This window comes from Centrocercus urophasianus, unplaced genomic scaffold, assembly GCF_019232065.1.
Source record: "Centrocercus urophasianus isolate 14NV4802_14NV808 unplaced genomic scaffold, USGS_Curo_1.0 seq_34, whole genome shotgun sequence".
In the NCBI taxonomy this organism is placed as follows: domain Eukaryota; kingdom Metazoa; phylum Chordata; class Aves; order Galliformes; family Phasianidae; genus Centrocercus; species Centrocercus urophasianus.
This window is the reverse complement of record NW_024884911.1, coordinates 3,418,435-3,554,351: the sequence shown is the minus strand read 5'-3', so window position 1 is coordinate 3,554,351 and position 135,917 is coordinate 3,418,435. Positions and strand designations below refer to the sequence as shown.

General features: G+C 49.1%; 8 protein-coding genes and 1 non-coding gene across 23 annotated transcripts in view; 5 read left to right on the top strand and 4 right to left on the bottom strand.

The window, feature by feature from the left end:
- The window catches only part of CIZ1 (CDKN1A interacting zinc finger protein 1), a 19,147-nt gene extending 624 nt beyond the window's left edge, over positions 1–18,523 (bottom strand). Inside the window, exons 1-17 of one of the 2 annotated variants that reach the window (XM_042830700.1) lie at positions 18,471–18,523; positions 18,113–18,237; positions 16,091–16,215; positions 13,478–13,644; positions 12,640–12,772; positions 11,699–11,759; positions 8,841–8,914; positions 8,387–8,466; positions 7,164–7,346; positions 6,708–6,838; positions 6,220–6,304; positions 5,517–5,630; positions 5,034–5,219; positions 4,344–4,413; positions 3,145–3,266; positions 345–555; positions 1–263 (exon numbers count right to left, since the gene is read on the bottom strand). The exon at positions 1–263 is cut by the window's left edge and continues 624 nt beyond it. In XM_042830700.1, coding sequence (XP_042686634.1) covers positions 1–263; positions 345–555; positions 3,145–3,266; positions 4,344–4,413; positions 5,034–5,219; positions 5,517–5,630; positions 6,220–6,304; positions 6,708–6,838; positions 7,164–7,346; positions 8,387–8,466; positions 8,841–8,914; positions 11,699–11,759; positions 12,640–12,772; positions 13,478–13,644; positions 16,091–16,215; positions 18,113–18,210 — 2,103 coding nt within the window. In that variant the 5' untranslated portion in view covers positions 18,211–18,237; positions 18,471–18,523. Of the gene's footprint in view, positions 556–3,144; positions 3,267–4,343; positions 4,414–5,033; positions 5,220–5,516; positions 5,631–6,219; positions 6,305–6,707; positions 6,839–7,163; positions 7,347–8,386; positions 8,467–8,840; positions 8,915–11,698; positions 11,760–12,639; positions 12,773–13,477; positions 13,645–16,090; positions 16,216–18,112; positions 18,238–18,470 lie in introns of both variants that reach the window. The other variant, XM_042830699.1, reaches the window with a different exon arrangement.
- A 6,317-nt stretch (positions 18,524–24,840) lies between these two features.
- DNM1 (dynamin 1) lies at positions 24,841–84,515 on the top strand. Of its 7 annotated transcripts, none has more exons than XR_006170873.1 (21): positions 24,841–25,081; positions 44,768–44,841; positions 45,916–46,065; positions 46,573–46,776; positions 47,293–47,391; positions 48,085–48,245; positions 48,349–48,491; positions 48,575–48,710; positions 49,565–49,632; positions 50,419–50,557; positions 58,206–58,292; positions 58,484–58,554; positions 59,004–59,055; positions 61,627–61,740; positions 71,253–71,362; positions 71,899–72,010; positions 73,065–73,076; positions 74,310–74,480; positions 74,645–74,860; positions 75,290–75,508; positions 82,376–84,275. XR_006170873.1 is itself a non-coding variant. In XM_042830711.1 (21 exons), exons 1-21 carry the CDS (start codon positions 24,921–24,923, stop codon positions 84,330–84,332), a joined length of 2,532 nt encoding a protein of 843 aa, XP_042686645.1. In that variant the 5' UTR covers positions 24,841–24,920; the 3' UTR covers positions 84,333–84,515. The 7 variants fall into 7 exon arrangements, 5 of the variants coding, with proteins under 5 accessions (XP_042686645.1, XP_042686643.1, XP_042686641.1 ...); XR_006170872.1 differs by having other exon boundaries at positions 82,373–82,456; XM_042830711.1 differs by lacking the exon at positions 82,376–84,275 and adding an exon at positions 84,326–84,515 and having other exon boundaries at positions 74,645–74,886.
- A 913-nt stretch (positions 84,516–85,428) lies between these two features.
- On the bottom strand, positions 85,429–104,680 carry GOLGA2 (golgin A2). Of its 7 annotated transcripts, none has more exons than XM_042830586.1 (28): positions 104,606–104,680; positions 103,452–103,574; positions 103,051–103,131; positions 100,779–100,913; positions 100,147–100,190; positions 99,953–100,016; positions 99,425–99,484; positions 98,916–98,996; positions 97,169–97,207; positions 96,456–96,518; positions 96,125–96,218; positions 95,322–95,428; positions 94,637–94,695; positions 94,004–94,145; positions 92,965–93,054; positions 92,711–92,818; positions 92,526–92,613; positions 91,697–92,043; positions 90,822–90,935; positions 90,302–90,526; positions 89,982–90,081; positions 89,804–89,892; positions 89,047–89,197; positions 88,850–88,917; positions 88,192–88,294; positions 87,887–87,993; positions 87,516–87,684; positions 85,429–87,414 (listed from the first exon to the last, which is right to left on the bottom strand). In XM_042830586.1, the coding sequence occupies exons 1-28, from the start codon at positions 104,651–104,653 to the stop codon at positions 87,164–87,166; spliced, it is 3,150 nt and encodes a 1,049-aa protein (XP_042686520.1). In that variant the 5' UTR covers positions 104,654–104,680; the 3' UTR covers positions 85,429–87,163. The 7 variants fall into 7 exon arrangements, with proteins under 7 accessions (XP_042686520.1, XP_042686521.1, XP_042686523.1 ...); XM_042830587.1 differs by having other exon boundaries at positions 91,697–92,040; XM_042830589.1 differs by lacking the exon at positions 98,916–98,996.
- Positions 104,681–104,816: 136 nt separating this feature from the next.
- Positions 104,817–107,279, top strand: SWI5 (SWI5 homologous recombination repair protein). The gene is made up of 5 exons (XM_042831061.1): positions 104,817–105,253; positions 105,348–105,396; positions 105,475–105,587; positions 106,208–106,302; positions 106,572–107,279. Exons 1-5 carry the CDS (start codon positions 104,817–104,819, stop codon positions 106,634–106,636), a joined length of 759 nt encoding a protein of 252 aa, XP_042686995.1. The 3' UTR covers positions 106,637–107,279.
- A 1,452-nt stretch (positions 107,280–108,731) lies between these two features.
- Positions 108,732–112,544, bottom strand: TRUB2 (TruB pseudouridine synthase family member 2). Its single transcript, XM_042830950.1, has 8 exons — positions 112,448–112,544; positions 112,252–112,371; positions 112,088–112,162; positions 111,844–111,905; positions 111,575–111,656; positions 110,934–111,006; positions 110,412–110,548; positions 108,732–109,623 (listed from the first exon to the last, which is right to left on the bottom strand). The coding sequence occupies exons 1-8, from the start codon at positions 112,542–112,544 to the stop codon at positions 109,334–109,336; spliced, it is 936 nt and encodes a 311-aa protein (XP_042686884.1). The 3' UTR covers positions 108,732–109,333.
- A 43-nt stretch (positions 112,545–112,587) lies between these two features.
- On the top strand, positions 112,588–117,009 carry COQ4 (coenzyme Q4). Its single transcript, XM_042830729.1, has 7 exons — positions 112,588–112,645; positions 112,726–112,905; positions 113,437–113,533; positions 114,679–114,781; positions 115,095–115,224; positions 115,816–115,909; positions 116,156–117,009. Exons 1-7 carry the CDS (start codon positions 112,588–112,590, stop codon positions 116,316–116,318), a joined length of 825 nt encoding a protein of 274 aa, XP_042686663.1. The 3' UTR covers positions 116,319–117,009.
- Positions 117,010–117,646: 637 nt separating this feature from the next.
- TRNAR-UCU lies at positions 117,647–117,739 on the bottom strand. Its single transcript has 2 exons — positions 117,703–117,739; positions 117,647–117,682 (listed from the first exon to the last, which is right to left on the bottom strand). It is a non-coding gene; the product is annotated as a tRNA-Arg (tRNA).
- Positions 117,740–118,022: 283 nt separating this feature from the next.
- SLC27A4 (solute carrier family 27 member 4) lies at positions 118,023–127,359 on the top strand. Its single transcript, XM_042830964.1, has 13 exons — positions 118,023–118,100; positions 119,970–120,136; positions 120,732–121,126; positions 121,773–121,931; positions 122,284–122,353; positions 122,464–122,555; positions 123,039–123,148; positions 123,534–123,743; positions 123,959–124,085; positions 124,268–124,405; positions 124,562–124,726; positions 125,170–125,316; positions 125,655–127,359. The coding sequence occupies exons 2-13, from the start codon at positions 119,976–119,978 to the stop codon at positions 125,810–125,812; spliced, it is 1,932 nt and encodes a 643-aa protein (XP_042686898.1). The 5' UTR covers positions 118,023–118,100; positions 119,970–119,975; the 3' UTR covers positions 125,813–127,359.
- A 5,491-nt stretch (positions 127,360–132,850) lies between these two features.
- Positions 132,851–135,917, top strand: part of URM1 (ubiquitin related modifier 1) — a 15,617-nt gene continuing 12,550 nt past the window's right edge. For both annotated transcript variants that reach the window (XM_042830780.1, XM_042830779.1), the window contains exons 1-2: positions 132,851–132,924; positions 135,443–135,513. In XM_042830780.1, coding sequence (XP_042686714.1) covers positions 132,890–132,924; positions 135,443–135,513 — 106 coding nt within the window. In that variant the 5' untranslated portion in view covers positions 132,851–132,889. The remainder of the gene's footprint in view (positions 132,925–135,442; positions 135,514–135,917) is intronic.

The window sequence follows — 135,917 nt, the reverse complement described above, 5'->3', positions numbered from 1 at the left end:
CCCAGCAGAGGTAAGACTGGCAGTCTCACTTTTGGCAAGGGAGGAGGGCTCTGCTGCTGCCTCCTGGCTTACGTTTGATGCCTCTTTCTGTCCCAACCCCCCTCCGCTCCCTGGATCCTGGCAGTGCTCTGTGCCTTCCCCTTGCCTGGCTGCATTGGCTTCCTCCTCCTCATACACAGCATGTCCCAGCAACTCCCCTGCGGCGCTGCTCTCTTCGGGGAGCGGGCAAGTGGCAGTGGATTTGCTCTCCTGTAGGCTTTCTTCTACAACCATGATTTCACACACATCAGTCATGCTGGCTAGGCTTTTGCTCTCTGCTACAGAGGTGGCCAGCTTGCCCTTACCCTCTGGAGACCTCAGAGCTTCTTCTTGCAGTGCTGACAGCTCTGTACCCTCCTTGTCTAGCCCATGATTGGCATTCATCTTCTTGCTGCTATCTTCTGTTGTAGCAGGAGGCTGTTCCTGATCATCTAGCAATTGGGATCTGGAGCCCTGGGAATGCAAAGGAGCCTCCGGACAGGCAGCTGTGGCACGATGCCTTGCTACCTTGTATCTCTGCAAACACAAACAAACCACTGTGAGCGACATGCCGGCACTGCAGCAGCAGCTGGTCCAGAAAACCTGTACAAAAATAATGGTGAGTGACAGCTAGACTCTGCAAGAGCACAACCTGCCTGAGCCGGTCTCCTGGCCTGGCTGCAGAGGCTTTCAAGCAGGGAAAGGGCAGCTCCTGTGAGAAAAAGCAGCGATATTAAAAATGTAATTACTTCGTGCTGCGTGGCACACCTGTGGCTCCCGAGACAAAAATCCCGTCTGGTAACTTGATCTCAGACTGAGGACTGTGTAGATACAACAGTACAAGGACAGCTCTTACTCCAGCTGCCGCCAGGACCTAACAGTGGACGCGCACTCTGGATACATGAGGCTGTGCCCTGCCTTTACCTGGAGAGGAGTGGTTTAATGTTTAACAGCCACAGCAAGACTTGAGTTGAAAGCTTAAGATTTTTCATTCTGCTGACACAATCTGTGCAAAGCTGCTGGCAGGAATACTAAGAGATCTCAAGTATCCCCATCTTAAAAGGTGCTGAGGTTATCTCCAGAATAAAGGTGAGCACACGTTCAGTAAAATGACTCGTTTACACCAGCTACCATGATAAACCAGCAGAGGTCTGTAAGGAAATTAAAATGGCTACCAGGCATTTTTTCAAGACTGGATTTCAGAAAAACAGTGATGCTACATAGCTAACATGCAGCAGGAATCTGCTCTTTGAAGACCCAGACGCAGTATGAAGTAAGAGAATGACACAAGCAGTTCCACAGCAGTTCCCTTTACCACCACGTCCCTTTCATCCTCCTGCCAAAAGGTGCCTTGGACTGGCACTAGCATTAGACTTCACAATTGTACAGAATTATTTTGGGCGCTCTGGCTTTCACCACTGTCTAAGCAGTGCTACTGCAGTCTGCAGCATGGAATTAGAGCGCACCAGACAGACAGCTTTACATCTGACTTCAGTACATCATCACAGGCTTGTTCTTTCCCCATTCTCAAATACTGGAATATGTGCAATATTGTAACGCACTGGAGCAAAGTCAGTGAACCAAGTAATAACAGTGCACCCAAATTTAACCAGGCACAAGCGTGCCAGTTTGTTTTCACAGTGAAGCTGTGAACTGCCTCACCAGCAGACAGTTCTCTGCTTTGAAATCCTCTGTGAGTCTATTCTGATGAGAATACTCTGAAATTGGAAATGATTTCATTCTGATTGTGACACAGCCAAGCAGAATAGCTGTTAGCCTGCAGATATTTAAGGTTGGATTTCTGCCACAAATAATTCCTCTAAGTCACTCCAGTGACCATTTGAAGAGTATCTGATTTCAGCTTTTAAATGGGCCAGAAAGAAGGTATACACACTGCTGCTGCAGTTTCACTCCATGCTGATCTAAAATAAGCAAGGAAAGCTGCAAGGCCAATTCCTCCGTTCCAGAAATGACGAGCTGCAGGAGAGGATGAGCAACCCTCAAAGAACAGCTGCTTCTCCTGCTATTTGCCATTCCAAATCCACAGCTCCTAAGTGCTGGCTTCTGCAGCAACCCCAACCCTTGCTGAAGGACACAGTGGTTGATAGGGAACAATTAACCTGTCTGAAAGACGAGCAGGAAAACTCTAAAATGCAACAACGGCTGGATCTGTGGTCAGGAAAAACGTTTTGTGTGCTGGCAGGTAACAAAGTCAGCATGGGAGTCTCCCCTCTTTCCAGGGTGAAGGAGTACTGCTCTCCTACATGGGCAGCGGTAAGCAAAGGAGAGGGCAGAGACAGTGCAAACCCTGCACACCCAGCTCAAGGTGCTAAGCCAGGCCTCACCCCTAGCAAGCCAGCAAGGACAGAACGATGGAGGCAAATTCCAAGACAGCCTAGCAGGGAAAGTTTCTGAACATGAAGCAACAAGGGGCAATGCTGCTTCTTCAGGTGAAACCAGTATAGCAAAAGAACAGCAACAGCTGGCAGAGATTTATGCTAAGGAGTTTCTAGGAAAGCATTGCAGACAGAACGACTGACTTCATTTGCAGGCGGACCATGGGGACCCAACGGACTCTCTCAGCTCGTAGCTTCCATATCTCAGAGCACTATTGTTACATTTCCAATATCTGATTTTACCAGGCTCCTTCATGGATGAATCACACCTGAAATGTTGGCTAAAGGAGCTGTTCCTGCGCTCACTGTTGTACTGCATGGAAAGATGCATAAGCACCAGCTCTCTTTAAAAAGAATAGCCTCTTTCTGTTTTGCTCTTTCCCATTTTGACCCACCTGTAATCTGTCTAACAAAGAAAAGAAGCTTAGGCTAAACAGCAGACTCTACAGGCTCAGCAAACAGATCAGACACTCTGAGGAAGACTTCCAACCAGAAACGGGCAACAAGATGACAGTAGCAGTAGCTGGGAAGCAGGACTGGACTGATTTTGGATCTAAAGGGGTGATGGGAGACAAGCACGGAGCACATCAGGAAAAAGCTGTGACACAACGGACACCAAGGGTGATGGAAATGAACTGAAGACGAGACAACTAATGTGGCGGATTCACTGAAGAGACACGCACAGGGGTAGTAACAAATGCCAGGCCATGCAATCGCCAAAGGGTCTAACCTGAAAGTTCTCAAAATGCATCAGGGACTTGCAGTGTGCGAGCCGGGCAGCAGAGTCGCTATGGTAGAATTTGTGACACAGCCTGCAGAGGTAACCTGCGACGGGGACCAGAAAATCCAGGCCTGTGAAACGGGAGGGGAAGGGAAATCACAGATCACATTGAATGGAACTCAAAATAATGAAAGTATGTTAAAAGGGAAGTTAAACAAGGGAAGGAGGAAAGAAGAAAGGAAATTGGAAAGCTTTGCTTCTGTTAATGAGGGGTTTGCAAGATGACTTGCTGAATATCTTGTCTTACCATGGGATGGCTGTGCGCTTGATATTCAGAGAGAAATCTGGCTGCCAGGGCAAAGAAACTACATATAGCATTAAGGGGGAAAAAAAGAAAGGAATACAATGGAAAACTACAGAGAACATGTGATCTAATGTAATGGGATCAAACCAAGCAGAAGACAGCAGGCGCGCAAGAGGAACACGCAGAGAACATTCACAGCATGAATCATTATTCCATCTGGCACACGATAGTGGAAGGTTACAGCGATATGGAAGATTGGTGTAAGCAGCACTCTCCTTGGGCACAAAACAGCCTCTGCAGAGCTGCCCTCTGCACAGTACAAGTGGCCGTCAGAGGTCTGAAGTCAGAATCACTCACAAGGTGGGGACAAGAGGGAGCCATCTGGAGGCAACACTGCCCACCAGTCCAGCAACGAGTCTGAATAACCACTGAGTAGAACGTGGGGGTTTTGAAGCAGAGGAAACATGCACAGTTTGGGCTCTGGCAGAGAGCTTGATGCCATCAGTACTGTTCAGTATTTCCACGCAAGCTGCATTTCTGCTGGAAAGTGTTCTCATCAATAAGCTTTTAGGCTCCATTTTTCCAGAGCATCCCTCATTTTCTGCCTAGTTTCTTCAGTACTCCTATCCCATTTGCTCTGTTTCCTGCCTTGGTAAGATATCTGGCTCTCGCCATTTCTTCCTCAAAGACAAAGGCAGCTGACAAACATCCACCACATCCCTTATCATTGGCTTAGAGAACAACCTGGCCCCTTCTCCACACAGCAGTGACCTGCAACGGTCTGATGCAGATGCTGAAGCAATATAGCCAAAGAATTTGTAACAGCAGCAGACAGAGACCATCCTCTCTTATGGCACGCAGCCGGAGAAGTTCTGTGGGCCTTAGTGCTTCTGTGTTTGCTTACCATAGGCTGTATCTGGGCAATACTTCTCACTTCCTTTGTAATCCTCCAAAGACACTTCCTTCAGCCCACTCTGGAAACCAAAAGAGCATTAGTGCCTAGCATATCTATGTCAATTCCCTTCCCTTTTTCTGGTAAACTTTGAAGTAAAACAGAGGATTCGTGTACCAGAGATGGAGTTGCATAACATCTGGCTAGTGCCAGATACCCAATGTCAGAAGCCACTTCATGGCAAAGGTTAAAAGCATCCCTTACATTCTAAGCCTGAAGTAGTTTAGCTGTGTACCTCCTCTTGGTAACAGCTCTGTACTGGGAAAATGGTATTTATCGAGATAAATCTCTACCCATTTGCCATGAGACCAAGCTGCTGCTGGGCTATTAAAGAGACTATGTCAGTGTCTTTGATAAGAAATTTGTTCCCCTTGAAAAAAACACTGCTTATGCTCCTCACAACAAGGTAATGTAAGATACCAGTAGGAGCTGTAGCACAGTAGAAATACCCTTCTGCATCCACACAGTGTTTGATTCTCTTTTGCACTGTCCTGTGCTCTAGAAGAACTCCAGGGCCCTCACCCTCCTGCTGCAGGGTGGCACTAGACTCTAAACCCTGAGCTCAAGCAGACAAGAACAACCAAACTCACACAAGCCCACAGCAGATTCTCAGACAGATCAGTCCTCATTTGCATGGCATACCTGCTTGGCAGCAGAATCCTCATTCTCTACCAGCACTACATCAAGGTCTTCTCCCTCACCAGTTCCCTCCTCTTCTTCCTCCTCCTCTTCCTCCTCTTCATCATCTTCAAAACAGCCAACAGCATCCACTGTGATCAACTCCTCTGAATCTTCTGGGCTGCCCAATTCCTTCTCTCCCAGTCTCACCTGACGGGCACAGAAAAGAAAGATCAACTCTGCACTCTCCATCTAAACACAGAAGACCCCAGGCTCTGAACAGACTGCATCTTGCAGTAGATGGGACTGCAAGAGAGGCACAAAGCTATCTTGCTTGCACACACATCCACATCCTGTCCCTTTTTCACACCATTTCTCTTAAAACAGGGTTTGAAGAACTGCATGCCTTCCCTTAATCCCTGCAGTAGTCAGGGAAGCTGAAAGCTAATGAGATCTGCAGTGTAGCTGCTTCCAGCGCTGGGTGGCTCTCTACTCTGGCAGCATTACCTCTCTGGCTTTCTGTTTATGCTCAGGAGACTTCATATGCTCCACAAACTTGCGAGGGGTCTTGAAATGGCGGCCGCAGACAGTGCAGAAAGGACGAAGTGAGCGTTTGGCCAGCTAAAGAGAGAGGAGAAGCCCAGTCAGCCACAAAAGGCACCACTCTGAAGAAGTACAGCTTAAATTTGGGTGAAACAGTTACAGTCCTGTGTCTAAAACAGGCAAACCACAAAAAAAGTCTTATTTTCAGGAGAAAGGGATCACTGGCTCTTATCTGTGAAAACAATGGAAAATGTGCATGACAAAACAAATGTGTTTTATAAAAGGTTTTCTAGCAATTTTTCCCCAGGAACCAAATACACACACAATAAATACAGTGGCCTGCCTAAACTTTAACTCAAAAACTTAAAGGCTGCCCACCAATTCCTCCATTCCGTTGGTTAGGTAAATACAGTAGACCATGCTTATTTAGAAAGTTGAGAATTAAACCAGACTTGCTTCAGGCCATAACATGACAGCTGGAAGTCCAGCCTTACACCAGTGACCAAAGGCAGCAGGCAGCATGGCAGTGCCTCAGTGAGAGCGTTACCAGCCTCGTGCATCTCTCCAATCACCTTTCTCTTGCTGCTTGGGGAAGCAGGAGATGCTGGACAAACTCAATCCCCACCAGAGGTCAGTGCAAAGGAGAAATCTGTGCTATGGTTATTACCTTGTGTTCTTGGGTCCTGCGATGTTTGATCAGATCCCCTGTGAAGTGTATCTGACACGTGTTACACCACCGCTGCTGGGTCTCTCTGAAGTGACAGCAGAAGCATCTGTAAGCCGTAACTTTTTACATTCCCCATGGAACACTGCATGTGCAATTTGTTTCAGCATTATTTTCCTCAATATCACTAACTTTACTTGCTTGGATTTATCTTTTCCATTTTCCAGCCCCTTACATAGAAAGGCAGAAAGGCCCCAGTTAAAACAACTCTCCAGTTTGATCTACCGGATTAAGAACTGCACACCAGGTCAAAGTTCACAACGCTATCCTTTATCAGGAAGGAAGATGCCAGAAGCAAACTCAAGGCTCAGAAACAAAAGGGATTTTGTACGTTATCCTGGAGCACAGGGGCACCTTGGTGCACTGAAGAGTTTTGGAACTCATGTAGATCCCTGCTGAGATCATGTTTGCTACCTCAGACCAACACTCACCCATCTTTCTCCGCCAGCAACTTCTGCTCCTTCACCATAGGCAGTAGAGAAACAAAACAAACATTGCTCATGTGCTGAATCTCCCCAAGTCGCTGCTGGTGCTGAATTCCAGCCATGTGGGCTTGGAAATTCTAAGAAAAGGTTAAGAGAAAGATCCATTTAAAGATATTCAAAATACAGAATAATAGGCATGAGCTACGCTTTCCATTCTCTTAAATGCTGTATAACAATGAAATGGTATAAAAGCTTAAGACCACGGCTGCCTGGGGATCCACCCACACTTGTTCTCAGGTTGCTTGCCAGCTCCTCAGAAGAGGTTTGCTTTATCTGCATGCTTGTCATTGTTTTTTTAATGCTTCTCTGGCTAACAAGTCTTGTGATGCACCTCCCCGTGGCAGCTGGCCTCCAATTCACTTCTCTTGACCATCCATCCCAGTCAGACCCATGGATTTGTACCTGCTGATTGCAGCAGTTGGTCTTGCAGATGTAACAGTAGAATTTAAGGGCTGATTCAGGGTTGGAATCAGCTGTGCCCATCTCGCAGGTCCACTGCCCTGGTTTCAGAGCTGTTGTACTGATAGCTCTGCTCTCGCTGCTCTGCTGGATAGTCACCTTCAGTGAACCTCCAGAGCTCAACACCTGCCGAGAAGGAATCGAGATTAAGTCAGAACTCTAAGTAGAAGAGACTAAAAATAAATACTTGCATTTTAGATGTGCCCTGAGCTCTCTACCCCTTAAGAAAGTGCACTTAAGCTGGAATCCACAGGAAATTGATAAGACTCTCACAATACACTTCTTCTCCCAGCACTGCTAGATCGGAAATCCCCGTGTCGTAGCACCAGGCCTAGTAGTACAAATGGTCAGCCTCAGTACAGTGTATGATCCACTTACTGAAGATAAACATTGTTTGGTGCCTTGGTAAGGGCCACTATCAGCTCATGCTTCCCTGCAGAATAAAAGGAAGCTCAGAATCACATCTGACAGAGGAAGAAACTCCTACAAGGGCGGGATGACACATTTAATCACATCACCAAGCCACAGATGTCTCCAGCAAAGGAAGACTTGAGTCCGATTCATGTAATGGGTTAATCTTTATCTGTTTTTGCAGATTTAAACAACGAAAGATCTGGTTTGACATGCAGCACGTGGGCAAGATATTTCATGTAGAAGGCTCTCAGGTTGCTAGCTTCACCCATGTCTCACTTCTTCCAAGATGCCTTTCAGAAGCACAGACTCCCACTATCTGCTCATGTCTGCTGCAATGGCAAGTTCCATAGCAGCTGCACATCTACTACCATCACCCCATATTTTTTACATCTACTCTTCAGCAACAAAAGGTGTATTTTTAGCTGTGTCCCTTTAATACAGATATTTGTTAATGGTTCTTTCAGTTCATCTTTCCATCTGAGTACTGAGCTCTTAGCAGACCCAGCATCCACAAGCAGGCAGCAGCAGTGAGATTCAGGCTAGCAGAGGCACAGAAGCAGCAAGTCAGAGCAGACTGCACAATAACTGCAGACATATTATGCCTTATTGCTAGGGACAACAGCTTACAGCAGGAGACGGAGCTCCAGACGTGGGTGCCATCTGGTTCCCAGTGGCAACGGGCATCTCTGGGATGGAGTGGGAGGTTTTATGTTCTGTACCACCCCAGCCTGCATGGAACAGCATCTACTCACCTCAGGAGCCTTCGGTTCCTCAGAGAATTTCCTCTCTTTAGAGAGACTTTCAGCTGCGTACTGCTTTACATTATTTGTACCTAGGGACAGAGAGTCACTTCAGCTGCCTTAAATCAAAATAGCAATGAGAAAAAAACAAAAAACAAAGCAGCAGGTGAATGAAGTCAGGGAGCTTTCCTCACAATGCTGTTGGCCATAAGCCCAGCTTACAAACCTGTTTCCAAGTAAGCTCTGTTAAAGGGGAAACTCTTCTCATCATTTGCATTTGCTAGGCAACAGCAACAGCTTTCAGGGGACTATGTTTGGATTTGGTTCCTACATCTTCTCCTCCTTTCCCCACCCTTTATGTGGGGGAGGACATTTCTGAAGACTCACAGGATCTAGAGATGCTGAATGTTAAATGCAGCTCAGGCAGGGAATATAAAAATACAAATCATGGTGCCCAGGAACTCACCATCAGCTTGGACATGGGTGCTCAACTCTTCCTTGCTGCCTGCTGCATTCTCTAATGCAGACTCTTCAGTCACACTTAAAAGATACCAAGAAAACAGCCTTATTTGCAGTGTTACAGACCAAGAGATTCAGAAGACAGGCATAGGCAATCTAGGCTATCAAATTGTCCACTAAATCCCCTAAATCAGAAAGCTACTGGATGTGTATTGCAGGCAGGGATTCAGCAGAAATGACATGAAAACAAAGGAGAATGGCATTCTAGAACAGATTCAGAAGCAGCAGCCAAATAATCTGGACAGGAAAGTTAGAACTGATTCTCTGAATCACTGCCCTGTTCTGCATGAGGCCTGCAGGGAAATAAGCTCATACAGGAAATATTCTTAGCAAGAGCTCTGAGAGCTCATTCCTTTCCTGATTGGCGACCTGCAGGGAAGCTGCAGTATCTGGACATCACTCCAGGTTGCTATGTGCATGAGGGGACAGAGACCTGTTAGAACTGAACAGTTTCTCAATTATATTTCACAGGGATTTCATCATAACTGCCTGCTCTATTTGTTTCAATAATGTTTAATTCCAGAGTCCCTACAGCTCTGCTTTTGGAGCTCTACGAGACACACGTCAAACAATTTTGCTTTGTTTGCTTTGGTGCTACTGATCTGCTAAGGAGAAAAAAGACCCTGAGGAGATCACTGAGGAAAACAAAAGCTGACTTGCAGAGGGCACACAGCATACTTCACAACACCTTTCTCTACCCTCTGTTTCTCCCAAAAGGTAACACTTTCACCACGGTTTGAATGAATGCCTTCTCTTTCAGGCCAGCCCAATGCCCCACCTGCCAGCATCCTTCTGCCCACAGGGAGCAGCACATTGTGCACACAAACAATCCAGACTGTGCAGGTACTGAATCCTGCGATCAAAATACACAAGTATCAATCTGATAAATTATGTGGTAAGTGATCATGTAACTGGGTTACACAGCTATAAATACACAGCAGAGCTTGGGCAGTGCAAGCATGAAGAAAACAAGAGTGGCTGGCATTAACATTATTTGTCAAGTACTGCCAGCAGGCTCAATGCTCACCACACGCAGATGGTGCCAGCACTCCAGGGCAAGGGTTTGCAGCTTAAACTGAAAGTCTAGGGAGCAATCTAGGGGTGCAGAAGCCATTGCAAGCAGGAGCCAAGAAGGAAATGGTGTTATATGGATACTTGTCAGGCCGTGCTAGAAGAAATGGGTGTTCAAGGAGGATTTGAAGATGAGTGCTTTCCACACTGGAATGAGGATGCTGTTCCAGGCATACAGATGGCACATATGAGAAAAAGCAGAAGTGGGAAAAACCTGAAGCGAAGGAGGAGGCTGGTATTCCTGGCCAATGGAAAATGAAATGATGAAACAAGAAATAAAAGTGTGGCACGAAGTGGGGGAGACCTATCCTCATCTGTGAAAGGCAACATTACAACAGTAAGCTGTTTTTCTCAGAGACCCATCATCTGCTCATAAAAAGTAAACAAACCCTTCAAAAAAGCTAAGGAGTCACATATCCCAGCTCAATACCAGCCATAAGACACGAATCAAATCTGGCCCTCCTCAGCTGCTGCTTTGGAAAGGATGTTCCCAGAAGCAGGTTTGCTGCAGTGAGATCTGCCATTCCTCAGATCTGATACTTTTTTTATTGCGTGTAACAGGACGTTGATTAATATCTACTAAATATTAATGTAATTAAAATTAAATTAACTTTAGCAAACAGATTAACAAAACATGCTCAAAAGCCTCTGACTTAGCCCAAACTGAATTTATTCACTTTCTTGCTGGTTCACAGTCCATAACTCACAACGGTCTCTGCTCACATAATATTTATCACCCTTTAATGTTTTACACCATGAAAGTAATATCGAAACATCAAAATGATCATGGAATATTCTCCCTGAAGCTAACTATTAATCTCTAATCTACAGATGGGAAACCAGAGAGGTGAAGAAACTTGTCCAGAAGCACGCAGTGAATTGTTAACAGGGAAGATCAGAGGACCCAGGAGCCCTGACTCACAGTCATTAACATATGTTGGAGAATTCTCAAATCAGTGCCTGCAGAAATCTTTATTCACTCCTTCCTGTTCTCCCCCTGCAGTATTGAGAGCTCTGGAAGAGGTGCAGCAATGTGCAGATGGCACGAGGAGCTCTGCTAGGTGCCTTCCCACTAGATGGCAATGCAGCCTTGTCTACTTCTTGCACCCTCTGGAATGCAGGGACTGCCAAGACAGGCCTGCAATGGCCAGCTTGCCTTGCAGATAATAGGATTGCTTTTGTTTATTTTTCACCAACACACAGGGGTACTGGCAAGAGGATCTCTGCAGAAGGGATGCAGAACTCGACACTCCTGAATGTAGGCTTGAAGACTATGGAGCACAGATTCCCTTCCCTTTCCATTCCTCAAAAAAAACCCCTATGTTCTCTTACTCCTGCTGTAACCTAACACATCCCAAGGCCTTTCCTCTCTGCTGATACCTGGCTGCTCATTTCCCTTTACTGCACTTAGGCAAGAAAACTAAGACAAATAGCTCAGAACAGTAAAGCTTTCTCAGCTTCTTAGGAGAATCCTGGCAGGAGAACACAGGAGCATTACTTTGTTGCACGCTTGCATAACAGGTATCTTTTATTTTTCATTCCTATCCTCGTGCCACCTTTAACAGAGACCCCTACAAACACATCTCAGTAAGCATCCCCACATTTCCTGAGTTGTTCACGATCCTTTGAAATACCTCCTAAATGCCAGACATCAGGCCAGTACATTGCAGGAAAATGCAATTAGACAATAATGCTAAAGCCAGTAACTGTTTCAATACCACATTCAATAAATACCTCTTCAGTCTTTTTGCTGCAGGCTCAGTGTTCAACATAGATTCTGCTGGAGTTCTTGGTTCTGCAGGAACACAGAAGATCTCCTTAGCAAAGCAGACCATGCCACCCTAAGCAGGTCCCAGTAAATGGCCAATGCCTATAAAACTATTTTACAGCAAATAAAAATACACACTTGCTTATTCCGAACTTGAGGACTGTAGTGATAAGGTTGAGTAGTAAAATAAATTAATCATGACCTAAGAGATTTGAATTTTATTGCAGATGTGATTGTAAGAGGTGGGCTTCAGTAAGAAATCTATGCTTGTGTCTACTAAATGAGTCTTTGTCCTACACCAAGGTGACAAGAGCACAGACCATGCAACATTAACCAGGTGACACAGCCATCAGACAATAACCAGCAGGTAATTTTCTCCACCACAAACACACTGGCCACAACCTCACCATGTGCCTGCATTCTTAGGGTGTGCACTTTTCAATCACAATACAGAAGTGGGGATATTCTATGGGATTCAGTGTCAGTGTCTGTTCTGACAACTGGAGCACTCGCTTAAGTCAACTCTTCCTCAGCCTTTTGATTGCAACTGTTCTGTTTCAGGTGTTTGACTGTGAGACATTCAGTTCAGCACGGTCAAGGCCATGTGGAAGCCTGAATTTCAAACCAGTTGTTTTTTATTTCCATCATCTTACAAGAAGCTCATTGGCAGGGTGCCTTCAGAGAGCCTTCCATGCAAGGGATATGGGGCAAGCTCATAAACACCAAAAATACACTTTTTACCTGGGTATTTTTAAAGCACCACAAGCAGAGGGCTGTGACAGTTAATTTTGGTATTTACAGTTAGAGAGAAGGGTAAGACTAAAGCTGTCTCCAGCCTTTGCTGCAGGAATAGCCTAGAGGAGTTCATAGTCTAGAAGCATTTGTTTCACTATAGGCTCACTCTTACCTGTGGACAGGGAGTTGTTCTGCTCTGACCCTGCTCGCAGTTCCCCTCTAAATTCTATTTTCTCATCACCATGCATGTGAGATGAAGAACCTGCATCCAGCTCCCGCTTCCTGTCAGGGAGCCTCTGGAAGTCCTGCAACAGGCAGAGAGTCTCAGGAGAAGGCACAGTCCAAGTGTGGAAGCCTGCCTTATCCAGCACACCTTTCTGACAAAGCAGGAGGAGAAATGCAAATGCGAATCTGAGAGGAGGGAACACTGATCAATTCATCTGAGAACCATTTTCAGGACACAAAACGGGTCTTAATAGTGGAAGGAGGGAATGTTTGGTTTCTGAAACATTCTCCAGAACATTAAGAATTAAATTTTATGAAATCCATATGAACAGATATGACCCTTATCTTTAAAAAGGGAAAAAAGCAGCCCCAAAAGACAGAGTTACATATCCATGACAGTAGCAAGTTTTTTGAGATCAACAAGGAGCTCTGGAAGGCTAAATGGGTAAAATTGGCCTCTGAAGAGCAAAGCATTTTCTTATGGTCATTACTTTGAAGATATTAATTCCGAAGGTTCCTTTTCTTTTAGGTTTAAACAGTTCTGCTATGACAAAACATCTGTCCTGATGCAGACAAGAAATCTTTGCATCCTAAATGTAAATGCAGACAACAAGAACCTTAGGGATGGACTTGTTTCTCCATTTCTTTGCCAACAGCACGGTGCAAACTGATTTTTCATTGTAAGGCTCTCTCCTTTCTCTTTGCTCTTCACCTACAATCCAGCCAACTGCTCTAAGTGCCAAAGCAGCACTGCACTGCAGAACGGCGCGAAGCTCTGAGCTCACCTTGCGAAACATCCGGTTCTGCCGCTGGAAGGGAAGGTTGGGGAAACCCAGACGAGTGGGCTTTAATGAGACCCCGACAGGGGGAGGCCCTAGGAGGGAATGCCTCGTAGCCTGAGGGAAAAACTGCTGCAGTGCTGGGGCTGTCATGTTAAATCCACGCAGGTTTCCTACAATGCAAACACAGCGCATCAGCGTGCAAAGGAGAGAGAAAAAGGAGAGAGAAAACCCCACACACAGCAGGGGAAGGGAAGGGCGCATCCACACAAGGCAGCCTCCTTCCCCCGGTGCTGTACGACTGCTCTGTGCTTTACCCTTTTTAGCCCCCATTGAACGAGTTGATGTGATAGCAGCTACTGCTATATATTGAGCCATGTAATTATAATTGTCCCTGCAGGCTAAGATCATTAGAGCAATTATCTGATCTGAGCACACTAGTATTTGCATTTGCAACAAAGCAAGGTATCGTTTTACAGAATTTTTCAGTAAAAAATGAAAATTCATCCCATGTTTGTGCAGCTGGCAGCTCACACCATGGCTTGGCTGCTGTTTAACATGGGCCAGCAACAGCGTTTCATCAAAAGCAACACCAGACTTTTCAAAGAGGAGATTTCAGTCTTCTCTGCCATCCAGTTATCCTACAAGCTCTACGTGTCAACCTGAACTCAGACACTTGAGAAGCTGCCATTTCCAATTATAATGCTCTGCTTTCTGAACAGCTCTTCTCAGCATCTACAGCCTACTGAGTCTCAAGAGTTCCTAATGAAGCTGGTCCATACTGACCCCATTTCAGAGGTGAGGGAATGGAAGATGTCTCAGCCGCTCCCTCAGATTCTGACCACCATTCTGGGAGCCTGCACTTACACTGCAATTTTTTACTTCTCACTTGAATTACTGCATACTCCGATTGTTTAACAGCTGTGAAAACAAGCCAGAGAAGTTTGCAGATGGACACACAAAATTTGAAGTCAAGCGACACTGTTGAAAACCTGGAACACAACAGGAAGCATTCCCTCATGTTTGTCTTCAGAACTAACCTCATCTCTTACTACTTAGCATAAATGATCTCTTACTGCAAAAACACGTAGCAGTCTTTAAAAAGAAAATAACCTATAAGGCAAGAAATCATCTCCTGCTCTTGCTTCATTTCTTTTAAAGAATCGTAAATATATTTCAACTGAAGTATTTATTTTTCCCTGTTCCTACTGCTGAAGCCATGTACAATGAATTATTCATCCCCGTGTCTCCCAGGTTCAGAACTACTAAAGCATCAGATATTCTTACATGTAACCCAAAGCTGAAATGACAAAAAACAATAAATCAGATCGCTAAGAAGGGCCACACTGAACACATCTGTACTGCACGTCACCCACAGCTAGCTGGTGCAGTCACTGAAAGAGAAGGCAGAACTCAACTCAGCATGTAGAGCTGAAAAGAGAGAGGAACAACACGAAATCAAAGAGCTGCCGTGCGCTCATTAATAAACCTTCTCCTGTTTTCATATCTCGTTTGCCTGAGGTCTTTGGCATGCTAATTAAATACAACTTCTCAATAAGAGATTTTACTTTAGAGAAAAGGCCAGGCTATGCAAACACCAATGTGTTTGAAAGGAGAATGACTGGCTCGTCAGACTTCCTTTCCTCTGCCACAAACACGCACTTCAATCTGGATCTATATTCAGAGTATGATTTGTTCTTTATTACTGTGAGTTTCCCCACAACCTGACAAAGATCTACAGAGAGCCACTGGAGTCACTAGAGAGCCCTCTACTAAATGGGCAAGAGAACAAAAGGCGAGGTAACAATATGCAGAATAAATCTATTGTCTACACATACGGGCACAATTCACACATAAGACAAAAATCCAAGGCATTCCTCTAAAGCAGGCACTTTAAAACTATCCCAGGTACTGATCCTCTGTGTTGAAAGCAGCTGTCAGTTGAAGATATTAGGGAAAAAGCTACGTTTTCACATCCTTATGTTACCAATGCTATTATTCAGGCAGCTTCATAAATTTGTTTTGAAAATGCACAAAAAAATCGACTCATGGAAACGTAATGATGGAAAAGCAGTGACAGTACACTTCATACTGATGGCAGTCATGTCAGGGAATCAAAACTTCACACAACAATTGAAACCTAAATCACTTTTCACCACAATGTACTTTATTTGTCTGCACTCCACTAAGCCTGGACAAGCACCTACTTCTGCAAACAAGTTTAGCACGTACGTAACAGTCAATGAAATAAATTAAGTCCCCCAAATGAGACAAGCAGATTTAGGGAAAAAAAAACAACTATTTTTCTAAATATACTGATGAAAAATACACTTTCCACCAATTCTATGAGAAAATCCTTTTCCAATGCACGTATTTTGTATTGTTCTGGTAGCTTCTAGTGCTATCCTCAATTGTGAGCATTAAGGCACGTGGGATTTTCATCATGTGAAGAACTTTCATAATGTGTAACACGAACAAAATTTGAAGGGGAAAAAGACAACAAACCCAAATGCCAAATGCAAGGACTGCAACGGTTAAGGAAGAAACAGCCATATTTTGGTTTCAACCCATGAAGAGTGATTAAATAACTGCAGTAAGCGTCTCCCATAACGACAGTACCTTGCATCTGCTGCATGAGTAAGGCCCGCTGAAGCATAGGATTGGCATTGAGTAGGGATGGTTGATTTGCTGCCCGTAAGCTCAGCATCTGTTGCTGTTGTGGTGGCGGCGGCGGCGGCAAACTGCTGGAAAAGAAGGTATTACTCATAAGAATCCAATCAAAACCATACCCCCAATTTTCTGCAGAGTAGAAGAGTTGAGGTGCTCATGTACATGCATGAAAAGACACCGTACACCAACGCTGTATCTTCTTTCTTCCACTCTCCTGGAATTTCCAGAGCTGACAGATTGTCTATCAAGTAATTTGAGGTCAGAGAGAACTCCTTAGCACCAAGCCCACACAGAGCTGTCAAAAAAAAACAGCCCAGGAGGTGACTGCAGCTCTACAGCATTATGCAGCAGGTCTCCAGTCGAGACCAGTGATCTAGATCAGCAGCTACATTTAACAACGACAAAAGTTTGGATAAACAGGGAGTTTTCAGCAGCTTAAAGAACGTTTCCCAAAACCTTCACCTCCCACATCGAACCAGACAGGTCATAATTGTAAATGGTGCCCCCTAACTGCAAGAACAGGGCGATAAAATGAAGCACAGCCTTCGCATTTAAAACGCGAGGAGGAAGAACTGTGCTGAAAAGGACTCTCAGGTCCCAAGGAGGGTGGAGCAGGCAGGAGACAAAAGTCTGAGGGAAGCGGCAGGCGTTTCTCCAGGCAATCATTTCTGCAGGCAATAGCAAGGTCAGGGCCTCCTCTAAAAATGACTGCTGACACAGCTAAATCTGTATGGGCTGGAAAGAGGCACAAACATGGATCAAAATAACCGTGTTGACAAAAAAAAATTAAATAACAACCTCTTAACAGATTTTACAGCAGCGAATCCTCACGTTTGCTGTGGTGGATTGTTCCAGCCTCAGAGCTAAGAAATTTATGCTGGAAAAATCATACTTTGAGAGGTACCTGAGCTCTCCATGCTACTTCTCAGTCAGCCTCATTTTGGCATGTTAAGGGTTTTAGAGACTTAAAAAAAAAAAAAAAAAAAAGATTGAGAGAGATGAATACTTCCAGAACAGAAAGGTTCCCTCATTTTCCTCAAAATCATACGCTTTGTAAAGCTGTTTCTGAAACTTGCTAAATCAGAAAATTTGCATTTCTCTTGAAATCACACCCTATTGCTGTGAATTTCCACAGCAGAAGGCTTCACAGGGCCCAGTGACTGCAATTAAACCCATCATTTCAGAGCATTTTTATGAGTTCAATAAATCTCAGCTCATCGGGGACGACCGCTCCATCCGAAACAGCTGTTTTCTCCCTTGTAGATTTTGGAGGAAACCCTGCTTATTTGCCTCTTCGTTTCTGGCAGACACCATTTGTTTTTTTATTTTTTAAAGGAGATAAAGGCCATCTCCCAGTCACTCAGCCCCAGCCCCAGCTGTGGTACCACAGCACAGATCAGTTGTACGGCGTGCAATGACCCCATCCTGGCCAGGAGATGGGGGGGGGGGGGAGGGATGGATAGCAGGGAATACGAAATAAAGAAAACAGAAGTTCAGTCCGTGTAACATAAACGTTAAAATAAAAATATACAACAGCGAAGGCCCTGTTTAACACGGCTCAACCACGGGTGTATTTCTGAGAAAAAAGGGCATTTTCCATTATCCAGGGACCCCGCCAACCCCTCACCCCACCGCGGGCGGGGAAGGAAGGAGCGGAGCCGAGGGGAGGCTGCCTGCAGCATCCCTTCATCCCTTCGCTCTGCCCCGTGCCGTTCCAGCGCCTCAGGGCCGGCTCGCACTGCCAGCACCCCGCGGCGCGGCCTCCCCACAGCGGCCCGCCGCCCCTCATCGCCCCCAAAGCTCCGGACCTCCGTCCGACCCCCCCCGCCCCCGCCCGCCGTCCCCCGCTCCCCTTCGTCGCCTTCCCCGCCGGGGGAGGGCAGGCACGGAGCCGGGCTTCGCCCGGAGGCGGAAAAGAGCGGCTCCCTCGGGACAGGCCCGCGATCCCCGGCCTCGCGTAGCGGCGCTTACCGGCCTCCCTGCTGCGCCGGGGGGTGGTGGTGGTGCTGCTGCTGGAGGAGGTGCTGGAGCTGCAGCAGCTGCTGCTGGAACTGCTGCTGGTTGAACATGGCTGGGGAGCTCCGAACGGGGCGAGCCTGACACGAAACGCGGCGGTGAGAGGGAGGCGGCGGCGCGGCTCAGCCCAGCGGCCATGGAGCGGGGGAGCCGCCGCCGCCCATTCATTCACCGAGCCGATCCCCCCTTTCCGCCTCCTCCTCCTTCCCCCCGGGGTCATCGCAAGCGGCAGCCCGCGGAGGAGGTTTCCAAACCCCACCTCCTAAAACCCGCTCCCACCCTCCCCTTCCTTCCCCTGCCCGCCGGCACTCACATCGCGCCCCGCGGCTCTCACCGCTCCCGGCCGCCCGCCTCCATCTTCCCCCTGCGGACGCCCGCCCGGCCCCGCTCCCCGGGCACGAGCAGCTCCTTCTGGAGGGCTGGAGGACCCAGCCGCACCCGCCCGCGCCCTCTGCTCCGGGAGAGCGGCCCTGCACGGCGCGCATCACCCCCGCAGCCTCCTCCCTCACCGCCCCCGTTTCTCGTCCCTTGCACACAGGAGCGGGGTGTCCCGTCCCTCGGGAGGCCCGGGAGGGGATGGGCACCATCTGTCCGGGGCTGGGGCAGGGGGAATTGATAACCGGCTGAAGGGAGGGAGCAGATGGTGTCCAACCGCGTTAGTTTTCTGGTTTTTGTCTTTTTAAATGGACCAAGAGAATCCTTGGTCTCTGAAAACGAGGAAAAAAATCCCCAAACAACAGCCCCTGGCCATTTGCTGTGGTCACATCTTGACGAGGCTGGCACGAAAATCTGGAAGAAAACAAGCAGCCACCTTTTACTGCCCAAGGAGGCTGTGGATGCCCCATCCCTGGAGGCGTTCAAGGCTGGATGTGGCTCTGTGCAGCCTGGTCTGCTGGTTGGCGACCCTGCACATAGCAGGGGGTTGGAACTGATGATCACTGTGGTCCTTTCCAACCCAGGCCATTCTCTGACTATGATTTTGCAGCGCTGCTCTGCACTGCACGTAGGCTGAGATGACTTTTCTAGCAGGTCCATCCACCTGTGTTTTATTTATTTATTTTCACAAGAGTTCCCACAAAACCATCCCTCCAGCACTTGTTTTCTGTGAGCAGGGATTTAATTTTAAGCATTTCCAACGCATGTGGCCTCTGTGTGAAAAAATACTGCACTGTCATTCCTTATATTATGCCTACTAAGGGTAAAGACACATTTCTGCTCTTTGCCATTCCAGAGAATCCATCCTGAAATAGTTTACTTTATAAATAGCCTTATTATCCACACCAATAAAGACTGCTTGACTCACTAAAGGCCCCAGGATTGATTGTTAGGTGAAAATACTGTAAGCTGAACACAACTCCTGGTGATACACTGTTAGCACTGACAGTTTGCAACGCAACCACGTGTTGATTTTTCCTTTGGGCCTTTTCATACTGTCCCGAATCTACAATAATCCATCTGGAGATGACCATCCATATCAGTCAGTGGCTGCCATGGTAATGCCCACTCACTTATTCTGCCACAGCTGCCTGCACACAGAGGAAACGCTCTCCTGTTAAGCATTAAAGCTCAAGTACCATCACATGGAATACATACATGGAACAGAAAATGTGTTGAATCTTTCAAATAAATTTGCATGATTGATTCTTTTTTCTCCTGTAACCCCACTGTTATTTACCCCACAGCATTTACCAGTTTGACTTTTTGCAGTGGCAAGATGGTTAGCTTTAATACTAGAGATCCATGACTACTCCCTGTATTAACCAGCTAGATAACAGACAGACACTGGGTTGTAGAAATGACCACAGCTCTGGGTGAGTTGGTGCTAATTGATTTATTTAGTATATGCTTTGTTTGTTATCTTCTGTTTTATTTCTAAAATCCAAGTTTGTTTTTTTTTTTTTAAGTGTTCTTGATATGTAACATGCAGAAGTCTATGAAAAGTCATGTTAGTGAGTATGTAAGTAACTTAAGAGTCTGGTGTTTTACTGTTACACGTTCTGATGTAGGCTAGAGGCTTCCCTTAAAGCCTGGGCTTTCTCCTGCTTGGTCCTGTACTCCAGTTATTCAGTAAATAGCCTTCCATAAGCTTTTAAACCATAAGCCTACCATTCAGTGCGCAGATTCTACTGAACTGAGACACAAACCTGAATATGGATTTATTCCCATGCACACACAGTATATGTATAATCAATGGATATCAAGATGTTACAATCACAAAATAAACAAGAGAGTTAGGCAAAGTGGACTATGATAACAAGAGAGAATAAATGGAAGGCTTACCCTTATGCTGGGCTCACCACAGGTGATCAATCAGAGGTTCAGGCCGTGACTCAGCAGTTCCCATACAGTGTAAGTCAGGGTTAGGGCTACAGAAAGTAAAAACACCTCCTGCTTTATCAACCCACGTTCCAAAGGTGATCTTCAGGATGCAGTAATGTACCAGACATAAACATCATACCTACTTATGGCTTAACTGAATCCAAAGGAGAAGTTCTACATTCACCTGACTCTGCTCAGTTTGAAGATACAGATGCAAGTTAACGGTGCAGAAATTGGGCTAGGATCCTTTATCACAAGCAACAAAGCAGCATGCTCTGACTGTCAGCCAAGGGGCACTGTTGTTCCTTACTGAGCACTGCTACACAGAACTTTAGCTTGTCTCATGAAAATCAAATTGTTTTTGTCTTCCTTCCCCATGAGGAATATCTCCTTCTCAACAATTAGGCAGCTTGCCTCTCAGCGTTCAGCACACAGTGTACATATGTGTGAATGCATGGAACCTTAAAGACTTGGTGCAACAAGTTGTTACTCAGTGTCTTAAGCCATACAGACTGCAGTATCCCAGGGCCGGGGGTGCTTGTACAAAGGTTCTCTCATTGACAATGGCAGGAAATCAAACAGTTATAAGAATGAAAAGGTCAAGACAGGAAAATGACCCAGAAGGTGCTCTTCAACAGATGACCCAACAACTGCGTTACGCTTCCACACGATTAAGTGGGGTTGTGACATTTCTTGGTAGATAAGGGGACAGACCATATGAATGTTTTTTTATCTAGGAGCTGCATTACATTATATATTCAGACAAGTTTTTGCTGGGCTATGTGAATTTGTTCCAGGGACCAGATCAGGCCTGCAGATAATCAGACATTTCTAGCTTACAGAACATGCCTGGACTGTGCAGTTGCACGTTTTAATTTTAACTCTGATGAAGAGTTGCTGTGCAGTCCTTGGTGAAGCTGCATATACTTGGATTTTCAAAAGCAGTAATCTCCATTTCTCAGTGCCTATGAGAGGTACAAAAAAATCTGTTGCCTACCATTTCCTCTGAAGTCTGCAGTGTTATTACTCACCCATTTCACTAGGATTTAAGCTCGTTCTCACTTCCGTGTCTCAAACCTATCAAACTCCTTGAAGAAAAAAGCACATGGAGCTAGAAAGCACTTTTTTTTTCCCCCTCCTTTTCTCTCCTGCTTTTGGAGACTATCCACTGAAATAATGAATAACGGTGTTGAGTTGCACCAGGCCTGCCCTCAAAGGCTGATAGTAGTTAGCAGAGTTATTCTGTTTTCCATGTCCATTTTATCTGTAGAAGGACCACGTTCACACATGTGAAAGAAGTAGCACACAGTAATTCAAAGCAAAATTACCAGTGAGATATTCCTCACCACTCACTGCTCTATTGCTTCAGAAACCCATTCCCGATATTTCTCCACTGGCAGGGCAGGCCCATAGCATAGAAGCACAGATACTACTTTCAGCCCTGTTTCACCACATGGCCAAGCTGCTTCTTTCAGAAGAACAATTTCTGTCACCTCACCAGATGTGGAAAGCACAGAGAGCTCAGCTTTGCTGCTCATTTAAACTCACATTCATATCCTAACAGACTGTAACATTCAGCTTCTTTCCTTATATACATTCTGGCTTCTGTGGAGCTGCTTTAAAGACAAACCTTACCCATAGTCCTGTACTCTTTTTGAGGGATTTGCAAACCAGTTCAGCAAATTTCCTGTTTCAGAACAGAAGAAAAATAATCACTATTATGTCCTGTAAGGAAAAACACTGATCACGGCCCTCTGAGCTGTTTTTCTTTCAGATAGCTTTTCCAACCAATAAGAACACTAGAGAAACCTTTTATTTGAGAGACAGATACAAGAGATCAACAATGCCACCACAGTATCATCACTACTACAGTAGAATTTAAGTACCTATAAAATTCTTTAAAAATGTATATGAAGATATAAAAATGCCTATAGCAATAGAAACAAATTGGCAATATAATACACTCTACAGTGATGCATAGGGCAATAATCCCATCCCCAGCCCTTTGCAGAACTTACATTCTTTCCTTTATTTATAAACATTTCCCAAACATTCATAACTCTACCTGGAAAGAATGGAAACTGCAACATCTGCACTTCTAAGAGACAGTTTGCAGATGACTAGGAGAAGCACAAGCTAATTGCATTCCATGTTTTCGCCTCTTTCTCAGAAGACTAAACGTTATTTTTCCAAGGGCAAACATTCTGTCTTATTTCACAAACACTGCTGCTCTTCAGTATTCCCCCCAATGGATGATCACATAGCTGTTTTTCTCCTAAAGCTTGCACGTGCTGCTGTGTAAGTCACAGGCAGGAGGTATAACAGAATCAAAAGGTCTGTGTGCTCCTCACATCCTTACAGCTAAGGTTCTTGCAGGAGAGAAAATGGAAGGTTTAGGATTGGGATTCTAAGTGCCTGCAGTTCTCATTGCCATCAATGGGAGGTGTAGGTTATCTAGAGCTTGTTGAAAATCAAGCCTCACTTTCTTCAGTGCTGTTTGGGTCTGGTTGAGCTGTATGACTGCAACTGCTGCTGAAATGCTTAAACAGACTCCATGATATTAATGAGTTCTCATAGGAGTAACACTGCAGGCACATACTGTATTGTCATTTCTCTCAGTGTGCAACTGCAAAGCTGAGGAAGCAGTAACTTTTTTTTTTTAACCTCTGCTAGAGTTCCACTAATGCTGATCTGCTGAGAGACCTGTGCAAAATTCAGGAATATCACTGCAAATTTTTACCACGTTTCCTCCCTCCCACTTTTCTTGTTTACTTGAAGAACACCGTCAGCTCCCTCCATCATTCCAGTGTACTTTTGTCCTTGGAGACCCCAATAAGCTAGACAAATGACCCCTCGATGATAGGACCACATCTTTCCAAGGTTTTTCTGCAGTAAACTTAGAGCCGTGTGCTTAAACTTCAGGTTATGCCAACTTCTAGGAATAAAGCAATTTTTTCTTCTCGTGGTTCTTCATGTAATGCTTCAAAGATCCTTGTGGTGTGAAGTACCCTAAACACCAGCTCTGACTCATAGAGGAAGGTGACATTGCTCTCCAAATGTCTGATGCTCTTTGGTCTTTGTGGCGACATCTAAGAAAGGGCAGCTATCAACTTTTGCTGGAAAAGCAGCCTTCAGAATGGTTTAGAAGATGCTCAAAGACATTTGTCTACAGCATCTATTGAGTTTCTACAGCTTGTTTCTTGATATATGCTAGAAGAAAAAATAGCATCAACAGCCCCCAAAACAACCCACGTGTGCCCTACTATAATGTTACCTATGCAGATGGAGCAGATCTGCTCTCTTTCCCTCCTTCAGCTGTCTGACTTGCATGCTGGTGATGCTCCCAAGCATTTTTCTTCAGCATCTTTCCCACCACAGTGAAGCAAACAGATCCATCCACACATCTGTTGGTTTCTCTGAACGCTCAGGTCAGTATTTCTGCACAGATTCCACTTGACAGACATCTGTGAAACTTTGCCTAGAAGCATTAAAATAAATAATAATAATAATAATAATAAATTAACACAAAACACACAGCTCGGAACCTGTTGTGGTTTTGGTGCCCCTTCCCTCATCACCCCCCCCCCCCAGGGCTGTGAGCTGGAGCAGGGCTGAGCTCTGGGACACGCAGCATCCCCTGCTCTCCTGAGTCACTGCAGCCACCCATTTCTCAGCACCTGCTTTCACTGCTGCACTTTCAAATCAAACGTGGCCTCGTGTTATTTTGTTGTTATAAAGAAGTATCCCTTTGGAAAGGCTAAAGGCAGCTTTGTCCACTAAAAGTCATTTGTCTGTGATAAAATGACATCCCTCATTTGCATTTCTGTACAACAAGCATAGCAACAGCAGCAGCAGCTCCTCTTTTGCAGCAGTAAGCAGAAATCGATGTGTTTTTCATCCTTCTTTCAGCGAGGATGAAGCAGCACAAACGCAGCACTGCTGTAGGTCCCACCCCAGCCACTTGTGGTGTCCGCGCACCCAGCAGCGCCGCAGGTCCCACCGTGACACCTTGCCACGGGTGTAAAACCTACAGCCGTAGCACTGAACCACACGGACACCTTACCCACATCCTGACGGGACATCCACAAACCGTGCTGCGGGAGGGACGGAAGCCCGACGGGTCCGCAGCAAGCAGCTGACGGAGCCTCGCAGGTCGCAGCAGCACGCAGCCCCGACCCGGAGCCGCCCCGCACGGCTCCCCTCAGGCGGCGCCCCGGCGCGGACTACAACTCCCAGCGTGCAGCGCGGCGCCCGCAGCCTCAAGGCGCCCCCCTGCGGCGGCGGCTCGCGCGGAGGAGAGCTGAGCCCGGGCGGCAGCGGGCGGCGTCGAGCGGGGCTGAGCGGTGCGGGCCGGTGCTCAGCAGCCGGGCGGGAAGGGGTCGGTACCCGCCGCTGTTAGAGCCGCAGCGGGAGGTCAGCGGGAGCGAGGAGCCGCGCCGCCGCCATGGGGAACCGCGGGATGGAGGATCTGATCCCGCTGGTCAACCGGCTGCAGGACGCCTTCGCCGCCATCGGGCAGAACGCTAACCTCGACCTGCCGCAGATCGCCGTGGTCGGGGGGCAGAGCGCCGGCAAGAGCTCGGTGCTGGAGAATTTCGTCGGGAGGTACGGGGCGGGGAGGGCTGCGGGGCGTCCCGGGCGGTGCGGGGCGCGAGCGGAGCCGCGGGGGACGCGGGCGGTGCGGGGCACGGAGAGCGCGGCGCGTGCGGCAGAGCCGCGGGGTGTGCGGTGCGGGCGGCGCGGGGCGCGGTAGGAGCCGCCGGGTGCGCGAGCGATGCGGGACGTGCGTTGAGCGGTGCACGGGCGCGGAGCTGCCGGCTGCACGCGGCGTTGCCGTTGGGCGCGCGGGTGGTGCAGCGCACGCACGGCGCGGTGCAGAGGCAGAGCGGTGGGGTGCGCGCAGTGCGGGGCGCTGCGGTGCGAGGAGGGGGAGGGAACCGCGGCGGAGCCCCCAGCATTGCCGCAGCTCGGGGCTGGTGGGAGCCCCCGTTACGTAACGGAGCAGAGCGGCTCCGAGCGTCCCCCCCCTTCCCCGGTCGGGTGTCTCTTCGGGTGTGCGTGAGGCAGAGGGTCCGTGTGCTCCGTATTCCAACCCCTTCGTGGCGATGGGTGCCGCGTCTGGAGCTGCGGGAAGGATGGGGCTCTCCCTCCCCTGCGCCCGCATCCCCGCTGCTACCATTTTGTGGCAGGCGATGCACCGCTGCCTTCCCTTCATGTGACCTTCGCATTCATCATCTGCAACTTGAGTCAATGGCAGCGCGGTGATCCGCTCCAGCACAGACACACAACACCTGGGGAGGGGTTGTTCTCAGCTGTGCTGACCTCCTTAATTAATTGCATTCAGCCCTACGCAGGTTCAGCTATCAAGATATTTTGTGATGCTGTAGGCAGCTTGCTGTTGCCTTGTCTGAAAGCAGCAGCTACTGTGGTACCTGCTCAGATGCTTGCGTGGGCTTTTCTTTATCAGAAAACTGTATTTATGACACTGTCTATAGGAGGCTGTACTCCCACCCCCACTCTTTCTGCTTAAACATACCATATAGAATGGTTTGTGAGGCTCTGGAAGGGTCTGCACAGTGTGTATGAGTTGGTTGTTTACCTGCAAGCACCCCAAATTCTCTTCCATTGCCTCGAGCAGTGCTGCATCCCCTGGGCAGAAGGCACAGGATTGTATCTGGCTCAGAGAAAGCACAGCTGGAGCAAGATTTCTTTAAAATACAGAAACACATCCAGCATTTGGGATCCTTTCTGGCAGGCTTCCACCAGTCTACGCAGTATTCCCAGAGACACTGGGAGACATGCAGGGGAAGGGCATTGCATGAACGCATTTCACTGAGCCTCGGGTCACCAGCCAGCATCCACCTTTTTGTGCTCTGACCTGCAAGAAAATAAAGATTCCTACCCACAAAGGGGAAGCCTTGCAGCCCCACAGCTTACTGAAGGGGAGAAGGGGTCCCCCGAATGTGATAAGCAGAGTGGGTTCACCTGTTGGCTCTGCTGTTTTCATGCTTTCTAAGTACTGGCAGCCTGACCTCGTAAATCCTTTTTAGAGGATCTGTGCAGGCAGTGCTGCAGTGCTGTAATGTGTAATGGATGGCTGCTGGACCGCAGGAGGGTTTGCTGAGGGATAGTGGTTGGGCTGCCCCTTTCTTTAGATTGAGAAAACATAATGGGGTCTTGCTCATCTCCATTGGGACCAATGGGAACTGGGGAGTGTCTGCCTGCTGGAGCTCAAATGAATGAAATTATTTTCCATTTTGTGGCTGATTCCTGGGAGAACCTGTGACCTCAGTGTCCCATCTGTCCCTCCAGCAGCGAGCTGTGGTGGCTTTTAGAAAATGTGATGGATCCCCAGAGCAGCCGCTGTGTGAAGCTGTCTGTAGAGAAGTATATAAAGGAAATAATTGGGCTGGAAATGGAAAACGTGTCAAAAGGAGTCCCTTTTCCATTTGATACCATTGAGTGCTGGCTGGATTGGAGACTGGCAACATGAGACATCTTGCAATATATGTGTGTATGCTGCAAAACCCAAACCTGCTGAAATAGCAGTGGGACCCGCTGTAATGCATCATGTTGTTGTTTTGTGTAGGGGTTGAAAACCACAATAAGAAGCTATGAAAGAGTGGGATAAACATGGCTCCTCATTGTGATTGTGATAGGGGTGTGAGGAGAAACCATGGCCTGCTGTACAGATGTCATTGTTAGTGTGGCTGTGGCATATGTCACATCTCCAGCCTGCCTCTGGGATGGTGGCGCAGCAGCTGCTCACTGCACATGGAATAAGGGTGCTGGTGCTGATGAGTTGCTCAGAGAGCATGGAGACCTGCATGCAGTGAGGCTGCATGATGTGTTTGGTAGAGATGTTTCAGCAGAGAGACTGCAGGTTCCTGCAGGGCTGGCTTTCCCATCTGTGAATACCTGTGAAACTCATTCCAAATGATCAAGTTGTGTTTGTGCAGTAGGACAGCCTGCTGGTCCCACTGCCAGCCCCAGGCTCTGGCTGTGCAGAACTTCAGCCCAGGGCTGCCTCTGAATCCCACAGATATTAAAAGCCTCAAAGCACAGAGGAGTGATGCTGACTGCAATTGGTGTTTACTTGTGTATCTTCCCAAACAAATATCTTTTTTTCTTCCTGCACGCAAAGGCTTCTTAGTTGCTGCTAATTACTCCTTCAGTGTCACTTATTCTGCTGTTAATGGATTATCCAACAGTGCAGAGCCTGTATTTATAATACCAGATGTCGACAAGGCAGCTATGTGTGCTTTTGCTGCCGGGGACTCAGCATGGTGGCTGCTGTAGCAGCTGATGGTGTTAAAATCACTGAAGAGGCAAGAGAAGCTGTGCAAAAGCCAGCCAGGTGACACGTCTGTTTGCAGACTGGTTTATCCTGGGCTTCAAAACTGGTAGGAAGGTTAATCTGGTCATCTCTAGGCATTTGCTGCTGCTGTGGTTATGGGCTCAGAGGATAATTCTCATTGGAAGGGACCTCAGAGGGTCACTGAGTCCATGCTTGTGGTGTTGGTGCCTTCCTGCCGCATTGCTCCTTGTGGGGAGAACAAGGCACCTCTGACTTCTGCAGAACAGATGGCCTAAGGGGGCTGTGGAGAAGGCAGTGACTGTGAGCTGGGAACAGTGGGTGGAAGGACTTGAACGGAGGTGAAACATCATGTTTCTGATGGAGGGAGCCAAGCAGTGCCAACGCTGTGGGAACTGAATTGGCATTTATTTGGTCCCAGACCTGAGCATTCGCCTCAGAACCATCCTTCTCTCTTGCAGGCTTATATATCCCTAACCAAATACCTTGCCACCAGGCTCTGCTGAATTAACTGTTGGTTGTAAATTGCCTGGAAGGAAATTTGAGGCAGGTCAGGACCTAAAACTCAGTTGTGTTGAGCTAGCCCTGTTTCTCCTGTAGCACAGACTTCAGCACTGGAAAGGTGCTCTGTAGTATTCACCAGCATGGATAAAAGACCAGGAAAAAGGCAACTTGGCCAGAGTGCTGGCAGAGAGACTAATTGCAAGACACATGCAATTATTGTATGATCTGTGAGCTGGACAAATGCTGTTGCCTATTTGCAAGTTAAAACCGTAGGTATTTCTTGAAAAATGACTTATTCAGAGCTGCAGAGCATGGTGCAAGAGCCAGGAGTAGGACTCTGCTGTTCAGGGAAATACCATGGTCGAATAATGGACCTTCAAATGGCAGCATCCTTCAGTCCTTAGTGAAGAAAGTACCTCTTTTCATCCAGCATTAATTAGAAGGAAGAAAAAAGCGTGGAGTGCTGTGAGAGAGTGGATAATGTGTTACAACAGACCACAAGATAAATTATTCTAGCTTCAGAGAAATCTATATAGCTCCTAGCGAACACTTGGAGGAGGAGAATCATTAGGAGGAGTAATTAAGTTAAAACAGAACATAACATGGGTTGCTGTCAGAAGAAAAAAGAATGCCTGAATGTTATAGCTTGTAGGTGCAACAGTGCCTGTGTTTGTCCTCTGACTGCTTCTGTTAGTTGTGCAGAGGTTGGTTCAAGTGAATACAGGTCTGATATCTTTTCTGCATCCTGCAGCAGCTGGATCACTGTTCATCTTACCTCTTCAGAGGTGACCTCGTACTTCTGATAACAGCCTCATGTGCTGTTTGGTCCTGAGCATCTTTGGAGGCTGAGGGCTGCTCTGCAGAAGCTGGCAGCTTCTTGTTGGGTGTGAGGAGTTGGGATTGCTTAAAAGCACTGATACGCTGCCTTAGATTTTCTAGGAAAAGAGAAGCTTATAGCATGTTTCAGACTGTTCACGCAGCAAAGAGGAAACCAGCCGTACCTAATTTGGAAGGTGATGCTCATGTCATGCCAGGTGGGGCTTGCTGGGACCTACTGGTGTGTGAAAGTGGCAGGAATTTGTCACCTAGGAGCTGGCAGGTTGGGAGAACAGCTTCTGTGCTGGAGTGGGCTTTCCCTTGTTATCACAGTTACCCTCCTGTTGGCAGTTTTGGAGCTTTTTGAGCATTAGTCCTTGTGCTGATTTGAGATGGGTAAATGGTGTCTTTTGTGCTTGCTCTATAAACAGTATGCTGGGGCACAGAGCTGATAAGGGTCTGCAAAACCCGTGGGGGGAAACTCCTAAAAGTACTCCCCTGTGCATAAATTGTTGAATAAATGCTTTCAGGATTGTGCAAAAATTGTTTTTCAAAGCTCCATGTGCTCACGTTATTACAGCTTTTCAGTTGTAAACAAACGAAAGCGTGCTGAAGACAAATTTTGTTTCTAAAGGCTGCTGATTGTTCCTCGTAGCCACAGATCAATACCTCGCTGGGGATGCCAAGTGAAGGCCTTGAACCCACTTTCCCCAGTGCCTCTGAGAAGACAGGACTCCACTGTACTTAAATAGAAGGTGTGGGAGTCTGTCTGCAGTGCTGTATCTGAGGCACCTTCTGAAAATGTTATTCTAAGGCAGGAAGCTGGTCCTTTTCCTGGCCGTGTGAATTGCTCAACATTGCTGCTTTGTGCTTCAAATTGCAGCCTGCCTATCCGACAGTGAGGAAAAATGCTGGAGTGAAGACTTCTTAACATCTTTAAGATGAACTCTTTTTGTAGGGAAGCCGAAGAAGTAGATGACAAAGCAGAATTTAATCAAGGAAATGTAGCTCTTGCTGTGTTCTGGCTTGAGGGGTGAAACTTGTTATGATGCACTGGGCAGCAGATTTATTAGGAGCAAACCCATGAGGACTCCACCCATGTGAACCAATCCTCCAGTTTTTGTTTCAGACCGTGGACTTGAGTGGCAAAAACAAAACAGTGACAAGGGATGCTGGGCAGTCGCCTCAAAGCATGTGGAGCTCAGCCTGTATTGCTTAATGTAAAGTTGTTTTTGAGGTGGCATCTGTGACAAGAAGCCTACTGGCAATATGCACAGCAAACCCTATTAATATGTCACTGAGAAAAAAGAAAAACAATTTTGGGTGTAATGCTTTCCTCCTTGGACTCGCAGATCCGTAACCATATGAGTCAGAGTGCTGCTGGCTGGGAGGAAGGCTAAAATGAAATCTGCCAAGAAGAAGAAAATCATGCATAGCAAGGAAACAGCCCGCTGGTGGGACAATTTCTCATTACTCTTGAGCTGAATTATTTCTGATTTCGGATCTGATGACAGATGGGCCTGGCTGGCCTGGGGTCGGAGCTGTGCTGCGGTGCTGGGGTCTGGGTGCTGATGGTGGGTACCTTCCTTAGAGGCTGTTGGTCTTGGTCACATCATGTGCACTTATCATTAATGGGCGCTAAAAATGACACCAGAGAAGGTTAACAACAAGAAGCAAGCAGTTTTTCTTAGCAGTAGATGGAAACTCTGTGACGATGATGCAGCAGTGCATGATGAGCCGTGCCTTCCCACAGCAGTGGTGTGCGGGGCCTTTGCAGTTGGTGCAGCCTCATGTGCTGTTTGGTACTGAGCATCTTTGGAGGCTGAGGGCTGCTCTGCAGAAGCTGGCGGGTTCTTGCTGGGTGTGAGGAGTTGGGATTGCTTAAAAGCACTGATACGCTGCACTAGACCGGCTGGCAGCACTGCTGAGTGTAGACTTTGGGGTGCTTTGGTTGGAGAGCTGCAGGCTTGTTGAGCTGCATTTCCACGCACATTGCAGTGTGGATCTCACTGCCTCTGCCAGCCATCCTGTCAGCTACCCTGCATCAAAGCCTCTCTGAAGCTCTGCAGAGCCCATCGTGGCCCAGGGGGATGAGCCCAGAGCTTTGGGCCTGGTGACCTTCAACACTTGGATGGTCTGGTCAGGTCTGAAGCGGGTCAGACTCATTCTGAAAGGCTCCAAAATTCTATTTCTCTTTATATTATCCTATAGCAATGGGATGAGGGGCAGAGATTGACCCCCACCTCACCACAACCTCCTTTCTGGGACTGCAGGGAGCAATGAGGTCTCACCTGAACAAACTCCAAGTTACCCAATAATAAGCATAATACATGCTTTAGAAGGATAAATGATGCTCCTGTGTAGATGGGACAATGTCACAGATCAGGGCAGTTAGGTTGCTGACAGCTGCTTCCTGTGTGACCTTCAGGCTTGTCCTGGCTCCTGGGCTGGTGCTGGCTGCTACAGGTAGCTGCTTTCCTTGCCTCCGTGGCTCAGCACAAGATGAATGATCCCTGAGCCTGAAATCTCTGATCTGAGTGTCGGATGTTCACGGAGCTCTGGCAGATCCAGCTGGGACCAAACAGAGGTGAGATGGTGTTTTGGACCCTGCTCAGCAGCTTCCTGCAGTTCAGCATAACGCACGTTGGATGCGGGCATTGTGCAAGCTTCTCAAGCTGTTTTGCTGACTGGAAGCAAACTTGCCAACTTCTGCCACTTTTCTGCAAGTCTTATGACTCGTGTGGCTTTTCTTACAGCCCTGGGCACAGCAATTAAGCTGACTGAAGAGCAGTGCAAATTTTGTATTGAAAACATCCATTTCAGGGATGCTTGTGGGTATCCTTTAAAGAAAAGGACGTTGTTTCCTGAAGTACTTCAGGAGATAGAGCTAAAGAATTCCAAAGCTTCTGCAAGGCCTGCATTGTCAGATGGGGGCCTTCCCTTTCTGAGAATCAGGGCTTATGTCCCTGTAACAGAGCTATAAGCTCTGTTAAAATACTTGTACTGCAGCCATAAAAAATTATGCAGAGTGAAGCTTGGAGTAAAACCAGTTCCTCACTCGACTGAAACAGGAATTGAATTCAAGTCTCAGGGGGTGAAAATACTATTTTAATAATTTATGGCCTCAGCAGTCCCCTTTAACACTCCGTTTCCTGTTTCTTATGGCTTCAGGTTGTGTTGTTGCAGCTGTGCTGAAGGGTGAAGAGTTAATACTGCCAGAGCAAGCAGGAGGGTTGTGGAGATCCTGCCTGGCTGTGCAGGGGCTGTCGTTTTGTTTGTGAAACTGCCTTGGTATGAGAGTGGCCAGCACAGTACAAGGGATACCTGGGAAAGGACTGAGCAGATATTAAACTGATGCTGCTGTGGATTTTAGCTGAAGAACCAGGCAATGTTGATGTAATCCTACATAAAAAAGTGTGTAAACTGCAGCTATGTTTCAGAATCGTTTTTCAGTCACATTTAGGCTCTGAAAGCATTGCTAGGCAGAATTTTACAGAGATGCTGTGCAGCTGATGCTCAACATCTGCAAGTGTTTTTACAGCAGAGTCAACTTACCCTGGAGATCATTAAGAAAAACAACTTTTTTTGAGACTGGAGATGCAGGGCTGGGGGAGGCTGTACTGAATTTCTTAGCACAAAGAAGAGATACCTAAAGGCAGAACCTTTGAACGAGTCTTTGTTTTGCTCCTCTTTGCATTCCTGTCACTCTCACGTGTGTAAAGGCAGAGTATATTTGGTAAGATCTGGCTCAGGGCTCTGACAAAAATCAGCAGCCCACTGCAGCTCTGGAGCTCTTTGTCATCTGAGTAATTACAGAGCTCCATGAGCAGAGGCTTATAATAACTGTCCATTTGCTGCCTGCTCACCAGCACAGCAATGGATCTCCATCAGTGAAGGAGTGTACCTGATGGCCTGTTAGCTCAGAAGTAAGCTAGCAGAAAGCAAAGCTCTAACTCCTACTTTTAATGGTGATATTTGGCTCCACTGTCTTGCCTGTGGTTTACTCTGGACATACACTGCTCTGAGTGGGAATGGAGCACGTTAGATTTTTCTCTCTTTCTGGCTGCTGTGATCTCTAGAGTAATCTCTGGATATTTCTTAAGCTGATTGTGCTTTTACTTTTAATAGAAGCTCCTCTATGAATAGCTGGGAATTGCCTGAGCATGGTGATGGCCTTGTGAGGTCTGCTGCAGCAGTGGTACAGCTCGAGGCAGGGAGGGGACCAGCATACAAAAAAGTTGCAGAACATCCTCTGGGGATGTCACACTGCAAAGCTGATGCTGCAGCTCCAGTGCTGAAGCTCAGGGTGCATCTTCTGCATCAGCACAGCAATCAGGAGGCAGGCTGTGCATTTCCACTCTCTGGGCTCTGCTGCTTTGGTTTGGTATATGGGTTCCTAGGAGTTAGTCTATTTGATTCCACTTTTGTTTTTGGTGTAGCTTGGAAATGGAGATGTCTTCAGTGGTTTTTAAAGTAGAAATTAATGCTTCTGCACTGGCCGTGGTAACAATCAGTCTACTTATTTTTCTTCAAGAGCTTAAGAAGTAGCATCTCTGCACCATGTTTCCAGCCAGGGTGATCCTAATTATATCTGAAACTGCAGAGGTGCAGTGCATAGCAAGGAGCTTGGCACTGTTCCTGCATACTTCTCCACACAGCAGAGATGTATTGGCATCTTAAATTCCCTCTGCAGGGTGGCTGTGCACCTTGGTCAGGATGTGCTAGGGCCAAATGATGCAGTTACCATGCAGAACTGCCCTCCCTCCTGACCCACCAGCAGGGAACCAGCCTGCCTCCCTGCTCCCAGCACTCTTACCTCGGCAAGGTAAATTCTCAGGGTACATGCATCCAATGGTACACATCCACCACCTATATGTGGACAGTGATGGTACAGCAGGGCTTGAAATGCCACCCCCTTCCTCATAGAGCTTCTGTGGGTTCTTAATAGTGGGCTCAAAGTGTTTCTGCCTCTTCCAATGAACCTTTTCAGTTCTTTCTGCCTTTTGTGGCATTCAGGCTCTGAGGAGACTGTCTGGGAGTGGAGGAGTGTCATGCTGCAGTGACGGAACATGCCTTGAGCTATATTTGTTCTCCTTGCAGCAAATACCAGGACGCCAGAGGTGAAGGAGTTTTGACAAGAAATCTAAGATGACACTTAGTATGAACCTGTGGTGTTTTTGTCACTGCACCAGTTTCCTTCTGTGAAGGACAGAAAGGCAAAAAGAGGATAAGGTTCTTTATATCAGGAGTCTCCATGTGTGGCATAGCATCAATATTGGTTATTTCTGCATGAACTGCTGCTGATCCCCAGCACAGGAGAGCCTTTGCTGCAGGACTCTGGAGAGCTAGGACAGATTAAGACACTGGTGGTGGAGAAATAGAAAGGTTGATGTGTTGCTCATCAGTTTTTAGCATGTGTTAATCCTAGTGGGTTGCAGTGTCTGTGCTTTCCCGTCAGTTCATCATTCCTGTCCCAGAGTTTCATTGTATAGCTTGTCCTTTGTTTCCTCTCTGTTCAAGTTGCAGGTGCTGTGCAGGCCATGTTTTAAAGGGCTGCCACTGTCTGTGATGGCAAAGCCAGGATTTGTCAGTAGATTTGTTTGTGCCAAAGCAGAGCAATGCTACTGCGGAATGATGACAGATCAGCGCAGCTTGAGGAGACAAGCAAAGATGCTGGGTCATGGGTTTACCTTTTGTGGCTGTAAAAACTGGATTTCTTTTCTACAACTGGGACTGAGCAGGATTGATTTTCTTTTTTTTTTTTTTAGGGTATTAATGACTAGAACTGTCCTCTTGAAGGCTGCTGTCTGAAACTTGCAGGGCTGTTACGGGGATAATGCCCCGCAGGTGGAGCTGTATGTATAGCAGAATATATTGTCTGTGACTTTGTTCTAGTATTTGTGTGCTTCAGTGGGAGTAAAAGATGAACTCGCTTCCATATGATGATGGAGAAAAATCATCAAGGCATACAAAGCGTGTTCTGCAGCTGCTGGGATGGAGAGCGCAGCATGTCTGTGCTGGATTTCCTTTGTCCATGGAGTCCTGCACCCAGGCAGTGCAGTAGGTGTTGTTCCCCTGGATGCTGTTGCAGGGCTGGCTGGGTTGGCTTCTTGCTCTTAAATGAACTGAAGATGCAGAACCCTACAGTGAAATGAGCTTTGTTTTCTTCCTGCTGGGATTCTCATCCTTGAAATCAAAGCTGTGATTTCCACGAATGCATAATTCTTGCTGCCACATCCACTCCGGATGTGCTGGGCTGCTTTTTCCCTTGAGTTCCTGATATTGTCACGTAGAATCAGTGCTCGTTTTTCTTCACCTTGAATATCCCAAGGCATGCAAGATCCAGGACTTCATTTTCTATTACCCAAAAGATCCCAGGGGAAGCAGCACAGCAGCAGCACTGTGATTCTGCAGCCTCTTAGGACTCTTCCCTTCGGTCTGCTGCAGCTGACAGTCACTGCGGCATTTGCTATAATGGGCAGTGACTTTTTGAGACCAGTTGCTGCACCATAGGCTGTACCACTCTCTAAATAATCCTCCTCAGTAAAATGCAGAGCCTCTGAACAAGAAAATCCCTTTACAGCTGCTACCTGCAAAAATACGAAGAGGAAATTGGTTCACGAGCGCACCTGAGGTGTTGGAGTGTCCTGCCTGCCTTTCCCACCTGTGTTTTGTTCCCTCTCATGCTCCGAGCTAACCCATCTGCGGGAGCGTGGCAGGGAGGGTTCTGGCAGATAAGTCAGCCCTCAAAATGGAGGAGGGGAAGGATATTACTCATTAATTCTCTCCCAGCGGAGAGGAACTGAAGCGAATGATGTCTCGGGTGAGATGGTTTTTATGCTGTAGGAATACCCCTTGTTTCTCCTGTAAGCTCTTGACCTGTGGCTGTAGACACTTGTATGAAATCTATCAGCCTCAGCAGCTTGGCGCTGATGCATGGCAGTGAGGGAGTCAGGAGCCGTGTGGACATAAAAACTGATTTGTTTCTATGGAAACAAGTAGATTTCAACGGTGTTGTTGGGAAGTAGGAGGGGAATTATCCCCCTGGGCCTGGTTTTGGCTCTCAGATTGGATTGGCTGCTGCACTGCAATTGTAGAGCAGCAGCCCATGAAGGGATTATCTATCTAGTCTGGGATCACAAGCAGGCAGAAGCACGTGGATCCAATCTGTTCCCACTGCAGGCTTCCTCTGCAGGAATAACACAAGGCTCTGCAATTGCATGCCAGGACTCCCTGGGTCACAGCCCTCCATGGCACTTGGTAGTAAAGAATTGACCTTGGTCACTAATAGCTGGAAAAGAAGCCTGCATTCCAGCATACACAGCTGTAACTGCATATCCTGCGCAGATTTTCTTCCAATTAAGATGGCAAAGGTGATGAACTGTGCTCCTGCTTAACCACTCCGTCTAGGTGTGCATTTCTAGCAAAAGCTGGAAGCTATTTATGGTGTCTGCAAGGACAAGAAGTTGATCTTTCTGACAGAGGCTTCAAGTGCTGCTTGAAATCCCATCTTCTGAAAGTATTTGCCCATCTAGGCCTCAGTGATGACTCTTGAAAGGGAAAGCTTAGATTTCTAGGTAGGAAGGAAGCGCTCAGTGGAAAACCAGCAAAATGGTGATGTCTGTGTGCATGTGAGCCTCCTCCCAAGGTGTTCCCTTCTTTGTGTGCTTCCTCCCCTCTTACAGATAGGGTGCAGGAGCAGCATGACCTTCTGCAACAGAAAAACTGTCTGCTCAGCTTCTGTCACCTCATGATGCATGAGGACGTTATTATACATTACATAAACTGAGCTATGGCTGTAGTGCCACAAATCCTTGGTTTGTGCTTTGTAGCAGAACCAGAGAGCTGATCAAATTTGTTAACCCTTGTTTTGTTTTGTTTTTTTTTTTTTGCATGGATGCATCAAAAGAGTGTTGCAACATCTCTGCCTTTCCTTCAGGTCATCTTAAAACACACAGTTACAGTTCATCTAAAAAGCAGGGCTGGATCCTGCTGTTGACCCTTAGCATAAAGCTGTGGTGTGTGGGCCTCCCTGGAATCACTTCAGGCACACAGCAGCAATCCCTGGGCTGCCTGTTGGCTGTGCTGTGCACACAGGGTATCAAAGGAAAGTGGAGTACCTGGGCTGTAGGAATACTGGGTCTGTGGGTGTGTGTTGCCATGTGAGAGTGCTGCCTTGAAGCTCTGTAGCTCAATGAGAGCGCAGCTTGTGCACGGAGGCTGTGGTGCAGCCATGACTCAACATAATGCATTCAGCTGTTCTCCAAATTTTGATGTTCTCCAAAGCCAGCGAAGCGAAACAGAAATCAGCCCAAAGGATTCAAATGAAAACAAACAGTAGAAAAACATTCTTATCCCACTGCTTTCAGAGACCTGCGGGGAGTCAGGCAGGAGAGGGGCTGAGTGAAATGCAGGGGAAGGAGATGTGGAAAGCAGTGAATGAAAAAGGCAGTAATTGCAGTGAGTCTTGGGAACTGGTCTGTGCAGTCAGATAAGCCAGAGAAGGTGAATTTGGTGTCCTCTGGAAGGGATGGAGGGGGGCAGGGGGTGGCAAGGGAGAGAGCCTCTTCAAAGCAAATGTTCTTGTAATTACTGTGCGATTTCCTTTTTCGCTTGAGCAGATTCAGGGCTGAACCCAGCCACCAGCGCTGAAATATCAGTGACACGGGGGAGTGTTTGTTCAGAGCCTATCTCCTGTTGTGTTGTCTGAGCTCCCTCAGCCCACGTCTGGCTCAAGAGATGTCTTCTGTGTGGTGAAACCCATTTCTAATTGATACTTCTGCTCAAGGCACGTGTGTTCTCCCAGAGGCTCCCAAGTGGCACAGTCTATTTCAGTACCCGTGGCTTTGTTCTGTAGGAAAGATGTGTTTTGGGTTTGTGGGTCTTTTTTTGCACACTTTTGCTCGAGATGATGACATGGCACAGAGCAGGATTGTTGTCTCTGCATATCTAAATCAATAGCTGGGCGGCTGTGCTGTGTCCCATGGTGAGATGGAAGCCTGTCTGCTGTCCTTCTGGCACTTAGTCCCTGCCGTGAGGGAGACAAAACTCACCACTGTGTGTGTTTGTGAGGGCAGGGATTTGACTTTCTGGGCTTGCTGTATGCCAGGTTTCACCCAGCCAACCATGCAGTCCCTTGGAGCTCACCTTGTATACAGCAAAATGTGGAGAGGGCTGCTCAGCCCTTCCTGCTTGCTGGCCTGGATTGCTGTGTGGGGAGAAGTGGCTCAGTGGTGGGGATGCTGCTGAAAAGCTAGGATTGCTAAAGCAACTGCAAGTACTGTAAGTCAGCACAATAGTGTTAACCTCCCTTTGCACTGCTGTAAATAGGATCTCAAGGTACAAGGCAGTGGGAAGCCTTCTCTTCTGTTAACGTATATATTGTGATGACACATGAACTATTGCATGACCTTTATTTTTCACAATTGTTTTCTTGAATAATGAATTATTGTGTACAATAACGTTGCCAGTATGATAGAATGTGGGGGGTTACAATAGATGTTTATTTCTATATATACCCATTGTGTGACAAATGTCAATTATGCTCTTAAGAAATACTTGCATTACATCAACTGCCTGTAGATTTGCTTTCTTTCACTAAAGGTCAAGACTAGACTCTCAGTCTGCTGCAGAGATTGGCAGATAAATAACACATCCCCTGGCTTAAATCTCTGAGACTAAAAGTGCTAACCTTACCAAAAAGGATGTGGCTGCTTAGGAATGGGATCTAATGCATGATTACAGTTTCTGTAGGACTCCTCTCTAGGTTTGCACAATATAGTGTAAAGGAAGAGTGAAAGCTAAATGTACAGGAAAGCATTGTTAAGACAGCAGGTTGGTGGGTAGTTCTGTTTGTGATGCACCTGCTTTTGAACTCTGGTTGTGTTGGACAATCCAGCATTTTTGTTGGAGTAGCACTTCTGTCTGGGAAAGGTAAGAGCTTGTAAAGGGCACAGAGATGGCAGGAAAGACTGAATCTGTAAGGCAGCCTTCCCCTAATGGACTGGGTGGCAGAGGATAGAACAGTTGTCCATGCTCCTGCCCCACATCTGGGTTTATGACAAGTTATGGTGTTGCTTGGGCATGTGCTTCCAAGGCACTCAAAGGATCAGGCTAGGAAGGTGCTCCCAAGGGCAGGTCCTGTCTTAAGCTTCTGCCTTCTGGTCAGCCTAAGCAAAGTCCATCACAAAGGAGCCCCAGGCTTAAGTGTTTCTGTAAGTGGAAAGCTGCTGCCATTTCTGAGGCATTTTAGCAGTCAGTAAGGTTAATAGTGGATGTCTTTAGCCCTACAGGTATTCAGTGGGCAGTGTGTTGCATAGGAGTTGTAAGGTTTCCTTTAAGACGTGCTGGAGTAAGAGTGCTTGAAAGTAGAGTTGTGCTTCGAGATGAAGTGCTGCTTGGGGAGATTTGCAAGCAGTTGGTGAAATGCAGCCTGCATCAGGATGTGTGTGTTGCCATCCAGTGCCGTTACCAGAAAAGCCATCAGTCAGAGGTCCTGATGACCCTGGGATGCTCGTCATGTGTTGTGCTGTGGTGTTAATGAAGGAATCTTGATCTGGATGTGTAAGTGATCAACTCTAAGACCTGATGGAGGACGTGAAGCTGGTGCTAGGCCTGAGCAGGAGTGTCTGTGATCTGTGTGGCCAGACAGTGAAATCCATAGGGATAGAAGCTGTATTTCATGCTGTGAATTGATGCAGTGCTTTGTGCAATGAGGTTCTGGTTGAATTGTTATCCCTCAGTGCCACCGTGACACAGGAAATAACAAATACTGGATTTAAAAGCCAGGAACAGCCATGTGAAACTGTGGGTACTGTGTGAGTCTTAATTGTCTGAAAGTAATAATCTGAACTGGAGATTAATCACATCCTTTAATAACCTTGTCTGCAGATGTTTACTAAGAAATCAAATGGAAATTAAATGATCAGATGATGTTCATTCTCTTGTTATTTGGACTCCTGTTATGTCTTCATAAGCTGCTGCTTTGTTTTTTTTTAAACTGGGGCTTTACCTTCTCTAGTGCATTCTAATCCAAGAATCTCAAAGGACTGACAACAAACTACATGAATGCTGTATTGGTGGATCTGGATCCGGATTAGTTTTGTATTTGAGCTCTCTACAGACATCTTCCCAGCATCCCTGCAGGAGGGTAAAGCAAGTGGTGGTAGAACCACTGAGTCTGTCTTCCACGTGGAGGAAAGGACAGTAATATGGACTTGCTTCCTTTATGGACTGCCAGGGCCTTCTGTTGCTACCATCTGTTATTTATGATTTATCAGTTCTTTTTGATTCTAATCTATCTTGAATGCCACAAGCAATTTGGTCCCCTCCTGTGTCTTATCAATATCTTTGATCCTCGTTACCTGTAACTTCTGATGCTCCATGCCATGTGAGTCACCTAATGAACCTTGGAACTTGATGAATATCTGCTTGTTCTGTCATTAATAGCACCTTTTTGTTCTGTAGGATGCCGAGATACCTCATGCATGGAGGATTATCATATAGATTGCCTGGCTTTAATTTAAAAAACTAGTATGGAAGCCTCAGACCTTGTTGCCTCCATAATAAATATTTATTACATGACATTCAGACTGCCTTAATGTTTGAGAATCTGTGTGTTTGGGGTTTGTCCAAGTGTTGCTGTGGAGTAGCTGCTCGATTGCTTTCTGTCCCTCAGGTGGTTTTTCTGACTACTGTATTACTAATACAGTTTTCAGCCCAAATCTGTACTTTAATGCAGCTCTGTGTACTAAAATAGAAATAAGGCTGCAAGGGATGATGTGATTGGGTTTGCCCCGAGGTAGCTCTGGAGCCAGTTGAGAACATATGCAGTTTGTACTTCAGAGATGAGCAGTGCATAATAGAACAGTGAGCATCTTCCCAGGTCTTTTCCCTTATTGAACACTTTCAGCCCGAGACCTGTCAGATTTGCATCTTCATTTCTTTCTGTGCCCTGGTTTAGAGGGGAGATGTATTGCCAGTCAGACCAGAATTTAGCTACCAGGAGCAGGAAGTGTATGCACTGAAGTCTTCCAGTAAGTGTCAGTTTGGGGAATGGAGCTCGTTGAGCCCAGCTAAAATGCTTACAAGTGATGCCTCAGTGTCTTAAGGAGGATTTTCAAGTCTGTACCTAAATGGAAGATAAGCAGATCAAGCGTTTATTTCCTAAATGCAGCATTTCTGCCTCGGTTTTAGTTGCTACTTTATTATTCATCCTGGGTGGAACTTAGCACTGGGAAGTGGAACAGGATGATGTTATTGCCTTAAAGGCACAGGAAAAGAAAATGCTATCACATCATCCCTGCATGTTACGAAGAAAACAGGAAAATAAAGTAAGCTTTTCCTTCTTAAGATACAAAGTAAATGACAAACAATTGGTACTGGTAGCCTAATGAGTTTCAGGCATGGCATCTTGTATAGTGGTATATGAAGCAGGGCTGCTCTTGGTGCTGTGATGGAGGCTGCCTTATTCTGGTAGGGAAGTCCCTGCTGCCCTCAGCATTCCAGTTCTGCAGCATGTTATCTCCAAAGACGCGTTCCATCTTTCCCCTCCCCACTCCCAGCTTTCCTACTGTATGTCTCCTTGCTGGAATGGAACAAGCTGCTTTATCTAACCCTTCTGCTCTTGTCTGCCCAAGTCAGCTGGCATGTCCTTCTCTCATGTATCCCTCTCCTGATTCTGGCTTCATTTCATCACTTGGTGCTGCTCTTTCAGGAGAAATCCATTCTCCTGGCTGCTGAAAGGACTCAAAACCCTGGGCTGGGTGTGCTGTCCGTGCCCCATATGCTTTGTTATAGTTTGTTTACGAGCAGCAATTTATTGTGCCTGCTGCAAGGGGGCAAGCAAGGCTGCTGTACAGCGTGCTCTCCTGGCACCCGAGCAGGCATAGAGTTTATGGATCTGTGCTTTTTAAGAGTCTGATCTGCAAGGCTTAGCCTGAGCAGGAGGATGGAAGGGTTTGTTCCAGAGACTGCAAAGAGAAAGGATGGGGAATAAAATAATGAGAAAGAATGTGGATGTGATGGGATGATGGGTGTGAATACCTGTAAAGCTTTTTGGCTGGAGCTCCTATAGGTCAAGTATAGGGAAAACCTGGAAGCTGAACTGTATGTATGTCTCAGTAGCTTGTGGGTAAGAACACCTTAGTTTTCTTATAGAAGGGATCAAACTGTACACGTTCAGAATGTAAGCCCTAAGAAAACTCATTTAGCTGATTGTTACGGGTTTGGGTAATTAACCTTGAGTTTCACTGGGAAGAGACTTCCTGGAGGAGAAGCAATGTGGCTTTATTCCTGAAATAACTGTGTATATGTTTCTACTGACTGACTTTAACATAACTGCAGTGATACAATGCTGCAGGTCGGCAAGCCCAGGCTCCCAAAACTGGATAGTATGGAATTGTGCATGGTGAGAAACTAAGGGAAAATTCCATTGGTAACCTTGTTATGTAAAGATTGAACTTAGACAGTGTGCAGTTCTGGGATGAATGACTCTACAAAGGGAAATACGTAGTTAAAATGTAGTCGATTAGTATGTCAAAGGATGGGGTTGATAACAAGCAGAAACGTTGGCTTCATGGTCACTGTTCTGTTAGAGGTACTCCTGGTATCTCGTCTGCTGTTCAGAGGAAAGCTGACTGAAAAATGACTCTGACTTTTTCAAATCCTCTTTATTTTTTAGTGTTGTGTCTTTTGTGAGGACGTTGTTGTTTTTTTTTACCTTGCAGTAGCCTGGAAGGCACTCGGTTGGTGCAGTGTGTGGTTTCAGTTTCCTCTGATGCCAGGATCTGGATGTTGCAGAGGTTTTCTCATACGCCTTTGCTTGGAGCTGTGACAAAAACCACAGAGAAATCGGGTTTGGGACCAAAGCAGAAAGCTTTGGGAAAACGTGGAGCACATCATCAGGGGGATCTTAATTCCTAAAGGACTCATTCTTATAAATGCAAGTAGTGCTTTTCCTACAGTGAGGTGAAATGTAATGCTGCAAGCTGGAGCTCAGTAGCTAGAGTAGTGCCTTAGTGCAGAAGAAAGCAAATTTGTAGTATAACTATGCTTTTTTCTTACCTACAGTAAAGTAACAATAAATCAGCGCAGCTTGGATTTGTTCTTATGCTAAAAGAACTGATGCAAGAGTAGGACTTTGTCACATATTGACCACAGACATCCATAGGAATGGAGCTGAGACAGCAGAAAACTGCCTGAATGATGCAATGCCTCAAAGATTCCAGGGTTAATCCCGCTGGAATGGAAAAAAATAGAGCTGTATTTATTTGAAAAACAAATGAAAGATCCCAGTTAACTCCTTATGTTTCTGGAAGTCTGAAATAACGAGAATGGGTTACAGTTTGTGGTAGAGTTTTATCAGAGGTCACTTTGCAGTAAGCTTAGTGACTTGCAGGAGATATGTTTGAAACATTAGAGGTTGTAGGATGCTCCTTGCTCTCCTTTCACTTGAAATGACTGCATCCTTTTATAGTACTCAGTTTAGAGCTGAGGATGAGGGAAATGCACGTGCTTTCCTACTTCCTTGCAGGTTTACGTGAGCAATCAGTGGTGAAACCAGAGGCTGAAATCAAGTCTGCTCACTGCCTGATGTATTACAACACAAAAGCTCCTTCCTAATCTTCATTTCCATTGTCAGTATTAAGGCTGTGCAGGGTAAGGCCATGGTGCAGAACACTGAGGGGCGTGGATTTCTTTTCCTACAGTTACTACTGAATTGGCAAAGTTAGGCACTGTCACACCATCAGTAGAGGGAGGGCTGTGCCGGGGTGCAAGCAATGCAGGCAGAGCGGTGACATTCTTGCCCCAGACAGCACGTTCTGAGCTGTGCTTCTCCAGTAGGTAGGGAAGCAAATAAATCGCGTTCATGGTGACTTGTGAAGAGACACACGAATCAGCTGAGTACTTGGAAACCAGGCCACAGACTGGCAAGGTCATCAGATGTGGTGAGCGTGCCTGGCTTTGCTGAAAGCCAGGGGGTTTGAAAAAAGAAAAAGCAAAGGAGAGCTTGTTGCCTGTGGGTGTGAAGTCAGCATTAGGGAAGGGGTAACAGAAGGCTTCCTTCCTTTGAAATGACGTGGAGAACAGTAACTTCTGGGTTCTTGTCAATTTAGGAGGCTGCTTCTCCTTGGCAATACTTGCATTTCCTTAGTTGGGAGAAGCCCTGAGTGGAAGCAAACCTTTGACTGCTATCTGTTCTGTTTCAAATAGGTGATGCACTGTTTGCATGCTGTAACAGCAGTGTCCTGCGACACCCCAAAGTGTGGGTGAGTTTGTTGTAGCTGAGGTAATTGTATTTTGTCAAAAGAAGGCACGGTAGTTTTCAGTCTCTGCTTCAATTTCTCAGCCTGGTGCCATAGAGATAATAATCTCTATGCATACATATAACGGTATTAATTGGTCTTTCCTGTTAGCCTGGAACTTCATCTGAAAGAGCCTGAACTGAAAGAGTGGGAGCATGCTGTGAGAGTGGGCTTCTTCAGAATGGCCCGTCCTCCTTGGGGAAGGGCACTTGGTCTTTTGTGCCTTAGACTCTATGAGACCCATGGCCGGAGTGCCTTGCTGGGACCCACGAGTGCGCATAGAAACAGAAGAGCCGTGGACAGGGAAGGAAACGATCGCTCATTCATCTGAAATTTCCTCTTTCGTTTCAGGGACTTTCTGCCACGTGGCTCTGGCATCGTGACCAGGAGGCCTCTGGTCCTGCAGCTGGTGAACGCCAGCACAGGTATGCAGCGTGTGTCTGTGGTTGCTGCTGGCTTCCCATCCTAATCCTGACAGGTCTTATTTCATACATCTGATGCAATAAGTGTTCAGGAAGAGAGCGCTTCTCGGTTCTTTTGTTTGAATTAAGCAGCGTTTCATGAAGACACTCATCATGATTTTCCTTTGTCTGTGCAGCTGTGACTCTTTTGACCCAAAAACTAGAGGAACTTGCGTATAGCCCCTGAAATAAGCGGGTGGGATGATTCTAGTGCACTTCAAGTATGAGAACGCTGGGATCTGAACAGGAATTCCTGCAGTTCTGTACTGGAGTTGAGGGCTGCTCACTACTTTGGCTGCTGCTTGCGGAGCGCCTTCATTGCTGTTGCCTTCAAGCATGAGATCTCATTGAGGAGTTGGCAAGTGACTGTTTCAGGGTGTTCTTCCTCCCTTGTCAGGTGGACCCAACCTGTTTACTACAGTCCTCTAGTCTACAGTAAGGAAACAACTTGACTTGTGAGGATTTTTCACTTGAAATGGAGGGTTCTTGAATTGGCTAATGTATTCAAAGACCAAAAAAGCCCCACCAAAACGAATGTAAAAACCCACCAAGCAATTCAAAACCATGCCAGAAGGGTTTTTTGCTAGTTAGAGACTCCCTTGAGTCAGTTCTCATCATGTCATGCAACTGTTATTTACTCCTAATACAGAGCTGCTCCAAGTTCTTGTGAATACAAAGGTACTTCCCAGTCCATCTGTGGAAGTTGCAGGTGTGTGTTAAGCTTGCTTAATATCAATAAAATCTTAGGTTATTTCTTGAATGAACAAGAGTGAGGATGCAAACTCTGAGACCAGAGCTGGACTGGGAAGGTTTTGGGCTTATGGATTCTCTCAGATGTTGTTGCAACTGTGGCTGCAGTAATTTCTTTGTCAACCACATAGGATCTAGGGAGAAAGACCCTTCATTACCACACTTCATCCCTTCAGCTGTTCTTGTGTTTCTTTTCAATCCAGGGCATTTTATTAAACTTCTGGCTGTGAGGTGTTTTTTTTTCCCACTCGTGTGACTGTTTCTGACTCTCTGCTTCTGTGCCAACAGAATATGGAGAGTTCCTGCACTGCAAAGGAAAGAAATTCACAGACTTTGAGGAGATCCGTTTGGAGATTGAGGCTGAAACGGATCGTGTTACTGGCTCCAACAAAGGGATTTCCCCAGTGCCCATCAACCTCAGAGTCTATTCTCCTCATGGTGAGTCTTAATGCAGTCTCTGAAGTCAGAGGATAGATGAGGCAGATTGCTGTTCTGTCATAATGTAAATACAGAATGAAGATGAAATGGAATGTGAATGTACTTTCTTTTGACTTAAATCCCCACATGCCTGGGCTATGGTGCATCACACTGCCAGTCTCTGCCATGTTTCTAGAAGGGTTTGCCTGCCAGTTGAAGTATCTGGTTAGAAGCAGAACTATTAGAGACAACTGATGCCTGTGCAGAAACTTCTGTCTTAAAAGACTTTATTGCATCAGTGTGGACCTTCCTATAAAGACCTGCAGTCTCTCTGTTCTTTGGGGAAATGAATCACTGACAATACAACTAATAACGGTTAGCAAATAGTTCTTGCTCAACTTTAACAAAAAGGAATTGAAAAACTTTAGGCATAACAAAAGCATACACTGAAGCTATGAACGTTCCTTATAGACCAGAACATTCCAACCTTAACACTCACTTGTGCTGTCTCCTGCTTCCTCTGTGTAGTCCTGAACCTGACGTTGGTGGATCTCCCAGGCATGACCAAAGTCCCGGTGGGGGATCAGCCCCCTGACATCGAGTTCCAGATCCGAGATATGCTCATGCAGTTTGTCACCAAAGAGAATTGCCTCATCCTGGCAGTATCCCCAGCCAACTCTGATTTGGCCAATTCTGATGCCCTGAAGGTTGCGAAGGAGGTGGATCCTCAAGGTAAATCTCTTGTTTTAGTGTGGCATTACTAACCAGCAGCCTGATTCTCCAGGCTGTGATTACTCAGCATTTTTAGTCTCCTGGCCATTGTTTTAGGTGGTATTTTCACAACGTATGCCCTTCTGAGAGGTGGCTTTGAGCATTAGTAGCTACTCTAATAGAAATTGTATTATTCCCCATTTCTTTATTTTGAGCCCTGTTTCTGAAGAGGTTGAGGGCTTCCCTCCCTTCACTTTGGTCATCTGTGTTCTGCCTGGAGAAAAGTAGGAAAATCTTCCCTAAAATCCATCTCTGTGGTAAAACACATGAGTGTTTGAACAGGGTATGGCTGAGAACTGACCTCTGTTACCTGTTCTGCTGTTGTGACCTCTTGGCTCTTATGGGAACTGTGACATTTGAGCTCAAGAGCCCTTGAGTAGCCAAGCTGGGCAATCTGTAAGCTTTCTGAACAAAGGAAGGTATTACACAGTTATTTACTTGATCAGGTGTGTTCATATTCTACTATTTTTTATTAAGGGCAACGCACCATTGGAGTCATCACTAAGCTGGATCTTATGGACGAGGGAACTGATGCTAGAGATGTATTAGAGAATAAATTACTTCCTCTTCGCAGAGGTACGTTTCCTCACGCTTTGTGCATGATCTTCCTTCATTTTTCTTGTATAAGGTATCTTTGTCTCATTCCTTTTCTTCAGTGTTCCTGGAACATCTGTCATGATGTGTTCTTAAGCCATCTTTGTTCCAAGCTGGAATTGAGAAGCTGAGGAATAGGCACGAGTGATACTTAAGAAAAAGTAACTTTTAGGCATTTGTATCTTCATAGGTAGTGCTAGCAGAAGCATAACCCCATGCTCTTACCTTTACTTTCTTCATTGCAGGCAAGCTGCAAAAATGGGATACTTCCTCCCCCCCCAGTTCTCTTATTTGATGAGATTACTGTAGTGCGTCATGTGAAATCACACTGGCCTCTGTGCTGGTTGCTGTGCACAGCCATAATGAAATACCTGTCCTAAGGATGCGAAAGGAAAAGTTTGAATGGAAATAGGGTGTTCTTTGTGACTGGGGGAACAGTAATCAATAAGCTAATGCTCAATTGCATAGTGACACTTCTGTCCTGCATACCAGAGTTCCAGACCCTGAGTTACACAGAGGCAATTCCAGTTTTAAACTCTTCTGCTTGGTCCCTAACGTATTTCCCTTGAAATGTCCCATTTGCAGTGTTGCTTCCTGGATAGCTTCCTTCTCAGCCTGAGCCCTACTTGCATTTTCATCCTTGCAACCGCCTGATCTTCAATCCCATTCCTGCAGGTTACATTGGTGTAGTCAACAGAAGTCAGAAGGACATTGATGGCAAGAAGGACATTCAGGCAGCTCTGGCTGCAGAGAGGAAGTTCTTTCTCTCCCACCCAGCCTACAGACACATGGCTGATCGTATGGGAACCCCCTACCTGCAGAAAGTATTGAACCAGGTACCATCACCAGTTGAGAACTGCTGCCCACTGTGCCCTTTATTCTGGGATGGCGACATAGAAAACTTCTCCCAGTTTCATCGTAAACCTTCTTCCCTTACAGCAATTGACCAACCACATCCGTGACACCCTGCCCGGGCTGCGGAACAAGCTGCAGAGCCAGCTTCTCTCCATTGAGAAGGAGGTGGAGGAGTACAAGAACTTTCGTCCTGACGACCCGGCTCGCAAGACCAAAGCTCTGCTTCAGTGAGTGGCCTTCACTGCGTGTCCCTCCCTGGGAAAGACTGCCTAGCTGTGTCTTCTACTTCCTGCTTTCTGTCTTTGTTTAGGATGGTCCAGCAGTTTGCTGTGGACTTTGAGAAACGCATTGAAGGCTCTGGAGACCAAATTGATACCTATGAGCTGTCAGGAGGAGCCAGGATTAACCGCATCTTCCATGAACGTTTTCCCTTTGAGCTGGTGAAGGTAGTGTTTCTCTGTATGCCGAGATCTTCTTTCTCTCCTTTCTTGCTAATTTTCCCCTTTTCCTTCCTGTTTTCTTGCTACTTTTTACATGTTTCACCATCTATTTTCCCCCTCTTTTGACTTTCAGTAGTTGATGTTGTCACCTTATTTTTACTTCTGGTTGTTTCTGTTGTTGGAACCTTCTCATAATACTCTGGGCAGCCTGGTCTAGTGGCTGGCAGCCCTGCCCATGGCAGGGAGGTTGAAACTATTGATCTTTGAGGTCCTTTTCAACCCATTCTATGAATGAGGTTTCCTGGATGGCCAAATATACCAACCTGATCAGAAGTGATAGAGAAGAACTTCTATTGTCTGTTTGGAAACATTAAGAGCCGAAATATTCCCCCATCTTCTGCACTTTGCTGTTTCCATTTTCATTTAAATTCCTTATTAGTGTAATACAAGAGCCTGCCTTGTATTAGATGATGCAATTCTGTATGTGAATTTTAAATCTTTTGGAGGTGTTTGCTGGAAAGCAGCTGCCAAGACCTCACATTAAGCCTCAGGAGACAAAACAGTTTGTTTTGGAAAGCAATCTAGTGCTTCAATCCTATTGCTTTATCTCTAAGTAGTTCCTTGGGAGCTGCTGGAAGATTGGCACCTGTAAATGCAGACCCTTAGCTATTCTTATCTGTTCATTTTTGTCCAAGATGTCTGCTTTGGCAATGCTAGCTTTATGGCTGGACTCTGCATCCAACATCTAGGCTAACATTCACCTGTCACATGATACTGGCGTGGGACCTCTTTTTAAAGCTCCGTGTGCTGGGGTTGTGCAAACATCAGCCAGTTTCTGATTAAAAACTCTCTTGGTGCAGATGGAGTTTGATGAGAAGGAGCTGCGACGGGAGATCAGCTATGCCATCAAGAACATCCATGGTATCAGGCACGTATCATGCACTAGGCAGACCACTGGCTGCATAGTCTTGTAAATACCTCTAGACCTTCCCAGTGGAGTTGAAGACTTCAGAGGTACGGTAGGTCAGCCACAAGGGAGAGAAGTTCCTTGGACACCCTGGTCGTTTGAATCTGGGAACAGGGACGAAGTAGCTTGCTTTCTGTTTTCATGTGAAAATTGCAGAAGCCTCAAAGGTAACACGGCTTTGGTGACTAGTTTTCTCCCTCTTTGTTTCTACATAAGAAAGGACTGAGGGATGCAAGCCCATACTGCTACTTCACTGACTTTTAAATATTGGTTTTCACATTATGCTTCCATTTTTACCAACATCCAAAACAGTTGCTAGCCTTGAGCACCACCTCCTTTGGAGATCTGAGGGGGGAGCATTAGAGTGCCCGACCCAGCAGCCCCAGGGATTGAGTCCCAGGGCGCAGTCAGCAAACACAGTTGCATTCCCCCTCAGTGAAGGTTAACTGCCAGAAAGTGCAGTCCTGAGACACTGAGTCCTGCTGTTCCTGGGAAGGTGACTGGGGTCTGGTGCCTGCTGTCCAGCTGGGATCCATTTTGCCCTTCCGTGCTCCTCTGTGGAGGTGCCAAGCATCCCTGTTTTCTCTGGACTCCAGGACTGGTCTGAGGGGTACAGTGCTCCCAGCCCTGTGTGCGGGGTTTCAGTGGTGGTGGTGCCTGGTCTGAGATGCGTGTGTAACCTGACGTTCTCCTTGCCCCTTCTCCCCCCCCTCCTGCCTTGTCTTGTCCCCTACCCTGGGTGTTTAGAACCGGTCTCTTCACACCCGACATGGCCTTTGAGACCATTGTGAAAAAGCAGGTGAAGAAGATTAAAGAGCCTTGCCTGAAATGCGTGGACATGGTTATTTCGGAGTTAATCAATACCGTTAGACAGTGCACCAAGAAGGTAACTGGAGGCAGCATGGAGCTGGCACCTTCCACCCCTCTCTCTGGCTGCGGCACAGCATTGTGACCGGGGCAGGGATTTGCCTGCAGCGGCACTCGGTGTTTCTGACCACCTCCTCAGCATGACTAGACCTGAGCGGTACCAGCCTGGGACGATCCAGCCAACAAGCCAAACAGAAAGGGAAGCACTGTGAATCGTGGGCAGTGAGCTTGTTCCTGAAATGCTTCAGAGCAGAGGGATACTGGAGATGTCCCCTCTGTGCCTCCAGTCCCAAGCATGTGACTCCTGATCCCTTCCTAAGCTATGGATATTTCTTACGGGGTCGCATTTGACTTAAATTTAGATTGAGTTTATTTTCCAAGCTGGAAACTGGGATTTAAATTTTGTTCCCTCTGCTCTCTTAGAAGTAGGAGGGTTAATCCCAAACAAGCCTTTAGTATCAGGGCAGAGTGCTCCTGGCCGAGTGTGTGGGGCTGAACTTCAGAGGCTACAGTGGTTGTGGGGAAGCGTTCCTGTGGTGTTTGGCTTGGTTTTTGGTTGGCTTGGTCCATATCCTGTTCTGGAAGAGCGGCACATGGCTGAGAAGGATCAAATTAGGAAAGTCAATCCACCTTTGGGCTCTTCAAGAGAGCTCCAGGCTTCATCATTTGAGATTCATGTTGGTATTTATCGGAGCTTGGGGAAGGAGCTTGCCTTAATTCTGCTCTCTGGATGTGGAAGCTTTTGTTTCTGAGGCTGGGGTTGAAAAGCAGCAAGATAGGAAGATACATGCCATTCTTCTCAGCCATGGCTTGCTGCTTCAGCCAGGGCTGGGTGCTGGTGAAAAGACACTCGAGTTAGGATGGGAGCATGGGCACTGGAGACTGGAATCGCCATGGGCTGTTCAAGTGCAGGTAAATGGGCATTGCAGGAGTGTCTGGAGCTACCTTGTCCCTGCAAGGGTGGGGAGAGGTGCCCAAGTGGTGATAGCTGCCATCACTTGCAGAGATGCCTAGCCCTTAGGGCCCGGAGCCGCTGTAGAAGGGCTCAGGCATGCAGACACTCTCTTTGCCCCTGGGACAGCCTGGAAGAGCAAAGCAGACGCAGGGAGTTTGCTCAGGTTTCTAGTGTGCTGGAGGAGCTTTCTTTTTCTGTCCTGCTATTCTTTCTTGGGGTGTGTGACTGTGGGGAGCACCCAGAAAATTGCCATTAGAGCCTGGTGACAGGTAAGCACAGGCCCTCAGGCTGCCAAGTATCCAGAGTTGCCTGCTAACTGGATCAGAAGGGCTCTCCTTTTTGTGCCCTCTGAAACTTGTCTTGGATTGTTCTTCATCCATCAGTTACTGTTCAAAATCTCCCACTCATTGTCTGTGTTTGCCCCCTTCCATACATTTCCCACTTTTCATCATTTTTGTTCCTTCTTTACTGATGATTCTAATAGTGAAGGGACTGTCTGTTCTGACAGCAGCAGGTTCCTCCGGTCATCAGGTGGTGGGTACAGCAGGCTGGGAGATGAGGGGGGGATGAAGAGACCACAGGAATGTGAAGGGGGAATGGCAAAGGCTGAGGATCAGTGTTCCACTTTAGCATTGATCCCACTGCTAAGAATTTGGCTGACTGCAGTGCTGGTTGCTGTGTGTGCTAGTAGTCATGGTTACAGTTTTCTGTTTCAGGAAACAATATCATCATTCAGGTGGTACTTAGGTATATGAAGGCAGTGATTTATTATATATATATATTTTTTTTGGTTGTGTGGGTTTTTGTTTGTTTGTGTGAGGACCTGTGAGCCTGGCCTTCAGAGAGGTGCACACAGTGCTGGGTTAGCAGGCTGCTGGACATGTAGGAATGGCTGCTAGGTCTGAGGGTGTGAACAGAGCTCCAGGAGTACCTCGGGTTTGCTCTGAATGGGCTGCGCCGACAGCTCGAGAGGCTGCTGGGCGAAGCTGAGTCCTGTGGTGTACTCTAAACCTCTTAGCTGCTTAAAAGGCAGATTACTGTTGTTCGTATAGCATGTTGAAGACTGTTATCAGAGTGGTGTTGCTTGGGGTTTTGCAGATGTTGTCTATAGGGATACAAAGAGGTACGTAACTGATTTTAAACAGTGGTGTTTATAATTAGCTCTGAGTTGTCAGCTGTACGCACCCCATGTTTGACTAGGAGCTGCATCTTTGGAAGAGCAGGATTCCATTCCTATATCAAAGGCACATCATCCCCCTGAAAGCACTCATAACTATATTATGCTGTGCTAAAAAAGTAACTGAGATTGTGTCCCAGAGAGCACCTGGTAGAAGCTATCAAGTGTTAAAGATGTGCTGGAGAAACATCTTTGGATGCAGTAATAGTCTCAAATGAAGATAACGTGTTGTTTTGTGACTGCAGTTTGTGGTCTTTCTGCTCTGCCATAGTGAAGCCCCTGAGGATACAGAGCTCTTCATACAGTGTCAGTGCCATGGAATACCTCCATATAAACCTCAGCAGGCCTGTACTGGGTCTGGTGCCATAGGTTGGCTGGTGCAGGACATGCTTTGTACAACTGTGCAGGCCCTGTAGCTTGTTTGTATTTCCTAAGCACTGGCTACATCTGGTCTTACTGAGGAGTTATCTGTTTCCAGGAAGGCGAGTAAGGCAAATGATGCTCTGTAAATGGAGTGTTTTATCTGAATCTGAGACATATCCATTCCATTCAGTCCTCCTGCCAGCACAAGATGCAGATGACAAACCTTTGAGTCTTAGCCTAGCTCCTGTGCAGGCCTGGAATTACATGGAAAGGATAACCACTGTGTGAAGTAGAGGGAAATGCCTGAGACAAGGGGAAATGAAGCATGGTGAGCCTGTAGGAAAGAGTCAGTGGCTCATCGTGGCAAGCAGCTTAAAATCTGAACAAGCTTTTCTTCAGGAGGAGGTCATTTGATCCCTGGGGGTTGCCATCCGTTCATCTTGCTCTTCACAGCTCACCATTTCACCAGCCCACTTGCTTCCACCTCCTTCCCTCTGCCACATCCATTTGCCTGTAGACTCTCCTGATACTTGGCAGTGAACAGGCCCCATAGCAATGCTCACCTGGTTCAGTAAGCTAATGGAGTGAACCAAAATCTCACTTCTCATTTTGCCTTGTTTTCTCTCTTTTCCCTTCTCCTTCCTTCTTTCCTTCCTCCTCTGCTCTTTCTCTGCTTCGCTCTCTTCTTCCTTGTTGCTTCCTCCCACCCTGCCCCTGCCATGCAGAACGGGTCTCTTCACGCCTGACCTCGCTTTTGAAGCCATAGTGAAAAAGCAGGTGCAGAAGTTGAAGGAGCCAAGTCTGAAGTGTGTGGATATGGTAGTGAGTGAGCTCACATCCACCATCAGAAAGTGTAGCGAAAAGGTAAAGAAACTAAAAACACCAAGAAAGGTCAACGCCCACCCCCTTCCCACACACATTTGTGCTGATTCTCTGCACACACCACAGGACTGATGGCAAACCGAGGGAGAGAGAAGGGATGCGAAGATGCTCTGAAGGAGAGCAGCCAGCTGCAGGCGTCAGTGCAGGTTCAAAGCAGTGGATCAGGAGCAGTGGGCATTAGTGATGGGCTCTTGGGCTGAGACGTGGGCTGGGACCCAGTGGTTCCCCTGTACTGTGCCCTTCTCCTCTCTGTGTCTCAGTGGTGTTCAGTTCAGCGTGGAACAAGCCCTTTACTGTGCCAGTCCCTGCATATTTGGAACTCCTTCCTTGTTTTTGCTGGGACCCCCTCCCTAAAAGTTCTATGTAGGAGACAGGGAAAGAAGCCAGAGGGAGTAAAATTACGTCCCCTCATGGCATGAGTATCAGCAGGCCTCACCTTGCCTACAGAGTGCTGTGCTGGGCACAAAACAACAATCAATTCAAGCTTGAAGCACAAGCTATTCTCCAGGAGATGCACAGAGTAAACAGAATACTGACCCAAAAGAGTTGGGGGGGAAAAGCTCTTCCATGCATGACTCCTGTTACATCATTCTCCTGCTGGTACCTCGCTCCATGGACTGTGCTCAGTTGAGGTAGTGGACGCTTTCCCTTTTGCACTGCAAAGCATACGAGGTGAGGCCTCAGGGGGGGCACTTGGAAGGGAAAGTGCCACGGGTGTCAGGTGCACATCGCATAGGGCTGGGGCAGCAGTGGGTTTGCCTCCCAGGCCAGCTTTGTCCAGGAGGGGGCACCACGTGCCTCCTGAAAATCAGGACAGATGTGGCAATTAATTCGTGTTAAATTTATGAGCAAGGGGCCAGAAATCTGTCTGGCACAGCAGTAGCATATTCTGGGAAACTGAGTTGCAAGGGCTGTTTCTCTCGTTATTTGAAGCCTTGAAAATTACATTTCTGTTCTTGCAGAATCGCCATCCATACAGCCTCAAATTGGGAAGGAAGGGAAGATAAGTGGTATGAGCTCAGTCGGTGTGGGAGCTAAGCTGATGAGGCCTGGTTGTGCTTAGGAACGTGGAGCTCACCTCCCCTAAGGAGACATCTCTGTGCCCCAAGCTCTGCCTGCTGTATTTCGTGAAGATGCTGCTGTTGCCAAGCAGCTGTGGCCAGGCAGAGTGGCTCCATTTTAGCCTGTTCTTACGAGTTCTATTTGATGGCTTTGACTTCTTTGGCACTATTATCTGACAGAAGATGTCCTCTGTAGATGATGTAGGGAGAAGAAGCATGAGAACACCACCTATTGAATCTCAGCTGTGTTGTTGGGTCATACTGTCAGCAGCTTGACAGCCAGAGCTCTGTAGGTTTTAACCCATGATGTGGTGGAGGACCCATGGGTGATACATTCAAAAGTGTTGCAACCAAAATATGTCCTGCAAAAACAACAAAAAAAGTGATGATAGGGTGCTGTAGGAAGCTAATGGCTGTAATAAAATTTAGCCTGAGAGGCTGGAGAGGCAAATGCTAGAGATGAGTGACTCTGTGAGAAATAACTGCTTGAATTACTATATCTAGTGATAGTAATATTGGGAAGGAAAAAAAACAAAACACAAAAGGAAGGCTTTAATATTTCAATAGAAATGTCTACGTCTGGTAAGAAGGCTTATCTTGCCTGCTTCTTGCTCTGAAAGAGGGTAGAAAGCCAGGTCTCTGAAACTGCCATAGACCCTTCTGGTTAGCAACCAGTGTCAGGTGGGTTCTGATGGCTTCAGACAAAGGCTAGTCACTGCACAGGGGTATTAACTGGTTCACAGTGTTTATCTTGCATGTTATAGCCCTAGCTGCTTCACCTGGATGAGAGCATGCCCTATTAGGGGAGGCATCTGGAAAAGGCTACTTCAGGACTGATGCTAATTGTAAGGTAACACTCAGCCCACTGTGGTGTGGATCGATGCTGCCTTTCAGATGTTGAAACCAAATCTTTGAACCAAGCCCTGCAAGGCTTCATGGAAGGAAGGCAGCTTGGGCTAACACCTTGTGAATTAGCTGAGCAGTCCTGTAGCCTTGGTTTGTTGCTGTCCTGAACTATTGTGCGGTGTTGTTTGTGTGCTGTCGCTATTATTTCATTTCACCCCAGATGGTGAAGAAATCTTTGTGTGTGGTTAATAAAGCTGCATAGATGGAATAATACGAGAGTGTTAACAAAGAATGTAGGCAAGCCCATCTGTTCCTTGTGTGCAATGGAAGCACAGCTTTCCTGTCTGAAGAGAGATTTGCAGCTGATTGTCAGTAGGTGATTAGAGCTGAGGGCTGAAGCACAGGTTGCCATTAACAGGCATTCTCTGCCCAGTCTGATCCTGAGCTTCTTCCACTTGGCTAAATGGAGAGCAGCTCCAAAATCAACAGAAAGCTGGTACAGTGCAAGCACACAGAGCCTTAGTTTTGGGAGGATAGCATCCTAGCCAGTGTCATTCCAAAAGCAGGAACTTCTGTGCCAGACTGCACTGCAGCATCTCCCAAATGCAGGGAAGGTCTTGCAGTCAGCATCCCTTCAGCTGAAGGTCGATCTTTGTGTGCTGGCATGGACCTGGAATGTGCAGAGAAAGAAGCTAAGAAATACTGGGATAAAATGGTTTTCAAAGAGGGCTGTGAGCTTGTATTTGATCAAACAGGAAAATCCAGCTGAAACAGAATTGAAAACCTGCTTGAACTGTGATGTGATCCCAGGCTGACAGACTTCACCCCTTGAAGGGTCCCTGCTCTCCTGTCTTTCAGAGTCATGGCATTTCTGGGTGCTGTTCATACTGCTGATAACTCCTCGTCCCTCTATGCCCTACTGCATGTTCCCTGGTGGCTGTGATATCTTGTGGCTTGTCCGTGTCACTTTTCTTTGCCTGCCCTTGCTTTTCCTATGCATGCTTGGGGTTAGAATCTGCTGCTGCACGGGGACTAATGCTGTCAATTTACTTTTGCACATTAATGTTGCTGGATGACCTGGGTTCTGAATAAACCATAATGTGTTTTCTTTGTCTGCCTTTGGAACGGTGGGGGGTGGGGGTGGCAGGGAGAGGGTCGATGTGTCTTTTGTTTGACTTTTTTTCATTTGAAGCAAAAAAAGCTGCGACTTGCTTAGAGATTTTCCAACTTCCTGTTTTTTCTGTTTGACATAACTTTCCTATTTATCCTTTGCCAACCCTCTTTTCCCCCAAGGAAACAGGAAGCTTTGCTTGTGTGTATCTATGAAGCAACCAGCTGCCTGAACCATAAAGACCATGGAGAACACTCAGTTTGCACTTCCAAGGCAAAGTGGTGGTGGGGAACACTGACTCTCACTTTTTTTTTTCTTTGCTGAACTTTTTTCTGCCTCTGCAAAGTCATTGGTGTCGAAAACAAGCTCCACATTTGAAAACAGGCAGTCTCAAAGCTAGTTCTCAAATTCAGTTCCAAGCTACTGCAACTCACTTGACTGCAAGCGGTGCTGAAAGGTTTTGAGACTTCATGGTTGGTTGTTAGAAATGTAGGTACTGTGTGAAAGCCTGGGTGCCTTAAGGGTGCTCTAAGGGTGCTCATTGTGAAGGATTTCTCGTGTATGATCTCTGGATACTTCTCTCTAAGCACAGTAAAGTGTACTCAGGAATTAATTCCCTTCTCAATAATGTAGAAAAAAAACAGTGTGATGGGCATGATGTGAGTATAAACCTGAGCTATGGAGTCTGGCCCAACAAAGGCAGAGAGCAGCACCTGGATGCCCAGAGCAGAGCACAGCCTCCCCCTGCAGTCTGCCAGACCTTCTGTCTCTACCTGCAGATGCTAATGGAGAAGTGCTTTCACTTAATACCCAGCAAAAGGGCATTGAAATCCAGTTCTCTCCCCAAGGAGACATCCCATAGGATTTAGCTATTTGTGTCAACAGGCCATTCACCTGTGTATGAGCTGTTGAACATCCAGAACAATGTTTAATGAGAAAAGTATCAACAAACCTAACTGATGTGTGTTCACATCTGACGAGAGTCAGAAATGGTGGCTTTGGTGCAGGTCTCACTGAGAAGTTGCTGTAGGAGTGAGGAGGACAATTCTTTGAGGCCCAAAGCAAGAGGGAATTGAATTTGCCTTCAGCAAATCCAGACCTTCAGAAACTTGGGAAATCTGTCTGCAAGTCCAGCTTTTCAGAACTCCCCTTTAAAAAAATAAAATAAACTGATTGCAGGTGTATGTGTGCATGTCTACGTGCAGGGGGCTGTTCCCCCTGCTGCCTTTATACCTCCCTTTCCCTTGTGCATGTGTTTTCTCTCTCCTGCAGCTCAGCCAATACCCTCATCTGCGTGAGGAGATGGAGAGGATCGTGACAACTCACATCCGTGAGAGGGAAGGCAGGACCAAAGATCAGGTGGGTGACCAGGAGTGTGGAAGAGGGAAGAGGACATGGGGTGGGGGACAGTGTGGGTTAGAGGCTCTGAGCCAAGAGGCAGCTGGCAGCAGAGGGCTGATGAGATGAACTATGCACAAGGCTCTATCTGCTCCTGCTTTACTAGCAGTATCAGTCACTAATGTCTTGCTGTCTGTGCCTCTGTTTGGCAGGTTATGCTTCTAATAGACATCGAGCTGGCTTACATGAACACAAACCATGAGGATTTCATTGGGTTTGCCAAGTAAGCACTATTCCCCTGTTGTCTCTTCTCTTAGTGTGTTTCCTGTGGCTCTGTCCTGTAGCTGTTCCAGTAAATGGTTTGCAGAGGTCCTGGTGCAGATGCTGTGGTCCTGAAGAATGGCTTGACTCTCAGCATCGCTTCCCTTTTCAATGACTCCATATCCCAAGTCTCTGGGGAGGAGGATTAGGGATGCTTATGAAGTAGAAGGGGGAGTTAGGGCATTAAGGTGTCAAGCTATGGAAGGTTAGTGGCCCAAACGTGATTCAGGTGGGATTGAGAAGACGAGTAGACCAAGGGTGAGTGTGCAGGTGGAGATGGATTGGGTTATTAGGGCTTGGAAGCCTGCGGTGAGGGGCATGAACTCACTGTAACAGCTGTGTGGTGGGAACAGACTGCAGGTGATCAAGAAGAGCATGAGGAGTTTTGAATGTCTCCACTGTTGTTTGCAGTGCTCAGCAGAGGAGCAGCCAGATGAGCAAGAAGAAGGCAGCTGGCAACCAGGTAGGCCAAGTTTCCATCTCCTTCACTGCTGCAGGAAGGACATGTTTGTTACCTGGGAATTACCAGGTGGACAATTGCCGGGCTGGATGCAGCGGTGCTCTAAGTTGTGGCTTTTTGTTTTTATTTTATACTTGCCAAGCTCTGTTTACACCTGGAGGAGAATTTTTAGGCTCAGAACAGTTGTAAAGAGCCAAGTGTGTAGTAACAACAGAGGGAAAACATCTTAGAGGTAAATGGGAGCTTGATGATCAAGATCTAGTCTCATACAGTCTGAAGGGTACAGTACCAAGTAAGCTCACTGCCTGCTGTCTGGTCTTGATTCTCTGATAGAAATCCCTATCAGTGTTGGATACCTCCCCAGGGTTTTCAGCCCCTCCACTAGCTGTGCCAGCTCTTCTGCTGAGTCAGGGAGTACAGAACGCTTGGGGTCTTGTAGATGCATTCACATTTGAGCCAGTTAATAATAAGGTGAACTCCCTCTTCCAGTCCAATTACTGCTAGGTGTGCTACAAGACAGACTTGTGAATCCTAGTTATCTTTCCCATCAGTGGCCATTACTTTCTGCAAAGGTACTTCAAGAGGGTTCATGGTCTCTTATGGAAACCTTCAGTGGAAATACTTCAGCCCTCTGCACTGGGAGACAGAGGGTGATGTATAGCCATTATTGCTGCACTGGCTGTGTGAGAACCTGCTCAGTGGGAGAAAGCACAAGGGAGGGGTGGAGAACACTTACTCTTTCAGGGATTGCACGTGCAACTGAAAAGGAGCTAATGACACCTAGATTTGCTGGGGAAATGACAAGGCTGTCTAGACTAGGAGGTTCTGTAGGGATACCATCAAAGAGAGTGAAGCAAGAGCTTTCATTTTGTCATCTTTTAAAAAACCTTTACTCCTAATATCCATTATCTTGGAACATGTTTGATCACCTTTTCCTGCACACATACATGCACTGTTTCAGTGCTGCTGGCATACAGGCTGTCAGGCTGGACTGGCCAGCATCTGCTTTGTGGGATCTCAGTGCTGCTGTACTGAGCCTGATGCTCTGCAATGCACCTTGCTGGAGAGCTGACTGAACCAGAGCACAGAGGGCGAGCTCTGCACCAACCTGTGAAATCCTTGGGCTTTTCCTTTTGCCAGGCTTTGTTTTGGGATGGGGATTGCTTTTCTTTTTGCCTGGGATATGAGTTTTGGCATCAGGTTCCGATTTATTTTTATTTTTGAGCCTCACTTCTCCTGCTCCAGCTTTCCTAGTAATGATTTCTCCTCTCTTTGCTCCTCTCCTGCTCTCTGCTCTGCTGCTGTTGCTATGGTTCCCCTTTGCAGGATGAGATCCTGGTGAGTAGAAGGCCGCTCAGTAGGGTGTGCTAATGAACATCAATGTTGCATCTGGGAAGGTGAGAACAGTGTATAGGAAAATTAGTTCCTCTGCTGCTGAAGGGGAGAGGAGTGCAGCTGGCAGTAGGCCCACGTGAAGCAGAAACAAGGTATAAAGGTGCTGCGTGCTAAGGAAAATCTTGGAGCTGCTGGTACATCTGCAAGTGGGTGGAGATGAAAAGCAGCGATCCAGGGATCTGGGTTCTGTTTCACTGCCCCCTCCTGTCCGTTGAGAGAATAGGACTGTCTCCAGTTCTAACAATGGCAGTGAGGTGAAGATCTGGTACTCACACATCTAACTCCAAGAGATGCAGGTTGAAGGATTGTGCAGCTCTGTGGTAGGCTGCTCACACAGTGCAGCTTGCTGATACACAGTGCAGTTGCATGCTTTTTTTTCTTTGCTGGGTCACTTTCAACAAGCAACCCATTCACTGAGGTGCACACGTTGCACGCAGATGTATCTGGGTGTTAAGGGTCCAGCAAGACACAGAAGTTAATGCCTTTAAGCTGATGCATACTTGCATTTGATTATTGGTGTGTAAGGCTCTAAAACGGCAGGTGGTGAATTGGAGTTCCATAGAGAGTAACAGCCTGGCTTCTCTATAGACTAACCCATAGGAACTTGTATTGCTCTGTTAATTACTCAAATACACGGGTATGCTGAAGTCCAGGGTACTAATTCCAGATGCACCATTTTGTTCTCACATACTTAATGTCTCCTTGTCACAAAACTCAGTTATATCAGAGTTGCTTGTCCATCTCTTTCTCTTGAACTGTTTTCCCCCCCACCCCTGAGCTGGGTGAGGCGCTCCCCACCTGCAGTGTGCCAAAAGGTGTGCTGCTCACTTGGTTTTTCTCTGGGCATGTTTTTTTTTCTGGGTGTGTTGCTGTGACCTGATGCTTCTGTAGGTTGTGCCTGCTCGCAAGGCACTCTATGCAATTCTTCCTGTGTCTCCTTCCTCTTGACAGTGTATGAGGCACAACCAGGTTCCTTCCTGCATCCTTTTTATTCCTAGCCCTTTTGAGGCAAAGGTTTTCACTGGCCAGTTGAGTGGGGGGCTCTTCTGGCAGCAGCAGAGAGCACGGTGTTCCTTGTCTTTCCATATGATTCTGTGTGTAGGGGTACCCTCTGCTCTTTCCTCTGTCACCTAAAGCTTTTAGGACCCTAGTTAATGCTTACTGCTTCCAACCTCGCAGGTCATCCGGAAGGGCTGGCTCACCATCAACAACATTGGGATCATGAAGGGTGGCTCCAAGGAGTACTGGTTTGTCCTGACAGCAGAGAACCTCTCCTGGTATAAGGACGATGAGGTGAGTAGCTAGATCAGCTCTGCAACTTGAAAAAGCTGTGGCTCTGCTGAGTATAGCAATGGGGGCTGTGGAGCTGAGGGCAGCTCAGATTCTGGCTCCTTCTGACTTTGAGTAAAGTGCACTTGGCCCCTTCAGGATTCCATTGCTGAACTTGTGAAACAAGACTGTGCCTTACGTTCCTGCACTGAGTGTGCTAATTAATGCATTTTCCTGAAATTCTTTTGGTCAGAACGCTGAAATATGGTGATGTGTGGAATGTCACTGAGATGGTCCTATGCTATCGATTTTCTTGAAGGTCTTGAATATTAAGAATTCTGGCTCTGTGGTATTGGTGTCTTTCTACTTCAGTAGGAAATAATTCTGTCAGCAGACAGGATTGTCCACGGTGAATATGTAATTGTCAAGTGTTTCTTCTTGTGCAAATCAAAGATAATTGTTGTCTTCTCTGATTGTTATTTTGGATAGAGGAAAACTAGCTGGACTGTTTGGTAAGGATGTGATCACAAAGTTAGCCCCACTCCGTGTGCTGGGGGATGAGAAGTGCCTGTTTGCTGCAGCTATGCACCGAGGTGATCAGGGCTCCTGATCCCAAAAACTGCTCTGTCCTTTGCTGTGGGTTGTTGTTTTTTTTTGTCACTTGGGTGTTTTGAGGCATGTGTTGATGTGCCTGGGAGCTGTAGTTGGGCTTGTGTTCTTATCTAGTTTATATCAGTGGGTTTGCTTCATTCTCAGCAGGTGAAAATGATGACAAATATAGCGATGAATCAGCCTTTAAATATCACCTTCTGCATGGAGACTGCAATAGCACTGCTGTGCATGAGCAGGCAGCGATTTCATACTTGAAGAATCAGGCATTTAAATGTCTTTGCTAAATCAATGCATCTCTGCTTTAAGACCCCTGACTTTTGTGTTCAGAGTTGCTAGGGGAGGCTTCACTTTCCTCCAGGTTACATATGCTGATCGAGTGGTTATAAACATCAAGTAGTTTAATGAAAGCCAGCTGCTACATCTGCATTGTGGAGATGACCAGAATCCTTGTTCTTCCCCTGGGGAGTGGGAGGGAGGACTGTAGCATAAACTGTTAATGGATTCCAGTTGCATGGGATGGGGGTTGGACCTTTCTCCCTCTTGGGGGTGTGCAGCTTTGGGGGTCAGTAGCAACTGGAGGTCTGCAGTGTTTCCCTCCCCCATGGTGAGATGTAGGGCTGCCTAATTAAAGCAATTCCCTGCCAGCCTGGGTCCCTTATAAACACAGGAGAGCCAGTGCTGACGAGGTCTGAGCAGCTCCTGAGAAAGGAGCCTTTGTGCTCCGTGAGTGGGAGCAGAGGGGAAAGGGAAGCATGCTTTTGATTCGTCCCCAGATTCAGCTCCTTGATCTCCGGCTGAGGGAGAGATGTGAAGCAACTTCCACCTGGCTCCATAGCTGAGCACAACTACAAGTTGGTGCGTTTTGGGGGCTGCTCAGAGAGCCCCGAACGTGGGAATTCCAACCCCAAACCTCAGTCCTGCAGGGCTGGCTGCAGTGCAGGGCCCTCTGTGTGCCCATCCCGGATTTCTCCTTCCCTACTGATTGAGGACTCGCGTCCTGTGCGGTTCCTAAAATACTGTCACATGCTTTTAGAGGCTGCACACAGTGATCTTCAGCTCTGGGAGGAGGGGGGAGGCTTTGCCCAGCCCTGTGCTCCCTGTTCCCTTGTGCTCTGGCTGCTGGCTGGAGGAAATGAGGAGGGAGCTGGCTCTGTCCTGCTGGTGGCAGAGTTGTGGGAGGTGGACTGGGAAGGCGAGGGGTGACATGGTGTGGTGGGGGGTCAGGGGAAAGGCCCAGCTAGCAGGGAGCTGGGGGGAGTGGGGACGTGGCCTCTCCCTGCCCTGTTTTGCAAGCCAGGACCAGTGTCTGAGGAATGGAGACATCTGGACCCCATTAGTGAAATACCAGTCTTTCCGCAAAGCTGGTTTGTTTTTCCTCTGCCTCTGAAGAAAGGAATTGAAACTTAAAATGTCTTAAAGGGCCCAGCGTTGCGTGTTAGTGGGGAGATGGCTGCTGATGCTCTGGGGGGGCCTTGAAGGAGTGTGCTGGGGAATGGGAGGGGAAGGAAAGAGGGGCCAGATGGGGGTGGAAAGTTGGCTCCCCACTCTGCCATACTGCCAAAGCATTGGTGTGGGGTGCGTGTGTGTGTGTGCGCTCCCAAGCTGTTTTTCTTCCTGTCTCCTCTCAGGGAGGCAGATGCTGGGCCCTATGCAGAGCTGCCCCACGGACAGCTGGCCTCCCCCAGAGCCGGTGACCCCCTGTGGTACCTGCACCTCCCAGGGGCTGGGGGCTGCAGGCCAGTGTGGGAGGGAGAGGCAGGGAGGAGCCTGCTGTGGCTGCTGGCAATATAGAACATTTCCTTGCTCAGGGAAGCCACAGAGTCCCCAGTGCTGGAGCAGAGCAGTACCACAGCATGCTGTCTAGCTGCTAAGGCCGCGTTGTAGCAGACATGCTACAAGGACTTGATTCAAATAGTGCTGCCTGAATCCCCTGTGGAATCCTCAGTGCCCACTTCTCTGCACGTCTTTCCCTCTGGATGCAAAAGAGGGACGGCCAGAGCATGTGGTGCTGGGGGGCTGGCAGGCAGGATGCAGTGAGCCCTGTGTTGCTGTCAGTAAAGCTTGCTGCCTGCTGGAGGGACCCCTGCACTCCCTGCTCTGTCAGCGTCCACAGGAGTGCGTGTGCAGATGGAGAGATCTGCTGCTCCTCTGGCAATTTGTGTGATACAGGTGGACCTTCTGTCCTCAGGTAAATCACCTACTGGACGTGTGGGATTTGCATAATAGGTGACTACACGAGAAGAGCATGGCTTTACTTGCTGTGTGCAAGCATGTGTTGCAGGCACTGCAGCTGCCTTCTGATTCCTGTCTGCGTACAGGAGGTACGAGTGCGGAGTTCCTGGTGGTTTCAGGTTGGATATGTGAGGATGCTTCAGATTCTTTATACCTCATGTTGATTCCTCTCACGTTGCTTGTGCTTGGGCTCTCAATGCCTTTCTTTTGGTTGGAGTGCAGAGGTACTCTCCTGTTCTGGGAATAACATGACCTTGCTGACCGCCATTGGCTGCTTATCCTGTTTTTTGGTGTTTTGTACCCAATTCTACTTAACAAATACATAATTAATCAATAGTGAAGTTGTTCCCCTGCAGCACATGCATGCAGCCCCCGCCTGCCCCACCTCTGCCCCACCAGTCTGTGTCCTTGATGCCCAGGTTAGCTGGTAGGAATCTTTTCTTTGCTCTGATTCCCTCAAACTGGTGGTGAGGTGGTGCCTCTGGTCCAGCTGCATCCTGGTGTTTGCACCCATTTTGTTTAACAATCAGGTCTGCTTAGAGGTTTTTCCTCTGCTGCTTTCACAGCATTCTCAGCTGCTCTGTGAAACATCTTTATATCATCTGTGGAGCTCTTTGATTCACTTGTTTTCTTCAAAAGAAGAGTTTTCCCCTGGATAAACTCTTTTCTCTTACTCAGTCCTCATTTATACTTTCACTCACCATTTCTCTTTTATTTTCCAGACAAACATCAAAGCAAACACAACTTCCAGAACAGTCAAACCTCCAACTTTCAATCCTTTAGAGTTTTTTTTTGTTTGTTTTTTGTTTTTTTTTAAAACATCAGCATTCTTTAAGATGTGAATTCCCCTCTCTCCATTCACCTTTCTCTGCTCGATCCTGCCTTGTCAGGTAGCAAAGTGCAGTGCAGTTGTAGCTCCACCAGGCCCTTCTGTTTCTCTCTGCACTTTATGGCAAAGCTTAGCACGTGAAACAAGCCATCAGCACAGCCATCCCTGGGACAAGTATACAAAGCTGAAAGAAAGCATGGATGGCTGAGAAGGGAATGAAGGAGAGGTGGAGAGAGAGTAAGAAGAATGTGAGCAGGCTGGTAAGCAGGCAGGTAAAAGTGATCGAGCACGGCTTCAAAGGGTGCTGTTATCCTCCCAGGCTGAGGGATGGGTGAACTCTGCATGCAGCTGCCCCGCAGCCCACCCTCTCCATGCATGTCCCTCTGCCGTGCAGGTGTTGCCGTCCCCGTGCAGCACTGGCAGTGTGTGGTGTATCCCAGCACAGCCTAACCAATGTGCAGACTACTGTACAATCTCGTAGTCCTGAACAGGTAGTCTGAACACTGGGCAGACGGAGTGGAGCCTCTGTGATCTGCTCTCCGGCTATCAGCAGCTCATTAGTCCTTCCCCTCCCTGCCTTTGGGATGGGGTTTTGGGGGCAGAGATGGGGTGAAGGAATGTCCAAGTCCAGATGGAAGAAACATCCTCCTTTTGGCAGCTGGGAAGAGATCTCGTTCCCTGTGTGCTTCCAGTTTGGAGCAAGCCTCCAAGCTCCTTCTTCCTGCGCTGGTGTCCAAAGGCTGGTACCTTGTTTCCACCTGGAGCGCTCTGCACCTTCCTGTAAAGAAGAGAAAAAATAAATCAATTACTGCAATTCTAAGGGGAAAATGTGAAGTTTTGGCTGTCGCCCAGGTGTGCAGAACTTGTTGCTTCATTCAACCCCTCTTCTCCTTGATAGATCTGGCACAACAGCTGGTGGAGTTGGGTGGGGAGGATTCCCAGGCCCCAAGCACCCTCAGTTCCTCCTGCCCAGCTTGTCCTGTAGATCGGCCCTTTGCCTGGAGCGCGGAGTAGAGCTCAACCCAGATCGGCCTTTGCTTCCAAGTCCTCAAAAGGGTCCTTTGACCCACCTTGGCCAGTTGCCTGTGCAGCTCGCCTCCGGCTACTGCAGGAGCAATCCACATCCCGTCTTTTTTTCCCCCACCATCTCTGGCATTGCAGAGCCTCCCTCCCTCCCTCTTCTGGTTTTTGCTCCCTCCCTTCTTGCTTCCCTTCTGTCCTTCTGCCTCAATTGACGTGGCAGTGGAGAGCTAACTAGACTCGAGGGAGGAGCTTGCTGGCTGCTGGGAAGGCCGGAGGTTGGCAGGAAGTGAGCCGGCTGGAGGGTAGGGTTGCGCGGGGGAAAGGAAGGTTCCCTACCTCGCATGGAAACTTGAGGAATGCCGTTGCTTTCTGCGGCGCTTGGCTCCCATGTAGTGATTCCAGATGTTCCCTAACCCATGCGGTTTGCTCCCTCTCTCCCCGGTGCCGCAGGCATAAAGAGGTCTTTGTTTTTGCCGCGTGTCTCCCTTCCAGTGTCGCCTTCTCTTCTGTGCGCGCTGGTGGACGCTTATGATTTGTGGCTAAAAATACGAATACCCACAGCTCCCACTTTGGCCCTAAGCATGTAGCCAAGCCTTTCCTTTTCCTGGAGGTGTGCGATGCTTTGCGCATGTGCAGTGCTGTTCCTCAACCAGCTCGACACCAGGGATGTTCCAGCTCTGCCTGGTGCTCAGGCATTGGGAGAAGTGCACTCTCACCCTTTGCGAAGGCCGATGGCACCGCTGTGACTCACTGAGCTCATGATGGGGCTTTGGGGTGGTACGGCCCCTTTGGTCCTTAACCTGCTAGCACAAGCAGTGATGGCTTCCTAGCGGTGCAGGCAGCCCTGCACTAAGCTGCGTGTGAGTTCAGCTGCTATCTGACTGTTCTTGTGAGCAGGTGAGAAATGGATGTGCAGCTGATTACCATTGCTGTGCTTACTAAGCCAGCAGTAATGATGGTGATTAATCACATGAGTCCAGGCCCAGCGTCTGCAGAGCTTTTGAACTAAATCAGCTTAAAATCTTAGGATGTGTTGTTTAAGTTAAACCAATGTAGCTTTCCTCTGTAAACAAGCCATTACAGCTGCTTTGCAGCTTGGAGTGGTGATCAGTGTCCAGTAACTTATGTCAGTAAAAATTATGCTCTGAGGATCAAAGGGTGATGCAGGTGGGCTGTGTTCTCCAAAACTGATGGAGATGTGAGTGAAGGGTCTCTGGGGCTTCCTGGAAGAGCTGCAGCTCGAGAATTCAGCTCTTCTAGCTGCCTTTTCCTTGTGAAAATGAGACATGAGATGAGTGCTTGCGAGTGCTTCTGACCTGGAGAACAAGTTCAGTTTGAAACACTCAACTTGCTTTCAGAGAATCCAGTCTGGTTTCCAGAGGCTTCTTCCTAACAGCTACATATTGTGTATGTGTCCATGAAGAAGGTTTACTCTCAATTCTGAGGTGTTTTTCCATTTGAGAATTACTGAGGAGATCCCAAAGCATTATAAATGATTTCACTGCAATCCCAGCCATCTCTGGGGCAGCTTTGCTTACTCCATCTTTTGTTTGCCCAATACGAAGCTTTGCCTTTTATGAGAAGGGAGATTAAGAAGTTTAAGAAAGATGAATTGCCCCTCATTACACACGGCCACAAATCAAAACACAGCAGTGCTCCTTCCCCCATCCCCACAGACCTGCATCTCACTGCAAGAGGAGGTGCTTGTCATAACAGCTACAGGGAAACCTTTAATTACTTTATGTTCTCTGAACACAAACTGAGACCTAATAATTCTGCCAATTATTTTCTTAAACTGCGAGTGCCAATTTCTAACCTTAGGGGAGCCCACACAAGCATCTGCCAGCATTACTTCACATGTATTTAAGAGCAGGAGAACGTAACTCGCTGTTGGGACAGTGCAGCTGAATGGAGGAAGTGCTCTGAGTCAGGCTGGCTTGCTGCCCACTGAGTTCTCTGGATTTCTTGGAGGTTATAACCGCCGGGACAGCAGCAGACATTCGGACATATAATTGTATAAACCATCTCTGCCTCTGGCTAAAACTGAAGTGGAGTTGTGTGAGATCGTCAGATTGCAACTGCAGTGTTTCTCTCCCAGCCTGCTGCTGCGGCTTGTGCCCACAACTGGGAATGGCTGATGCCCCCTGAACTCCCTCCTGGCAATGTGCACTTCTGTCTGTGTTGGTAGATGTGAAGTGCAGAGCTGCATCTGTGTCTGCCTGTATCTGCACCATGCTGGGGCTGAGGGGTAATCCTTTGCCGTGTTCTCTGCTTCTGCAAGTAGTTTGCTGTTATCTCCCTGCAAATAACTTGATTAGGCACAGCAGACAGATTAGGGGAAGTTTAACCCCAAGTCTGCAACGTTCCGTAGCCAACACGGCATCCAGGGTCCTTCTCGTATGGTCAGTCTGAGTGCTTCTGCCCCCTCTTTGGCCTCATGGCTCTACAGGTTCATTTGCAGACCACGTGCACTTCTTACAGAACCAACATTATGCTGATGAGAGGGAGTTTGATCCTTTTTTTTTTTCCTGCAGATGAGGGAAAATCTTACGAGCCTCCTGGCATCAGACTGGGGGCTTCCAACACTGTGATTCTCAAACTACCTTTCCCACTTCAATATGCTCTGACTTTTTCTCTCCCTATCTCTAATTCTTGAAAGTTTAAGAGAAGCCCTTTTTCCCCTCTTGGCCAGGATGCTATTCAGCCGTAGCACATACTGCTGGATTACTAACATATGGGCAGAGGGCTCAGCCAAAGTTTTGAGAGGCTCAGCCCTTGGCAGCTCGTTCCACGCTTTCCTGTCTCTACATTCAGGAAATGAAGTCAGAGTGTTGATATAAAACAGGCTGGGCTGAAAACTGAGAAGCTGGAAGGGCTTAAGGGGGGAACTTACAGGAGGTGTGGGGAGATGGAGAGCAGCAGGGGCTCGTTACTGTGCGCAGCATATGTGGGTTGGGGGGCTGCTGCCTTGCAGCACTGACCTCAAGTTTGATTGTTGTGTCTTTTTTTTTTATCTTGGAGCCCAAGGACGATGATTTTCTGCTGGCAGGCAGTTACATGGGTCTTTCCTCTGGTGTATGGAAAGAGCAGCATGCAGAGATAGTGCTGTCTTGATCACTTTGGCAGCATTTATACAAGAGCGCAGAAGGGGTGAAAGTAGAAACTCTGGCAGAGAGCGTGCATTTCCGTATCTGGGACATGGGATTCCCTTACTGTTTGACTTTCATCCCTGAAGAATGACCTTATAGCTGCTATGTTCCATGGAACATTGTGGTTCTGACACCATGGAATGATATTTCTCAGGCAACTTTCACATCAGGATTTTACTGCCTCCGAGGCACTGTGAGACAGAGGGATGGGCTGCCTTGCCTGGAGAGTTAGCAGTTGGTGTACCTCGCTTCTGGGTCACTAGTTCAACCTGACCCAGTGCAGCCGTAACTGAAAGCAGCAGAAAGCTGGAAGCTGTTTGTGGCTCACAGAGCCCAGAGTGGCTGCGTGGCTGAGAGCAGCGCCTGGCTGACACGTCACAGAAATGCTTGCCTATCTGGGATCTAGCCTGGCAACATTCAAAATTCCAGGGGAACTTGCTTGGGAGAGCTTTCTTGCTTTAAAGATCACTATCTTTTTGGGGAGAGAACACAGAATATGGCAGCTTCCCAAGTTCTCTCTTCTGTTTTCTGGATGCCACTTCTAAGGATGTTGCTGTTACATAAATCTAGCAATTAGCAATTTGATCTCTGAGACTTTGCTAAGCTGTGTAATGCCTGGTGTCCTTAAACTTGAGCTGATTTAACTGTAACTTTGGAGGACGTTGGGCTGGTCTTGCTCTCCCGTGGGTGACTGAGCTCAACAACTCTGTCATCCTTATCTGCTGCTCTGCCCTGCCCCTCTCCTCTCTATGGATATTTGGGATCTCTGCTCACTGACCATCTTGCTTTTTGCTCTCACTTTGCATAAAGGTTTTTTTTTTCCTAATTAATGAAGGTCTGCAGACAGAGATGCTCACAAGAAAGCAGTCATACTTGGATTCTTGCATACACAAGCATGTTCTTTCTGTCTGGTCTTGGGATAGCTGTGTTCTGCCTCTTGGAGACCAGTGTGATGGCTCCCTCTCTTGTTATTTTGGTGTATAATATCCAGCTGGAAAAGGTTCAAAATGGGGATTCACCCCAAATTCACACCTGCTAATTTGCTGTAGTACCAGATGTGAAACTAAGCAGGAAGAATGATTTCTGACTTGGCTTTGATGCTGGGTTCAGCAGCTAAGATGGAGTTTCTTATGAGGATGATACCTGGGACCAAAGCGGTCGGTTTGGTGCAGATACCTCAGCTGTGCTTGGAAGGTCGCAGTGGTGTTAATGGGGCTCCTCCAAGCTGCCTGAGGGCGATCACTGGAACTTTAGGCTGTGACTTCTGACAGTTGCCAAGCAGCAAAGGGCCCATGCTGCTTGAGCTTCCAGTTATTTAGTGCATGGGATTTTCATTGAGTGCAATTATTTGACTTCTTTTCAACCCAGGAAGCGTCGGAGTAGTTGTACAGTATCCTGTATTGTAACCAGACCTGCTCTTGATCTTTTGATGCATATTGTCCTTAAACATAACATTATTGGTTACTGTTAATCCTTTTAGAGAGTAGGACAGTGACGAAATGAAAACCAGCTTAAAGAGGTGAATTAAAGTCTGTGGAGCAGGAAGATCCGAGTGCTGTGCCACCTGGGTTGGCAGGACCTCCCAGTGCCCCTGGTGCCACGAGGGCTGCTTTGCCGACAGCCTCCTCCTTCCCATCTGAGCAGAGCCTTTACTGGAGCAGTGAGTGACTTGTTACTGATCTGCTTTTCAGGAGAAGGAGAAGAAGTACATGTTGCCAGTGGACAACCTGAAACTACGAGATGTTGAGAAGGGGTTCATGTCCAGCAAGCACATCTTTGCTCTCTTCAATACTGAACAGAGGTATGTTCACATCTCAATACACCAAACTGTTGAAGCTAGGGCCAAGATTTATACAATCTTAGCAAAGAGGATTAGAGATGAGTGCTTTTAGAGGTGTGCATCCACCTCAGATAATTAAGGGTAGTTGTTGGGAGGGATGGGGAACTCTTAAAGAGAAGTTGAAGTACAAATTTATTATCAAACATGATGGTTCTTAGTGCATGAATAGGGACATTGATAGCAGAAAGAGGGACTCAGGTTGGCTGAAGAAGTCCAACAGTAAGCAGGATTGAGAAGGTAATCTTTCAGTCCCTGTTGACATTCTGTTAGGTTTTATAGCTTTTAGGGTAGAGCTGGAGGCTCAAAGATGGGGACTCAGACTTGCTCATAAAAGATTTTCCTTCTCCCTCTGCGAAGGCATCACGAGGATGTCAGCAGGGAACTATGCATATCTGCCTTAAAATGATGAGAAGATCCCCTGGTCATTTGATACATTTGTCAAATATGTGCAGCTGCCTGTTTTGCAATGGGTACGAGTGAAATGTTTGTCTGCTCAGGAATGTTTACAAGGACTACAGACAGCTGGAGCTGGCCTGTGAGACCCAGGAGGAGGTGGATAGCTGGAAGGCTTCCTTCCTTCGTGCAGGCGTCTACCCAGAACGTGTTGGGGTAAGTTACAGCTGTGCCAGGAGAAAATCTAAGGTTTTTTGCTCTTCTGGTGCTTCCTTTAAGGAAGCCTGGCATCCTCAAAGGGAGGTAAAGCAAGCAAAGGCTGCCTTGACAAACCCTCTCAGCTCTGATGTTCTATGGGCAATAAATCCCCAGAATAAGGGTCTTTGCCTGACTACTAAGTGGTATGTGTCTGTTGAGCCCAGGCACTGTTGCTTCTCAGTGTTGTTCACTGTACAGCACTGTAAGGAGCTCCCAGCTGTTCTGTAGTTGTCATCCCGTTCCTTTCCCCTCCCAGTGAGGCAGTTTTCCCTGTTCCTCTTCCCTTAAGCTCATCCTGCAGCGCTGTTGTCAGCATTCTGCTCTGCTTTAGAAGTGTTTTAGAGAACTGTGCTATAAGTTCCTGTTCCAAGTTTTTCCTGTTTCTGTGTGAGAGGAAGCTGCTATAAATAGTTTTTCCATTAAAAAAGCGATAATTGCTTATCTGTTTGTATCTGCTGCTCCTAATAGACTTCTTGCATTCATCTTTCCTGTCACCCTTGAAGATAGACTGCATTTCTGCCAAAATGTGTTTCCTGACAATCTGATGTGGTATGAATATGAAGATTAGGGCCTTAGCAGTGACACGACTTCAAATTGGCTCTGAACCAGGCTGGGGCTATTAGACACATTCATAAAGGCCATGTGCCACCTATTGGTGTGCAAATGGAGCGCCGTGACAAAGAAACACTGGTCCCTAGTTTGACTGTTTCAAAACCCAATGTAGGAGGTCACAAACAACTCTAGGAGGTAAGTGTTAATTGCCCTTTATCACTAGTAACACAGTTTCCTTTGCAGAGCATCCCATTCTGGTTTCCAATTTAGCTAAGCAATTACATCGTTCCTCTTCCAGAGTAACTTAGGTATTAGCACGTTGTTGGTGGGATTGGTTTTCTGTCTGCTCAGTGCTGTTTTAACATCTTCTCCAAACTCTAAGACCAGCTAAAAATCTTTTTTCATTTTTGTCCCTTTTTTGTTTTAATTTTTTTCACGTGTGCTCAAACTGACCTGCCAGGACAAGGACAAAGTAAGTCTGATCCTCCCTGTGTTGCCTTCTGGGGCCCCACTGTATATGGTTCTTTTTTTCCTTTTGTCACTGTTTTCCAGGAGGCATTTGGTTCTCCCCTCTTTGTACCTTCTGCTGATGCTGCTGTTTGTTTCTGTTCTTGATCCGAGTTTTCCTGTTTTTTTTTTCCTTTTTATTTATCTTCTTTTTTTTTTAAATATGATTTCTGGATCTTGTTGGAAATCTGTTTTTGTTCTTTTGACACTCACTTTTTTTTTCCCCGAATTGTCCTGCTTGACTTCCACTTCCTATAGCTTACAGTTCTCACTAAGGCCTTCCATTACTTCATTATGTAAGATCTTCCTTGGAAAAGCTCAGGTGGACAAAAGAATTTGCTCTTTCTGCTATGTTTTGTTCCCCAAAGCGAAAGTAGATAAGAAATTTTCTGCAGTACTGAAATTTGTCACTGGGATGGTTTAAAGAAAAGTTTTTCCTTAAAATCAGGTTTTCCTTGTAATAAGCATTGAGAAAGGCAGCAAAGGCTTTCATGGTCCGTTGCTTAGAAATTGATCTCCAGTGGTTGAGCTCTGGCAATTGCTTGCTGTCAGACAGGCGTGCTCCTGGTTTTCCCTTAAAGAAATCCAAACAGTGCATTTCAGGCAGAGGAGAGAAGAATCTTCTGCTTTGTGCAGAAGAAAAGATGGCAGCAGCTGTGAGCAGGATATTCAGTTTATGTTCTGGAAGGTTTTCTAGGTTATTCTGCGTGTTTACGATCGTCTCACCTCCCTGTATCAGTTTCCTCAGTTGTATAATGATAAGGATGCAGTGTGCAGGAGAGCCTTAATTTATGGTGAGTGATTCTCAGGTCTGAAATGTATCTGGGTGTGCAAAGTAGAGCTCAAATGAAGAACCTCCCATGAGGCTGTAAATGCTAGAAGTCAAAAGTACAGCTTTGGGTATTCACTGGAATCATGGCCTGTGGACATTGGTTAGGAGTTGTTGCCTTCCATCTTTCATGGGGCTAATTCCTACTAAAAGAGCATCTTTGCTGTTAAAGTTTTTCAGCTCTAGAGAAAGATTTGCAAACTCAGCTGTCACTGCATTGACAGTCACAACTCAAAAAAACAGGCTTAAGTTTCCTTGCATGCTCTTCCTGCATGTTCTCCCCCCTTTTTTTTTTTTATTGAGCTGCTATGGAAGAACTAATTTGGTACAGTGTTTGAAGAACTGTTCTGTTTCTGCCTTTCTCTACAGGCCAGTGAAGCGGAGGAGAATGGATCGGACAGTTTCATGCACTCCATGGATCCTCAGCTGGAGAGACAAGTGGAAACGATCAGGAATCTGGTGGATTCCTACATGGCAATTGTCAACAAAACCATCAGAGACCTCATGCCGAAGACAATCATGCACCTCATGATAAACAATGTACTTATCACCCCGACTGGTAGAGATGGAGAGCCGTAGGGATGGGGAAAAACGGGGAGAGGGCAGAAACCTGAAGGCAGCTTGAAAGGAGCTTTGGGGTGGAGGTGCAATGGAATATCCTAGAGATGCTGGCAACCGATTCCCTCTGTTCTGTTCCTCGGCAGACAAAGGACTTCATTCATTCGGAGCTGCTGGCAAACCTGTACTCCTGTGGCGACCAGAACACTCTGATGGAGGAATCAGCAGAGCAGGCCCAGCGGCGTGACGAAATGCTGCGCATGTACCATGCCCTGAAAGAGGCCCTCAACATCATCGGGGACATCAACACCAGCACTATCAGCACCCCAATGCCCCCACCGGTGGACGACTCTTGGCTGCAGGTGCAGAGCGTACCGTCTGGACGCAGGTACCAGAGGCTCAGGGGGAGAGCCCCGCAGACCTGCCCGATGCCTCTCAGGGCTAGCTGGGGCCTCCCACTGAGACACAGGGGCTTCTCTTCCCCTCTTCTGCCTGTGGATGCAGAGCTGTGGGTGTTTGTGCGGGGAGGCTTCTGTGCCTTGGAAGCTGTAGGGCTGCTGCATCTTTACAGAAGATGTGGAAGCAGACTCTTAGGAGCGTTTCTTGGGTTAGATGGGGCCTGAAGTAGCTTTGAAGGTAACATTAAACCTGACGCAGCTCTCAAAAGCCAAGAGCTGTGCTCGAAGTGATATGGAACTAAAGAAGGAACACTAGAGGCAGCATACGGTGATAGTGGCGGGGAGGAATCCCAGGCCTGTTGTTGCAGTTGAATGTCTCTGTTTGTTTCTCAGGTCTCCCACGTCCAGCCCCACGCCGCAAAGGAGGGCTCCCGCTGTGCCCCCCGCCAGGCCTGGCTCTCGAGGCCCGGCTCCTGGGCCACCTCCTGCTGGTGGGTCAGCGCTGGGTGGTGCCCCCCCCGTGCCCTCCAGGCCGGGTGCCTCTCCTGATCCCTTTGGGCCCCCGCCTCAGGTTCCTTCTCGACCTAATCGTGCTCCTCCTGGTGTGCCCAGGTAAGTCCTGACGTGCGGATCCAGGCAGGTGGGGTAGGTCCATAATTTGGGTAGCAGTTGTGGCAGTGCCTGTTCTGCCTGGACCATACAAGTCAGGAAGTTGGAATGCTTGGTTTGGGTTCAGTCTTGGGCTGTCTGAATTTGATCCGTAGGCAGGAGCCTACGGCCACTCGGCTATCATACAGATGATGCAGTGCTAAGGCAGCTCTTGAGAACAAAAGGGCAGCCTCCTCTCCGAACCAGACTCCATGCACAGATTGGGGGTAGAGGACCTGGTACCTGAGAGCTTTAATAAAACAATCAATTCTTCTGCTTGCAAGTAATAGGCGGTCACCAGAAAATCACAGGGCTAGAGTGAAAATCACAGCATACCTTTCAAGGCAGTTCCCCTCTGTCTAGAATTGCCCGAAGTCTGCAGCTGCCCTTCTCCTGGCAGAGTTCTTTTTTAAGGTGAAGTTAGAGAGGATCTTCATCTAGGATATTTAGATGCTTTTTTATTAGGTGAATATTGTGATAGCACTGGCAGGGAAGCATTTTTTTGTAGTCATTTTTGTTGTTTCTGCAGTCAACTTGAATGTTTTCCAGCCTGAAGGGCTCAGGTGACACAGCTTTGCTTTCCTGTTAGGAACTGTAACTCCTGTCCTGTTCAGTCACTTCATACACCCTTCCATGTAGCAATAAGGAGTTATCCCCTGGGAGGCTACGCACTTGGTCCTGAAGAGGACCAGGGAACCAAGAATGTGTGTGGTTGGTACTTGATCTCCCTGTGAGGAAGAGAAAGCAATTGCAGCATAAAGAATGAATACAACCATAACCCCCACCCAGCGACACCTGTGGGAACATTTCCCTTGGGTGGTGGTGCCCCAGCTCTTACCTGGCACTGCCTGTTTGGACAGGGGTATTCTCAGGCTGCATGCAGCCCAGAAGCAGATGAATCCAAAGAGATAAATCTGTTCCTGACTTGGGTGTGTGCAAATAGTTTTACTTTCTTGGTGCCTCTGCCCCAGTTTTCAGCACATGTCCTCCATGACCTGCCCGCTCGTGCCTCAGTACTGCTCCAGGGACTGCAGTCCTGCAGGTGGCACCTGTGGATGTCAGCTTGCTTTTGCTGTGTATTTTTGGCTCTTGCTTCTTTGTGAACCTGCTTCTCCATATACTTCTGTTTTGTGGATTTGATTTTAGTATACCTACCTTTTGTTCTGTCTCCATCTTTCTACTTTCACGGTTTCATTTCTTCACTCATGAAAAATATTCTATATACCTGGTCATGATAGGATCCCCCAAATGGCTGGAATGAATTGGCCTTCTCTTTTTTGGTTGTTTTTTTGGTTTTGTTTTTTTTTTAATGAAATCTGTCATAGCTTACCTTAATGGCTTTTCTGCCTTGTGTGAAATAGAAGGGTTTAGGGGAACATGGGGAACTGCACAGGAGCAGCAGAAGAAAGTGTTTCATGCTTAGCAACCCCTTGGTGTAGGAGGGCTGGAATGCATGCTACAGACTGCCCTGATCTGGAGTTGAGAAAGTTGGTTCCTGAAGTTGTGAAGTGAAGAAGTTCTCATGCTCATTCTCTGATCCCCCCTCTCTGATTCTTCCAGTCGTTCATAGACTCCTCCGGATCCTGATACCAGCTTGTCATTTGAGTTCACTGATGAATGGAGAATTTCCAATGACAAGGGACTCTTTCTCTTCTTCTCCTGTATATAGAATAAGAATGTTCCCTGCTAGCACTTGGACTCGGGTCCTTCTGCCATGGGTGAACGAATGCCATCTCCACTGTTGCTTTTTTAATACCCATCTTTTTCCTTGCTAACTGGGCTCCACTACTTTGTGTGTGTGTGAAAAGAGCTCGTGTAGGTGGCATGAGTGGGCTCTGGGAGATGGAGGTGCGTGGTGGTGGCTGGTTGTGTGCTATGTGCATGTGATACCCACGTGAAGTTCAGCTGTGTGCTTGTGCCACTGTTGGTGGGCACATCTGATGTTGTGGAGGATGAGCTTAAAGACAAATGTTGCTGTACTTTTCTCTACGTGTGTTTGCACAGACACATGCTTTCACATACAAACACCACGCGGTCTGTTTTCTTTCACAGGAAGGTTCTCCTGCATGTAATTAAGTACAATTAAGGCTGATTTTCTACCATGCCTCTGTACGTAGCATTTATTCAGAATTTATGCAGAAGTCCGTGATACCAAACACCTTGGGAGCTGCAGATGATGCCAGGCCCTGTCTCTGTGCAGTGAAGGGCTGCATTTGGGCTGGATGCCCACTGGGGCTGTTTAGGAGGAAGTAGTTTAGTTTGTCTGGAATAGGAAGCTGTAAAGGCACTCCTCCAGGTACTTAGTCTCTCCAGTTTAAAACAGTTTGACAAAAACTGTAGGTGAAAGTTTAGGCAAATTCAAGGAATTCAATAAGAAAGTTTAAATGAGAATAATTTAACTACTGGAAAAACGTGTGGAAAGCAGTGATTGGTTCTCTGCTTTTTGGTAAGCCTGAGGAAAAATGATGCAAGCAACCAGCATCACTGTAAGCACAACTTGTGTGTTTTTAGACTTGAGTTATTCAGGAGGTCAAAGTAATGATCTCATGATTAGTGACCTTTTAAATGTCTTTGTCTTCTGGGCAGTGCTCGGTGCACCATGACACCTCCCGCCCTTCTGAGCTCTCTGGTCAACTCTGACACTTAATATACGGTCAGGAGATGGTCAGAAGATACGAAGCCTCAGTGAGTGCCAGGTCACCTCACCTGTGGCCAGGCAGCTGGTGCTGAGACCTGGCTTAAGTAGGTGTGAGTGTGCTCAGGGTCTCAGTCTGGATGTGCCAGCAGACCTGTGTATCCAGCTGGGTGGGAGGACGAGCAGCAGCTGGTGGTGTGTGGGTAGATAAACTGTGCACAGCAGGATTTTGGGTGCGTGTGAAGATGAGGCTGTGAGTGGATGTGAAGTCCTGCATGGCCGAGTGCTGCCCTCCCCAGCAGTGCACACTTGTGTGGTGTTCTGGGAGGGGGGGCATGCGAATGTGGCTCTGTGCAAGCGCATGTCTGTCTGTTCCACCTTCCTGACAGTCTGTTTGGCCTCTGCCTTGAACTGTCTGAACTGCCATGTTGATTTCATGTTGTCTTTCAGAATCACTATCAGTGACCCCTGAGGACTGGCAGCCACGGTACGTTTTGCACTCTCTCTGCGATGCATGAGTCGCTGTGTCCCCATCCTCCATCACTTTGCTCTGCAGCTTACCTCTGCTGCCTTGTCCTTGTGTTAGTCAGAGTCCCTTGTCCAGTGAATCACGTCTGCCAGGATCTCATAAAGGGAGGAGTCTAGAACAGAAAAGCTGGCTGATCAGAGATGGAGCTGGAGCCTCAGGAGCTAGGAAAGCCCCAGTACCTGACTTGTGGTTACTGGAGGATCCTTTCTCTGCCCTCAGGTAGAGGAGATGGGATGGGGGAGTGAGCTCTGGCAACATGGTCTAAACGGTGTGTCTTTCATTTGGCTTCTATCCACACTGAGTGGGAGATGAACTGAATGAATTCTGTTTTGATCCTGTTTGTCAGCTCTGTTAGGATAGAGGTACAGACCTGGGGAGCTGTCAGTTCAGACTCCTCTGCTTGCATTTTAATATCTCACTGGAGAAGTGCTCCCTTCCTCTGTATGCTTGTGAAAGACAGGAGGTGTTTGCTGTATATATATTTGGGTGTAGGATAACTCTGACACTGAATGTTCCCTGTTATCCTTCTGTCCTGTGATCACAATTAGAAGCAGACTCCCTTTGCTCGTTCTCCACTTGACCCTCTACCTCTTTTTACTCTTCTGCCTCTGTTCAGTCTGCCTTCCCTCCTGTGCCCTTGCAAGAGAGAGGATTTTTGTGATCTGTATTCTCCTTGAAACTCTGCTTGGGTTCCTGCTTGCTTCCCTCTCCTATCGCTCCCTGCATTTTGCAGCATTGTACTTCCTCAGTAATGTAGGAGGCTCTTGGGCCAGGCTCATGTCCATTGTGCTGCCCTACATTCAAGGGCCAGTTCTTCCCTGTCCCCTCAGTGGTGCAATGGTGGAGTTTGAAGAGGGAGATCTAGCAAATTCTCTCAATTTTTTCTGCTTACAAAGCACTAGCCCTACCTAGCAAAGAGGGAGAGGGGCAGAACAGGGCAGATGTGACTGTTTGGGGCTCCTTCCCCCTTCCTCTGTGTTTAGAAGTGAAAGGCCTGACCCCGAGAGGAGTGGAGCAGCAGCAGCTCCTGCAGTTTTCCTTGATGCTGGCTGGGGGAGCAAGTGCCAAAGACCTGTCTTAATAGGAATGGCACAAGTTGCAGTCCCTGTGTCAGGTGAGGAGAGCTCCCAGCTAGCTTCCTTCTACAGTAAATGGCGTCAGTGCTGCATGTAACCAGCTGAAGCAGAGAGGTGCTGCCTTACATCACTCCAGTGCAGTGATTGTTCAGTGGCCGATGTGTTCTTTAAGGGCGTCATCTGTCAGTCCTCCCCCACTGCTGACGTACTGCAGAGGTGCTGGAGCAGTCAGCAGCTTCTTCCAATGCTCTGCCTGCTGCAGGCATCCTGGCAGCTTGAGAAATGTGCATTGTGGTAAATGCAGAGAGGCTTTCTGGTGTCTGCGCCCCTCTCCGGGACTCGCTGTCATGGGGCGTTCCATTTTTAATCTGAAACAAAGAGCACCAAGGAAATAAAAGTAGAAAAGCACCCCAAACCTTCTGATTACAGTCCTTGGCAGCCCGAGTGAACCAATGCCGTGTTTCACCATCTCTGTTAGGTTATCATCAACAGAACTCCCAGTCAACTTGCTGGTTCCTGGAGATGATGAGGGATGTGACGAGTGGAGCTGGGGCTGCTGCCAGGCTCTGCCTTCCTGCATACTGGAGGCTGCTATGAGCTTCCCAGCCAGCAAAGCTTTGCTCCTCATTCTGATAGAAGAGATTGGCTTTTCAGTTGTAAGAGGGCTTGACTAGCAATGAAGAGACAGTCTGAAAGAGCATTGCAGGGGTAGACGGTTACAGAGAGAGAACTTTTTTGTCCTAGGAAATAGTTCTCAACCTCTCTAACCTTACAGGGCAGATAGAATCATAGAAGGTGGTGTGTCTACCTGAGTAATGCTGATGCTCCTTTCAGCCCTGTTTACTATGGTAGGGTCTGGTGGCTTCCCTTGCCAGCTTCAAGGATCCTTTTTTGAGTGAACCCACAGAGGTCAGGACAACCAGACCAAACTCCTTGTGTGAAAAATGCCCTGCAAGCATTTCAAAAAGTGCCTTGTGAGATGCAGGGCAGCACAGCAGCATCTTGCCAAAACCTGAGCCCAGTTCTGTAAGGTGTCAAATTCAACAGTCTGCCATTCCCATCAGAGTGTGAGCCACCAGGTGGTGTAGATGTGGCCATGCCAACTGTGAGCACCTCTGGAGGTGGTGTACGAATCCTGTGTGCCATGAAGGCCGTGGTCACAGATTTCCCAGCTGTAACTCACTGCAAGTTTTCCTTCTAAGAGATGAGTATTTCAGCACCCACCTGAGATTCCCATAGTTTCCAGATTTGCTCTACATGAAAAGTAACTCAGGTGCCACGCTGATGACGTGGTCTTGCGGTTCCCACTGACATTCTCCATCAGGGAAATATTTCCAAATGCTTTACTGTCTGAAGGTTTGTTTTCTGTTTTTTTCCGAGGTATCATTGCCCTAGGCAAGGAACAAGAGGTTTTAGTTGTTTAGAGATCTGGGCTGAATCCATATAGAGCAATAAACTGCTGAGGTTTAATAAGCAGGGCCAGAGCGTTGCTCTGATTCATTCTCTGAGGTGAGGCAGTGTGCCCCAGTTCATAGGACAGTGGCTCTTCTGGTACCAGTGTGATTACAGGTTTGCTGCCAGTGCAAAGCTCTTCCCCATTACATCAGCATAGCACTGCAGATCTCCTCTGCCTTTCTCCCACCCTCCCTCTGAGCATCATCATTTCCAGCACTCAATTGATTCCCTGTAATCTAAATTAAAGCTTGTCAGCGTGGAAGTGTTCAGGCATTAATTTAGTGACACCTGGTTCTGTTTGATCAGTGCAGATGCTTCCTCTTTATTTACCCCCATCCTGTTTGGTTTGCACTCTGCATTCCAGGCAGCTTGGATTGTAAAACCACTCTGGGTTGGTATTGAGCAATTTAATTATCATCGTTACATCATTGCCACGCTGACACTGCAGGGAGCACTGAAGTAGAGGGTGACAGCAGAGGGGTTGTCTTGTACTTTGTGCTGCTCCCTGCTGTCCCCCCCAGTCCCTTACACGATGGAGATCACTGAACATGAACTTGTCCTCTCTGTGATTAAATTGCTGCCCTTAGACCTAACTAAAGTATCAGCGATTAGCTGAAACAATAGCAGTGGCTAAAGCCTTTATGCAGTCAGCAGCAGTTGCATTTGAGAGCAGCTCAGTGCCCTGTATGCCAGGAGGGACTCAGGCTCTCCTAGCCCCAGGGGATGCTGCTCCTCCCAGCCAGCCCTGCAGCAGTGCATCTCGGGCCCATCCATGCTGTGTGATGTCATGTGCTTGGTACAGAAGCTCTCTGTTGGCCATGCTTCTCAACTCTCATTCCAGAGGCAGCACCCCCCGCTGGCACTGAGTCTGCATTTGATGAACAAATACAGCAAAGCTGTACATCCAGCAGATTGCCTGGTGGTGATCCATGCTGTGCAGAAAGCCCAGGGTTGGGCCCCGAGCAAACTGACAACACCTCCTGATAGAACTGTGCTCTTCTGGTGCTTTGTGCCTCGGTTTTCTTTCTCTTGCTGGCTCAGGCGAGGTGGAGAAGCATGCGTGATTGTGACTGCGATTGCTGTGCTAACCACAGTGTGTGTTCTCTTGTTTTTTGTTCTCTGCTTTTTCACAGCAGAAGGGGCCCTGCCTCACCTACTCGACCTACCATAATCCGACCGGCTGAACCGTCCCTCTTAGATTTATAACTCGAGGCTGCAGACAGCTGGCGACGAGCGCCGTGCTGGCGGCTTCCCATCCCACCTCCCTTCCACAGCCACAGTCACTCCTCATCCATCCCACACCTGCTTCCCTCCATCCCTTCCCAGTGTGTGGTACAGCACTAGCCTAGTGATTGAGCTCTTCGTCTCCACCCGTGCGTCCTGTATTGCTTTGTGAGCGTAGTGTAGCCTTCATTTGGTGGCACGGATCCCAGAAACACGGGCTCCTGGGAGAGATCAGCCACAGGGACATCCCTCAGTCCGCACGTTGGCTGTCTGTCCTGTTCTCATCTGCCTGTCTGGCCTGGATCAGTGTCCTGCCTGCATCACCTAGCTGTAGCACCACCTAGGACTGAGCTGTAGTGAATTCCTTGTAGTTAAGAAGATACAAGCGTGACTTAGAAGCAAAAACGCTGTCAAAATGTGACGCTCTTAGGAACAGATTAAATGTCCTGTGTGTATTAGTTCGACTTCCAAGGTGCAAAAACTCATGTTGGGAACAGTGCAATCTACCTTATATCAAAGCGAGGCAGGGAGGCGAGGAGGGGGAGCTTGATGGGGAGCACTCAGACCTGGTGCTCAGCTCCCAGCAGAGCTGGGGTGCTGCGGTGCGGCCGTGCTCCTGTCAGGCTGTGCTCCATCGCATTGGGCTCAGCCCCAACCCAGCGGGGAGAGGGAATGGCTGCTGCTGCTCCCCCTGCAAACGGACACCCCAATGTTTTCAGGGAGTTTGCTGCGTGATGTTCTATTGAAGCTATTTCTGCTATGAATAAGCACATCTTTGTGTTTTTTTGGGTACTGTGGTGACTTCTTCCGTAGCCTTTTCTTGCATGTGTATGGTACGTGTTTGGGGAACTTGTAACTGTTGCTTATCACAACTCATCCCCCTACGGCTTGATTTCTACTCTTCATGTTATGTGTATTAAAAATATGACCAAAAAAAAAAAAAAGACTTCAGCATTAAAAATATACCACCCTGTGCATCTGGGCTGTCGTGTCTCCACCAGCAGTGAGCCACCCGTGTCGCAGCTGATTTGCATTCAGGTTATCTTTTTGTAGCGTCTTCGGTTTCTGTTGTGGCTCCTCTATTGTTCCGACGCCGATTCCTTTCTGTATTTTAACCATTGTTTTACTGCTTCTCCCCCTCTCCCTTCCTTTCCCCCTTTCCTGTTTTGTTTCCAGCCGGCCGGGTAAGGCCAGTCCCTCCCGCCCGGAGAGCCCCAAGCCACCATTTGACATGTAGTGCTGCTCCCTGCGAGACTCTTTGCCTGCTCTTAGCTGTTCTGTCCGGGAGTGTTCGGACTCAGCTCTCACCCCTGGTTTGTTCTGTTTGTATTTGTGACACACACCTATCAGCTGTGACTGTAGTAAAGCTGTTTTTGATTCCCAGCTGCTTCGAGGAGTTGAAATTGTAGTAATGAGAAACATATCTTTACTGTTATAAATATCTATAAATATATATATATAAAGATGGAAAATCTATATATGTCCAGGTGTTTAAAGCCGTTTTGTGCTTCCATGTGGATATTAGGAAACGCTTCAGTAGGGAAAGAATATCGCTATACATATATATATATACATCCTGAGAAGTGAGCCAAATCCCAGTGTTGAATTTTTGAGCCGACTGTTCAGTTCTCTGCTGTGTGCAGTTGGGTTCCTGTGTTACCCCAGAGCTGTGTCTCGGTGCTGGTGGTAGCTGTGCTGCAGTCTGTGATCTACTGTCACTCTCGTTACTTGGATGAAATAAACTATTGTTTCTGTATAATGAAGGACTCTCCAACTAGAATAAAACCATCTCTCTTTCTCTTACTCTTTCTCTGGGTGATTTCCAACCTGTTTGATTATAACTGAGTCTTTTCGTCCCTTAGAGCTTAGAAAGCTCTGCATGCATGACCAGAATGGAGGCACAGATGCGCAGCAGCAGCCAGGCGTTGGTGGCAGCTCGGCGGGTGCAGAGATGAAAGCCCTTCTCTGCTGTAAAGGGAGGTGCAGTGAGGTGCGTCGGTGACGACACAGAAGGTGGGAGTCCTGCACACCACACACTTGGTTCTTACAGCTGTTTTTGCATAGGCCTGGCTGTGGGACGCAGTGAGTGGGCAAAGAGCTGTGGCTTCCCTGGCAGGAGCTGTGCTTTGGGCCTGGCTGTGAATGCAGCCCACTGCCGGTGCTGCTGCCCATCTCAGCCCTGCCTGCTGCTGCCATGGTGCGGGGGGGAGCTCCCTGGTGAGATTTGGGTAAGCTCTGTGTCTCCCTAGAGCTAATAAGTGTGGTGGCTGCTGGGGGGAGGTGGGGGGAGCAGCCCACATCTCCAGCACTCCTGTTCCTCTGTGCTGCAGCTGTTTCTGTCCTTGCCCTACTCTGTCCTATTGCTTCCTTCCCCAGCCCTGCTGTAACACACAGGCTTGTTCTTAAAGAACGCTGCATTTCAGCTGAAACTGCAGTTCAGGTAAACAGAGTTACACTGTGCAACAGAAAGGTGTTATCTGCTGGTTGTGTACAGTGGGAACCTCCTGAGCCAGGCAGGAGGGCCTCCCCAACCACCTGCAGCCCATAAACACTTCCTGCCTCCAGCTGCTCCCTGTCCATGCAGTGCTTCTGGCCTCCAGCATTTGGAGGCAGAGGCAGTTTGGGTGCTGTAATTTAAAGCTGCAGTGTCAGCTGAGCAATAGTTGTCACTTGTGTGTCTGCATGGAGCTCACTCTGAGTGAAAGTAGGGTCAGGGAAACACATCTCGAGTGAAAAGGATAAAAAGGAATCAGAGCTCATGGGTGAAGCTGAAAGCCTGGACAGAAATCTCAGGCCTGGCAGAGCTCTGGCTACAAGGAAACATTCATGAAAGCGAAGGGGAAAGGGCAGCAGAACTAAGGCAGCAGTTTGTAGAGCTGTGCCCGTTTGTTGTTTGTTTTGAATAGGGAAGAATTTGTTTTTTGCCAGATTTCAAGGAGATCTGAACAGAACACATCTTGCCAGCACCCATCTGAATGAGTTTATTCAGGAAGCATATTTGTAACAGCACTAAGTCACCTCTGCACCAGCCTGCAGAGCTGCTTCAATGGTCTCCTTCAGAGTAGAACACCCAATAAATATTTATTCCATTTATAATAATCTGTTTAAGTCACGCCCCTGCCTTTTTAGTTATGATACAGATTATGAGCAGCTCCAGCCTGCAGGCCAGCCTTCCCTCCAGCAATATACAGCATTTTACACAGATACAGTATGTACACAGCTCACGTTGTGCCATTCACAGACAGCACTGGAGACATTCAGATGAAGAGTTCAAAAAGAAACCAATTTCCACATTCCTCTGGTGGGTTCACAGGAAAGCACGAATTGTTCCATACACACTTTTCTTTTCATGGGGGGTGGGGGGGGAAAAGGACAAAATGAACCATTTAAAAAAGCCGTGATCTACTTTTGGCATTAAAAGAGAAAATCCTCCTACCATATTGCTAAAGCTCAGCCACCTGGACACTGAGAAAGAATGGTTGTTTTTTTTAGGTTTGGCTTCTTTTTTTCCTTTGTTGTGGTTGACAAATACAAGAATTGATGCTGCATTCGTGTGGTTGCACCTCTCTGCTTGGCAGCTCAGCTTCCCCCACCACGAGCCCAGGGCTGTGCTGTGGGATTGCATGGCTGCTGCAGTCAGGGCCGCTGCAGTTCTCCCCAGAGCTCTGGTGCTGAGGCTGTAACCATATTTCATAGAGGCAGGTTGTGCCTGAGCCTTTAGGTGTAGGTATCTGTGCACTTCACCTGAAGTCTGTACACCTAAGGGAGCTGCACTGCTGCTACTCCAAGAGCTCAGCTTCAAGGCTTTGTTTGGTACTGATGTGTGCCAGCAACGTAAGCGGGGAGAAAGGATGCTGGATTCCACCCATTTAATACATTTCTTACCAAAATGGGAGATGACATTTAAGCAATAGATAACCTGGAGTCCAGGAATTCAAAACAAAGCATGTTTATTAAGTGGTTTCCTTTTACTTATTTCTCCCATTTTTTTTTTTTTTTAAATAAATAAAACCTTCAGACACACACAAGTGAAACACATCATCCTTCAAAGTGCAGTTACATTTCCACCTCCACTACTCACATAAAGCTTTGTCAAGTAACCAGAAAGACTCCAAAGGCAGCCCTCAGCCCCGGCCCCTAGCGCTGAATGCAGGAAGCTGTGTGTGCTGCCTAGCTAGCCAGAAGCCTGCACCCTGTGGCTGTTCAAGGCTGGTTTGCGAGAGGAAGAAAGTGGGAAGTTTTAAGATGCATGGTGTGAAACAAAACCAACCATCCCAAGAGTTTGTTACCAGAGTTAAGTTAGTTGCTTTGGGAGCCTCAGAAGGAAGTAGGCAGGTTACAGTCGTGACTGATGGACGAGGGCTGCTGCTCAGTCACTGCTGTGAAGCTGTGTGCTGGTCAGGGATACAGGACAAGGGCTCAAGGAATTTGCCAGAAGTCACAGAGTCCCTTCCCCCCAACGTGCACCAGGCCCAGCTGGAGAGCCAACACCACTCAGCCTGTGCTCCAAGCACACCAAGCAACAGAGGGAAGAGAAGGAATGATGCTGAGTTCCATGTGATGCAGTCCCTCTTTCCTGCTGTTTTTAGAGCAGATCACCGTTCTGACCAAGGGTGCTGAGCAGCAGTATGGGCACATACAAGTCAGTTTAGTCCTTACAGGCTCACAGAAAAATCTCTGTAAATAAGAATCGGTGCTACTTAAACCACCATGATTTTGACCTCATCATTCTCATCAGCACGGTAGAAGAACGGAATGCAGGGGTTTTCCAGCAAGGAGCCCGACCTCTCCTGAGGGTTCTGGATTTCTCTGAGAAGCTGCATTATTTGCTTTGCTGTAGGGTCCTCTTGGCTTGGCTGAGCAGCTTTAGTGTCAATAGGGTAGAAACCGGGTTGATGAAGAGCAGCAGCGTCTTGCTCCGCTTCATCTGCTAAATTCACTTCTCGTAACCCTGTAAGGCACACAAGACACAGGAGGCAGGTAACTCCTCCCATCCATGCACAGAGACTTGGGTTATTCCACTTGATATAACTTGTCCTGTCTCCAGCTTACCTTCTCCATCAGTAGCGTTCAGTTCAATGCGCCTCTCCACTGGAAGTGCGTTTTCATTCTGGCTTGCTAACAGCTCTGGGTTTTGAGCAGCTTCTACATACTTGCTGTACCACTCATTTCTTTCCTTGACCAGACGCATCACTAAATCCTGCAGTTCCAGTAATTTCATCTGCACCAGCAAAGGAAACTTCAGAAGCATGCATATCCCCGTGGCCACAAACAGTGCGCTACAGCTTGCTGTTTTGCCACCGTTACAACTTCAACATTAAAGCTAGCTGAAGAACAACATAAGGTTTACACTGTGCAGGAGTCCCTCAGGCCTGCCTACAAGAGTACACTGTGTTTGTAGGACTACAAAAGAGATTCCTTGCCTTCATCTCTTCTTTATCCTGAGCCAGCCTGCTGATGTACTCTTCTTTCTCCTGGTGCCGCTGTTTGAGGATAGCCCTTTGACTCTGGTATAGTGCTATATACTCCCCTGGAACACAACAGAAGCATAAGGAATAAATGGGATTGATGTAAAAGCCTGACTGTGAGCATTAACTTGTGCTGCATGAGGATCCAGCACAGCCAGCCCTGGACTGGAAGCCTAGCCTATCTAGGTAGCAAGACTTGAACTGCTTGGTACGTGGCAGACTCAGCTCCAAGAGCTCTAGCTTGTGCTGTGCAAACATACCAATGGTGTCTGTTTCCCCAGACAGCTGTATGCAGCGATGTTCCAACTCTTCCAGCCGTTCCTTCAGATCAGCTTTCTCCTGTATCAGATCTGTGAAACGGGACTGAACACAAAAATTGGTATGAGTCACCTCAGCTGCTCACGTATGGGAACAGCCGTGTTGAAGACAGAACCCTCCTCTCACATCCGCCTGAGCCTAGGGAACAAGTCGTGCTGCCTTCACAACTGCTCTGATTTGATAGTAAAAAGAACAAAGCTACAGAAGGCACAGCAAAGCATCTCTGCATTTTGGGAAGCAGAAGGACTGTGGGAACAAAGTGCCTTCTCATTGCTGGACCAGCACAAATGTGGTCACACTTAGTCTGCAGTTCTTGGAGAGCTCTGCTTCATCCCAGCAGGGTGAAGTTAGTCTGTTTTTCAGCTGTTTATCTAAGAACAGACCATGGATGAGTGTTAGACCCTTACAGTGTTTGGGCAGGGTAGGGGAAGCTCTCCTATGATGAGACAAGTCGTGAGGAAAGCCTCTTTTTAGGAAGAAGCTTACCATGGAACATCTGCTGCTTATTCCCCTGCAATGTATGTGTGCTTCAGGAGTCTGGCACTGGGTGCACATCTAGCCAGGTGAGGCAGAGGAGCAGAAAGGAGATCCTTTGCTTACCTGTAGTTTCTCCATGGCAGTTTTTAAAGCCTCATGAACCTCCACTGGAACACTGTCCATAGTGGAATCTGGAAAGGACGTTTGCAGTTTACAGTACCTGCTTAAGCACGATTCATTCACAAAGCCCACAGGTCTGTTTCACAGAGGCCAGGGCCAGGTTGGGGCACATCTCCACACCCAAACTGCACAAAATTTACCTTCACTCATGATGTTATGCTGCTGCTCCTGCCGAAGAGCTGCTATTTGCTGCAGGAGGTTTCTGCACTGCTGTCTCTGAGCAGCCAGCTGCTGCCTCATCTCTTCTCGATCCTTCTCCACTTGGGACATGGCAGACGTCAAGAAAGTCACCTAAGGTGAATTTCAGAGGACTCATGTTAGTGATTATCCTGTGTGAAGCGTGACCAAATGTGCCTCTCAGGGTAAAGAGAATAACAGAAGTTCACCCCATTTTATTTATGGATAGGAAACCCATAGGACTAACCCAGGCAGCAACTGCTGCATGTCTTCTCATTCTCAAGAAATGATTTGTAATCATTTCTTCTCTGCAGGTTAAACCTGAATTCCCACAATAACTGTTTGATCACAGTATTGTCTGGTTACAACTACACTTACAGAAAGAATTAGTCATGTTCAACACCATCTCCAAATTGCCTTCCAAAGTGAGGAGAACATCAATCATCACAATAGTTAGAGCCATTCTGCCAGCTGAGCTGCCTTTGTAATTAAAACCATTGCTGGACTTCCAGCTTGTTTTTCAGCTATACTGTAGAAATCTTGTTGGTTCTTTTGCTGCTGTAAAAGGGACTGTAACACTTCCCTGTGCCTCAGCTGCAGGAATCACAGCTGATAAACAACTTAATACACACTGTGGAACCTCTGCAATTTAATCTGCCTCCTCTTCTAGACAACAGTTCACAACTGAGAACAAAGGCTTTTCTACCCATTGAGACCCACCATTTCTTCATGGCTTTCAAACTTCTCTGGGATCACAAACGAATGGTTTTTCATTTCTTCAGACATCACTTCACTTTCAATTCCATCCCCTGTAAAGGAAGGGAGGTGAACAAAGAAATCACACCCCAGAGAGCCCAGCTGCACCTCCCATCCCTGGAGAGCAGCTGAAGTTACGCACCTTCTAGTCTGTGCAGCATCTTGCCATCCAGCTCTGCTGCTAACTGACTGATCTGGGCCTGCAGCTCTTTGTTTTCCTTTGCTACAGCTTCCAGACTTTCCTGCAAGAAAGAAGCAGAATATCGGTAAGAAGGTCCCTCACCAAAACCTGCATAAGCCAAACTATCAGTAGCACCACAAAAACAAACATACAAACAAAAACCACCAGTGCTTCTGCTCCAGACAATTATCATTCGTCTCTAATTCACCTCTCTTGCACAGGATGTCATGTAATTAAGCATTTTGCCTCTAGTCTTTCCACTTGCCCCTCTTCATTATTACCTTGGTCTGCTGCAGTTCCTTCAGGTGCATTTCCACTGTCACCTTCCCCTGAACTTCCTCGTGCTGCAGCCTGTCCATCAGCTGGGTCTGAAGCAAGTACTGCTTTTGCAGCTCCTCCTTCTCAGCAGCCAGTTGCTGGTATGCCACAGTGTACTGCTGCAAGTGGCCGTAGTACTGGTCCCGCTGCTCCTGCAGAGCCCGAGCCTCCTGCGTTTTCAGTTCCAGCTAACAAAACGTGATAAAACCATCAGATCAAATCATTTCTGCCAGAAAAGACGATGGCTCATGTGGCATGATCCAAACCGCCAATGCTGCCCCAGAGCCACCAACGAGGCAGGCAGCCACCATCTGTCCCCACATGCTGGTCCCCCGCATCAGACAGCAGATGACACGGGAGGGCTCCCAGCGTGATCGTTACCAACACCAATTTCCATCTTTCCATCAAAGTCTGATCAGTTGCCAACTCTCCTTTGCATGAACTGCTGCACACCTGCCCTGCCATCCTACTGCTGTTGCTTACCGTCTCTTTGAGCTCCCCCAGGTTCTCCTGCAGCTGCCCAAGCTTCTTAGCCAGCTCCTTCTTTACGTGTTGCTCTGACTGCAGGGCACTTGTAACCTCCATGTTTTCATTTGTCTGCAAGAATCAAAAACGCTGTAGAAGGAAATTGCCCCAAAAGTATACGCTCTCATAAATTAAATTCCTGATGCAGTGGGATGCCATCCTTTGTGTTGTTCTGAGCTGTAAATAAGGGCAGTAATTAACTTTAAAAAAGGCTGAGGAGATGGGAGAAGAGCAAGGGGGGGGGGGAAAATCAGTGCTGGGACAGTGCCAAGAAGGGGCCTGGCACATCACACAGCCTGTCAGACCCAAAGCAGATGGGTGACATGAACATCCCAAATAAAGCAATAGACATTCGAAACCAAGAAGACAAGTTCAGAAAGATCTGAAGAAAAAAACAGTGACCAGATCGTGTGTTATATGCCATAACCCCAAAGGGGAAACTGTTACATTGAAAGAAGCAAGAGCAAGAATTCAACTTCAGGACAGAAACAATGACAGCAAGAGGACAGAAGACTGTTGAGAATTTCTTCTTCATGAGCAAAGCTGGAAGAATACTCAGTGGAAAGAAACAGCCTGACTGCCAGCAGAGGAGAAGAAAAAGGAAACAGCTCTGGGCAGAGATACTGGTTTGTTTGCCAGAGCACCTGAGAGAGTAAGGAATTAGAGGGCACTTCCTGGTATGGCAATACATACCACAGAAAGCTGAGCATTCATAACCCCAAGGGACAAAAGGCAGACAATGCTTCTGACAGTAGCTTTTTTTACATCTGTGCTACAAAACGATTGCGTCAACGTGAGAAATGGCGAGAAAAGACTCATGAGAAGAGACATACCAATTTGACAAATCCATTCTGCAGCTCAGCCAGCTGCTCCTTCAGCTCCCGGTTTTGGCTCAGTGCCCTGCTGATCGTGGCCTTGTCACTCTGCATGCTCTCCAGGATCTGCTGTCTGTCCACAGACTCCTCATTGTAGCGCTGCACCGTCTTCTCGAGCTCCAGCAGCCGCTCCTCCTGCTCCCTGTTGAGGTGGCTCAGCTGCTCGTTGTCACGGACCTGGGCCTGGTATTGCCCATGCAGTTCCTCCTTCTCGTGCTGCATTCGCTGGATTTCTTCCTGCAGACTCAGCTCAGCTGCTGTAGGTCCTGCTGGTAAAGATGGCTCAACATCCATGGGTTTCACTGCTGAAGAAATGGAATCAAAAGCAGATCAGTCAGAGGGCTGAATCACCCGGGAAGCACACGGAGCTGTGCAGAACATATCCCAACCCGCAGGACTCTGTGACCCAGAAAGTACCACCAGCTGCAGTATCCAGAGGAACAGGGCACTGAGAGGAGCAAAGGACCCCGAAACCACACAGTGTCCTGCTGCGTGCTGCTGACTCCTTCTCTCAGCCCCAGCAAGAATCCTGCCTGCCCAGCCTCATGGGCCTAACAGTACAGCCAGACAGGTAACTAAAGACATAAACCATTTGCTGGTCAGTCACTGGAAGTAGCTCACTCGCTGTCTGCTAGAATTAAAGGTTTCACAGAACTACCAGTCTTTCAGCTCTCTTCATGATTTGAGAGCATCAGACCTACTTGTACATGCACAGATACTTGCACAGTGGGGACAGAGTTGACCTGCTGCTGCTCTGCAGTGTGAAGCCCCACTTCGGAAGTCCTACCTGATTTGCTCAGCAGCTCTGTAACACTGCTTTCCAGCTCTTGAATTTGGGCCATATGCTTCTCCTTCTCCTCTGCCATTGCGCGGACCTGCAGGGCCACACAAGCTCAAGTTAAAGCAGTGCTCATGGTGCAATGTTACACCTGCGTTCATTGGAAGCAGCTGTGGCTCTGCCTGTGAGGTTACCTGCTCAGAGAGCTGCTGGACTCGCTGCTGCCAAATGCTCCCCTCTTCCTTCAGTTTCTCTACATACTGATCTCTTTCTGCCTGGAGCTGCTGAAGCGACTCTGAAAGCTGGTAAAAACAAAACAAGGAAAATTGTACCAACTGATCAATTAAAGGATGGCTGACTACTTAAGGGAAAGCACAGGTTGTATTCTGGCACACAAATTTCTTTCCAGATTTGGATCATCGATGTGCTTAATGGATTAATAACCTACCTGAGCAATCTGGGTTTCCAGGCTCGCCCTCTCATCCAGTGCCATCTGCAACTGCTGGTTTGCATCCACATTCCCTGACTGACTTGAGAACTGCCCACAAAAATCAAAAGGTTATGGCAAAATGTTAATATTCCATTTCTGTCTAGCCTGTCCCCTGATTTTAGCCTGCCATTTGACCCATGGTATAGCCATCCATCCTTCTTTAAAATGTTTCAACTCGTTGTTGATTGAAAGAGAAGTGGCATCTAAAATCAAAAAGCTTAGATTTTAGCCCTGTAAAACAAGCTGAACTAGGCAGCCCCTTGCTTCCATTTTATGTTTACTAATTTTAATTAAGAAAATGGGCTTTAGTCAAATCATTTCATTCAGAAACTTTGCATTTCAAGAGTCTGTAGTACAGAGACAGATCAGATGGTATGAATACTTGTGAACTTAAAGGTTGTCAGACATGCCAGGAATTTAAAGCCAGGGTCTGGAACACGTTGGTGGACTAAACAGCAAGGCAGGCACAGGGAAGACAAAATATTTTTCCTAGAAGTGTAGCAGTTGGCTTTATTTTGTGGGTAACCTGAGCCACCGACTGAAAACAAAATTGTGAGCAGTTTCTTCCATTGTGGGCTCACCTTGAGCCTGCCTCCAACAGCTGGCTCCCTTCAAGCTGCCACTGTCCATTTCACCTCTGGGTAGGACAGGTGCAAGCACCTCTACTCAACTTGATTCTCAGTGACACAGCTGGGTAACCAGAACAGTGAACAGCAAAGAGAAAAGTCACTGTATTTGCACACTTGAATGTTCAGTCACCTTCTCATACCACGTCACATTCTTTGCAGACTGACATCACAATGTCTTTCAGTCTCCTCCAAGTCCTTAAGAGCACAGCCTTCCTGCTCCTCAGGGAGCTCACAGAAAACCTTTTCCTGAAGGATGGGATGTTGTGCCTGCCTTTCAGATCAGTAATTTACTTCTGCCCCCAGTGTCCAGGAAACAAGTCTTAAAATGGTCAGTGTGATCTGCTCCCATATCCCAGCAGTGTGATTACCTGCTGAATCATCAGTTCAGCCATTTCCAGTTTCTTATGTAAATCTTCCACATCCAACTTCATGGCTGAGTTCTCAGAAACCAGGGAGCGGAGTTTCTCTGACAGCTCTGAGTTCTGCTGCTTTATTTCCTCACTACCTTTGCTGAAACAAACAAACAAATCCAAGTGGCAGCACTGTACAAAAGCAGGGAACCTGCTTGGGCAGGGGGGTTGGACTCGATGATCCCTGGAGGTCCCTTCCAACCCCTACAGTTCTGTGATTCTGTGTTTGCAGATGCCCTCATCATTAAGTTTACAGCAGAGAGTCATAGGAATGTTGACTGGAAGAAACCTCTGCAGGACATCTTGTCTGACCTCCCTCTCAAAGTGGGACTGTGCTACCACCAGATCTTGTTACCCACAGCCCTGTGCAGCTGTTGTGAATGCTCCAAGCACAGACACTCCACAGCCCCCCTGGGCACGGTGTTCCATTGCTGTATTACCTTCCTAATCTTTTGGCTTTTAAAATTATTATTTTTACATTGAATATCTGGCCTCCCAGCTCACCAACCGTGGTCAAAGCCCCTTCCTAAGCTTTGTGGCTCTATTGAGAAGAATAGCATAACTCTGGAATAATATACAAAACAGGCTTACCTCTGTTTGTACAGTTCTAGTTTCAGGTTGTCTCGTTCCTTCACCAGCTCTTTATTGTGCTGGAGAAAAAAAAATCTGATTCAGTTAGAGACTTCAGCCATACAAATAAAGTGTTCAAAGATTATCTTATTTTACCTTTAACAGATTAGTTAGTGCAGAAGAGCTCATAACTTGAGCAAAATCCCCAGCACAGGTTTGCTTAGAACCTCACCTATCACTACAGTTGGCTGGTTAGTGCTGCAGCTCATTACACCGTGAGACTGCACAAAGGATGGATTTGCCAGCAATTCATCTGCTCAGTCTCTCTGAACACAATGCTACTCACTGATGGTGAGGTTATTTCTGCAAAACTTCTGGATGGGTATCAATGGTAAAGTGCCTGTTGGATGGAGGCCCTCCTGGGAGGAGGCCTCAGAGATGCTGCTGTGTAGAGCTGGCAAGACTGACATAAAAAAGGTGCCAGATGTGAAGACAGCCACTGGGCCACATGATTAGTGGTCACAGAAATCTGAATGAAAGCTTGGCCTTGATGAGAATACAGGGCTTTACAAGGTTAATTAACAATTAACAAGGTTAATTTCAGCTTCTTCTCTAAACAGGGACTACAGACTTCATAGTAGTGTAGTGACAAGCAACGAGCCAAAAGCAGAGCTGCTAATTAAGCATAATGAGAGGCGGTTCTTACCTTCTCTGACTGTTTTTGCTGCATAGAGATGGAGGACAAGGTGCGTTCCAGCTCTGATACCCTCTGGCGAGATGACTGTAAACGAGCAGCAAGGTCTTCAGCTTCTCCTAAGCGAGGCAGAGCAGAGTCAGTTGAGACTGAACCACAAAGGGATTATTGGAACAGGCTAAACAGCACTTTCTGCTTTATCAACAAGCTCTTAAAACAGCACAGAGCTCTGAATTGGTAGACCTGCTTCCACTCCTGGCAGTATGGGTGATTCACCAGCAACCTTGGGCTGGTTAAACCATGGATTTCAAGTCAGAAAAGCTCTCTGTCAGCAACTACCTTTCTCAGTTTTAGAGGGAGATGATGAAATGTCCTTTGCAGAGCTATAGGCACTATGTTTGCTTTTCTTTTTTTTTTTTCCCCTATGAGGGCAAATTGTTCAAATTTAGTTGAGAATGAAAGGCCTGAGTAAAACCTACATTAATGTGACAGCTGAGTGGGAGGAAGGGTGATGAAAGGGAACAGAGTTTTAAAAGAATCTGAAGAAAAGTGAGAAAAGAACAGTCTGGGGTAGTCACCAGGCCCAAGCAGGGCTGACAGGGCTTCAGTGATGCACAAAAGAACCTCAACTGCCATGGGATTACCATGCTCCAATCTGGGGGCAGCTATGATGACAGAAGCGGTGACGGTGCCAAGTATTTCTCATTAAGGAACCAAGGAGTGCTGTGAGCTGGCAGCCAGCAGCCATCATTGCCTCTGACTTGAAATCCATGGTTTAACCACCAGCTCAAGCTGCAGTGCTCCGAGTCAATTACCTGATTTCTGCCGCGCAGCTTGCTGAGTATGTCCAAGGGCTGTCTGCAGCTCAGATTTCTCAGAAACTAGGATTCCAATCGTCTGGATGTGAACCTTGGAGAAAGAAAAAGGAGCTCAGTGCAGGGAATCTTTGCTCGCAACCACAACATCCCTGCTGCCACAAAGGGACAATTCAGTGACAAAGAGCTCTTGCATGTAAGTACAATCTAGCGAGCTGGCTCTCCTAGTTCTCCTGAAAGGATGTTGGCTTCCAAGATAAAACAGAGTGCTCAGTAATCCAGAAAAGAACAGCAGCCAGGTCATATTACTGTAGTGAAAGCTCTGCCTTACCTGGAGCTGTTCTCTCAGGGCTGCTTGCTCTTTAGAAAATTTCTGTTCAAACTCCTTCTTTTCCTGTATAAACAAATGATGCCTGTTCAGCACAAAATTGTAAACCCCCCTTGTTCTACATCAAAAAAAGCAGTGATTCATTGGTGGTACTTCCAGCATCCAACCGGTATCATCATTTTTAAAAGCCACGCTTCAGTCTTCCATTTCTTAAACTACTTTATTGGTTATCCATCCTAGAATGGCAACAGTAGGTTCCTTATGCTGGCCGTGTTTGGAATGCAAACTACTGACAAGGCCATAAACTCTAATCTCTTGCTTCCACTGCAGCCTTCCAATACTTGAGCATTTAAATCTTAGCTCTCATCAAAACAAGCAAGCTATCTGCCAGGCCTACCCTGTGAAGTCACAACACTCAACCCTATGCTACAAACAGAACGGACTCCAGGATGATCTCCAGGTGATGGAGTCACCACCCCGGAGCAATTCAGGAGATGTGTGGATGTGGTGCTTAAAGGCATTGTTTAGTGGAGGGCTTGGTGGTGCTGAGCAGATGGGAGGACTGACTTGATGATTTTAACAGTTTTTCCCAACCTAAGTGATCCCACAGCTCTGTAAGACAAGCTCACATAGGCTGGTGCCACAGTCCGCTATGCTTTCTCCTCTTCAGAAGAACATATCTATTTCTATCTCTGCCCAAAAATAGGATACTTTACCTTCTCCAGCTGATTCACTGCTTCTTGGTTCTGCTGCTTCTACAGGAGAAAACGGATGCATCAGTATTAGAAGGAAACATTCTCGTGCTGCTGAAGCACGTTTTCACTTAACTGAAGTAGGATACGTGCCCAATTAATGCAAACAGTTCCTGTTATCTTTTTATGTAGAAGACTAAGATCATCTTACCTATTAAAATAATAGATTTGGGGCTTCCTTCATGAAGATGCCATGCACGTTTTTCATTGCTCAGTACATTATTCACAAACACCACTACAAAAGCACTGTATGCATCTGAGCATCCACCAACCTCAGTTACGCTTTCACCCCCCATCTGTGACATTAATCATAACCCTGATGCATCAGGATAATGACCAAAAATGCATTGAAAAAACCCAAAACCACAGCATGGTGTTGTGCTTCAGCTGAGACCTTCAACTTTTATCCCATGTGGCAACCAGCCTTTAAATCATGCAGAAGTTCCCTTATGCTGGCAGGCTGCTGCAAAAAGCTGGTATGAAAGAGCTGAAGCCAAATGCAGAGAAAGGGCACCATCCTGTCCTGGTCAATTTCTGTCTTGTGGGTGAAGTGTTTGAAAGCAGTGACTGCACACAGTGCATCTTTAGACGTGGGCAGAAAGAGAACAGAACTGTCAGCTGTCCACCAGGCTGCCAGGCAAACACTGTGAAGATGTGGGTGCAGTGGAGCATTTGCTACTTGCTGCTGTTGTCCTTGTGGCAGTTGCTCACATCTAAGCTACGTGCATGGTGTGTTTCCCCTTTCCAAAGGACAGACATTAGCCCATTCTTACTAGTTCAGTTTCAAGCTCACTTTGAAACACGACTGCAGCTGGGAAGCTGATGAATTTGAGGTTTTGAGTCTAAGAACACCAACACAGAACACAACCAGAACAAAGAAAACAAGACTGCAAATGCAGCAAAGGGCCTGTGTAATTCCAGAGTGTGTTTCATGTGCCTGTCAGAAAGCAGGCAAACAAAGCACTGCCCTCACTACCAGCCACCCCTGCATCCCAGCTGAAAGACAACCAGAAACAGAATGGAACCAAAAGAACTCAAAACCAAAAATAACACAGGAGGGGTTGTGGGGTGCACTGGGAAATGGTGGACTTTGGAAAAAAGAGTGGTGTGAGAGGAACAAAATGGGGAAAAGGATTTCAAACCAAGAAAGGCTCTTTTCAGACCAAAACAAGTCCACTTAGCTACATTTCTTGCAGTGTTAAAGCTGAAGGCTGAAAAGCAGCAGCAGGAATCCATGCAAGGCAAAGGACAAAGCAGTTCATTCATAGTGCCAAGAGAAGCTGAGGATATGATCAGAAACCAGCCCCAGGCTCTCTTTAGACCTATTGCTCCCACTCTGCTAATATATTTAGAACAGCATCACCACCTGCAGAAATAGGTTTTCACACTGCTGCCAGCACTAGAATTCTGTATTTCAGGGATTCAGGCCAGGCCCAGCAATATAAAACACGATGAAAGCAACAGAATAAATTTAAGAAGAAACAGCAGAACTGTGCTTCTTGTTCTCAGATGAGCTGATGCATCCACAAGTGGCCCGAGACTTTGATCTTCCTAACAGGTCTCCCATACTGCCCATTTTGTTCCACTCAAAGTGCTGTGAAAGCAGCCTTCCTTGTGGTGCTATAAGAGAACCCATAACCTTGCAGACACCCAGAGAGCATGGAGGAGCAGCAGAGACAACATCAAACTGGTTGGTTGGATTGTTTCTTACCAATTCCTCTATCTTTGTAATGAGCTGTTTGTTAGTTAGATTGCTGGAATCTAGGGCTACTGCCAGCTCCTGGTAACGTGTCTGATGGGCACATGCAGGCAGGAGAAGAAGGAAGGGGCAGAAAAGGAGGAGGGGAGGAAAAAAGCAATAATTAAAAAGGACAGAAAAACAAATCATTATCACAGTTTGATAAAATCAGATTTCCCAAATACATCTACAGATCCAACAAGAGCAGCTAGGACGTTAACTTGCACTTTCTGCTAAGGCATTTTTTGACATAAAAGTGAATCAATACTAAGAGCTGCACTGAGGCCAAATGATCCCAAGCCCCCCAGAAGTCCCTCAGGTATCTTGGATACTCCTGCTGACCACAACTACCTGAGTACAGCAGAAGGCAACACTGAACAACGAGGTCTGTGAACTGTGTGTTCAGTCAGGTCTCATCAGCACTGTCCCAACAATTGGCTTAGACTAGGAAATAAGAAAATCATAAGCTCAAGACAACTTACTTCCATTTCCTTAATATTAGTGGAGGAAACACCACTTTCCCCATTCACATACGACGTAGACTAGAAGAAAAATAGTCCAAGTCAGTCAGTTTTATTCCCCCAGGCAATAAAACACTATCAAGTAAGAACTGACTATCATAATATTTCTTATGGCACATTTCCCTTCCAAGCACCCCAGACAGCCACAGCAAAAACACTTTCCTAGCTAAGGATAGATGCAGACTGGCCCTGTGGCAAGCTGATACGAATTAGGCAGATTGACTTCAGGCTCTTTGCCACTAAATCAAGACTAATCTTTCCATGAATACATGCTGTTCATTCACCCACTCTGCTCCTCTTCCTACTGCTGAAATTTTAACATTCCTAAAATTGGAAGTTTAGCATCTCAATGCTTCAATATCTCATTGTTCAGTAGGACGACTGCAGACATCTCTGACACTGAAGAGTGTTTTCTTAAGCTGGCTGCTTAAAGATTTGCACCAGACACCAAAAAATTACTGGGACAGATGCACCAAAATGAGGCTGTACCTGAGAAACCAGGCCATTGAGTTGTTCAGACAGCTGGCGGAGACTTTCTGTTGATGACAGAGACCTGGGGACAGAGAAAGGCCTCATGGTGAACATTCCTCCCAGAGAACTGTTCTGATCAGTACAGCAGTGGGAGTAGTAAAACCTTTATCTGTTGGACACTTTGTGATCCTGCTGCAAACACAAACACTCACCTGTTCTCATCCAAAGTGTTTTTACGATCCTCAGCTTCACGAATCTGTGGATTAAAACAAAGTTTACAAGGCTGTAAGAAAAGCTGAGAATCATGTTTGTGAATGTGTCCCTAAGACCCGACTGCATCCGGGCTCAGGTTCCACAGCACCTGTAATTACTGCTTCCCAAAGAAAGATCAACTTCAGAAAACCTGCTCATTTTCCAGCTTGCCCATAATTTCTGAGCACTGAGTGCCTAGCCTTCCTGGGATTAAGAGGCTTAAGTGTTACTGGTGTTGTATTTGCTGTTACCATTTATCAGAATAATCAGCTGTGCTTTGCTGGAAAAACTTCAACGGAATCTTTATGCAGTGAAAGGAAATGCAGATTGCTCCAGCTAGCTGGAGATCTTCTGTATTATTAAGAGTGTTTTCTGCTAATTAAATAGAAGAGAAGGGGAGGAGAACTGCAGCTTTGGAAGCAGCAGGGATGTGTGCATGCTAGTGCCCTCCACTCACAGACAGATGATGATGATCAGGAGAGTGGAGAACCTAGTATATTTAACAGGAGACAACGTGAGCTAGTTATGGGGATTGTCTTTCTCAGAAAAGGATGGCTAACCAGCGTGGAGATATTGATGGTGACTCACAAACCTGTGTCAGCTGCATGCCTCCAGGAGCAGGCAGGACAGAAGCACAGGTAGGCAGGCTGTTGCTGTTAGATAGCACAGGGACATCGGCAGCAAGCTGGTCAGCATTACGAGTGGCAACATCACTGTCAAAGTATGCCTGTCACAAAACACACCACAGGAATTACAGCCTACGTGCAGAATGAAGGAAACACACATGGACACATCACCCTGCTACAGGCCTGTGAGAAACAGATGTGAACAAAGTCATGTAGAAACACATGGAAGTGAATCTATGTCCTCCCCAGAGCAAACGGCATCAACCCACAACCAAAAGTCATCCCAGCCCTCCGTCCTGCTAGATCCAGTCTGAAGAACTGCCCCATCACCACAACCACTTCTCTAATGAGGGCTGACAGTATCTCCCTACTCCAAGCTCACATGCTGGATTTCCTGCAAAGGATTTGTCAAAAAGTGAGCAGTGGGCAAAGCCAGATGGCAGCACTGCTGTGTACAGCACTGCCCTTCACGTGTCTCTGGGGAAAACACTGATCACTGGGTGCAGATTAAGGTGGGGGAGAACAGGCAAATGACTGCTTGACAACCAGGTTAGTCAAACTCAAACAGCAAGCTGTGAACCAGACGTTTAGAAACAGGACATTTGGGAACAGGCCAAAATGAGCCCGGCTGGGAACAGGTGCCCACAGCCCTCGTAAAGCAGGAATCCCACAGCTACAAGAATCTAAATAGAAAAGGGCCTAAAAACTATTCCTGGACAGTGATGAAGGCTCTCATCCAGCATTCGTGGGAGGATAAAAACAGCTGACAGCACCTCCACCGAGCCACAGCAAAATGGACAATTCCATCCATCCTGTCCAGCCACGCAGCCAGCCACAAAACCCAGAGCACAGTTGTGTTGGTTTATGGCAAGTAGTTTTACTTCAGCTCTGATAAACCATCATTTAATGACACTGCAAACAATAGTCCTTCGGCAGCCAGCCCCACCAATGCACTGCAGTTCTCTGCAAACCCATCTGAAAGAGCTCCTTTTTATTTCAGTCGCTTCGTTCTTGGCAGTCTGCACGAAACAAGAACTCTGGGCATTCCCTATTTACCTGCTCAGCGCTTCATTCATGAATCAAGCAGCCACGGGGTTACAGCAGTAGTGAAGACAGATTTAATGAGAGTAATGAGCTGGAAAACTGCAGAGGGGAACAAATGGAACTGCCTCCATCATTTTTCTGGAGGACAGACAGCGTGCTCTCAAGGAGCCACATGTTTTAGGGGCTTCAAGGAAAGCCAGGAATTCCCTTGCTAATTTCAGGTACAGGTTGCTTCACCTCTGTTTGTTCAGGCTATCATAAATGTTGAATATCACGTGGATTTCTGCCCAGAACTCTCAAAAACACGTCCTTAATTTGTTCTGATTGGAACATGCTTTTCGATTAACACTTCAAGATGCAGCAACACAACCAGAAGAATGCCTTCCTTCTGCCTCCACAATAAACAGTTTTAAAGTAAGTAAATAATAAAATAAAGGTGGTATGTAAATATAATAAATATGCACACAATAACAAGGAGCTCCCAGGAGGTCCTCCTGTCACTTAAGCTCTGCGATGGCACACAGCCTACAGGATCCAGTTACACCTGCACACATTCCATTGCTCAGTGGACTTCTTCCTGCCCTTCCTTCTCCAGGAGTGAGGGAAGACACTCAAGCCAGTAAATGCTGTACTCGAAATACTTGACTTCCTGCCTAGACATATTTAAAACTGTGGTACCTGCCAGACTGTACATCGCCTGTGCAAGTTTCATCACCTGTCATAAATGGGTGGCTGGAATAACTACACCGTTTGCTCAGGGCTCAGGCACTTCAAGCAGAAACTTGCCCTTCAGAAGCACAGCACTGAAGTAAATAAAACAACAACACAGACCAGGAGAAATACAAATTAATAAGGCACTACTCCTCCCTAGCGCAGCATCTCTCAGCAGTTAACTTGGTTTGCTGCTTCACCCCAAACTCTGTTCTGCTTTTCCTTCCAGCTCAGCTGTCTGAAGGATGCGCATTGGACACGGTTAACTTTTTTGCATTTTTAGACAGAAAACAGGAGGAAACAAGCACTTACAAGTGATGGAAACACATGTTAACAAACAGCCCCGTGTTAATAAAAACAGCCACAAAACACAGCAGGCATGCCAGAACAAGGCTCCATCCGAAATCAAGGTCAGTGTAAACAGAAGCTGAGCATGCAGAGGGGACAGCGAGTCACTGGGAGGGACACGGAGCACTGCCTCACCTTCCTTTTGTCCAATGAGGGTATGGCTACCCCATTGGAGCGGTTAAGGTCTGACACCAGCACCTTCAGAATGTTCTGAATCTAAAGGAGGCGAAAGAGAAGTGGAAAAGAGAAACGGCTCAGAAAAGGACAGAGAGAAAAACGTCCATCAAAGGCAGCCAAAGAAACCAGCATCGTGCTGCTCCCGAGGAGCTCCCATCTCTGAACGGCAGCTCTGGGTGCATCCAGGGTTGCCTTACAGCTCTGAACGCTCCAGCGCTGCTCCAGCACACACCCTGACTCACAAACTGCTAACAAAGGCAACTCAGCCGCTCACGTTACACTGCATAACTCTTCCAGTCCCAGTTGTGCTGTTTGGAAACCAAAGCACGAGGCAGAGGGAGAAAGAGGGGAACGCTCACGTTCTCTGGAGACTGTTGGTCATCGTTTGTGGGAGTCTCAGGTCTACTTCCTTCTTTAGTTTTTCGTTTTTTCTTGGCTCCCGCAGTCGCTCCAGGGCTGTTCTTCTGCTGATATTCCTTCAGCTGTGGGGAAAGAAAAAGAATAACCTCAAGTCCAAACAGAATATGTCTTCTGTGAATATAACATCAACAACAAAATGACAGCAGAACACTGGGTAAGAAGTCAGCTGAGCTGTAAGGACAAGAGAAACTGTCCTTAAAGAGCTCCTTCTCTAGGAAAAGAAAATGTATATGTATCAAAAATAGTTCAGGGGCTCTGAAAGTGAGAATGAGAGTGCTGGGTCTGCGACAAGAGGCAGGGCTGCCAGTGTCCAACTTCAGCATCCAACTGAGCAAGTGCCTTGGAAACAACACGATACTGCAAGAAGAAATACTTGTAAGTCTGTAACTAACAGCAATAAGGAATAAAGGATAATAACACGCAATGCAAACTGGAAAAGCCGCATCTGGTAATAAGATGTAACAAGAACATTGAAAGGACTGAAGAAGGAGAACAACCTTCCAGATAACGCACTGAGACCGGCGCTGCCGCCACTGCGGGCCGCGGGGAGCAGCAATCTGCGACGGATGCCGATTTAAAGGCAGTTTTGGCCAGGCTCTGAGCAGCCCGGGGTTCCGATGCTCCGGAGGTTCCTGCGGCCCCAAGGGCAGCCATGGAGGCAGGGCTGCGCTTCCACGTCAAGGTGAAAAGCACCGGAACCAAAAGGATCCTCGGGAGGATTTCAAAATGGAAGCCCGAGCTGCTCCAGGGCACTTTCCCATTCGTTTGACTTTGACACAGGAGTGCATCGCGCCGGGACGGAGAGGGCCGAGCTGCCCCGCGAGAAGGAAAAAAGGGAACAGAAAGGGGAAAAGAAATGAGAAGAAAAAAGAAGGGAAAACAGAGATATGGAAAAGAAACCCAAAAGGGAAAGGGAGCGGCAGACACGGAACGCAGGAGGCGCAGCAGCGCAGGCCCGGCCCCCACGGGCCGCCCCCACCGCCGGGCGCCGCGGAGCGCTGCGGGACCGGGCCGGGCCGGGCCGGGCTGAGCCGAGCCTCTCCGCACCGCTCCGGGCCTCCAGCGCCGCTCCCGCACGGCCCTCCGCCCTCACCTTCTTCTTGGCCGCCGCCAGCTTGCTCTGCCTGCTGCCGTCCGCCATGTCCGCCCCGCGCCCGGGCCACGTCAGCCGCCGATCGGCGCGGTGCGCTGGGCAGCCAGGCTCCGCCCCGAGCGCCCGCCCCACCCCGGGGCCCGGGGGCGGCCGCGTTCCTCCGCCCCGCTCCGCTCTCCGCCCGGCCCGCCTCCCCCGCTGCGGGGCGCGAATGGCGGCCGGATCCGCCCCACTTCCCGGCTCGGGGCCCGCCCACGGCGGACGGCTACGTGGTTGCGGGCCCGCGGACGCGGCGCCGGGTCGCTCCGCCCCCCGAGCGCGCGGCTCGCGCTGCCCCACTCCGCCCCGCGCTCCCGGCGTAGCATGGTCCCGCCCGGGCGCCGAAGGCAGCGCTCGGCCCGGCTCGTCCCGCCGCCACACGCGCCGCGCCGCTCCCCACCTCGGCGCGCCCCCGGCACGGCAATGCGTTCCCCGGCGCCGAGAGGGCACGGCCGGGCCCGGGACTACAACTCCCAGCGTGCCCCGCGGTGCCGACATCCGGTTCCCGGCGTGCCCCGCGCCGTGCCGGCGGTGCGTGTGGGACGCGGCGGTCCTGGCGGAGCAGCGCAGTTCCCCCTCGGGGCGCGTGGCGCCGCCGGCGCAGCGGAGGTAGGAGAGGTTCGGTTCGGTTCGGTTCGCGCCGTCCCGCAGCGCCCCGCTGACGCCGTCTTGCGCTGACGCGGGGCTCCCCGCGCTGTTTCAGGTCTCTCGGCGGCTCCCGGCGGAGCGGCGGTGCTGGTTTCAGACCTCCGGTAAGCCGCTCTCCCTCCCCGTTCACCCGGCGGCTCGCGGTGCCGTTAGCGGCCGCCGGACGCATTCTGTTCCCGCAGCTCCCGGCCGCACCGTCGCACAGAGCGGACGGAGAAGCGCCGTGCGATGACATCGAAGCTCTGAAGGAAAAGGACCGCGCTCTGGACCGGGAGATCGCGCAGCTGCTGTCCGAGTACGGCCCGCGGGGCTCCGTTACGGCCCGGCTGGCTGCGCCGTACTGCGGCCGTGCTTTGGGTTACGGGGCCCGTGAGCTGCAGCACGGAGCTCCTTCCCGGTTGTTTTTCCTAGGGCTTGGTTGGGAAGGCTCTGACCTCACGTGCTGCGGTAACGATGTGTAAATTGGGAATGAATGGGGGTATTTTTTAGCTGATGTCAGCGCACGTTGTGCCAGCAGAGCTGCTGATACAGGTGGGATCTCAGGCCGTGGATTGCACCGCTGCCCAGCCCGGGCCTGGATGAGCGTTTCCCCTGCTCTGTGTGGGGCAATGCGAGCTTGATTCTAATGCAGAGGGGCGTTAATCCTAGGGACGTGAAGGCTGGAAAAAAGCTCTTCCATCCCGACCCTGCTGTGCCACTGACACATCCCTGCCTGCCACGGCCCCAGAACATCTGCACTGATAGGGGCTCCAGCACTCCCTGGGCTGTGCAATGCCTCACGGCTCTGAGAAGGCATTTTTCCTAATATCCAACCTAAAAGTCGTTGTTCTAAACAGAGGGGTTTTACCAGGCGGGGTCTGCATACCTCAGCTATCCTTTGTTTGGCAGTGGTTTTGTTTTGTGGCTTTGTTACAGAGGGTACAGCGTGGAGGAACTGGAGAAGCACATCTCCCTGCTCCATGAGTATAATGAAATTAAAGATGCTGGACAGATGCTGCTAGGCAAACTGGGTAAGGAGTGGAAGGCTATTGAAGATCTTGGTGAAGTAAATCTTGATATATAAAGAGACACTGATGCCACGAAGGCAGAGCTTGTTTCAGTATTAGGCTTCCTTAACAAAACAAAGTGGTGGGGAAGGGGGCACAGCTGGAAATTCTTGGTTCCTTAGCTGTGGGTGCTTCTGTGGGATACTGAGAGTTTACTAGGAAGAAAACACAAATCTTTTCTGACTTATTTGCTGTCTTCTTAATGAAAGCAATGGAATTTCTTTCTTTTCTAGCTGTTATCCGAGGAGTTACTACAAAGCAGCTGTACCCTGAGTATGACCTGGAGCTTAGTGACTAGCATGGGACCCGCAGGCTGCCGTGACCTGCAGACGTGACTGTTGCAGGGCCGTTGTGTTTTGGTGTCGTACCCATTTAGAGCCAACAGAAGCAGCACATATGCTGAATTTCAAGAGATTTTGTTAGCAGCCACATTTCTCAGCAGCTTTGGAATGTGCAAGTTAAGGATGATACCAACTCGTTCCTGTTTGTGGGAAAGGGATGTTGGGATACTTTCAGTTTACTCTGCTACCTGAGAAACACTATTTCTAATCGTCATTTTTTAATAGGAATGGTTGTAATCCAAGGTTGATGCTGAAGTTCTTCCCAATGAGCCTTTGCTTCTCTGCAGCATCCAGGCTCGATCTGGGTATGTTAACCTGCAGGTGGAGCAGCCTCTGGATGGATGGAGGAAGTCTGGGAGCAGCATGTGTGAAGTGACAGCTGCTGTGTCAGGAAGGCCGTGGGGAGAAAAGAGGACCAAAGGCTGAAGTTGTGATGGTGGTTTGGTTTTGTTATGATTGGATCTGGAGGAGTTTGAGTGTTCAGCAATTTTGTACTCAACTGCTGTAATATCCAGAGGTTTTGTTTCATTTCTGTAGTAAACAGAACATTGTGTTGAACTGCCTGACCTGAATTAAAGCAGCTATTGCATCCCTCAGTAATTCACTTTGAGAGCGTGTAACTCATGAAATGAACTTGGGAACAAATTCTTCAACTATATTCTATTCTGAGACAACATTAAGATGTGCTGTTCAGTGTTTTCTGAGGACTTACTGGGGACAGTGTGGCAGCACTGCTGCTGGGAATGAGAGCTGCAGAATTACGTTTACTCAATTGTAAATGCAGAGTCAGTACAGTGAAAGTGAGCAGTGTCCTAAGCACAGGGTTGTGTTGAGAGCAGGAATGTTTCAGCGTCTGCTCTTAGGACTGAGGGTGACTGCACAACCCAAGTTTGGCTGCTTTGTGCCAACTGATGAAGTGCTCTGACCACAAATGTTGTTCCTGCTTCGCTCAAGCTCAATGTCCTGTGCATTTCTACTTCCCAGACCTTCCTACCAAGCAATTTTCCCCCCTTGCTTTCAGTTAGGCCTATATTTGCCGTCTGTTCTTTGTATTTCTAAATTTGAAAGAAATTAAGCTTTCTTCACAGTGCCTGGATATCAGACAAGTGGTCAGAAAAGCTGCTGCTGAGAGCACAGCAAAAAGGCGTTGGGAAATGTTTTTTTTCATTGGGAAGTGCATACATCAATGCCAGCACTTTGTGTGAGGTGTAAGGCACGTGGCATGAAGCACAGCCCGCTGCCCAAGTTATGGAAGGTTATTGAAGGACTGAGAGGTCCGTGTTTCCTTCCCCCCACCCCCTCCTTGTAGAAGCACTGGGATCAACGCAGTCACACTGACACTGCTTAACCAGTGCTGGGTTTTGCTTCAGTTAGCACAAGGGAGCTGTTGGGGATGATGTCCTCATCTCAGACCGCTGTCCACAAAGGATGGATGCACGCAAACCAGCCAGCCAACAGCAAACTGCCCCTGGTGAGGCTCTGCAGTGGGCACAGAGCAGTGCTGCGTGCTGCTGTCTGCAGAGCAGGGAGACCCAGGACAAAATGGAAGGGTTCCAGGCTCTGCGTTAAAAACATCAGGGACTGAGCTCTGCTACTGAGGTACTTCATCCCTGCTCCTCCCAGAGTTGCTCCTTGTACTTTAAGGGCAATCTGGAAGATAAACTATGCTTGTCTTTGCCCAAATCCAGAAGAATAGAACCAATAATTTCTGTTGCTTTTCTAGAGTATGTAAATATCTAGAAGTAAGCAAGTCTCTGGCTGGGCAGATAGCAGGAAAATATTGCATGTTGTAACAGCACCGTTCTTAATTTAAATTTAGAAAGCTTATTTCTGTTAAGTCTAATCCACATATAATGATCTCACAGGTAACAAGTGGAATTACAGAACTGAAACCCCCACGGAGAGGCAGCACCTCTGCCTGCAGGCAGCTGCCAAAGCGCAGGACACCACAGCCCCTGAGCACCCCTGGTTCATCAGCAAAAGCAAAGTTTTTTCTTTCTTAATTAAAGGGTCACTGTGCTTGTCTGTAGTGCTGAACTCAAAAACAGCCTCTTTCCCTTCGTGTCAATTTCAGTTTTATTCCTTATATTGTTAGCATCTTTGTGTCAGTCCCTCTTTCTGCACTGCACACTGACAGCCATTTCCCTGCTGGACTTTAGGTAAGCTGCCTTTCCTCCCTTGCAGCTCTCTTTTAGTCTCATTTCTGGCTCTAAAAGTGGGACTAAAGCAAAGGCACTACTTTTGCTAGGGGAACGTGGGGAAAATAAAAACCTGTGCAGCAGTGGAGTTGTGCTGCTGGTTGCGAGGAGCAAGCAGATCGTGCAATCAAGAGAACACAGCTCTGTAAGAAGGTGCCTGTGTTTCCTGCTGCTGAACAATTTGGGAAGAGGTTTCTGTATCCCATAGCAACCTAATGATCCCAAAGCCAACAGGGATTTTGGCACAGCTAACTCCTGTTAATGAACTGTTTACAATGCTTTAAAATTATACAGCCTGTCAACGGAAAAATGCCTCTCTGATTAAAGTCATCTCAAAGAAATAGTGGAAGTGAACTGCAATTAACCTCTTTCCTTCTGCTGTCCATCATCCTGTCAGCACGTAGCTCTGTTGCTGTGTTGCAGAGGGGATGTGGATGTTCCCTCTGGAGCACGTACTCAGCTGTCAGCAGCGTGGGCAGCCTCAGCATCCATCTCCTGAAGAACACTTCCGTCCCAATGGCTCATTGTTTTCTCTAACTCGGTTTTCACTCTGAGCTGGCAGTTCAGAATTGCATTCTGTATGCTCTGCAGGTTCCACTGCGTTCTCAGGAGGGCATCATCCAGTGTGAAGACACCGTCCCGTGTTCTTCGCACTTGTGTGCACACAGCAGATGATTTCAGCTCCAGCCCGATCTCATGGACTACTTTGCGGAGGTATTGCTGGGTCTCGTGCAAGCAGTGAATTTCTGGAAGGTCAGAGAGATTCCTTCAGAACGGGCAAAGCAATGGGACAAATTCACACCTTGTCTGTAGTGCAGACATCCATCACGCTTATGCTGAAGGAAACAGTTCAGCAGAATAGATTGCTATGATAAAGCACAGGTGGATTGTGCATTTCTGGAATACTGCAGGCTGTCCTGGCCCCCCCAGAAACTAAAGCTTTAGAGAACAAATCTGTATATGCAGCAGAATGACAGAGAGATTTAGATATTTTAAAGTGGATAAGATTCACCTTACCACCTTTGTGATGAATTATTTGTGAGCAATAGAAGACAGACTGCAGAAAAGCAAACCATGTTTAAACACACTCCCATGCCCCCTGAGCTGCACTGCATTTAAATATCGGCACAAGGAAGAATTTTGCCCCATAGGCATTCACTTTGCAAAGTTTCTTGCCTCAGTCTAAGATCTGCAAGTAGCAGGGAAAGCAAAATGAGGGAGGTGTGCAGCTGGTTTGATTTGCTGCAGCATCTTCAGTTCTGTAAAGGTTTCAGACAATTGCTCTCAGAAAAAGGGAAAAAAAAAAGGCTTTGCACTACAGAGATCATCCAGCAAAGGGATGCTGTGCTGATGTGCTGATGTGCTGATGTGCTGAGCTTGGAAGCTACAGCTCATGACACTGCAGGGATTACTGGTTGGTACCAAGCTCCCGCCAATTCATGGTGCATGAGGTCACTAACAGGAAAGTGAATTTCACCAACTTATATACACATTCACACCAGACCTCCCCCAGTCCATTCTGCACCAGTCCTACCTAGCTGGAATTCAGGGAGTGCAAACTGGAGACACCGGATTGCAGTGATTATTGGGGAGCTTTTTCCCATGGGGCGAATCAGCCCCTTCACAGCCAGCTCATAGGCCTCCTGTGTTTTCATATCGATGTTAGAATGCCTGGAAAAGGAGAAAAGGAGCAGAGCAGACACTGAGTGCTTCTCTTCAATGGCATTCAAAATAGATACAGTCCCAACTAAAGCAGAGCTGCACTTGTTATTCTCAGAACTGCCCGTGCATGAAGCTCCTGCACACATCTTAATGCTGCACTGTTTGTAGAGGTTTGGGAGGGAGGTGCTTGGCCACATCTGTAAGGTATCAGTGCAGGTCTTACTGCAGCCAGCAGTTCCTATGGAGCTGGAGATGTCAGAGTACAAAAAAGGACACTTAACAGTGGTCCCTCACCAGCATGCAGAGCACTCTGTGACTTCTGTCTGCTCTGATCTAGCGCTCAAACCTTTACAAGCTGTCACGGCAAACACAGCCATGCTTTTTACGTACGTACATCAGCAAGGCCTTGTGATTTGTTCCTTGGATGATGGCGAGAATCCGTTCCAGCTTCTCCCTCGTGATATGATCTGCAAATATCAAGGTAGAAACAAAGTCTCAATTATCCATCTGGAAGCTGGAAGGACAGCAGCCTGAGTGGTGCCATCCGTGTTAGAGGTCGCATCCAAATGGTTCACAGGAGCCTCAGTGTGGAGTAAGCTCTGCTCATCATGCCATGTAAATGAGCAGCACTGTGCTGCACTACAAAGAAAGGGTCATTTTGTCTTAATTGATTTCAAGATGTTGGCTCCAGTTTCTCCTAGAAGTGGCTGAAGGATTTAATTCCACAAAGGCTTCTCACCACTACCTCTAGATGTGGTACAAGCACACCTGGCTCCCACCCATGCCAGCAGCAGCTGCTGGGATGAAGGCTCAGCCTGGTTTGTGTGTGCTGCACTCAGCACAGGTGGACAAAAGTACCTTGACTGCATGTGGGCTACGTGCACAAAGAGCAGCCAAGGAAGCGTTTGGAGCATTACCTTCTACTGCTGTGCATTCTACCTGGCCAAGTGCCTTGCTATTCAGCAGGAGTGCTCTTTGTTTTGTGTTCTGTTCAGGTGCTTTTTTTTCCTTAAACACATTGACTCAGTTTCTTACCAAACGTTGTCTTCTCTATCAGCTTCCCAGTGTCTGAGAAGTCCACGGTAGCTTTACCAAACTGCCCCCTGACCGTGTAAACCTCCAAGAAAAGCAGAGAGTGTCATCCATCAAAGCTTCAGAGCCACTGAGCAGCATCACATCCAGCCATCAGCCCATCCCACCAACACCTCCCTCAGTGCCGCATCCCACGGGTCTGGAACACCTCCGGGGCAGCACTGAGACTCAGAGCCCATCCCTGGGTGCCCGTGGCACTGCGCAGCACCTACCTTGCTCAGGTGGCAGTCGTACAGGTGGCTGAGGAGCTTGTTCCCGTGCCCAACACCGAGCACTGCAACACAGGAGGCACGCTTAGAGCCGCGCCGCCCGTTCCACGCGTGCCGCTCCCCAGCCGGAGCCGCCGGCCCCGCCGCCCATCCCGCAGCACCGCGGCGGTGGGAGCAGCGTGCGGACGGCACGGCAGAGCCGCCTCGATGTCCCCCAACACCCGACCGCGCCGCGCCCCGCTCGCACCGAACACCCCCGACGCCTTCACGTCCAGCCGGTGCCCGGCGCCGATCTTCAGCTGCGTGAAGCGGGGCCCTCGAACTGCGGAAAGAGACGGCGGTCAGCGCGGGACCCTCCCGGCCCTCCCCATACCGACCCTTCCCCTCCCCCCCGCCGCTCCCGGCGCTCACCCAGGCGGTGCTCGGCCAACACCGGCACCCGCACGGCCTCCAACGCCGGCGGCCCCGCGCTCGCAGCGGGCAGGAAGCGGATGCGGCTCCGCGGGGGCCGCGCTGGGGCCGCGTTGAGCTCTGCAAGAAACGGGAGGATAATCAGAGACGGAGCCGCGTGCGTGTATTTACGAGGGGGTCCCGGAGCTCCGCTCACCGCGCAGCAGCCGCGTCTCCACCGCATCCCGCACGCGGTTCCACGCCACTCCCGGCGGTTTGTACACCGCGAACAGCCCCGCGGGAACCGCCGCCATCCCGCCCCGCCCCGCCCCGCCCCGCCGCTTCCGGGGCTGCGCCATGCTGCGGGGGGCGGCGGTGCGGGCCGCGCTGCTGCGGGCGGTGCGCGGTGCTCCGGGTAAGGGAACCCCGCGCCTGCGGTGCGGCTCGTCCCGAGGGTGCCGTGACTCTGAGCTCTGCTACCGCCGCTCCCCGCAGGCAGAGCCGGGTTGGGCCGCGCCGTGCCCCGCGCTGAGGAGCAGGAGGATGAGGAGGGGGAAGAACAGCCGGCGGGGCGCGTCCCGCTGTACCCCGGGCACATCCCGACCAGCCCGCTGCAGAAAGCGCTGCTGGCGGCCGGCTCGGCGTGCGCGGCTCTGTGGGACCCCTACAGACACGGTGCGTGGGGATGGGGCACGGAGCGGGGCTCGGGGAGCCGGGACGGCTGAGTGCGGAGCAGAGGAGGCTCAGAGGAGACCTCATCGCTCCCTGCAATCCCTGAAAGGAGTTGTGGTGAGGTGGGTCGGCCTCTGCTCCTGGGGAACAGCAATAGGACGAGAGGTGTTGGCCCCACATAGTGCTGGGGGTTCAGGTTGGGTATTGGGGAACATTCCTTCTCACAAGGAGCGGTGCTGCACTGACGCAGCTGCCAAGGGAGTGCTGGGGTCACCATCCATGGAAGTGTTCCAGACCTGTGGAGATGTGGCACTGAGGGACGTGTCGGTGGCCATGGGGGTGGGCTGGGGTTGGACTTGAGAGGGCTTTTCCAACCTGAATGATTCCATGAGCTCCTGCAAGCAGATCTGTGCCTGCCTGCAGCGCTCGGTGCCCCCTTCCCTCCCCTGTCAACCAAATGTGTCCAGGTGGTGCAAATGCAAAACGTGTGCAGGACTGTGCTGTTGGTGTGTCACTGTGCGGTCTCTCTTTCAGACATGGTGGCAGTCCTCGGTGAGACCACGGGCTGCCTTGCCCTGCCCAAGCTGCGAGACAGGATGAGGAATGACCCTGAAGGTTACCGCATCCTCCAGTGCGTCCCCCACACCCGGCCCTGGCCCTCCACCTCTGTCAGACCCCATCCCTCTGCCCCATGGGTCCGGGCGCCTTCCCTGGGCCCTGTAAAGGAGAGCCCCACACTGCTGCCATTTGAGGAGCTCGGGCATCTGTCAGCTCTGAGCCTCCTGGCTGTGGATTTTGCTGCATACTTAGTGCTCAGCAAAGCCCTGCAGCAGATCCAGGAGCAGCAGCACGGAGCCCCTGGGCCCTGTTTCAACATCGCTGTCTGTTCTGCTCTGCTGCCCTGGCAGGTTCTGTCTCTCTTTGTGTGGATGCAGTGTGTTTTCTCTGTTTTGTCCTCTGCAGCATTTCCTCCACTGGGGACTCCACCCCCACTGCTTTGTCTTCTCCATAGGCACCTCCACATTTTCATTCCACCACCCTCGGCATCTTCCTAAGCTGTGAGATAAGACTTGATGGCTTTTGCTTCTGTGTCTGTGGGGACTCATTGGGCACAAGTCTGAGGACCAGGAAGGACTCAATAAGGCTCTGATTAACCACGATCTCACTGTCCTTCCTCTTTTTTTTCCAGTCCCTTCAGCTGATGAGGGATACAAGGAAGCATTTGCTGCAGTCAGGGTAGAGGTGGTGCTCATCCCACTTATCTCCCTGGCATCTGGGCAGCTCCTGGATCCACTCAGGCTTTTATCAGAAGGAAAATTTGTCCTGTGCAGAAATGAAAGGACTTTTGTTCCATTCCAGTGCTACATGGTGCCTGTTTGCCACCAGCCTGGGCAGGAGACCTTTCTGTGCTTGGCCGCCACATGGCTGCCAATGAAAGCCTGAGCAGGAAAGAAGCAAAACCTGCATTTAGAACAAACACCTTACCCTCTCTCAGGCTGTTGCTTTGAAGTCTGTCTGTTTCACAGGGGCACTGAGATCCACTCTCTGGGCCTGACTGCTAGCCAGGCTCACTGCAAGCACTGCACTTCTCCTCCAGAGCTGCTGGAGTAGGCAGAGGTTGCAGTTCTCATTGCCAGGGCTTCAGGTGGACTCCTTAAAGAACGCATCCTTGTGGGAGCACTTGGGGGGCTGCGCAGGGAGGGGTTTCCAAGTCTTCATCTGCCCAGGGCCCCCAGTGTGTGGGTCCCACACGATGCTCAGTGCTTTCTGTTTCAGGGAGCGGCCTCGCATCCGCCTCTCCACGCTGGACATGGCCCGGCTGCGGGGGCTGCCTGCTGGCACGCTGGGCCGTGAATACGTCCGCTTCTTGGAGGACAATGTGAGTGTGGGATCTCACTGTACTTGTCTCTGTGCCAGGAGCACAGATGAGATTTAGAGACAGGCTGTGGCTGTGGAGAAGCCCATAGAGCACCTGGAGGAGATGAAGGGAATTGGTGGGAGTTGGGAGGTCGGGATGTGATGCTGGGTGTGGGTGATGCATCCTCAGTGCTGTGTGTTTTATCTGTGTAAATGATACTTACAGCATTAGGGGCTGAGAGATACACTGATGGGGAGCTCTGCATTGCTGTGTGTTAAAGATTGAAATGAGAGGCTTCGAGTTCTGACTGACCTGCACCTCTTTGCCCTTGCAGAAGGTTTCTCCAGACACCCGCATGCCAGCCAAGTTTGTGGATGATGAAGAGCTGGCGTACGTGATCCAGCGGTACCGGGAAGTGCACGACCTGATGCACACCCTGCTGGGCATGCCCACCAACATGCTGGGTGAGCTGCCATGTTCCATGCTGCCCATCGACCCCAGTGATGGCTTTTGACCCATCGGAATCCCTGATCCCCAGCCCACAGAGGTGCACAGGGAGGTTGGCCACAATCCCTGTCCTGTCATCCATCATCTGTGGGTGTTCAGTGCCTGCTGGGTTTACCATGATGTGGTATTTTGCAAGATCAGAGCGCAAGCTTAGGGGTTTCCTGGTTCCTTATCCATGCATCCCCATGTCCTTTCCCCTCATTTTGTGTCTGACTCAGTCACAAGCTGAGCCTTGCTGATGAGCCAGCAGGAACCAGCATTTCTGGTCCCTTGGAAGCTTCTGGCTGAGATGTGACAGTGGATGAAAATGGGCTTTCCCATGCTGGGAGATAGGGAAAGATACATGGGAAAATCCTCATTTAGCAATTGCATCGCTAAAGATCTCCAGGAGCCCAGCCTCCCTGGGCCATGCCCAAGCTTGTGAGGCAGTGACAAGCAGTGCTGCTCCTGGGGGTGGCGGCCGGGCTGTCCCTGGGGGCAGAGCAGGGTTCCCTTCCCAGTGTGGGATCGTGCCCTGTGCCTGCTCACAGCGCTCTGCTTCCTCCCAGGTGAAGTCGTGGTGAAATGGTTTGAAGCCGTCCAGACGGGGCTGCCCATGTGTGTGCTGGGAGCAGCGTTTGGCCCTGTTCGTCTCAACGCACGGTAAGCAGTGATGCTGTCTGATGAGGGTCCATGTTAACCTGAGTTCTGATCCTGGGTTTGCTGCTGGCTGTAACCTTCCCACACAGAGTCCCGTCCCATGCCTCAGTTTCCCCTGTGAGATAAGCAGGAGAGCTGAAGGGTGCAGGGACGTAGGATTTGCATCTGCTCGGAACAGGGACTTGGAAGAGGAAATAGAAAACCAAACGTGGAAATGAAAACCATTGTCTTCTGTGCCCTTTGTTGCAGAAAGCTGCAGGTCCTGGCCACTGAGCTGGTTCCATGGGCGGTCCGGAGCGGGCGCAACGCCAGCTGTGTCCTCAATGTCTATTATGAGCAGCGCTGGGAGCAGAGCGTGGAGTCCCTGCGGGAGGAAATTGGCATCTTCCCCCCTCCGGCTGTCCGTGTGTGAGAGCTCATGCTGGGAGGAGGGGGGGAATGGGGGATCCCCCGTTGGCAGCTGTTCCCTGCACTGCTCCGTCTCCTGCTGCCACACGAGTGCAGTGTGGCTCTGCTGGTGCCGACCTGGTGCTGTTCTCTCCTGTCAAGATCTGGCAGCCCCCTGTTGGGAGAGACCTCCCCGTGCCCTGACAAAATGTGACCTCTTCTGCTGTTTGTCAGCGGGTGGAAAGGTGGCCAAGTCCTGGTCATGCTTTTGCAGCTGGGTTTTGCTGGGTTGGGAATGAATGCAGACACAGCGAATTCATGGCGTGCAGGGGTCGGGGTGCCCTGCTGCTGTGCGCAGGGCCGGGTGCTCAGCCTGGATCTGCTGTCTGGATGTTAACCCTGCTGGAGCTGCTGTCAGAAGATCCCAGGCTGCCCTGAGGCCCTCCTCGTCAAAAATGTTACTGTGAGAGGTTTTTGATAGGAATTGTCTTCCTCTGACAGTGAGGTGGTGTGATGGGGAGCAGGGCAGAGTCCTAGGAGAGCAGGACTGGAGGCTGCCCTGCATCCCGGCGCTGCTCGCAGTGTGGGTTGAGGGTTCAGCGTGCCAGCGGCTGTTTGCAGAGCAGGGGCAGAGCCACGAGGCAGGCGGGGCTGCGTGCGGGGAGGTTTGCTGTTGAAATTCCTTCTTGCTCAATAAAGCCTGTGGTGGAGCTATGGTTCCTTCTCCCTCCTCCCACCCGTCTGGTGGGGAGCCATGTGACGTGAGACCTCGGCACTTTTCGGGTCCGGGATTCCACGAGACGTCACCTCGGGCCGCCCCAGCGCCAGGCTGTGCCACCGCGTCCTGACACGGTTCCGGCCCACGGGAGGTGACGTGTCCGTGTCCGAATGCGGGAGGTCGGGCAGCTTCGCCTCCCGGTTTTGCCACATCACTGCGGATTTGCCTTTTTTTTTTTTTTTTGAGTGGTGACGATGGGTGCCGCGCTGTGCCAGAAGTGCCGAGCGCGCGGCTGCCTGCCGCCCTGCTGCCCGCTGCGGTGCGCATGGGGACGAGGAGGCGGTTATTTCATTCCAAAACAGAGGAACCCATCGGGCCGATGCTGCGATCCCCCTCCCCACCGCCCGGCGCAGCATCTCCCTGCGCGCACACCTGGCCCCGCCGTCAGCACAGCCGGCGCACAGCAGCCTCCCGCCCGCAGCTCCGGGATCGGGCTGCTCTGCGCCGCGCCGCGCTCCCCGCCTTCAAAACGCCGAGGCCCCGCCGTTCACGGCACGTCCGCCGCCCCGCGGTGCCGGCAGGGCTCCGTGCAGCGGGCGGGAGGCTGCGGCCGCTCTGCGCCCTCGGGCAAAATGCGACTCTGGTGGGACTCGAACCCACAACCTTTGAATGACTCCCGTCACCGCCGCGCTAGAAGTCCAATGCGCTATCCATTGCGCCACAGAGCCGTCGGACAGCCCCGCCGCCTTCGCCGCCTCTTCCCGCCGCGCAGCGTCCCGCCCCGCGCCGCGCTCGGGGCCGCCGCCTCTGCCGCTGCCGCCGCCGCCACCGGGAGCGGAGCTGGGAGCGGAGAAGCGGCCGAGGCAACGCTTGCCCCGCAGCGCCGCCGGAGCCTCGGAGCGGAGAGGCGGTGCCGGGTGGGACTACAGCTCCCGGCGGGCCGCACGGAGCGCTCCGCCCCGCCCCGCCCCGCCCCGCCCCGCCCCGTGCCGCAGCGGCGGGCGGGCCCTGCTCCCCGCTCGTTGCTCCCGGCCCCGCTCCCGGCGGCGGTGCAGGTGGCCGGGCCGCACTGGAACGCGCTGGATCCCGGTAAGAGCGCAGCCCGTCCCCTTCTCCCTTCTCGCGGCCTCCCCCGCTGACTTGGAGGGGCTCCCGGTGCGGGGATCGGCGGGTTTCAGCCGCTGCCCGAGGCGCCCCGTGGAGGCGGTGCGGCTCCGACGGGAGGTTCGGAGCCGGTTTCGGGCAGGGCGAGGCGCGGCGGGGACTGCGGCAGCGGGAGGCGGGAGCGGGCGGGAGGGTCCCGGTGCCGCCCCGAGCCGGGGAGAGCCGCGGAGGCTCCGCAGGAATGGAAGCGCTGCGCCGGGGGCTGCGGCGCCGGCCTGGAGCTCCGGGCTCTGCGGCGGATGCGCGGTGCCCCCCCGCCCTCCGCAGCCCTGTGACCGCCGTGCGGCCCCCCCGCCGCCGTCCATCCCGTCCGCCCCCCCCCCCCCCCCAGCGGAGCCGCCCGGCTGGGCGCCTCGGAGCCGCGCGCTGTGGGCGTGGAGGTGGGCGCGGGGCAGCGCTCGGTTGGGCGGCGGCCGTCCGCGCTGCCGACGGGCCGCTGTGTGCGGCGGAGATGGGAGCGGATGGCGGGCGCCTGCCCGGGCCTGCCCGCCTCGTGTGGGCGGTGGAACGCCCCGCTGCCCACGCGACGTGCCCCCCCCGGCCCCTTCACCGCTCGTGTCCGATGCTGGAGGTGTAAGGGAGGGCCCGGCGCTTGGCTGGAGCGCGGAGGTTTGGTGGTTTCCCCGTTAAGCCGCATAAAGAGGTTCGCGGGGGTAAAATAAGGAGGGTCCTGCCCTGCTGAAAGCCGCTGTGGGACACTGAGCTACTCGGGAGGAGGCTTGGAGCCGGGGGCAGGAGTGAGATGTCTGGGTCGGGGCTGTAGGACATCCCCGTGTTGCGGGCTTGGGGCATCCCTGCCTGCTCCGGGGTCACAGCTCTGGTGCCGCATGACATGCTTGGATGCTATCTCACATGGGGCAGCCTGGGGCTGTGGCTGCCAGTCTCAGAGCAAGGAATCATCTTCAAAAGGGGAAGGGGAATTGTGCCAGAATTTCATTCCTCTGAGGCCGTGCCGGAAAGGACTGGTGTTATCTAGGAGCCGTCACTGCGCTTAGGTCACGCTGCTGCCTGGGAATAGCCTTTGCTAAATCATGGTCACCTGTGAGTCCTGGAGCTGTGACTGGGAGCGTTTGAGACAGAAATATCACAGTCTATCCACAGGGCTTGGGGATGGGGCCTGGGTGCACCCAGCAGCTGGGACAGCCCTCGCTGTGCCTCCTGGCCATCGTGGCCATCGCCCGGCCGTGCCTCCAGGCCAGGAAGCTGCCCTCTGACACGGGTTTACAAACACAGGTGGAGATCAGAAGATGGAGTGTCCTCATCCCGTTGGAGCAGTGTCAGACTGAGCTCCGCAGTCCAGCAGCTGTCCTGGGCACATGTTGGTGCTGTGGGCATGGGAGAGCTGGGCTGTAGGGGTCCTCGGGGCAGGGAGGAATTTGGATCTGGACTGTCCTGGGTTGGGCGTGAGAGCTGAGCTCACCCTGCCTGGCATTGCTCTGGTGCCTCCTAACATCTGTATGGGGTCTCCTGCACAGCTGCACTGTCACACCTGTGAGGTGACCTCATCCTACATCTGACACTACTGGGATGTGTCCGTATCCCTGGCTGGTGTGCAGGCCAGGGGTCTGCAGAGAGGAACAGCCAGGCTTTTGGTGGGTTCTGAGCAGTGCCATGTGTGTGCCACGGGCAGGGTCTGCTAACATCGGCCTGATGGGTTACGTCCTCGCTGCCAGGAGAAGTGGTGGCTCTGGGCCTCATCCAGGGAACTGAGAGCAGCTAATGCATCCCCTGCCCGTGGGTCTCTTATTGTTCAGTGTGTGTAGGTCAATATTTGTGCTTTCTCTCTCTCCACAGGCCAAGATGCTGCGTTTGGCTGCCTTCGCAGCACTGCTGCTGTTCTTCAGGGTCAGCCTGGAGCTGTCCTGGGCCCAGGCCATCCCTGCTCTCTTCATCTTCTACCTGGGATCAGGGGGATGGGACTTCTTCCTCATAGTCATCAAGACAATACGAAGGGATGTCACGTAGGTATCCTGTTTGGGGTGGCCCAACTGCGCACTGGGGTGTGTGAGCATAACCCCAGCTCTCTGTTGGCATCTGGCCCAGCTTGAAGGAGATCATCTTCTGCTGTGCCCTGAAGGCTCTAAACTCTGGGGCAAAGTTTTCCCAGGAAATATAGATTTCATCTGAAGTCTGAAGTCTGCTCATTGTCCTTGTCCTTGTACTTTATCCTGTCCCTAAAACTGCTGGCATTGCACCGGCTGACTGGGCAGGGGCAGCTCTGAGCTGGTACCAGAGATCTGCGTGTAGGACAGAGTGGCACCTTTTGGAGAGCACCTGAGGCTCCAGGGCGCTCCTTTGAAGCAAGGACATCCCAGTCTGCAGCCTTCCAAAACATCTCTCCCTGCCCTCATTCCCATAAGTGCCTTTGCAGAGGGCCTCTGCCTATATCCATGCTTTTCAGGGAAGCACGCAGAGCTGCTGCTCATCTAGAGTAACACCTGGAGCAGTGCTGGACTATTGCAGCTCCTGGCAAGGTCGCTGTGCTGTCTTTGCTGGAGGAGGTGGTTTTGCAGGGCTCACTGAGCAGCTTCCCTCTTGTTCCCTTTATTTTGGCAGCACGGGGCTGATTCTGCTGCAGGTGAAGTGGCAGGTGTGGAGGCACGTGAAGGAGAAGAACACAATCGCCAAGATCTTCCAGAAAACTGCAAGCAAGTGTCCAGAGAAAACAGCACTGATCTTCCAAGGCACGGGCGAGAGCTGGACCTTCCGGCAGCTGGATGAGTACTCCAACCAAGTGGCCAATTTCTTCCATGGCCAAGGCTTCCGCTCTGGTGATGTGGTGGCTCTGTTCATGGAGTCCCGCAATCAGTACGTGGGGCTGTGGCTCGGCCTGGCCAAGATCGGGGTGGAGACGGCCCTGGTGAATTCCAACCTACGCATGGAGGCCTTGCTGCACTGCATCACCATCTCCAACTCCAAGGCTGTGGTTTTTGGAGTGGAAATGATGGAAGGTGAGACTCAGGCAGATGCTTCAGGAGGTTTTCAGGCTCTGTGGATTCAGTGATCCTTTCCTGCAGGGAATAGAGCAGGGTCTCAAAAAGTGTGAACAGCTGAATTATTCAGGAATTGGATCTGATTTTCTTTCTGTTAGTAGGCAGCAGAGGTGGATGGGTTCAGTGTTTTCTGCGAGGCCCACATGGATGCAAGGATTCTTCCTTGTGCTAGAGGTTCCTCTCATGTCCACGCACTACATGGAGCACTGTGCTGTGCCAGACCTGCCCTGATGGAAGGGATGAGATTCCCTTGGGGCTCCCCACACTGTTTGCCACAATCTTGCAGCACCTGCCTTCATGTTTCAGCCTACACCCCTGCAGCTGATGGTGTCGAAAGACCTCTCAGCACCACAAAGTTTTGGTTGGGAAGAATTGGAGAACAGGATCTTCAAGTCTATGAAGAGGCCTGGGCTGTGGTCCCAGCTGTTTGACATAGGAGCAACATCTGCCTGGGAGGGTTGTCAGGCCTCTGGGGTTCTGCTGAGCACAGTGAGGGTACAGCTACCTGGGGCATTATCTTCCCAAGGCTGCCTGCAAGGACAGGGAATCGCTGTGCTGTACTCACCTGGTGCTCTTTCTCTACCTCTCCTCTTTACTTTCTCAGCTATGAAGGAGGTGCAGTCCTCCATGGAGAAGTCTGTCCATCTCTTCTGGTCAGGAGAAGGAAGCCTTGAGTCTGCACTTTCCGGTGCAAAGCACCTGGATCCCCTCCTGCAGACAGCTCTTCGACACCAGCCAGATCCCCCTGAGAAGGGCTTTCTGGGTACGTGGGCAGCTTTTGGGAGCCCAACTCGTGGTATTCCTATGGATCATCTGGTCACAACACTGGTGAGAATGTCTGCTCAGGATGCTGAGGGCAGACTTCAGCAGCAGAGCCTGGAATGTTTGAAGGGGGGCTGAAGCCTGGCTGCATGTGGTGCAGTGCCATGTGCCCTCCATGTGTTCAAACAGACCTGGGGCAAACCCAGCATGTTCTTTATCACATAACAAAATTTATTGTGATATGAGCAGAGTACACTTTGACTTGCCCCCACCTTATGCTTCAGCCAGCTCCACGTAGATCAGGTGCAGTGATCTAGGTCACACTGTGACTTTGTCTCCTCATTCCTCCCCAGATAAACTCTTCTATATCTACACCTCTGGCACTACGGGAATGCCCAAGGCTGCTATTGTGGTGAACTGCAGGTAGGGCAGTGGGCAGGAGCTGTGAGGAGGAAGGGGGCAGAGTTCTGCCCCATCCTGACACCAAGCCTCTGGCCTTGCTTCTGATGCACCCCTTGGTTTCCCCACCACAGGTATTTCCGCATGGCCAGCTTGGTTTTTTACGGTTTTCGCATGAGACCCGATGATGTGCTGTATGACTGCCTTCCACTTTACCACGCTGCAGGTAATGTGTGCCTTTGGGACCTTGCTTGCCTGGACTTTGCTTCCCCGCTGCCAAGCCCTGAGCTCAGGCTGGGGTTTGGTGCAGCAGTGATCTTGTGTCAAAGAGGAGCTGGCTGCTGCTGGCAGCGTGTGACCTCTTTATCTGGGAGCCAGGAATTGATCTGGCTGACTTCTGGAGTGGGGACTGTTGTGTGGGGAGGACAATCCCAGCCCTTGGCCTGACTTTGGAATAGCTGCATTGTGTTGCTGACTCATGAGAAAAGGGGTGAGGAAGGGGAAGCAGTGCCCACCTTGCTGACTGAGGCGTGGTGGGATGTCTAGGTGCAAGGCGCTGCCTCACGTGCCACTGTCTCGTTGCCCTGGGGTCCTGGAGGCATTGGCCAGATGAACACACACCTGCTGAGAGCCAGGGTGTGGCTCCTGCCTTGCTCTGGCTGGGTATGGTGTGTGGGCACTGAGAGCTTTCCTGGCTGCCTCTCTGCAGGGAACATCGTGGGCATCGGGCAATGCTTGCTGCAGGGCGTGACAGTCGTCATCCGCAAGAAGTTCTCAGCCTCACACTTCTGGGAGGACTGCGTGAAGTACAACTGCACGGTGAGGCCACATGCCTGGGGATCTGTGCTGAGTTGGGGTTGAGCCCAGCTGCTGCAAGAAGGAAAGGCTTGGACTCGTTCTGCCTGTCTGTCCTGAAATACCTTCCAAAGTGGTGGAGCTGTATCCTTCCCACCTCCAGCTGTCGTTCCATGTTTCCCATGCTCCAGCATTAGCCAGGTCTTGGATAGGTTTTATAAATTGGAGGAGAGTGTTTGCCAGAGATGGGTGGGCAAGGGACAAGTTGGCGGGACCCCTGGATAATAGCACATCCTCTGTAGGGGACTGTGTGCATGTTGTTCCATTCCTGCCCGCCCCAAAGAACACCTTAAATATCCCAGGCTGTGGTGGAGGGTCCTAACGTGTCCTTTCTCTTTGTCCCTGCTAGATTGTGCAGTACATTGGGGAGATCTGCCGCTACCTGCTGAACCAGCCCTTCCAGGAGGTGGAGCGGCAGCACCGGGTGCGCATGGCGCTGGGCAATGGGCTGCGAGCTTCCATCTGGAGAGAGTTCATGACCCGCTTTGGCATCGCCCAGGTGGCTGAGTTCTACGGGGCCACTGAGTGCAACTGCGGCCTGGGCAACTTCGACAATAACGTAAGGCTTTGCCACCCTCCCCATGCCCCAGGGGGTGCCTGCTGGCCTGGTGGGGGTTGAAACCCAGCAGGGCTGTTGGCTGCAGGTTCCTTGTTCCAAGAAGCTTGGCATGCATTAAGATCCGCCTGCAGGGTTTTGACTGTGCTTTTGTGGTGCCAGCTTGGGGCAGGAATGATGTTCCTGCTACTTATGGCTCTGAGTGCCTTCTATCCTAGGTCGGGTCCTGTGGCTTCAACAGCAGGATCTTGCCAGGGGTGTACCCCATTGGCTTGGTGAAAGTGGATGAAGACACCATGGAGCTGATCCGGGGGCCGGATGGTGTCTGCATCCGCTGCAAACCAGGTAAGGGCAACCACTGGGGTGCATCTCCTCAGCCCTGTGTGGATCTTTTGTCATGTACTTCATGGTAACTTAGTTAGGTTTAAGTCCTTGGTTTGTTAAACCACACCAACCCTGTTAAACACCCTTTTTCCTTGGGCGTGAGTGGTTGCTTCCTCCATTCACCCCTTCTGCTCTCCCTGCAGGGGAGCCGGGGCAGCTGGTGGGCCGCATTGTCAAGAACAACCCTCTGCAGCACTTTGATGGCTACCTGAATCAGTCAGCTACCAGCAAGAAAATTGCCAGGGATGTGTTTGCAAAAGGGGATGCTGCCTATCTCACAGGTAGGCGAGTAGTGCCCTTGTGTCTGCTGAGAGGAGAGGGCTACTTGGCTGGGCTCAGGGATGTCCCAGGCTGGTGACGCTGTCCTGAGATGCTCTGGGGAAGCACTTAGCTCCTCTCACACCTCATTTTTCTGCAAATCTGCCCCTTTCCTGTAGGGGATGTCCTGGTGATGGACAAATACGGCTACATGTACTTTCGGGACCGCACCGGAGACACGTTCCGCTGGAAGGGAGAGAACGTCTCCACTACTGAGGTGGAGGGGACACTGAGCCGCATCCTCAACCTGACAGACGTGGTTGTATACGGGGTGGAGATCCCAGGTAACTGAGAGGGGAGGGGAGAACAGTGGAGGCACGCAGGCTGCTGTACCTGGAGGTGTGTCTTGCTTGTCCAGGTCATGTCCTTTCCCAAGAGGCTGGACAGAGGCTCCTTGTGAGCTGGGAAGAGACTACTGGGGGTGTGACTGGCAGGAGCCAAAGGGTTCCCTCCCTCAGGCAGATGTTTGACTGGTTCTGCCTGGTCTGGAAGGACCTTGAGTCCTTTTGGGATAGGCTGCAAGTGCCTCCTCTGGGAGGACATGACGGTGACCGCAGGGTGTCGCTGGTAGCCGTGGCTGCAGGCTGGTGACACAGGCAGTGTCACAGCTGGACACTTGGTGCTTTGTACAAAGCAGGGAATGTGCCAGAGGCCTCGGTGATGTGGGGCAAACGGAAGTGATGCAAGGACAGCGTGCCCAAGAATTCTCCCTTCTTTTCTGTCTCAGGCACTGAAGGGAAGGCAGGAATGGCAGCCATTGCTGACCCAGAGAACTCCTGTGACCTGGAGAGCTTTGCCAGCCAGCTGAAAAAGGCCCTGCCTCTGTATGCACAGCCTGTCTTCCTGCGGTTCCTGCAAGAGGTCTCCAAGACAAGTGAGCCGCTTTCTGTGCTGTCATACAGGGCATGCAGCTGGGGGGAGCATGGGGAAAGGCACTGTGCTCCGTGGTGCACAGCGGCTGCGTGGGCAGAGGGGCTGATCTGCAGTGGAGTCGGTGTTGGGATGGAGCTCCCTATGAGCCCCTGGTCCTACCAGCTCCTCTGGTAGTTTGGAGACCTGGGAGTGCAAGGCTCAGGATGGCAGCTGATGCTAAGATGTCTCTGCCGTGAGCCTCATGGTTTGGCAGCAAGATGTGGTGCAGCACAGCAGAGCAGAGGTGGGAGTGCATGCAGTCAGCAACCCTTTGCTCCCTTTTCTTTCCCTATGTGCCAGGCACCTACAAATTCCAGAAGGTGGAGCTGCGTAAGCAGGGCTTTGACCCCACACTGGTGAAGGACAAGTTGTACTTCTTGGACTGCAGGCAAGGCCGCTACCTGCCCTTGGACCAGGAGGCGTTTGACAGGATCCAGTCGGGACAGCAGAAGCTGTAACAGTGGGGATCAAGCAAGGCAGCTCCCCAGATCTTGCTGGGGGAAGAGGGACAGGGCAGACACTGGGGAAGGAAAGGTTCAAGGAGTATAAAGGCACACTAGAGATTTTGTTTGACAAGTTTTACAGATCATGGGTTGGGGAAATGCAGCGGGGACTCAGGGGAGGGAGATGATTACATACCAAAGCATAAACTCATCATGGCTTTATTTTCTACTTGGTACAATGGTGATGGTCCCATGCCACAGGATGGGCAGGGGCCCTGGCCAGTTGGGGAGGGGTGGGGTGCCCCTGCCATTCCATTTTGCTTTTCCTGTCTTTCCCTCTCTTTTCCAGCCCGCAGCAATCCTTCGTTATGAAGCCCATGAAGGGACCATTGCTGGGCTCTTCTCCTCACTCCTCCACCGTGCAGCCAGCTCCTTCATGGCACCAGCAGAGGGAAGCTGGGTGCCAGGTGCAGCCCCTACCCCTGCGTGGCCTACTGGTGTCATGTTTGTGCTGTGAATCAGGGAAGCAGGGTAGAGCTGGGCTCAGGAGAGGGATAGGGATGTGTTTCTACTATGCCTTGCTCTCTCCTGAGGTTGACATTTCTATTTTTCACAATCACACGCACATTATACACGTATATATACATATATTATACACGCTGATCTTTTTTTTTTTTTTTTTTTTCAATCTTAATTTATTGTCTGTACTTTTGAATGTGTCCCGGGTTTGTGCAGTAGGTGGAGGGATATCCTAGACCTGCCCTCTCTTGGAGAGCCCTTTTCTCTCACAGGGAGATAGGATGATCGTCTGGGACTGATTCCTCTTCCAGCATGGGTGCAGCCATGTGTGTCCTTGTGGCCTTGCTCCGTGGTGAAGGACATGAGTGAACCCTGCTATCTTATGGACAGTTTTCTGGGTCTCTTATTTCCACCTTTCATGGATGCAGCCTTGTTTTGTGCACCTTCTTTCCTGTATAAAATAGGTGGGAAAGTGGCAATGAAGGGTTTGGTTTGCCTTTGCTTAAACGTACTCAGCACCTTGGGATCACAGAGCAACTCTAGGAACTTTCCTGCTGTGATATGTGTGTCCTGAATATGGGAGGCAACTTGCCTGGAAGGGAGAAAATCCTTCAGAGAGTTGTCTCTGTGACAGCCTGATTTCGTGTGCTCTGTGCCCCTTCCTGCAAGAGCCTAACCCAACTCTGCTGCAGGAGCTGGGCCTCTGAACTGAAATGTCCATGTTAAACACTCGACTTGTGCTACGTGAATTCTCTGCATTGTGTCTGATGTGAAGCAGCCTTAGCAGCAGTGTCTGATTCCAGTCTTTGGAGACCAAGCAGAAACATCTGTTCCAGAGAAACTCTGGTTTGGGATTAATTCTTTTTTTTTTTTTTTTTTTTTTTAATGGTTTGTTTTTCTGCTTTCAGCAGGGTTAATCCTTAAAATGACTTCTGTCTCTTGTGAGGGCAGGGTGTGTTTGCTTTTCGAGCTGTGCTTCCACACCACCATACCTGCCTGCCCCAGTCTGTCCTGTCCTCACAATTAAATACGAGTACGGGCTATGCTGGAGTTTCCTACTTCTTGCTTGCGTGGTCCTGCAATGATTGGGAGGAGGGAACTGTGATGGTTTGGGAACTGGGAGCTGCTACTCCCCGAGCACAACCTCTGTGTGTACTTCATCTCGGCTCGGGGCAGGGAGCAGTGTTGTTTGCAGCTGTGTTGATGCCTGTATGAACACCACCTGTTGGTGAGACCCTCCCCACCCCTCTCTACTTCCTCCCCTTTTCTCCCAGCCATCTTTTCAGCACTGCCATCCCAGTTTGTCCTGGATCTGTTCTTGTTTACCCCAAAATGTCATTCTTCCTCCTCCCCTCTCCCTGCTTGCTCCTCTCCTCAACTTTTGCCACGCTTAATCTCCCACCTCATTTCTCAGCTTGCAGTCAGTTTGGGGTTTTTTTTTTTGTACTCATTTCCCTTCCCTTGCTGCCAGAACTATCCTTAGACCTTCTCCAACCTGCTCTGGGGAAGGATAATATTGAAGGGTCTGCTGGTGGCTGCTGTATGGGACAGGAATGGGACAATGCCCATCTGCTCAGCAGGTGCTCAGGTCTCGCTTTTGGACGCTGTTCCTCTCTCAGTCTGCCAGTGGAGGGCAGGCTGGGAGCAGCAAACACCTCGTGTCAGGGGGCTCCTCAGCCTCAGCCTGGGGCTTGCAGCCTCTGGGAGGGGGAGGGCATGAGTTCACCAAAGTGGGGTCGGATCCGATCCTGCCTGGCACGGAGAGGAAGCTTTGGAGAGCTATGATTGTGCTGGACGTGGATCCAGTGGGTATCCACGGTGCCCCAGGCTCTGCCTGGAGGAAACTGCAGCTGCTCCAGGTCTACCCTGAGTCTCTGGACCACTGCTGAATAGCAGCCTGATGCGATGGGCACTGTGCTACAGAGATCAAGTGAGAGTCTGACCTCCCTGAAGGCAGTCTTGGGGGCTGTTGTCTGGAAATACATGGTTTGAAGTGGTATGGGAAGCACTTTTCTCCCCAGAAGAAACAGCCATACTGCTGTGCATGCCAAGCTGCTCCCAGAAGAGGAACGGGGAAGGTGCAGCCCTGCATTTCCCTGTGTCTGAGAGCAAGTTATGATTCAAACAAGCAAACTGCATTCAGAGAAACTGCATGTTCAATGCAGGTGCAAATAACATCGGAAGCTTATAGAATTATGGCAGTAGTTTGCAAGTAAAAATCAGTCTGTATTGCCAGAAAGACCAGAGTCTGGCTGGAGCAGGGAGGAAAAATGAAACCTAGATGTGAGTGCCGCTGAAGCTGCTGCCCCACATAAACTGCTGAGTCCTGGGACAGTGCTGGGAAAAAATGCTTCCAGCAAAGAGGTGCTTGGAAAGGAGCAGCCGGTACCTAATCTGAGTCTGATTGATGGATCGTTCTAAATTCCTTTTTGCTTTTTTTAAAGAAGAAACTAATTGAATCCTGTATGGTTAGAGACAGCCTGAGACTTATCTCTCTCCTTTGATCAATAAGCTAAAGTCCGCCTCAACAGCTGCATGTAGGTAGAAGCACTATACAGAAAGTATGAGGTATTATTCTTTTTTTTAATTAAAAAAAAATTAAAAAGCTGTTTCCATGAGGTTAGGAAAACATTAAAATCCTTTCCTGGGTTATTAGCCAATTAATTTAAGCAAAGCCAAAGAGGTTTACAAACCAAATGTGCTTTTCACCATAGAGATGACCAATTTTGACATATCTCTCGCTCTGGCTAGGGGCAATATTAAGAAAAACAAGGCTGTAACTTTCTCTCTGATCAGCATCTCTTTCAGCTCTCAGTTCAGCTCAGGCTGTGCTTGGTGAGCAAAACCGGAGCTTATTTCAATCCCAATGCAGGCAGAGGCTCTGCAAGATGCTCAGGACCATTCTGCCTGAAATTATTTTCTGCTGTTGAGAGCCTGTGAGCGGCTTTAAAGCTGCACGGCTCCCAGCCTCCTCCATCACTCTTCGCGTGCTGAAGCCCTCGCACACAATGCCGCCTGCTCCTCCCAGCGCCGGCCCCACAGCTTTGCCATTAAGAAACATTCTGGACCTGTCCTGGTGCACCCTTTAGAAATGTAAATATGTGATTCCCCTGAGTAGTTCCAGTGTAAGCAGGCCTGAGGCCGGCAGCGGCTTTGCCTCCTCGGCTCCCAGCGGTGTGGTGTCAGGGCAGCCCAGGGGAATGGCGGCCTGCAGAGAGCACTGCGCTGTCTGGGGGCGAGGAGCAGCCGTGTCCTCGTGCTGTGCGGAAGGCCGCAGCCTGCGAGCTGCTCCAGGACGAACTGCCCGTGGTGTGAGGAGCGGGGAGGGCACGGATGCTTCTCAGTTGTTGACAATGTCCCGTTTCACAGGGGCTTCCGAAAGAACCGGGGCTTGACTCTCCTTTCCTCAGTCAGTGGAAAACATCGCCCGTAGGCACAACTGCTGCAAGGCCAAGCGGTGGGAGAGCTCAGGGCAGTTCGGGTCTGTCAGCACGGACCCGGTGGCACCGGGCACAGCAGATGAGGGGGACTGTGAAGACGGGCTCTTCCCCTCGCGGATTGGCACCGTTGCCCAGATCCTTGTCTCGCGGAGCGGCTCCCTGCGGTGCTGGGATGCGCCCCAGAAGCAACGGTGACGGAGCCTCCCTCCTCGCCCCCGGCCGCAGGAAGAGGCTAACGGCGGCGGGCGAGCCGTGTTCTCAGCTTGGAGTATCGCTTTCAGCTATTCTGAAGGTTAAACGCCTGTTTAGAGCTCCCTATTGAAGGTGGAGACGGGGGTGCGCCATTGTTCGGCCGCCCTCCCGCTTTGTCCGCCCGCTCTCGGGGGCGCCCTGAAAGGGAAGCGGCCCCGCGGCCCGCACCCGGCAGAAGGGCTCCTGGGGGAGCGCCGCTTCCTCCGCCCTAATGACATTCAGGCCTCCATCGGTTCAGCTCCCGCTTTCTTTCTGCTGCAGTTTAACCCGGGCACAGAGGCCGGGCTCCATCTTACTGATCTCTGCTTGACACCCAATTATCACATGAATGGCAGAGAAAGGCTGCAAAAGGCTTTAACTCCCCCTGACCCTCCTTCCCCTCTGCCTGCTTCCCCCTCGCCCCGTCCTACCCCCGCACGGAGGGAGTTCAAAACTGAGACTGGAAATCAAACAAAGCCCCGAGCGGGGAAACCCATTGTTACCGCCTCGGAGATGGCTCCCGTTTCGCCATCCGTTGTTCCCCTTGAAGTTTGACTTGCTGTGTGGAAGGATGCGAGCAGCTGTTGGCGCATTCCCCTGATGTTTTATTGAAAAATAATTGAATCGTCACTTTGGGGCTCGCTGATAAAATGTTTCCTCGTAGCACTGGGCCCTGTTGTATTCATAAAGTATGTTTCCCTGTAAAATGGGTTGGCAACCCAACCCGTTTCCTGCCTCGATGGAAGGATGGATGTCCCTTCTGCACTCGAGGGAGAAAACAAGCAGGCGAACTGAAAACCAAAAACTGAGGGCTGAGACAAAAGAAATTAAACCATCTTTACTGTAAGGCTGAATTTCCAACCTGTTCTTTTGTTCGGTGTAGTTAAATTTGTGGGAGGGCCAGGCTTCTCAGCTCCGCTCCGCTGGGGAAACGTGGCAGTGACCAGGGAACATCGGAGCTGCACTGCGCCTGGAAGCAAGGACAGGATGTGAAATACTGAGTAGAAAACAGAGGTTTCACTTAAGTTAGCACAGTGACACATCCACAGGCTCGAACCAGAGGACGGTGTGTTACAGTAAACCAAACACAAGGCAGGGACCTTGACTTTATCTGTTCCTTCTTTATGTACTTGATTATCAAATGCCATCAATGCTTACAGCACTTCAGAAATAACAACATCAGCACTACACTTTCTCGAGGAGATTACATGCTTTCTACTCACCTCCCCAAGCATATGCTGGCAAATTTGTGATGCTCTGATTTCAGCACCGGCACAGAGATGGGAATTGCTCCTCTTCCCAAGCACACATCGTCCATAAAAATGTCCCCCATAGCTCATGTGCTCACTGACTGTATTTCCAGGGTAACTGTTAACAGTAACCAGCTTCGAATGCTTGAATGAGCCAAATTGGTATTTATGATTACTGTTCACTCTCTTTCTCTCTCTTTCTCTCTCTCTTTTTTTTTTTTTTTTAATTTCTTTTGCCTTTATGAGGAAGCACTAACACTAAATCTGTAATATTTTGTTGCATTTCTATAGCTCAGGAATCAAGGTTTTTAGCAGCCAGTTCTGCTATTATTTGGCCTCACAAATTATTCCTGGAAGCAGGAAGAATAGCTCGTAGAAAATCATAACTACAAACACTGATCTGGAGCTCAGATTACCAGATCTTTTGTAAACAGAGTGCTTCGGTCACTTCTGAAGGGCATACAAATAAGATTTCTGTCTAAGCCGTCTCTTTCCTCTGCCTGTTTCCCATACAATTGGTTCAACATCCTGAGCCATATCTCTGAGATACTCAGAGGCCTCGGGATTTACTTTAGAGATATCTAAAATCTACCTGGAACTTCTGGAAGAAGACCACAGGCAGTAGCTTCGTGCCTCTGCCATAGCATAACCCCCAGCAATGGCAGCAGCACCCGTTGTGCTGGGAATTGCAGAATCTTTCCTGGGGCCCAGCCGGCAGAGTGCTCATCTCCCAGAACAAAAGGCCGCTACAAACACCACCACCTTCTGCTCTCAGGGTTAGGCGTGCCTTGACCCCTGTTAGCATAAACGTAGAGCAATCTGTCTGCGGAAATTTATGCCCGTTACATATAATGCATTATGTATATGCATCTATATGACATTTCTTTCTGAATGTGTGCGCGTGCACATGTATATTTTAAAACTGAACCCTCCACTAAGAGGAGCGTTAGAGGAGGGAGGGTGAAGGGGCTGCAGTTTTCCTCCAGTTCCGCCCTGTGCTTCGTGTGCTCCGCAGAGGAAGGAGCCTGTGCCGCAGCACAGCCCAGCTGTCACCACCATGGCTGTGTCTGCCTGTGCACGTGCTTCTTTCTCCCTCTGGGGATGGGAGGAAGAAACAAACGGGTGACAGATGTGCACCGTGCTGTTAATGCGGTACGGACAGTGACCGATGCTGCGGCGATCCTAGAGGCTGAGGGGACACCGAGCAGCCAAGCACTTGCTGATGTGCAGCAGCATCTTGCACGCTGATGGCAGGAGTGGCTGTCAGGCTGACCCAGCCCGACCACTTCTGCATCCCCACAGGAACATAAATCATCTACAAGGCACAAGGTGAAGGCCAGGCTGGCTTCGCTACTGGGAAGCTGCTGATGCAGATCATTGCTAAAGCATTCTCAGCACGCGAAGAACAACTTGGTGAATGGCAAGACGTGAATTTAATGCAGAACGGGTGTTTCAGGTTTCGTTCTGGGTGTTTTCTAAAAAGCCTGTGCTGGAGCTGCCAGCAGACCAGGCTGCCTCGCAGCCCGATGGGCGCAGGCCGCCGCCCGGCCCAGCCGTTGCCAGAGTAACGCGGCGCGGCCGGAAGCTCTCTCGGGCACTTCCGGCGCGGCCTGGGCGCGCCTTCCCTTCCCTTCCCGCCCGCCGCCGCCAAGATGGCGACGCCCGTGTCGCTGCAGGTGGAGTTCGGGTGAGCGAGGGCGGCGGCGGGAACTGGGGCCAGGGCCGGGCGGAGGGCAGGGCCGGGGCCAAGCCGGGCTCCTCCACTAAGAGTGGGCAGCGGCCGTGAGGCGGAGCGGTCTTGGCGCGGCGGCTGAGCCTGAGGCCTTGTGGGAGCCGCGAGCGAGCTGCAGGCTCGTGGCAGCCCGGTGCTGCGGGGCCTTGGGGCTGCCTGGGCCGGCAGGGAAGCAGGCAGCGGCGGGCGGTGTGAGACGCAGGGCCTGGCTGTGCTTGCGCATCACTACTCGCTCTTTCCTCATTCCCATAGATGATATAATTTTTAATTATTGAAACTGTTAATAAAGGCTTTCCGCTTGCTTTCCAGCTGTTCTCTCTGTGTACGTGTGTGTGTGTGTGCGTGTGTTCGTGCTGTCTGCGTGCTCCGTCCCAGCCCTCGGCTCAGGGCAGCACGGTGGGGCTCAGCACAGCACTTTGCTCTCAGTGTCTGCGCTGCCAACGCTGTGTGCCTGGAGATTGGAGTGCTCGTGGGGCACTCTGTGAGTGTTTGTGAGAATACTTTGCTGTTTGTTAAAGCCTTCTTTTAGCAAAAGCTACAAGGCTGCTATTAATGGGGTTTTTCCCACCCTCTCACAAACACAGACATGTCATAACCATGCCTCTCTCCTTAAGAATCCTTTCCTCAGTCTTTCCTGCTTCCAGCTGCAGTAACTCTCCTAATTTTCCCAGAAGAGTGAGATGCGTTTTTGCTTCCCTTGGAAATGCATAAATGAGCTCTCTATGTACAAATTGCAGCTGAGTTCTCTACAGCGAGCGCATTACAGAAGGACCTTATCTTGCAATCTACATTTTTCCGCTGTAACAAAGCGTGACCTTGTTTTCATTACATAAAAAAATGTTTTTCATATAATTACTGTGACTTGTTCTCCTGCATGAGTCTCAGCCCATGTTAATAATTGCTGCTTCAAATTTCAGATAACTATTTTTTGTGAGCTGGTGGAAGAACACCAACAGAGTGCTCTTTAGGAGAGTTGCTGCATATAAGTGATGCTGCTGAGGGCACAACAAGGGTTCTGTTGTGCTCCTCTATGGCAGAGCCAAGAAAACCTAGCGTGGCATTTCTAGATATTGAATTTAAAGGAACTTTGTAACGTGGGGATGTATCTTTGTTGATATTCAGGTGAGGGTTATTTGTTCTAAATACTTCCCTTTATTGAGGCAGCTTTCAAAAGATGTGAGGCACCAGGAAGGGTTTGCAGAATGTAATCTCATATGAAAAAAAAAGGCAAAGTGAGATTAGTGTTGTGTGACATTCTTTCAGGACTGCTTGGCCATTTTCCTGTATCAGTTGAGTTTTGAGATGTAGATTTCCAAACAGTTCCTGCCTGGCCATGCTGTTCGGTCTGGAATCAAGAGCTGATGCTGTCAGTTTCTGTGTCACGTTTTGCACAGTGGCACCCCGGTTTCCTCATGTTTTTGCTCACACAGTGGTTTTTAATTTTCTGAGACTGAGTTTGGCCTTCTGCCTCCCAGCATCAAAACCTATTTATATCTGTAAAGCTCAGGACATTCAGAGTTGTTCCTTTTTCTTTCCCAACAAAATGGATGAGGGACCTGCTGAAGCTCAATTATGTTGCAGTTCCAAAATCTTTTTTTTTTTCCCCAGAGTAGGAGATAGGTGTCTGCACTGAATTTAAATCCCATTTTTTCAGGTGTGAAGGCAGCTCCTGTCCCTGCCCATCTCTTTATCTTCAGTGTTTAATTCACACTTCGTCTCTTAAAAAGCTGTGGTTGTAGAGACCTTCGCTTTGCTCTGTAGGGCTAATCCTGCTGGTAAGTTGTGTGTGTCAGAAAAGGGGGTTAGGTTGTTCAGTGGAGGAAGATGGACTTTTTACGTACACATGTAACCATCACTGCCTGTTTCTCCCAGCTAAAGCTCTCATGAGAGGGATCTGTGCTGTGACTGTGTCAGGAAGGGTTGCTAGAACTGGAGGATTCCTGGCCCTGCCTCTGACTTGCTGTGTAACCTCGTATGAGTCACTTCCTCTCTCTGCTTATAAACCAGGGAGATATTTATTCCATGAGAATATTACTATTTTTCACAATCTGAAACCCTGTGAGGCTTCAGGCTGAAAGGTGGTAGAGAAGAGTGGCATCGTGTGGCATCTGTAGCACTGTTTGTATTGGAGCAGCGCTGACAGCTGATGGGAAAGGCACTGTTAGGCACCACACAGCGTGCTGTGAGCTCTGTGGGATGGCAGCCGTCCTGTTCTGCTGTGCTGATGCACCACGAGGTCCTGGCCTGTGACTGCAGTTCTTGTGTGTGATGATAGGAGATGGTGACTTCCCCATGGGACTTGTGGTTTGTGAGTGGAAAAAAGGCAAAGAGAATCCTATACAAAATTAGTTTCTGTGATTTATGGTTCTGTGATCTGTTTTCTTACTGTGGCATTTACATAACATCCCCTGCTTGCGCTGTCTTCCTTCTGACAGTAGAACAGAAACTCAGTCATTCGTTCTTTTTATTTCAGAGGTGGTGCAGAACTCTTGTTCGATGGTGTAAAAAAGCATCAGGTGACTTTGCCTTCTCAGCCAGAGCCTTGTGAGTATCTGAATCTGCTGGAAAACTTGAAAGAATGACAACAAATGAAAATCATGTGCGAGACAAAGCTGGTTTTACAGCAGTTCTGTTGGTTTACACGTACCGATGCATTTTGAAAGCACTTTCAGCCCTGCTGTTGCTTGGATAGCTTAGCAGATGCCGTGTAGTCCTCCAAGTAAATACCAGGCAGAGGTGATCTGAACACTGCCTGTGTCCTCTAAGCAATTGTGAAGCGAGTTCTTTCTCAGGCCTTTTGCCTCCCCCCTCCTGGATACACACCAGCCTCTGAGTGCCTGCATTCATGCCTGCATTCTTCTTTCTTGATGTGTGAGACTGCTGTAACTGCTTTGCCCCTTTTGAGGTTCCTGAAGTGCATATGTGTGTGTGTGTTATCTGTAGCTACA

Excerpts from the sequence above, each read along its gene's own strand:
- DNM1 (XM_042830707.1), top strand. The coding sequence starts at position 24,921 with ATGGGGAACCGCGGGATGGAGGATCTGATCCCGCTGGTCAACCGGCTG. Across the intron at positions 48,711-49,564 it reads TTCCCTTTGAGCTGGTGAAG|ATGGAGTTTGATGAGAAGGA; the intron begins GTAGTGTTTCTC and ends CTCTTGGTGCAG. Across the intron at positions 50,558-58,205 it reads TTAGACAGTGCACCAAGAAG|CTCAGCCAATACCCTCATCT; the intron begins GTAACTGGAGGC and ends TCTCTCCTGCAG.
- GOLGA2 (XM_042830586.1), bottom strand. The coding sequence starts at position 104,653 with ATGGCGGACGGCAGCAGGCAGAGCAAGCTGGCGGCGGCCAAGAAGAAG. Across the intron at positions 90,527-90,821 it reads TGGGGGAGCTCAAAGAGACG|CTGGAACTGAAAACGCAGGA; the intron begins GTAAGCAACAGC and ends ACGTTTTGTTAG. Across the intron at positions 89,893-89,981 it reads GATGCTGCACAGACTAGAAG|GGGATGGAATTGAAAGTGAA; the intron begins GTGCGTAACTTC and ends CTTCCTTTACAG.
- SLC27A4 (XM_042830964.1), top strand. The coding sequence starts at position 119,976 with ATGCTGCGTTTGGCTGCCTTCGCAGCACTGCTGCTGTTCTTCAGGGTC. Across the intron at positions 122,556-123,038 it reads TCCACTTTACCACGCTGCAG|GGAACATCGTGGGCATCGGG; the intron begins GTAATGTGTGCC and ends GCCTCTCTGCAG. Across the intron at positions 124,406-124,561 it reads GGATGCTGCCTATCTCACAG|GGGATGTCCTGGTGATGGAC; the intron begins GTAGGCGAGTAG and ends CCTTTCCTGTAG.
- TRUB2 (XM_042830950.1), bottom strand. The coding sequence starts at position 112,544 with ATGGCGGCGGTTCCCGCGGGGCTGTTCGCGGTGTACAAACCGCCGGGA. Across the intron at positions 112,163-112,251 it reads GTTGGCCGAGCACCGCCTGG|TTCGAGGGCCCCGCTTCACG; the intron begins GTGAGCGCCGGG and ends CTCTTTCCGCAG. Across the intron at positions 111,906-112,087 it reads GAAGGCGTCGGGGGTGTTCG|TGCTCGGTGTTGGGCACGGG; the intron begins GTGCGAGCGGGG and ends CCTGTGTTGCAG.
- COQ4 (XM_042830729.1), top strand. The coding sequence starts at position 112,588 with ATGCTGCGGGGGGCGGCGGTGCGGGCCGCGCTGCTGCGGGCGGTGCGC. Across the intron at positions 112,906-113,436 it reads GTGGGACCCCTACAGACACG|ACATGGTGGCAGTCCTCGGT; the intron begins GTGCGTGGGGAT and ends TCTCTCTTTCAG. Across the intron at positions 113,534-114,678 it reads GAAGGTTACCGCATCCTCCA|GGAGCGGCCTCGCATCCGCC; the intron begins GTGCGTCCCCCA and ends TTTCTGTTTCAG.
- SWI5 (XM_042831061.1), top strand. The coding sequence starts at position 104,817 with ATGGCGGCCGGATCCGCCCCACTTCCCGGCTCGGGGCCCGCCCACGGC. Across the intron at positions 105,254-105,347 it reads GCGCCGCCGGCGCAGCGGAG|GTCTCTCGGCGGCTCCCGGC; the intron begins GTAGGAGAGGTT and ends GCGCTGTTTCAG. Across the intron at positions 105,588-106,207 it reads ATCGCGCAGCTGCTGTCCGA|AGGGTACAGCGTGGAGGAAC; the intron begins GTACGGCCCGCG and ends GCTTTGTTACAG.